Raw genomic sequence first — 144,179 nt, forward strand, 5'->3', positions numbered from 1 at the left:
AAAAATAGTTTTTTTTTAATTTTCTTGAATATGTGAGAAATTGCTGCTAAGGTTTTAAGCCTTGTAACGTCCTAGAAAAACAAAAAACTATGCAAACATAAAGTAGACATGGGATATGTGAAATAGTAACTATTTTGTGTGGTATTACTATCTGTTTTACAAGCATATACATTTAAATTTAGAGAAGCGCTAATTTTTGCAAATTTTCTATAAATTTTGGTGTTTTTCACAAATAAATATTGAATTTATCGACCACATTTTTTCACTAACATAAAGTACAATATGTCACAAGAAAACAATCTCATAATCGCTTGGATAGGTAAAAGCATTCCGAAGTTATTACCACATAAAGTGACACATGTCAGATTTGAAAAAATCATGTGTGTCCACGAGGCCAAAACAGGCCAAGATTTCTAAGTTGAAGTTGTCACTGCTTAATCTTTGTAAAGTTAGGAAGGCTTCAGTTCGGGATATTCAATCCGTTTTCGGTCTTTTGGTTTTTGCTGTTAGAGTTATGCCAATGGGCAGGGTTTTCTGTAGCTATGCAATTAGCCGGTATTAAAAATCCTTTTTTTCTGGTTGTTAGGGAACATAAATTCTTCTATCACTGGTTGATATTTCTAAAGATATGAGAGACAATTTTCATTTATGGTTAGATTTTACTTCAGTCTACAATGATCGTTCTTTCTGGCAAGCTAATTTTGTGGATGCAGATCAATTGAATTTATTTACGGATGCGTCTGGATTAATTGGTTTTGGAGCTTTTTGGGATGGTAGATGGTGCGCTGAAAGATGGCACCAGGCCTGGTGTAATAATAAGGTTTTGAAGAATATGGTCTTGTTGGAGCTTTTCCCTGTGGTCGTAGCCTTATACTTGTGGGGGTCTGCTTTTGAGAATAGGCGCATTCTTTTGCATACTGATAATAAAGGGGTTCATTTTGCTGTTAGCTGTTTGTATTCTAAATGTCCGTTGGTAGTTAAGTTGTTGCGTCATTTAGCATTAATTTGTTTAACCCCTTAAGGACACGTCCAATTTTGGCCTTGAGGACAGAACAATTTTTTTAGATTTCTCTCCTTGCATCCTGACGCTCATAACTTTTTTATTTTTTGTTTGACGTAGTTGTATGAGACTTTGTTCTTTATGTAGGTACCATTTTTTGGTTCAAAATACATTATCGTTTAATTTATACAAATTTGTATGTTGGCGAAAATGCAGAAAAAAGCAGTTTTATTATTTTATTTTTTTACACCATGCACCGATCATCATAAATAATCTTATACATTTGTTGTACAGGTTGTTACGGTCGTGGCGATGCCAAATATGTCTATATTATTTCATGTTTTGGGACTTATGTTTTAAAAAGTTTATTTATTGTAAAAAACGTGTATTTATGTGTATTTTTTTTACACATTTTTTTAATGAACTTTTTTTTATTAATCCCATCGAGGGATTTTTCATTTTTATTTTTTAACTGTAATGTGCTGGCATATATCTATACGCCAGTACATTAGCCTGTGTACTGATTGTACACAGGCAGTTGTTAGGGCATACCTCAGTATGCCCTAACAACAGGAAATATGGTCAGACAGCCCTGGGGTTCTTCAATGGACCCTAGGCTGTCTGGCCATAAAAGTTATGGGCTTTGATCGTGTCACAGGGATTTTCTGTGACGCGATCAAAGGGCTGTCCCCCCTCCTCTTATTTACTTTGAATGCCGCAATCAGCTTTGATCACGCCATTCAAGGGGTTAACGGCGGAGAGAAGAGCTTTCTCTTCTCTCGAGCGTTAGAGCAGTGCTGCGGCTATGTATTACAGCAATTACCCCGCTCCTGATCGCGCGTGGACACAGCTGTCACACAGGAGGAGAATGCTTGCCCTAATGCGCGAAGTACATGCCGCTGAGGACGAACATTCTTGTCCTGTGTCGACGAGTAGGTAAAGTTGAATATTTGGGTAAAAGCTGTTCATATTCCAGGTTTAGATAATTCTATTGCTGATGCTTTGTCACGTTTTCAGTTTCCCAGATTCTGCGAGTTGGTCTCCTGGGCAGAAGAGGAAGGGGACCATTGTCCATTTCACCTTTGGGGATTGATTTGGACGTGATCTTTAATTTGTTGGAAAAATCAGTAGCCAAATCTACTTGGTCAGGGTATGTAGCAGCTTGGAAGAGATGGTGTGAAGTGCTAACCTGTTATAATCTTCCAGTTACTCGTAGTACCGAGAAGTCTTCGCTAATATTTTGTCTGCAGTTATTTGATGAAAAATTGTCTCATAGCAGTGTTTCTAAACTATTGGCTGGTGTTTCTATTTGTATGAAAATATTGCAGGAACCTCCAGTGAACAGTTATTTTTTTGAACAAACAAATTTTGAAAGGTTATAAAAAGGGAAATTGTTTCCCTCATGGGAGATGTCCGATTTCTGCAGATATTTTGTTACAGTGATGTACAGTTTGTTTTAAATGTTGCCACTCTGATTTTGAAGCAGTGTTGTTTTCTGCAGCTTTTTATAGTATGTTTTTTGGTGTTTTACGAGTTGTTGAACTTTTGCCAAAAGAACAAAAAGGTGGTTTCTGTATGTTGTTTTCTCAGGTCTAGGTGAAGAAAAATTTTATTCATTGAAATGTGAAAAATGTATCAAGAGGGTAAAGGCGTTTGGCTGCGTCTGAACAGGCTTCAAGTTTTTTTGGTTTGCCCAGTTCATTTCATGGGGAATTATTTGGCTATTAGACCAGCAGGTGGAGAATTATTCTTCCGCATGGTTCTAAATTTACAGAGTTTCAGTTCAGGACAGTTTTACGGAAATGTATTGGAGCTTTGGGTCTGCTTAACCATAATTTTTGTTTTCTCATTCTTTTAAAATACACGCTACAGGGGCTTACAGATCTGGTGTGGGTCATCGGGTTATAAAAAGACTTGGTAGATGGGATTCTAATTGTTTTAAACTTTATATTAGACCATCCTTGTTTCAATTCTGATTATATTCTTAGTTTTTACAGGACAGGTTGCTTGGATCGTTGGCCATTCCTTCATCCACTGGGCTGAACGCAGAGTATTGGAAAGATGTTATACTACGAATTTATCAACGGAGCCCGCTTTTCTGAAAGTTTTCACTCGTTTGTGTGACTCTGGCCTAACACTATTTGAGTTCCGTGCCTAAAATGACAAATGCTGTGGTTTGCTATTTATCACCTCAAATATGTCTATAATGTGATAAACCTCTTAATTTTCAATTAATGAGTCATTTGTGCCTGAGGACTTTATATGTGTATGTTCTCTTTCAACCTCCTTTCTTTTTTTTACACCATAGTAAAGATCACTCAGCACATGCTTAGTATGTCTTTACAATGTCATTTGGCTAGGAAAAACTTGACAAACAATAGCTAGAGCTCATGCCTATGGCCGTATGAAAGATGTTGTACAGATCAGTAATACAGCACCTATTTTCTCTGTATGCCTGAGTTTTCGTTGTGGCATGTTCCATTATTTCTAGCATTGTTTCTAGCATGGAGGTAACATACAGTGGCAGATGAAGTGCTTACAACTCCATAATACAAAACCCTAGGTAACCAGATATTGCCATACAGCCTTGGGCTATTAGTTGGGTCCAGCATAAGATTTTTATTAAAGCAGAGATAAAAAATTTCCTTACAGTAAGATGGTAGAGCTTCCAAACCACAGTGATTTAAACTATACTCATCCACTGTAACTCAACTTTTCAATGTATTGGTGTAAAAGAGGGTAATTTTTTTGGGTGGGCAGGTTGTGTTTTTAGTATCTGTTTAAGCTTTTTGGTACATGTGAATACTCCTAGTCCTAATCACTTCAGGGTTAATAAACTAAAACTGTATTGTAGCATAAGGTATTTTAGTCTATTACCATAAAGCAGGGGGTGGCAACTAGTCTATCACCAATGGGTGGTGAATACATCACGGCCAAGATTAAATCAGTACTGCAGAATATAGTTAATTCTGCAGTACTGACTAAATGCTGTCCAGGTTGCCTTTGAGCCGGGTGCTGTGCACGTACGCATCAATGCAATGGAGCTTGAGGAGGGCACAGGTATCCCCATTGTAGCATCAGGACACATCACCAGTCCATATAGAAGCCTGCACCGCTGAAGACAACATGGAATGGGGGTTAGGGGAGTATTGGATTTCTCGCCCCCTCCCTTTGGTACACATCATTTTGGGGCACCATGGGGGAGTACCATTGCTAATGGGGACACTCTGGGGAGCACTTTTAATAATGGGGGCCCTCTGGAGGAGAATGTGCTTGGGCACTGGGGGGAACAATTACTATTTGGGGCACTCTGGGGGTTAGCATTATTACAATATTTATGGAGGCACTGTGGGGAAATATTACTATGGGGAGTACTATTACTATTGGGGGCATCATGGTGGGAAGTGTTACTAATGGGGACACTCTGCACTAGCATTATTACTATTGGGGGCACAATTACTAATGTGGGTGCTTCGGAAGAGCATTGTTACTATAGAGCAAATTATGCTGGGCACTGTTACTAATGGGGGAACTTTGGGGAGCACTATAGGTAATGGGGGCACTGTGGGGAAACACTATTTCTTATGGGGCACTAACTACAGATGGTACTGTTTGGAGTACTTTTCACAGCTGGCACAAATTGGGGCACTATCTACAGAGTGGAAAACATGGTAACATTAAAAATAAAGGGGCAATGTCACCCCTACATGTAAATTAAGAGCACACACTAGGAAAATATAAGTAAAAGTATGCAATACATTAGTGGGATTAAATCAACCAGATCCTTGTTGCTGACATGGTTGCGAAATTTCCACTTAGATTTGACTAAAGTAGTTACATCCATATTTATCCAAGTCATGTGTTTGTAACAGGGAAAACTTGACATTAAAGGGGTTGTCCGAGATACCATCATATTTTCAAAAAGTGTTTCATACATTTCCCCTTATACAGACAACATAAATAAAGCAGTATATATATATATATATATATATATATATATATCCACTTATCACATATCTTCTTTGAATTTAGCGCCGTTTGTTTAGATGCACTCAAGGTCCAGTTTGTTGATGTCTCCTTCTGATAATACTTATTTTCCCTGCATGCATTGCAGGCTGTAATGAGCGTGCATGTACAGCCTACCAAGAGTTCACGTGTGCTGTTCTTGCTCGTCCCCGCTGTCATCCTTCCCTGTACTTGTGTTTCCTTGCTGAAATTCTTTTTTTTTTGCACCCGAACACCTCCGTAGATGTCATCCCCCACCTCCATAGATGTCACACTCCCCCTCCCCTCACCTGTACCTAGCGCTATTGTACGTAGCGCTATTGTACCTCACCGAAGGAGCGTAATCCCACTGTGGTCGTGGATTCCACTCCTGGACGCTTCGCTTGATGTCTCTGTTCATATATGGACAGAGACATCAAGCGATCCGTTCTGGACCGGAATCACCGGTACATAATGGCAGGAGGTGTTTGTGGGGGGTATCTACAAGTGGCTGTGTGTCACTTCCTATAAGGGGCTGTGCTTCACTACCTATAAGGGGCCGGTGTTTCGCAGGTGCCATCCTTGTTCACTGTGAACACGCACAGGCGCGCTCACAGTGAACAACTACATAGGCTGGGCGGGCACTAAAGAACAAGCACCCGCAGAAACGACACATCATCAGTTATTTAAATACTTAATTTCAAGTGCGGTCAACAGCCTAGTCTGTATACTTTACTCTTTGGATGTGCTGCTGGTTGGGAGGTTTATGTGTTCACACAACCTATTTTCAGACGTAATTCAGGCGTTTTACGCCTCGAATTACGCCTGAAAAGACGGCTCCATTATGTCTGCAAACATCTGCCCATTGCTTGCAATGGGTCTTACGATGTTCTGTTCAGACGAGGCGTCAAAAGACGGCGCGTAAAATTACGCCCGCATCAAAGAAGTGCAGGACACTTCTTGGGATGTTTTTGGAGCTGTTTTTCATTGACTCCAACGCGAGTACATGCAAAAAAGTCTGAAATTCAGGAGCTATTTTCGCCTGAAAACAGCTCCGTAATTTCAGACATATTTTGCGTTTGCGTGTGAACATACCCTAATTGTTCATAAATACTTTATTACCGCAAATAACGGCCGTGCACACCACTACGGTCGTGTGCTTGAGGCCTTAGTGTATTTTCTTGAATTGCTAGATAGCACAGCGGTAAAGAATTTTTTTATGTATTGAAATTGACTTCAGGATTCTCTGCCATTCCTTTCATTGTGTCCTGAGATCTTTTCTGGGCTGGATTCACACAAAGAGTTTTGCTGCGTTTTTCGTGGCGTTTTTAATGTGTTTTTTTTTCGTGCAGCCAGATGTTACGATTAAAGTCTATAGTGAAATATAAAATGCACTACATACAATCTTGTTTTGGGTTATGGTTTTTTCGACGTCATTTTTTGGTCAGTGGCGTCTTTTTCCACACGCAACATGTTCTGGGTATGGCATTTTTTCAGGCGTTTCTCCACTTAGGCTTCTCCATAAAACTTCAAAAACTACAGAAATAAAGCATGTAGAGAACCACACTAAATAAAAAAAGTGGAAGAATGAAGACTTCCACTGCCGACCCTAAACAGTAGGTGATCTTATGGAATATCAAAGATTCTGTGAATCAGAGGGTTCAATATGGCTTTACAACACTTCTAATACGTGAGTGCAGCTCTTTTTACTTTAGGAGTCTGAGAATTTGTATATACTCTGTGCTATCAGGCACAAGGTTGTCTTTTTACCTAGACATTAGTCGGCCGATCCCACCAAAATCGCAGACTGTTATCTAATGTGTATGGCCATCTTTCCTCTACATTTTTCTATTCAGACCTGTGAGAGCTGGACAATTGATATTGTTGACAAGGGTCAAGTATCCATTAGAAATTATTTAGGTTGCCTTTGGCTGTCACTCAAGAACTTTCAGTGACCAGTTTATTACAAATATAAGCTATACAATTTCAAGAGTGATTGCTAGGTGTGCATTACAAAGGTTGCTGAAAAGATCAACTATCTCAGATGAGCAAATTCTCCTGTATGTAGGTCATAAATTCTCAAAATGTGAGATATAATCATTATCAAGACAATGCCAACACATTTTTTGTACATGAGTAAATTGAATAAGCTAAAGATTTTACTATCATTCTAAAGAAATCTTTAGCTGAAGGTTATTTGTAGCAAACTTGTAAGCTAAAACTGGCGGAATTGTTTTTGCTCAGTGTCCTATATTCCTGTATTTCCTAATAACTCGATAAAACTCGATTACCTGGAATAGGTTACAATAGCTATTCCATAATCCATAGCTCCCAACCGTCCCTGATCCGGTGGGACAGTCCCGGATTCTTACCATTGTCCCGGGAGGTCTGAAAAATGTCCCGCTATGCCCCGTTGAGCTATGCCCCTCCCCTCTCCTCTGTAAGGTCAACGTAAAGCAAATTGAATTTGCTTACTTTGACCTTACTCACTGCAGGCAGCGTAAGTACGTCGCTCGGCGCAACGGCGTTATGTGTGCCGATGAGGGTGCAGGACGCACGCTCAACAGGCAGCACGGCACCGAGCCACCGGTCACTAAAAAACAGACAGACTACTGTGAGTAGAGAAAAGTGTGACAATTGGAGTAAAAAAAAAAAAAAAACACAGAGTGCCCGAAGACATTTATTTAATAATTTTAGAAATGCTAGTTTTTTTCAGGCACTGGCTTTTTAAATATAAAAAGGCCCAAATGGATCATGGCCCATATGGAGTTAAAGGGGTTTTCTCACAAAAATGTATCCCTAATCCACCGGATAGGGGATACATGTGTGATTGCTGGGGGTCTGACCACTGGGACCCCCAGTGATGAGGAGAACGGGGAACCTAAAGTCCCCTTAGCTGCCCCACACACAGTATGATGGAGCTGACGGCTCCCTGCTCCAGCATTGGATTCAACTGTATTTATGTTCTAATAGGTGGAGTAAAATTTGATTTTCACCGGGGCATGCTCTACTTAGAATTCACTACCACATGTTCATCTTGCATAAGTCAAAACAAAAGGGGTTCCCAAGCTCTTTTGCCATCTTTTACCATCGTTTTCCATCTGTATGTTCTGTAAGAAATCAGAAATAGTAGTAAGAACAAGGTAGGTTGGCTGTTACGACTACTACTATTTGGGCATGGTGATATTACCTATGTAAACACCGCATTACACTGTTGAGTACTGTTTGAGTGGTCTTGTGTGTGAACACTGTATAGCACTGTTATTTGTGTACTTTAGAGGGTAAATAATTTGGGCACCGCATTATGGTGTATTTTCTTATATCACTGTATGGCACCTTATTTGTAGCACAGTAATGTTATTTTCCATACTTAATTAATTGAATCAATACTTATGTAATGATAATCCACATCTGATTTGTTTTTTCTTAGTGTTGCTTACATGTTCTTTTCCTCTATTTGATTCCCTTTCTCTGACTCTATTCACCCCTGTACCGCTGTTCCTCTTCCTCTCCATTACACTGACAAACAAGCCAAACATATGTTTTAGCTAAAATATCATATTGCCCAAATAAAATAAGATCCTGCAGCCAGAATAACTCAAAAATAAAGCCAAGGAGTTAAGTTCCATCATAAAAAAAATTATTATATATATATATATATATATATATATATATATATATATATAGCAGATATAAAAAAAATGGCGACAGCACCCTGCAACACTAATGCCACCTAAACCACTAAATATAAATAGATATGCACTAAAGCTAAATCTACCTACAAATAGGGAGGTTCTTAGTGCACATTTTGATCAAAAAGTGTTAGCCCACCGGCCACGACAAGGCGACCTCTGTAAGGTGGGAACCTACGCTGCACATACACCCAGAACTGGGACTAAGCCTACATATATACCTGGGGATGGTAGGATCCAGCATTGAACTGATTAAAATCACCCAGGGCAGAATGGGAGGAGTGCAAGAACAACAAGTGGAGGCAGTCACTAACCCCACATATATGGATACCATAAACACAACAAAAATGGAACAGCACATTCCAACTAAATGATACAAAATACGCAGGTGCAAGAACACCTATGACTGCAGATATACAGCAGATATAAAAAAAATGGCGACAGCACCCTGCAACACTAATGCCACCTAAACCACTAAATATAAATAGATATGCACTAAAGCTAAATATATATATATATATATATATATATATATATATATATATATATATATAAAATAATAATAATCACGCAACAAAATAATAAATAAGTAAAGCTAGAAAGCCAAAATTAAAACTCGATCTTTGCAGCTCTTAAATAATATATCAGGAAACTGCTTAACTAACAATTACCTAATATAATGTTTCTATTGAAAATGTTTTCTTGTCCCAATCTTGTTTTATGGCAGACTGTAGACTGGACACAATAGGCAGAGTATAGGTTACCTTTAAAGCGTTTTACCTTGACTCCTCCCAAAGGATTTCCATGTATTTCTTGTGTGAATATTTACCTTGTGGTAAACTATTAAAACCTATATTTTATATTTACAGATCACATGACTTATTATAATAGATATTTTAGGCTATTTGGAGGCCTCACAGATCTGGTGGGACAACCACCACTGAACCCCCTATAGTTATACCCCTAGTTGCTGATGTGACTAACGAAGCATTATTATATTTTTATAGCATTATATACATGAGGAAAGGAAAATATACTGAAGAGCAGCTACAAAGCCCAGATAGGAAGAGATAAATGTGTGTTTTTTGCACGTTTGGAGCATCGTGAAATCTTTCTTGGAAAAACAATTGTGCAGAATGGAGAAGAGAATCTGCAGAACACTCAGTTAATACTGAAATCCAACCAAATCTGGGCCTCCGAAAGGAAGTGAATTCATTGTAAACAGTTGGAAGTCGTCTTTTTTTTTTTTTAACAGATTATAATGAATTCCTCACAGTAGAGTATAAAAGCCAGAAATCCTGTGTCTTCACCCCACGTCTCTATAGCAACAGATAGAATGGCGAATACATTTATACTTTGGATGCTCTGTGCACTATGGCCCCTTTTAACTGGGCTTCATTATTGGGTGCTGTATGCCAATGTAAGGCTGTAATTACTTTTGGGTGGAAAAGTGATGGGAGTTTATTGGCACAATTGTAACCATATTATTTTCTTAGTATAAAATATTATGAGAATAAATGTAGCCAAGTGATGATGAAACTTTAAAGTGAAGATCAGTTTAGAGCAGCTTATAAAGGGGTTTTCTGATGTTCTGTAAATAAAGTGAAATCATTGCATATTGTAAAGTCCTGCAACTTTCTAATACTTTTTGTTTCAGTTCCTCAACATTTCAACATCTCTGCTTTCTGTCAGCGAATGGGAACATTCTTGTTCGCATCCAGTGGCTGTAAACGGAGGATTGCCTAGACTAGATACAATTATAGCAAATCCTTTGCTGTAAGAAATATAAAATAAGTTAAAGTTGCAAAACAATATTGAATGATAAAACGACAGTTACATAAAACCAGAACCCCCATTTAAAAGTAATATACTAGGGAATTACTGTCACGATCTAGGGTATGTAGACCCACTAGGCCGCTCCACCGTAGCGAAGAGGCAGCTTGCCAAGTCACAGTCTATGCACAGTCTTGTAGAAGAGGTTTGTAGCACAAGGGTACCTGAGATAGTCTAGATAACGGCAGGGCTTCCGGCACAGATGGGGCTAGATGTGGCAGGTTACGCCAGACGTTGCGGATGGCACCAGGGATGGAAGATGACACTAGACGTGGTGTATCCAGCAGGCGGCACGACACAACTACGATACAAGGCAGGCTCAGGAATGAAACACAGCACGGGATACAGGAGATAGGATGCAGGGAATGGAAACACTGGGAGCAGGAAAACACTAAGGAACCATTTGCAATACAGACATGGGAAAAGTACAAACACACTCAGGCAAGGAGTGGAAGGGCAGAGCCCTTCTTATAGTCCAGGATAAACGGGTTAATTCGAGAACTTTAACATGTGCGCGCGCTGGCCCTAAGGCCGGGACAAGCGCGCGCACCTTAACACTCCAAGCAGGGCCGGACTGCCGCGAGTGCTGGCCTCTCCCAGGAGGGAGATGCTGGCCGGATGTCAACGGTCTGTGGTCGCGGCCATTGCAAGGTAAGGAATGGCGGCGGTCCGCGACCACGGCCGTGACAATTACATTCTAAGCAATCCCTTTGTATAATGCTTTTATTACAAATAATAAAACAGGTGAATAGCAAGGCACAACTTCTATTCCAGACACTTCAGCAGAATATAAGTGCAAATTATAGTAGCCATTGAATGGCATTTTCACAGGTGCTGTGCCAATGCATGCCAGGGAGTATGATGTATGACTTTGGGATTGAAGGGAAATAAAATGACAGTATCTCACTTACCTCCAATCCACTTTGGTAGATGGGACATTGTTGTTAATCCCCCAACCAGAATACCAAATCTTCACAGATTTAGGCCTCATGCACACGACCGTGCCCGCAATCACGGCCCACGATTGCGGGCACGGCCGGCCGCTGACTGACATCCGCATTTTCGGGCCGTGCTCCCATACAAAGTATGGGAGCACGGCCCGCAAAATGCGAAAGAACGGACATGTTCCATAATTCCCGGAACATTTCCACGGCACGGACACCCTTCCGTAGTGCTACGGAAAGGTGTCAGTGTTCAATGAAAGTGAATGGCTCCGTTTTTGCGGACCGCAATTGCGGTCCGCAAAAACGGAGGTTTTTTACGGTCGTGTGCATGGGGCCTTAGGCTACATTCACGCGAGCGTAAATCTGTCCATGTGCGTTGCGTTTTTGTATCAGTGTGCTTTGCGGGTGGCATGGCATGTTTTTTTCACACACTTGCAAGCATTTTTTTTTTTTTTCAATGTAATTAATGCCTGAAACTCAGACAGCACATGGATGTGCGTCTGTGTGCTGTCCTTGGTTTTCACGCACCCATTGCCTTCAATGGGCGACTAGGTGCATGAAAATGCACCAATATAGGACATGCAGTGGGTTTCATGCAACGGACACTCGCTGCGTGAAAACTCACGCATGTGTGAATGACCCCAATGAAATCAATGGGTCCTTGTGCTGTGCATTGTTTCAACGCTCGTCTGAATGAGCCCTAAGTCAACAGTATCACAAAGATTTTTGCCATTTCCAACATAAAACCATAACTTTTTCCTTGGAGCCATAATGTATATCACAGGTACCCATCCTTTTTTCGCTTGAGGGCCACATATAAAGAGAAGATTTGGTGCTGATTCACATTAAGTATTAAACAAAAGAAAACTTTTTTTGTTTTTTTCATCTCCACATTTTGAAAAGCCATAACCTTTTTTATTTTTTCGTCTGTGTAGCCGTATAGTGGCTAGTTTTTATGTGAAATTAGTTGTATTTGTTAATGGCATTTTATGGAAACAAAATGGCAATTCCGCCATTGTTTTGTGGTATTTAATTTTACGACGTTCACCATGTGGTATAAATAATATGTTAACTTTATTCTGGTGGTATTTACGATTACAGCTATACCAAATTTATATTGTTTTTTATGTTTGACTACTTTTGCAAAATAAAAACACTTTTTTTTTCAAAATAATTGTGTGTCGCTGCATTCCAAGACTCATACCATTTTTATTTTTTCGTCACCTGAACTTAATGAGTACTTGTATTTTTCAGGACTAGTTATAGTTTCCACTGGTATTATTTTGGGGTACAAACAAATAGGCTCCCATACATGGCTGATCTGGGGGCTATTGTTAGGCCCGTGGCTGCCATGGCCACCCATTGCCACTGATGGACTTACAGAGGGAGCCACCTCCCTCTGTAAACCCATTTAGGTGCTGTGGTTAGCATTGAACGCATAGATCTGAGGGGTTAAACAGCTGGGATCGGAGTTATCTCCAATGCCGGACATTTGACCAGGATGTCAACTGTATGTTACAGATGACAACTGCTGCGGATGGCATGAGCACAGCTCCTGTAATAGTACGGGGTGGTGCAGGAATTACCACATTACTACTACGGCACTGTGCAGGAGGGGATTAATGTCAGGATATTGCGTATGGGGACCTCCTGACCATCCCCAGACTAGGAAATGATGATAAAGTATTTTTTATTTTTAACATGTTTTTACCTTGCGGTGCTGTGCTGGGAAATAAGCCATAAGACAGAAGTTTATGGAATGCAAAGGGTGAAATTCACTGCCAAATCCACACATACAGTATATAGGTTTGAAGGGGTCCTAAAATTAGGTGTAAACAATAGGCCCTAGTGCAAAATCTATGGCAGGGCCCCACAGCTTCTGTGCAATTAGCCTAGGGATTGGTACTCTTCTATGTAACAGAGGTTGGCCCTCCTCAGGCACCAGTAATTTGGCTAAAAATCTCTCTACCTTAAATAATGTGGGCAGCACGGTGGCTCAGTGGTTAGCACTGGGGTCCTGGGTTCAAATCCAACCAAGGACAATATCTGCATGGAGTTTGTATGTTCTCCCTGTGTTTGCATGGGTTTCCTCTGGTTTCCTCCCACACCCTGAAAAACATACCAATAGGGAATTTAGATTGTGGGCTAATGGGGACAGTAAAAGAGGACCTCTGTACAGCGCTGCGTAATATGTTGGCGCTATATAAGTAACTGAAATAAATAAATAAATAATAATTGTGCCCCTGAGAATGCACACAGTGATGTCACTACACAGGAATAATAAATACAGTGAAGTCACAGTACAGAGGTTATAAACATAGTGATGTCACAATACAAAGATAATAAATACAGAGATAATTATCAGTTATATAAAAATAACAGTAAACATAAACACATTAATGTCATAGCACAGGGGAAATTACTAAAGTAATAAAAGTCACAGTGATGTCACAGTACTAAACTTTATATTGCTTTGCTAAATTTAATTGTTTAGAAGTCCTTTAAAGGGACTGTGCTGTAAAAATGATACACAAATTCCCCCACAAAAATATAGCTAAGTAAGGACGTCTAGGATGCTAGTTATAAGGGCACGGCCAATGAATCTGCACCAACATTTGCATATTTGACAGGTAATTCAGACGTTGCAGAAAACAAAGCGGACTTGCCACAGATTTCAGTTTTTGCATTGCAAAGGCTGAAATACGCAGTGAAATTCCGCTTCTCCGCAACAGACAGTGCATGCTGCGGAGGGAAAATTCTGCACCGCAGCCTATGGTCCGCAGCGGAGTTTTCCGCGTCTGAACTAACTTGCCTAAAAATGTATTGAAACAACTGTAAAAAACGGCCGCTGGAGAATTCCACTGCGGACTGTCCGCAGCGGAATTCCACAGCAATTCCGCCACGTCTGGACCTGCCCTAATAGACCTCTTCATGACTGATCTGCTTTAAATTTCCATGGACTTCTTATTTTTTACCCCTCAGAGTCACCAGTAAAGATTGTTCTTCATAGATTAAATCAATCTATGTACTACAACTATGTAAACCCCACCTCAAATATGAGGACTCTAAAGTCTTCTACGAACAATAAAAACGTTGAGCCGGTATTTATGAGAGTGTCTCTTTAAGGTACTGACATTTATGAACAGTTTATCTGGAGAACAAATCGGAACCATTTGTTCTGGTGACATATCAAACAGAACGGCTTTTGTGAATAAAAAAACTGATAATTCTAAAAGAAATGATATTCAAGAAAGTTTATTTTTATTGCACTAGACAGGAAAGCATATGGCATAGCTTATTATGCATAAAGCACCGAAATTTCTGCATATCTATAGCCATATTTGGACTTGGTCTAGTTGGTAATTATGACAAACGTGAAATTCTGCTTTTCCATTTTAAACAACAGCTGAATAGCCGTGACTGTGTTCAGATCACAAGATTTGTCAAATTAATACTTTTATATCTCTTGAGTTATGAAGTGTTTATTGCTGAGATTCTATCGACAGCTGGTTATTGGCTCCTTAGTTGGCACAGGTTCTTTACGAAATTTAATCAGAGACAATCATGGGAGGCATAGACTATAGATTTATCATATATAAGGGTATGTTCACACGATTAACTAAAAATGGAATAAGTGGAGGTAAGTTTATGGACCTAATCTAAAACGAGTAGGAACCTTGAACATTTATAAATAGTACTTGACCATGTGAAACCTCTTTCTTTCTGGATCAATGTAAAGACAATGGTAAGATTTATCACTGGTTTTCTGGTGTAGATACCATTGTGTTTAGGTGGAATGCCATATTTATGAAGACCCTGCACCAAGCACGACATATATCAAAGACATATATCAAAGAACCCTACAGGGAACCCCCTATATGTATGGTTCCTGTAGCGTTCCCTGTAGATAGTGCACCCTGTGGCATTCACTGTAGATAGGGCCCCCTGTGGCGTTCCCTGTACAGTAAAAGGGAAAAAAAACATTATATGCTTACTTGTGCCTGTTCCCTGCTCCATGCTCCATCAATGGTAGGCCTCCTCCAGAGGAAGAACGCAGCGGAGCGATGATGTTATCGCGCCGACAGCATCATCACTAAATCGCCGAATGGCAAGGCATCTTGTGCCTCGCCAGGGCAGTGCTAGGCAACTCAATTGTATCTATGTCCAATTGAGTGGAGGGGACCGGTCCCATTTTCCCGCTTCACCCCAGTTCTGTGAACCGGTTGTCATTTTAACAACAGGTTCGGGAGAATCAGGGGACGGACGGCCGGATCCCAACCCTGCTTATATCCCATGAGAACAAAGGATAGGGCATAATAAACGCAGAACAAATGTGTTCATTTCCTTCTGCTCTTATCCATTTTCACCTGGCAGAGAGGACAGAGTGAAGGGGTGAGGCTTAAAAACTTTTTGTCTCCTATTACAGACAGAGCCCTGGAGAAAGGTTCCAGCTGCAGCCAGTTGTCTTACAGCCAAGACAGGTTTCAGGGGAGGAGGGAAAAATGGCTGATCTTCTGGGACTCATATGGAAAAAGTCTTCATGTATTTCTCAGTCGTGATTACAACATGAGACAGGAGAAAATACAAGAAAAGATTGAGAAATAGCTGGATTACGTTTAGTCATCTTTTTAAAAAATTCAATCACGCTCTCCAAAACAGTGTCATCGGATTGGCAGTTGACTTGTTCTCCAGAATCTTATTCATTACTTTCAAAATCACCAGAACTAGAGGAAAAATAGCAAACTGGAGGCATGATATTGTATGACAGGATGTCTTAAAGTTCCATATGATCTGATATGCAAGCCAAATCTTGCAAGCTTGGCATTTTTTCTAAACACCATTGTAACACCCATGGCCTCGGGCCGTCGGAATTACTCACCTCCCGATGGCCGCAGCCATGGATATGTGAGCGCTGGCCCGCATCTCCTCCTCAGGAGATGCCAGCGCTCACTTCCGCTTCATTCTGCTGTGTCCCATAGGGTGCGCACAAGCACGCTCGAGCCCGGCCTTAAGTGCGCGTGCACATGAATTTAATATGTAATTAGCCCATACTCACCCTGGACTATAAGAAGGGCTCTACCCCTTCCCTTATTGCCTGAGCGTTGTTGTGTTTACCCGTGTTAGTCTTTGCAAATGGTCCCTTAGTGTTTTCCAGTTCCCAGTGTTCCCGTACCTGCTACCTGTATCCTGTGCTACCTTGTACCTGCACCATAGAGAGTTGGAGTGTTGTGCCGTATACTATTACCTTCTTCATAATTTGAGTCTTTACTGATGACTCCATTTCCATGGTTTGAGGGTTGTGCTGCTGAGCGGATTCACCTTGCTGTTCGGACTACTGCTGATTTGAATCAATCTATGCAAAGAATGAACCAGTTATCTAATTTTTTTTCAATTATCCATTTTACACGGGTCAATGATCGGGCAAACAAGCTTCCATATGAACGCTCATTTCCGATCATTGCCCTGTGTAAACAGGACGATTAGCTGATGAACAAGCTCATTCATCGGCTGATCGTATAGTTTATGCAGCAAGAAATATCGTTGTCAGCAGCACATACCCTTGTATAAACAGGGAGACATGCTGCCAACATGATAGAAATATATGGGGACGAGCGACGATCATAGCTCCTTGTGAAAGGAGAAAACGAGTGCCAATCAATGAGTGCAAAGATCCATGGTTTCCTGTAGATGACTCGAACAATTCCGTGGTTCTTGCCTATATCAGCCAGTCACCCATGAAGCTACTCAATTATGTACAGTTGCTGCTATAACAATAATGACTGATAAACACTTCAAGAGCCTTTTGTTATAATTGCACCATGAATAAATAATCTAGGCATCTAGGAAAAACAGGATCATCTGGGACACATAAAAATACACATAGCTAAACTATACCCCATTTTTGCAGTCCAACAGGGAGACGGTTGGAAGGTCAAGCAAATAATATCCCACCTTAAAGAGATCAAATGAGTAATAATAATAAAAGGGTCTGTTTTTTTTGTCTAAAAATATCACAACTCTTGTTCATCGGCTGTAACTGGTATTGTAGCTCATTTCCATTCTCCTAAATGAAGCGGAGCTACAATAACGGATCAAGGGGAAAATAAAGCAGAACTTTTTTTTCTAATCTGATACAACTACTTTATGTGCTGCAGAGTTCCCTTGCCTGGGCCAAAGAATGGAGACATAGGTGGGTTTTTAAAAAAAACCCTAGTCGCATGCCGTTCACAGTCAAATAGGCCAGCGCTTGTACAATAAATGTGGTTTTACACAGAACGATTATCGGGCAGACGAGCGTTCATATAATGCTCGTTGCCGATAATTGCCCTGTATAAACATGGGAACGATCAGCAGATAAACGAGCAAACGCTCGATCATCTGCTGGTCATATTGTTTTAAAAAAGTAAAAGATTATCGTTGTCGGCAGCACATCTCCTTGTGTAAACAGGGAGATGCGCTGCCGACGTGATAATAATGTATGGGGACGAGCAATTGGAGTAATGACCGCTCGTCCCCATCCATAGCTCTGTGTGACAGGAGCAAACGAGCGCCTATCAACGATGTCTCGATCAGTGCTTGCTGCACCGGCTGGTGTAAAAGGGCCTTTTTTCTTACAGAATTCACGCATGCACAGATTAAAGTGTAAACTTTTCTCAGAATCCAAAGTCCTACATTTAAATAACTAAAGACTAAAATGATTGTTTTATGTCCATGTTACATCAGGAAGGCGTTCGGGGAGCAGTAGGTCTTGTTTACTAGTCCTGGGTTTATTTAAAGCAAATCTGGAGGAGTTTAGAAGAGATCACGTGCCCCTGAACATTCTTGAGGCATAACAACTGGAGACATCTATACCCAAAGATGTCATTAACTCTTTAGCTCACAGTGGAACAAGGAAAAGACTGACAAATTGTCTGAAAGGGACTTGTTAGATCAATAGCTTTTAAAGGATTAAAATGACAGATACTTTAGGTCTTATAAAGCGATAAGTGTTCCTCAAATGCAATTATTTAACGCAAACCAGGCTTTAGCCATTGGTAAGGGACCCAGATCACGATCAGTCTGTCCCAGATTAGGAAAACAAAAATACAGAGACCGGCTAATAAGAGCGGACAATCTTTAAGGAATTGGCAAAGAAACAGGAGTTTCAGAACCATTTTCATTCATGGGCAGAAAGACAAAGCACATCCATGGACGGAACGTTAAAAGGGGTTGGTCAGCAGATGAATGACAAGCCATGTAATACATGGATGGCTCAAGACTGACCGAGGGAGAGCCGTGCTTGTTAGGGGCTCTCTGCTCTTGCTTTTAATGGGATACGCCCCTCAAAAAGTCAAGACAATCACATTCCAATTTATCATGTCATGGTGAAGAAATAGGTTAAAGTCCATCAAGTCAGTATCAATGTATAACTCTTCGGTGTCTGTTAAAATGTCAACCTATTAGTAATAATAGTACATTAGCTACAGAATTGTATTCCCCGCACAAGGTTACAAGACTGGACATTAATGGCAAACCAGTCAGTTACTGGATATCTGAAGTTATTAAAGGATCTCTTCATACAAATACTGCACCTTACGCCACATTTTGTGGGGTTTTGTTTTTACGGCGTCCACGAGGCAGTAAAAACTACATGTGCACCTTATTCTACAGGTTGATACGATTACGGCGATACCAAAATGTATATATTTTGTTTTGTTTTACCACTTTTAAAAAAAAAAAAAATATTTTCTAAAAAAAAAAAAAAAAAAAGTTTGTGTCGCCATAACTTTTTCTTTTTCAGTCAATTTCTGTGAGGGCTTAATTTTTGTGAGGCGAGCTGTAGTTTTCACCGATACCATTTTTGGGTATATGCGACTCTCTGATCACTTTTTATTTAATTTTTTTGGAGAGCTATGGTGACCAAAAAAGAGCAATTTGCACGTATTCTAATTTATTTATTTTTTACGGCATTCACCGAGCCGGTTAAATAACGCTATATTGTGATAGATCAGACTTTTACGGACGCGGCGATACTAGATATGTTAACTTTTATCTTTTTTAACATTACTTTAGGGGAAGAATAGGAAAAGTTTTTAAAAAAATAATCATTGAATCGCTTGCATGATATACTTGATACTAAAGTATTGCAGTATACCGTGATATGGACAGTCTCCTTTGAAGCCCTGCAATAACAGCCATTGTGAACGGCCGATCGCCCCACGGGGGGGGGGGGGGGGCATGATGGAGTGTTTGAGGGGGCGCGCCCTGATTCAAACAATTTAAATGCTGCGATCACGATTGACCAGCAGCATTTAAGGTGTTAAACGGGCAAAATCAAAGTTAAACTTTGATTCCGCTCGCTCGAGTGAGGTGTCGGCTGTGTAACACAGCCGTCACCCGCCGAGTATGGAGCGAGCTCAGCGCGTGAGCGCGCTCCATACTTCCCCATGGCGACATATTAGTAATAGTACGTCGTATGTTGCCAAGGGGTTAAAGAGGACCTGTCAACAGGTCATATAAGTTGAACTGGTTAACTGACCTGAATAGCGCTGCCTCACTGATTCCAGCACTATTTTTCTTTTTTTTCCTGCACTCCTTGTTCCAGAGATATGGTCCACTGTTTTGTTGGTTCCCTATATGCTGTAGTTAGTCAACGGGGTGGAGCTAGCTTCCCTGCTTCTGATGCTGACAAATCAGCACGAAGCAGCTTGAGGGTAGTTCAGGCCCTGTTGGCTAACTACAGGCAATTAGAATATAGGGAGCAAACACAACAGTGGTCCATATGGAACAGGGGGGGAATCAGGGACACAGCACTATTCAGGTCAGTAAACGAGTTTAACTTATATGACCTAGTGAGAGGTTCTCTTTAACAATGCTTGTTTTAGTCAGCTCAATGAACTCTAATGCAGTGTACTCTTCTTTTGTTTTTTTAAAATGTTCTAATAGATTTCCCATCAGAGTTCGACTTAAAAGGGATATAGTATATGGAGTCTGTAATCCTTAAAATCTGGGTAACTATCCTAGAAAATTTTAAATTTAGCAAATTATCATTTTGGTTCTCAGCTGAGGAAAGATCTGCTGTCTTAAAGAGGACCCGTCAGCTCTCCGGACAGGTCTGCTTTAGTAAACACTCACATTCCCCATACACTAACAATTTTGAAGAATCTTTACTTAGAAATTTGCGTTATTCCTCCTGGAAATGTATGAATTAATTGATGAATGGGTGTTACTATTCTCTTGGTCAATGGAGCACGTCCCTACACAGTCGGACACTGTCCAACCAGTGCTGACAGTGTCAAGCTGTGTAAGGAAACACGATTGACCACGAGAATTGTCAGTTCTCAATTTGTGCATACATTTCCAAGAGTGGTAACAGAGGAACAGCACAAGTGCCATATTACAGAACTGTACAAAACCGATCCATAGTATGGACATAGGCTCAACGCAAGGGGTCATGCATAATTATTACTAAATTTAAACCTAAAAAGTTATCGTAAAGAAATGTTTAATTTCAATGAATAGCATAAAGGGTCGAATGCAAATGGCAGCAGAAGGATATTTAATTTTTTACACTGTGCTCTTATTTATTAAACATTGCAATCTCCTACAAATCATGCCATTGTTTTAAACCACCAAAATGTCCGTAAATCTGTGCCTTTAGATCCAAAGCAACCAACATAAGGACTACATTGAAACATGAAGCTTACCATTTAGTAATCTTTGCCAACTCCTATTACCCAGGTCAAACACATCTCATCATTCATCTGTCTTTATGCTTATATGACGGTATAAAACTGTGGATTTTAGATCCAAATAAATTCTCTAACTGAAGTACTACATCTCTAAAGGCATAAATATCCAATTTTTGGACAATAGTGTTCTAGGGTATTCCTGGCTACAATGAAATAAACAGGTCAAAAATCACAGAAATATGAAGAATGTTTAAGCGTCTGATGGATTTCTTTTATTTTCCAGTTCAATAGCATAGCAACAGAAACAGAGTAGTGCAAAAATAATTATTTTGTTACAAAACATTGTAAAAACTGTACAAAAAAAAGGAACACATTTTTGCCCAGCAAACGTATCTTTTGACAATGATCATTCACAAATGACAAGAGTACATTTTTCTCCTTATCCCCCTGCTTATTCACACGCATTATTAAAGGTTTTACATTCACGGTTGGTACAGAATTGGTAATAAAATACAGTTGGCAACGCAAGATCATTTGGCATCAGTGTAACATTTCTCAGCATTAGGACGCCAATACATTTTTCTTTTTGGAGGAAATGTAATAAAATAGAATACTGATCCATATTCATGAAGTGAAGACGTGTATCCAGAAGAACATGACTAAGGGCAACTCCATAATTAAAGTATTGCGATTCCAAGGGAGCTCGAACCACCATCAGATGAAGTACACTTATTCCAAGTTATTAACACAAGTGCTATTTATAATATTTATTATGTCATTTGACCTCTTTTCAATTAGACAACTGGAGGTTTTTCCTCACTGGATCTCTCGCCAAGCTTAGGATCTGCTCTGGAATATTCATTGAAATGTTGCCATGGACAACCAACCACAATTCCATGCTGATTGATAATACTTAAATGATGCAAAATTATTTTACTTGTAATTTGTATCTACATTGAGAATGACTTTTAGGCCGTTTTCACGTGGCTGTAATACAGGCACATTTAGACATCTACGTTTGGTTCTTCAGAACCGCAGGAGCACCTGGTATGGACTCTGTGATACCGACGCTAAAATGCACCCATATTTTGGCCATGTAAAATTGGCCTCAGGCCCCATGCATACGTCCGTAGTTTTTATCCGCAAACACGGATCCGTAATTGTGGATAAAATACTGACGCATTAATTTCAATCAGCCACGGACACCTTCTCCTATATGCATGGGTGAGTGTCCGGGCTGTAGAAATGAGCCACAAAAAAAATAAATAGGATATGTCCTATTTTTCGCATTTACGGACCGTGCTCCTATATTTATTACTGTGAGCACGGTCCGCAAATGAGAATGACACTCCGCGGCCCATCCGTGCAGTATTTACGGACCATAAATACTGCACTGACATGTGCATGGGGCCTTAGTCTGTATTCCCAACTTAGGATCTTGTAGACAATTTCTTAAATTTGTCTGGACAGGAGATGGCACATATCTACACTATGTTCTACAAACACCAAACATGAGTCTATTTTCTAGACTCCTGCAAGAGCCTACTTCACCAGGCATTGCATTATATCCCAAAAAAATTATAGACAAAAAGCTGTAGCTTCTCCAGTCTGTGTTGTTGTTGGTAGTGTACCACTAAAGACATTTTCCACTTATGTAACATGGCTGTAAGGTAAAATGAAGTCCTGTTGTATCTTCCCCGCCAGCTTGGTGAAAGGACTCAAGTAATTCTAGGAGTTGGGCAGTGCGAGACTTACAACTAGCCCTTATCAACTCGATCGCTCACACTGCTCAAAGCTGAAGGTTGTTTTCATGCAATTTTGCTGAAGCCAAAACTTGGAGTAGAGCTCAAAGTAGAAGAAGTACGAATGAAGGTTTTATAGTTCTTCTCTTTGGATTCAGTCCAAGTTTTGACATGGGGGAAAAAAAAAAAAAATTGTATGCAAGATCTGCAAAGTATTAACAAAGCCGCATTAAGATTGGCACTGATCTAACCACAGCGGAATCGAATTGTAGCTTGGCAGCGGTAAAGCATTGCCGTTCCCTATCACAACCTGCAATACTGATCAGACCTTCTAGAAATAAATTTAGGTGAAGAAGAGTGGGACCCATAAAAAAAAGGTGGCTTCATAGCAAAGATCAAAATCAGTCCCCTACTATGGTACTGGGTTTTGCCACCAGGACAGAAGGGTCTGTTGTTGCTTCATCCTTTACTTAGTTTCCATTGCTTTTGGGACAATTCCCCATGCCCATGTTTGCTTATACGCAGTTTCCCTGGGGAGAGGAGTCTACCAAAAGGTCATCACAAGGACCACTTAGCAGTCATAGAGCCTCTATGGTATGTACACCCTTGGTAGAGAACCTCTTTTTAATGAGCTGAAAGAGACAAAAGGCTATAGACACCTTTGCATTACTTTTTCTTTTCTTGCATCTATTATGTGAAACAAAAATCTGTAGATTTTTTCTAGTTAAATATTTTCAGACTTCGTTCCTGAACGCTCATCTAAGCTGAATTTTGATAAAGTCAAAGTTCATTATATTTGATCAGAATTCAGCTCAGATGAGTATTCGGGAGAAGACAGGAGATGTTGGAGAGCAAGCCAACAGGGAGCTCTTCTGACAGAATTGATAGTGAACGGCGTCCAGCAGCTCGTAATGTATTGGATTATATGCAAACTGCAAAAGCAAAACGCTTGAGAATTTTTTATTAAAACCAATTGCATGAACGTTTTTATGACATAATAGATGCAATAAAAGAATGATGCCAAATTGACCAAATTTATACTTGGTTGAACACCAGAAACTGCATATTTTGGAAATAGACTATGGGTACAATTTATCTTGGCATGCAAATCATTCGTTTTCTGAATAAAACACCAAAACCAAGTTGTTTCAACTATTAGAAAAGTAAATGTACATTTTATGCAACTAGAATATTTTCATGTTTAAAAATACTGGATGTAATTTATAATTTTCAGCAAGGAAATTGAGGCTCATAATCCTGACACTGAATGTATATAATTAGGTTTTATGGTATGAGTATCCAGGAAGCCAGCAGTTCCTGCCTCCAACCCCTTGCTGTTCTCATCTTAACATAAGGTACTGGCAGCAAGGACAGGAGAGAGAGACTAGCAGCCAGAACAACAGGATAAAATGTATTGGCACCGCTACTACATTTTCCTGCTTAAGCCAGTCTTGGCAAGAGCAGCGACTATACTTTACTCATTTTCACATTACTCTGCTCACAATAACAGCGGAAGAAGCACACAATAAGATGGTGAAAAGACAGGAAAGATGCTCGGTTCTTTGGAGAAAATAAAAGGGATTTAAAAAAAATAAACCTCTCAAACTGAAATATGTTCTACTGAGGAATGCCAAAAAAATGCCACTTGATTGTAAACAAGGAGGAGATCTTATTGGCAGAGATTCAGGGATTCTCGCAAAAGGTATAAAATGCCCATTGACTTCAGAATTGCTCAAACAAAGAAGCATATAATTCCGGCTGAATAAAAATAACTAAACAATGTATAAAAAAAAAAATATATAAAAACATATTAAAATACCCAAGTTCTACTTGGTAATGGAAAAAAAGAAAAAATAGGATTTTAGTATGCAAGTCTTTAAATTAACTGTTTGGCTACCACAACGTCCAGCTACACATTGCTCCTGCAATACACTGTGGATGCCTTCTACAGTCAGACGAAAAAAAATTATACAATATTAAATTTAATGAAAAACTACCAAGAAAAAAAAGTCAGACTAAAACATGCTTCTATTTTGCAGTGTAAAATGGTAGGGAACACTCTGTTAACAGGGGTAAGTCAAGAAGAGGCTTGTGCCTCTAAACATAATAACCCACATGAATACCAAAAAACATTCAAAAGGTCAAAAAGTTATTGCATCTTCAGCATATGTAAATGGTTTTCCATTCCTCTTTAATTGATATTCACCTGCAGCAAGAGTAACTAAATGAAAATCCACATATTTAACTTGTTCCACTAAGCACGGTTACTTCAGGCTTCTATTTTCGGAATACTGTCTGAATTCAAGGCAATTTTATATTTTTCTAAAAAATCTCCTTCATTTATGTCTAAAAAAAATACTCAAAACATACATACATACATGAAAATATGTATATAAAAAGGTTTATTGATCCATTGAAATTCCAACTTTATAGTAAGAATTGCAAAACATTGAAAAAGAATTTTAAAAAAAATGGGACGTCTGACAATCTCAGGGCCGAGTGATGAAAAATCGGGTTGATTTAATTTATTGCAAATTCAACAAAAACTTATAAATGTCCACAGGGAATGGGAAAAGATTATTGGAGACTTGATCCAGTTATTTCTAACCTAAACCAACGGAACAGTACATTTTGCAGCCTATTCGGTGGCGTCAAAATGACAGCCCAGAGGCTCTTGGTACCACAAACCTAGTGAAGGTTGACACAGGAGAAGGCAACCGTGGAGAACATGCTCAGTTTACATGAAAGGCCACAACTTTCGCACATAGAATACTGCAAAATGCTGCAACCATACTATGACCTCTAAGGCCTCATGCACACGACTAAGCGTTTTTACTGCACGCAAATAATGCTCTGACGACTATGTATACACTTCCGAAGTCGTCCAAAATTGCGGAAACGACTATAGACTTCTATGGGCGAGTCTGTGCTGCAGTTGCGGACAAGAATAGGACATGTTCTATATTCTGCGGATCATTTCTACGGCACGGACACAAATGTGTTCGTAGCAAATAGAAATGAATGGGTGGGCAATTTAATCCGTAATTACGGATCCGTAATTATGGCTGAAATCTATGGTCGTGTGCATGGGGCCTTACCTTTTTGTTTGTGGGGCCCTATCAAAAAAATGATATGCGGTCTAGCAGTATCTAGATACTCTTCTGTAAATGTCTGCAAACCCTGCAGGCAAAATCTAGAATTGGTACCAAACAAAACGAACCCTGTGCTAGCAACTTTTTGGTTGTCTAGAAAGAAGATTAGCCAACCATACCCTAAATCCCACCCTAAGGAGATAGGTGATAAATAGCTGATCAGTGGGAGTCTGAGCGCTGGGACCCCCACCGATCAAGAGAACGGGCATACCTTGCCATTCCTAATTGCCCCATAGGAATGGAGCGGTAGTTTGCATTCTGCTTTATTTCTATGGGGCTGCCGAAGATTTAAGGCACCCAGCCACTGGTTATGGTAAAATTGAAAATCCTATTAGGCCTGAGGGCTACATGGTGTCTGCACATGCTCTTTAAACAAAGCTCATGAGAATTACAGGTTTTTATAAAACTATAAAAATCTCTGCGCTATGGCAAAAAAGAACTTTTGCCAGGGACAGGCAGGATTTGTTCAACATTGTAGAAAATGAAGTGCTAGAAAGAGTCACAAAGTGCAGAGATTATCCTTTAAAAAAAAATTTGAATACACATAGTCAGCAGTGATGCCATTATAGGATTCCTCTCTATACCTTTGAGGTAAACAGAAGGTAACCGTAATAATATTCTATGATTCCTCTGTGTGATAAGACTAGGATCATAGTGAATTATTGTATCTGTAGATAGATAGATACCAACTAAATATGAAATAGGACATGTTAAATATTTCTCTCCATTTACATAGAACACATTCGCCAAATTATACGAAAGTAAAAGAAGATATTCTTGTCATTTTAAATGCAGACAGGCAAATAGATGAAACATGCTTCTGAATAAAACATACAAATTCTGCCACACATGATTCAAAATACGTCACACATCATAATCCAGGCTCCCCCCAAGTCTCAGCCTTCTTAAAAGTAAACAATTTGCAAATGGAAATATCTTGCCAAGAAATGATTGAAAATTGTCCTAATCATGATTGTATTTCGTAATGTCCCATGTGAGAAGCTCTTGTTTGTTAACCACTAGGACTACAGAAATAATAGCTAGCAACCACAAAGATTAGGAAGATCTGAGAAATGCTCAGTCCTCAATAGTCTGAAAAAAGTGCCTCGGACCTCAGGGTTGTCAGTGGTTCAGAATGGATTGATACATTCTCATGAATACTTGCTTCTATTGTTCATCTGAGTCTAGAGATACAGTAGTTACTGACATGTCAGAAGGTCATATTAGTTGGGGTCTAGGAGCTGGGAACCCATTAGTAACCCTTGAAAAATGGGTGAAAACACCCAACGTTGGCATCTGTGGCAAAGTTACAATTTCATGATGAGATAGATGCCAGGATTCTAACATCTGTGTAATCACAACTCCTGGACTCCCGTTGATGTGACTTTTTCACATGTTCAACAGACAGGTCAGCAAATCGTATTACCCTATTAAAAGCAATCACCTTCTGAATCACAGAGAACCACTGTGTGCATAACAATGGTTCTGTCTATAGCAAATCAGATTCCAACTGTTTGCAAGTTAAGGCTTTGCCATTGGAAACAATTTTTTTCCATATATGAGCCCCAGTATTTGCTTATACACAACACTCAATGTCTCTTTATGTGCATCCTAAAAACACACATCCTTCAGTAAACTCCTATAGACATATCTGTTCAAATAATTTTCTGTGCTAACACATATATGTTCATGCATTCTAGGTAAGAGGTTTATAATTCATTCACATTGTAATAACAACATTGGAATGTTAGATGGAGTTCACAATGCAGGATGAGGAACCATCATGCTCACCCGGAGTGGTCACAATCATACTCACCCGGGGTGGTCACAATCATGCTCACCCGGAGTGGTCACTATCATGCTCACCCGGAGTGGTCACTATCATGCTCACCCGGAGTGGTCACTATCATGCTCACCCGGAGTGGTCACTATCATGCTCACCCGGAGTGGTCACTATCATGCGCACCCGGGAGTGGTCACTATCATGCGCACCCGGAGTGGTCACTATCATGCGCACCCGGAGTGGTCACTATCATGCGCACCCGGAATGGTCACTATCATGCGCACCCGGAGTGGTCACTATCATGCGCACCCGGAGTGGTCACTATCATGCTCACCCGGAGTTGTCACTATCATGCTCACCCGGAGTTGTCACTATCATGCTCACCCGGAGTGGTCACTATCATGCTCACCCGGAGTGGTCACTATCATGCTCACCCGGAGTGGTCACTATCATGCTCACCCGGAGTGGTCACTATCATGCTCACCCGGAGTGGTCACTATCATGCTCACCCGGAGTGGTCACTATCATGCTCACCCGGAGTGGTCACTATCATGCTCACCCGGAGTGGTCACTATCATGCGCACCCGGAGTGGTCACTATCATGCTCACCCGGAGTGGTCACTATCATGCTCACCCGGAGTGGTCACTATCATGCTCACCCGGAGTGGTCACTATCATGCTCACCCGGAGTGGTCACTATCATGCTCACCCGGAGTGGTCACTATCATGCTCATCTGGAGTGGTCACTATCATGCTCACCTGGAGTGGTCACTATCATGCTCACCTGGAGTGGTCACATGCTCTCTAGTATAAAAGTTTTTTGTTTTATTTTATTGTTGTTTAACAAACTGGACCTCTGCCGAAAAGGCCATATATCATAGGTTTTCTTTATGTTTTACCATCTACATGATATAAAAGCTGGTACATGTTTTCATTCTCTTAAAAAGTAGAGCGGCAACATGAGAAAGTATGCTGCTGCCGGAGGAACTAAGTTTATTAAATTCTTTCCACATTCAAAAGACAAATGATCGCCTATGTATCCCCCAACAAGACTGGGTGCCAAGTCCTCTGCCAGCAGATAGGCCATGTGCTTTAAGCTACAAAGAGAAAATCGGTCATAGGCGCTTTCTGCCAAGAATTATAGATTACTTCCAACGCTAAGGGTCCCTTCAGTTCTGTACAAAAGGCATTCATGTAATTTACAAATATAAAAAGTCTGCATGACTGGAAAAAAAAATCTTCAAATATGTATAAATATGTTTGGGGTAGATCTTGCTATAAATACCATAATAGTTAAAATAAAAAATAGAAATATCTTATTTATATAAGATATTCCACCAATTCCCCATCAGTAAGATCTTGGCCCAAGGACGGCATGGAATTTTTTCGATCCAAGGTGCTGGACTGAAAAGCTGAATCTGTAGAGGAAAGGAAGAATATTTATTTCAATATTAAAGTAAAAAAAGTTCCACGTTATCATAGCCAATTAATCCAAACAGACCTGTGTCACATAGGTGTTTAAACTACTTTATGTCTTGGGGAATCTGAAAGTACAGCTATGGGCAGAAGAAGAGTTGGCAACACAAAAGTAAGGCAATAGTATTTTTTGCAACATAAAATAATTGCTACCCTGCCCTTAGCGGTGACAGTGCTGACTGACGGTATAAAAGACAGTTATTATGGGGTTCACACTGACCTGTTTTCTCAGAGCTATACATGGGACTCGGAGTGGCCAGCCTCCCCGGGCCTGGAGATACGCTTACTGAAGGAGTTTTGTTTTGCTCATTATTTCTATCTGTCTGTGTGCAGCAATCTCTGCTACCAGTCTTTGAATGTCCACAAAGTTGGGGTGTGGATGGAAGTACAGGTGAGGGAGTGGATGAGATTGACTCTGAGCGATATTCTGCTCCTAGGAGAACACCTGCAAACAAATAAAAAAAATACATAAAACATGTCTAATAGAATATGCCATCTCACCCATCTCCCCTTTGGGTTTTCCATTACAAATAAATGACCATAAAGTACAAGCAGAAGATTAATTATGCTGCAAATACAATCGTATTCCACCAGTAGTGACTCATCCCCATTATATACATGTGTCCAGAATGTGCATAATTCGCATATAATTTTAGACTTCATATATAATATAAAAGAAAAGATGTTTGCACCTCACTAGACAATTCAAAAAGGCGTCCAGAAAAGGGGGCGTGACTTAGTGGGGAAGGGGCATGGCTAATAACGCACCAAACAAAACCAAAGCCGACCAAGATTTGGTATAAGGAAAAGAAAACTATTTAGCGTGTCTAGCAAGATGCACCAATTTTATCATATAGCGTGCGCCACTGTGATAAATTTGGCGCATCTCCATCTGCCTGGTCTAAGTTGATGCTATCTAAAGCTTAGGCAGCTTAATAAATCTGCCCCATTATGCCTAGTGAACCAACTATATATGACAATACATGACATGGCATCTTACCCAAGCTGCCTTTCCAGCTCTTGTCTTCTCGCTTTTCCTCCAGGATGGGTGTACTACTGAGTGTAGAAGAATGAGAGAGTAGTCCAGAGCTGACATTTGAGATTGACATAAGGGACTTTGATGGGCGCATGGAAGATGGTTGATCAGTCTTGCTGGGGTCTTTACGAGAACGCTGTTGAAGCACCTTTATCATAGCATCCTTCTCAATTATCTGAGCATGAAGAGTCTTTATCCTGGTATAGATTAAAGAGGGAGGTTTTACATCTTCACATTTATACTTAGTTAATATTTTACAGATAAGCTTTGATTGTGGATCTTGGGAAACAGAAAATATTTACCACAAATTTGGTGAACTAGCTTGTGTCTGTTACTATAACTCATAGCAAGGGCTTCTTAGGGTATGTTCACACAGAGTTTTTTGAAGAGTTCTTTTTTACGCGGAAACCGCGCCGCAAAACTCGTCAAAAACCGGCCGAAAATGCCTCCGATTGATTTCAATGGGAGGCGGAGGCGTCTTTTTCCCGCAAGCAGTAAAGCTGTCTTGCGGGAGAAAGAAGGGACATGCCCTATCTTTGGGCGTTTACGCCACTGACATCAATGGGAGGCAGAGAAAGCATATTTCGCGGCGTTTTATGCCCGCGGCGCTCAATGCAATGGCAGCAGGCGAAAAACGGCGTGCAGGCAGAGGAAAATCTGCCTCAAACTTCCAAACGGAATTTTGAGGCAGAATTTACGCCTGCAAAAAAACTGTGTGTGAACCCAGCCTTATACTAGAAATCGTCCTTGACAGAACCAAATGGTAAAGACTATTTCAGAACGGTGTCGAATACAGAAAACCGATCATCATTATTAACAAAGATGAATGCCATACATTTATTCAGCACATACAATCCTAAATCTAACAAGCTTTAAGCCACATTTGGTATTCTAACATTTACAATATATGACTCATTTTGTTTTCAATAAGGTGGTAAGATTTTTACAGTTAACGGAAATGTTAGGAAGAGTGCATCAGATACCTATTGGTCTGTGAAGCGGAAAGGTGTTCAATGATAATTCCAAGGTGTGAGGCCCCATGCACATGACCATAGTTTTCATCTGTAATTGCCGATCAGGTAATTACAGATGAAATTGCGGACCCATTCGTTTCTATAGGCCACAGACACCTTCCATGTATTTACTGGACTGTGTCCGGGCCGTAGATATGATCCACAAAACATAGAACTTGTCTTATTCTTGTCCACAATTGCGGTACGTACCCGCCTATTGACGTCTATGGGCGCTTCCATAATTGCGGACGGCTACAGATGTGCATCTATATTTGCAGATCCGTATTTATGGACAGTAAAAATCCTTCTGGTCGTTTGCATGACGCCTTACTACGCAAGTGTCCCATAATCCTCACCTTCCCTCCATGTCTACACATCTTCTATTAGCCAAAAGTATGTCTTCTTCTTCCTTCTGGATACGGGCTTCCAGAGTGATATCAAAACTTGAACAAGGAGAATGGCTAATTGAGCTGGTGTCCCTGAAATAAACATGTGTGTAAGTAAAACAAAAGTTACCAAAACTGCACAGCTTCCATTCAGGATACAAGACATTGGTAAATTGCAGAGTATAAAATATAGGGAGTATAAAGGCTAAGCTGGGTATACAGTATTTTTTATGTGCACTGCACAGATAAGGATATTCAGAAGCATATTTGAGTTTATGGTGCTACTTGGCTCCTAGGACACCGTAAGTCTGGAAAGCAGAAGCATACCTGGCCATACACAGTACATGGACAGAAAGATCAGTCAGGCAACAGTGTTGTGGGAAACCATACTAACATTTTTGCACTGGTGCGTGGTACTGGATCAACAGGAGGGTACAATGTTAAAAAGGTTCTATTCACCTAGTTGGATACAACTGTGAAATGCTGGAGACCACAGCAAAAAAGAATTGTAGCAACGTGGACTAATGTCGAACCGGACTTCTAAATTGGCATGCAAAAATACAGCAATGCATTTTAGAGCTCAACGGACTCTTCCAGGTTTGTTTAAAAATGCTCATTTTCTTTCAGACAATGGTAGATTGTAATGTCCACGGCCGCGGACCGTCGTACCGACTTACCCCTCGACGGCCGCGGCCATGGACTCCCTTCCGCTCTGCAGCATCCTCTAGTGTACGCGCTTGTGCCCGGCCTTAAAGGGCCAGTGCGCTCACATGAAAAATATCACCAATTAGCCCAAATCACCCTAGACTATAAAAAGGGCTCTGCCCTTTCAGTCCTTGCCGGAGCGTTGTTGTGTATACCCATGTTAGTCTTAGCAAATGGTCCCTTATGCCCCATGCACACGACCGTAAAAAATCTCCGTAATTGCAGACCGTAATACGGCCCGCAATTATGGACCCGTTCAGTTCTATTGGCCGCGGACACCTCTCCGTATCGCTACGGATAGCTGTCAGTGCCGTAGAACTGTGCCAGGAATTATGGAACATGTCCTATTCTTCGTATTTTACGGGCCGTGCTCCCATACTTTGTATGGGAAAACGGCCTGGAAATGCGGCCCGCGGCTGTGCCTGCAATTGCGGGCCGTGATTACAGGCACGGCTGCGTGCATGTGGCCTTAGTGTTATCCTGTTCCCAGTGTTCCCGTGCCCTGCTACCTGTATCCCGTGCCGTATTTGTTCCTCGCCTTACAGTGTTAGAGTCGTGTTGTACCACCTGTCACGCCTGCTTTCTTACACCACATCTGGTGTCATCTGCCATGCCGGATATCATCCGCCACGTGTGGCGTCATCCGCCTTCAAGTTTCATCTGTGCCTAAGCCTCTGCTACTGTCTGGACTATCAAAGGTACCCTTGTACTAGGACTTTGTATAGAATGTTGTTTGGCCTGCTGCTACTCCGCTTCAGCCGCGCTGTCTAGTAGGTCCACATACCCACAGATCGGGACATAGATCTATTGCTATGTTTGACAAATTTTCTATCTTATGTACTGGGTATGATCAGAAAAACTAACCTACACCGTAAGGTACCATTTATCACTTATGCTACTCAACCATGATTCAGTGAAAGTTTTTTTACATGGAGGCTGGTCAAGGTTCAGATTCTAATTATTACAATAGGAAGACTAGGAAGACTAACTGATCTCACTTTGCCCAAGTTTGTTCAGCAGGGGGCCAGACAAAGCAGTCAACAAACCTTGGCCAGAATAAAAAGCTGTCTTTCATGTCCTCAAATAAGTACCACTACTTCACTTGATCAACGGAGCTCAGTTTTCCCCCACATATGAAGTTCTAAATCCCCAGTTGTGCTGCATACCGCCTCTACTGTGAATTTCTAGAATTCTGGTGACACTTGGCCACAACTAGATGATGCTTGCTGAAGACGGATTCTTATGGCTCCCGCCAAACTCAATGTAGATGTTCTCTGAACATGGATACAAAATGTCCCCCTACGGTGAAGAGGTTGGGAATTACGGATTTGGGCAACAAATATTTAGAATTGACTGCTATTTTTTTAACATTGCTCAAGTACATTGCAGAAAATATAGCAAGTGCACATACCCGGAGCACACAGCGTTAAGGATTTTGCTTACGCTAGCTGGCTCAGAACCCAGATATGCTGTTTTACAACTTTCAGCTCTTCAAACAGCCATGTCCCTGAAATAACTAGTAAATTCCAACACAGAGTCCTGAGAAGAGCACACCAGGAGATAAGATAAGGGGAGAATGCACATTACACCAAAGAACGGCCTATAAGGTCACTACATCAGCAGAGACTAGGATTTGCAGGCTGCCAATTAAAGAACGTACACCGTGTGAGAATAAAAACCTCCCTAATGATAAAAAGGGGACAGTGCAAAGCCTGAAAAGGAAAATTTCACCCAAAACAGGAAAAAGTAGCTTTGAGCAAGGTTTTCAGTGATCTATTCCGCCGGCTTCATTCTAAGGCTATGTTCACACGGAGTATTTTGGGGGAGGAATATCTGCCTCAAAATTCCGTTTGGAACTTTGAGGCAGATTTTCCTCTCCCTGCACGCCGATTTCCACGGCGATTTTCGCGCCGTTTTTCGCCCGCGGCCATTAAGCGCCGCGGGCATAAAACAGCGCGAAATACGCTTTCTCTGCCTCCCATTGAAGTCAATGGGAGGTCAGAGGCGGAAGCACCCGAAGATAGGGCATGTCGCTTCTTTTTCCCGCGAGGCAGTTTTACTGCTCGCGGGAAAAAGACGCCGACGGCTCCCATTGAAATCAATGGGAGGCGGTCTCGGGCCGTTTTTGCCGAGTTTTGCGACGCGGTTTCCGCGTCAAAAAACTCGGCAAAATACTCCGTGTGAACATAGCCTAACAAGCCTCAGACCTCAACTTCTACATTGGGTCGTTTTTTTTCTGACTCTCTCACTAGACCTCAGCCTTCTCCCAGTTAATACTCTCTTACTAATAATAATCTAACCTATCCAAATATTGATGAACCACGCTACATAGGTTTCCATTTGATAGCAATTAGTAACAAGGGGTAGGGCTGAAGTACAGCCTACTATTCACTAGAATGTCCTGTTGTGAAGCGGACAACAAAAGGTAAAAAATTAAAATCCCAAAAAGTTTAGATACGGAAACTACATAAAAAATGTTAAGCTTCTAGGTTGACTTCTCAAGCTATATAGCAGCAAAAGAAAACATAGGAGGCCATGCATAGTTCCGTAAACGGCCTTACTCTACTTAGATTATTTTAGAGGGATATTATTTGCTGAAAATTAACAAAATATCGTTTTTTATTTGGAAAACCATGCTCACAAAACCTAATCATATTCACCTCTGAGCAGCCACAGTAGCAGCAGCATCCAGTGCAAACTGTCTCATAACACTCTCTTCCAAGTACTTCTGCTCCCACTTGGTCATGTCTGCCTCAAGGGCCAAGACTCTCTCCTCTTTCTCCCGGAGTAGCTCCATTAGGGCACCAGCATTATACTCCGAAACGCTGGTGGATTGAGAGTTTCCTTGGCGCTGTAACAAAGCATATGAGCTTGTGTAAGACATGAATTATAGTACATACAGCTGAAATAAGCTACAGTACTTTGTAGACCTTTTCTAGGTATGGTTGCTACACGTGTGAAATACACAAATACCTTGCTTCTGTACGCATCCGGAACTACCAATTAATATAATACTATAACAATTTTTATTAACATTGGTGGATTTTCTGGTGCACAGGACACTTAAAATAATTTCCATTTGTGGTGATTTTAGTTTTGCATTCGGACCCTGATATTTACAGATCTGACAATTCTGTATTAGTTTATAACGGAAGCCATGACGTTGTGACAGATCACTATTACGACGGATCCTAATGGACACTGATCAGACCCCAGTAGAAACTAAAGTGGGAAAGAGTCAAATAATCTCCAACCATACAGCAGAGGTAATCATATAATGTAATGGAGTGCAGAACAATAAAGCATTGATATAGAGAAGAGACAAAAAAGGTCCTCTCCACATATAAGCACACAAGATACAGTGAACTCCGCTGACAAGTCCAGTCCTTGAAGAAGCAGCGTGAGGGGAGCGGGATTACGTTTTCTTTCTGGACGCAACACACAAACAAGGCGATTGTTTCGCTGGACAGTTCACCTCTGCTAGTTTTAGCAGGACTCTTGGAAGGCTGGGGGTTTGCAATGACCTGACTGAGCAAATAATCTGAGTAATGTGCACACACAGCACTTTGCTTGGGCCAAAGAAAGAACTAAAATTATACTGGCTATTTCTGGGGCGTCTGTTGGTCTGCAATATGAAGGCCAATGTAAATGTAATGTGTATGTGTACTATGATAATAACCGAATACAAAGAGAAACATTCAGAAAAGCTGGAGAACCACAGGCAATTAAAATCTAAACAGTGGTTTTTATCATCACACTTCCGAAAACTGATAACAGTTTTCATGCTCGGCTTGTACCAAACAAGCAAGATATCCAGGAACATTTGGTCATTGCAATTCCATCAAATTAATTTGTGATTTGTTTCAAAAGACCAGGATTTTTTTTAGCTTGCCCAAAATAACTTACCATCAGGTAAAATTGGAGTATGTAGAAAACAATTTTAACTGCACAACAGATTCACAAACTATACATGGGGATTGTGATACTGATATTGTGGAGTGGTCTTCCAAATAGTTTACTCAAATAGGTATTCTGATTACTACAAGTTATCACCTATCCACTGGATAAGTGATAACTAATAAAGCAGGGGGCGGTCTGACCGCCAGAACCCCTACCGTTGACTGAAACGGAGTCCCGTGTGCCAGGTGCAAGCCTGCTGCCAGGAGGAATGGTGGTGGAGCACGCGCCATGTTGCTCCCTTTAAACGCTATGACACTGATGGAAACTGCCGAGCGGTCACTTGACTATACCACCTAATACTTTAAATGACATATCTGCCCAGTTATACAGCAGTTCTGGATCAGCTGATCTATCGCTGTATACAAAAATATATATTTTAAAACAAACCAATGGTATCTATATTTTTCAGTGACTTATAACAGTGGAGCAGTTAACTGTATAGAGGTCAGGGTCTGCGTGGCATCAGCTGATGCATCACTGCAAAACGTAATATATGTCTAGTCTAGGACTCTACAAAAGCTGGGCGATAACCCCTGAGGGTGCTGTAATGGCAGACATATTGGTAGTCACACAGCTTTATCAGAAACAGATAACTAAGAAATAGCTTAGTAGAATTTTTACCAACCTGATAAAGAAGGATAACTCAAGGACTTATTTACGAGAGATTTTTTTGGGTGGGGAAACTGCTCTAGAAAGGAGATCTACCCAAAAAATAATATGTTGCCTTAATTGTATGCGGAGATTCGATTGATTGACTGATGTTACAGGGCCAAAACCTGAAGAGAGATTCTGACGACAACATGACCTGTTCCCTTCCGATTTCTGTTGGGTGCAGGGTGAACATTGAGACCTTATATAGACCCAAATCACAGAGTACAACAATATATACCTCATAACAGGCTTGAATCAACCAAATTGATAACATAAATCCACACATGGCAACAGAAATCAGAAATGCAAAAGTTCATCAGAAACACTCTTCAGCGGATGGACTTGTTCAGATGTTAATTCCATTAAAAGGACATTTATTTATTTTTTCTTCTATATGAATGTGTGAAGGTTTAATGTGAAAAACACTCTTTAAATAAGTGGTGACCAATAGGGCATGATACAACACTAGCAAAAACCAAAGAGATGGTGAGCGCCACTCAAAAGGCAAAACGGAGTGCAAAAAGGGCTCAATTAAACCATGTAATCCGAAGAAGGGAAAAGAGAGACAAAATATTGCACATCCCAAAAAGTTTTGATCTAAATTGAAGCAGCAAATTCTTCATTATACAAATATGTAACAATAATGTTTTGTTTTTTTATTGCAAGTGCTAGTTGGTGCGAATTGGTCTTCTGTTAGGACCATTGTTTTATGTCTGCGTGCTATCCGTTAGCACAGATCGCACACGAACCCATTCATTTCTAATGGCCCCATGAACATGACCGTGGTCTCCACCGATCTGTGTGCGGGCCATGGGAGAGAGCCGGAAAACTTGGACTTGTTTGCAGCTCGGTATCACCCGTGATGTGAAAACCTATGGAACATACGGAACGGTTGCGGAGGACACACTGTTAACACACAGAACGCATCAATGGATCACAGATCCGTTGTTTACAGGCCGCAAAATACAAACGGTCATGTGCATGTAAGCCTAAGGCTATGTTCACACAGCCTATTTTCAGCCGTTTTTTTGGCCCATAAACGCCCCGAAAAACGGCTGAAAATACGTGGGCTGGACGCCTCCAAACATGTGCCCAGTGATTCCAATGGGAAAAACGGCGTTCCTTTCACACGCGACATTTTCTACGCGAACGTTGTTAAAAACGGCTTGTAAAAATATGCCACATAAAAAAAGAAGTGCATGTCACTTGAGCCATTTTTTGGAGCCATTTTTCATTCGAACAACAGAAAAACAGCTCCAAAAGCGGCGATAAGAACACCCATCAAAAAACTCTTGATGCATAAAAAAACGGCTGGAAATCAGAAGCGGTTTTCCCTTGAAAACAGCACGGTATTTTACAGAGGTTTTTTGTTAGCCGTGTGAACATACCCTAAAGCTTTATTATTAAAATGGACTGGATAAAAATCAATAATATGAAGAAAACTCAGCTGGGGGTACCTGCTGCATTCGTAGAGCTTCCAGTTCTCTTTCCAGCCTGGTGCGTAGTCTATGTTCCAGTTGTTCACGCTTTTCACAGGCAGCCTGGAGCTGAACCAGGGCCTGCTGCATCTTTTCTACTTTGTCAACATAAACCTGCTTCTTCTTCAACTAGAAATGAAACAAAGAGTGTGACATTAACAAAACTCCCTTTGTGATGGTGCAGCTCGCTGCGCAAAATGGCCATCAGCCATCGCTTTCTTCATCCCCTGAACTATTTCTGTACTCCATAAAGTTTAAATCTACATAAAAATATCAGTAACTTTGCTTTTTTATTTTTTTGGCCAACTTTCTAGTTATTCAATGTCTTAAATTTTTGTCTATTCACAAAATTAGCTACTTTGAAAATGCTGCTGGTTACCAATGGAAACGGACAACATTTTATCTCCACTGTCGGACATGTGAAGTAAAGGCTTCACTCTGACCAGATGTCATTTGATCTCCCACAATGCATTGCTCTCTAACAGGAAATCATGAGAATTCTGAATATTGGCTTAGTACAGAATTAGAGAAAACATTTTGGGACTCAAAATCCAGACAAAGTTACTCAATATTTCAATTACATTTTAACTGTAGGATGTTATCAATATATATTTTTTGACTCTCCACAATTCTTTTGCGATATATTGTATTTATATAAATAATCGTTCTAGCAAACTAATCCTGGGCTACAGTGGCTCTTCCCAAATATGAACCACACACCACAAATGGTTAACCAGGGGAAGTCACTGAAGTGTACCCAGACAGATTCTGCTGGTGCCTACGGTGGCATTTGGTCTCTGAGCTGCCAGTTGGGCATCACTATTTTAAAGTAACAGTTGTCTAAAACCTAATTGTGGACAGGGTCTTTGCAGATATTTGTAGATATTCTACATCCGAATACTGGCACAACAGGTGAATGATAAAGTCACTTAGGAGACCTGTCCATACGTGCTTATATGGGAGGCAAAGCAGCACTATACCAGTTTGGTCACATTTCAAAGAGATGAGAATAGTTTTCCTTAACCCCTTTATGCCCTTAATGCAACAGTTACAAAAATTCCCTTTTTGGAGTATAGTACAGCTCAATTATTTTGTATTACTTTCTCTTACAAGGATAGAAGAATAGGATTAAACATAATTCCAACACTGAAATCGCAATAATGGGAAGTGTTCCCACGCACCCCACACTTGGCTAGTACCGCTCCGCATTGCCCCGTAGCCCTGCTAGATGGAAACAAAGTCTGACTTATAATTGACACTCTTTGCTTGTATAAATTCTATATTGCTCTGTTCTTGATGATCATCAAAATGTTACGGTTTGCTATGCAAGGTATTTTGAATACATCACATGTTTAAATCGTGGGTCCGGAGCCCAGAGAAGAACTAGAATAAAAAGTAATGAAGGAAATTACCGGTAATGTTCTGACATTATAGTCTCAAGCCTTTTATGGTACAATTTTAGTATGTAAAGAATCTAGTATATCCTAAGCCCTTGCCAAGCCGCGTCTCTTTTAGATTTCACTTGACAGAACTATGAGAGGAATCCCCTCTGTTTATACTTGCTGCTCAGGATACCTCTTATGGTATAAGGTCGGCCAGAAATGCCAATCCATCGCAGAGTCATAATTGTCATCACACTTGGCAAAACACAGGCGATGGCCAAGAACATGCCCCTAAATGTGGAAGTTTAACCCTTGCAGCAAATAACTATATTTTGCCGTGTTTGAATATACTGGATACCTTTGACTTTATCATATCAAATCACCCTCATCTGCAGCGTTGTACCAGTCAACTAGTAGGGGTGCCACATAAACACTGGAAACGCCAGGCAATGCACTTATAACTTAAGCTATTATGGTTTTCTTAAATTGTTTTGTTAGTCTAACAGAAACACTAGATTATTATGTCAAAATGAATAAAATGATGTGCTTAAAAGCATTTAAACAGTTTATGATATGTGCCCCACCCCCAACCGAGGAAATGCTATGTTTTCATACTGGCTTTTTCAACGTATTAAGTAATTTATTTGAGCTTTTTTTTTCAATTTAGTTATAAGATTCTTTTAAAAGCTGTATTTGTTTCTTGCAGTAAGTTTAATCTGAGGATAAAGTAGTACATAAGGAAAGGTGCGCAAGGTATGCAGCAGCGTTGTCCTACTAGTCGGATCAGTAACGTTCCACTCTCTTCAGAATGTTACAAAGTGCTTGATGTTTTCCAGACCGTAAAACAAGAAAATAAAAAAAAATTAAAAAAATGTTCCATCTTCATTTACTGAAAATTCCTTTCCCAGACACTGCCCAGACTCCCAGCAGAGTATGAAGTATTTCTAGTATAACTTCAGAATGTAATGGGTAAACCAAGCAGTTAAAGTCAAATCTGGCAATCTGCGCATCATTAGAAGCCGGGGGTTGAGAGTTTTGGGAATGTTGAGCCACTTACGGAAGCATGAGTGGTAAAACTGTTGTGGAATGTGTAGGGTGAGGAGAAGCAGGGCTTTAACTAACCAGTAACCAACACTTAAAATGTTTATGCACATGATTAAAGTAGACCAAAGCCACGTTTCTTGGACTTGCAGACCTATGCACATCTCTTTATAGTGAATAACACTAACGTGGTAGACATGGTCTCGCCAAGGAGTGATGAGCTCAAATGAAGAATGTGATCAACTGGACATATATATAGCTCATGTAATAACATTTTGCTTTAGAAACACTGATCTTTTTTTGCTCTGCACTGACTTGACTCCATTGCAAAAACTAGACTACATAGGTTTGGCTGTCAATACAAAGAATGAGACTACCGTCGTCAGGACATGTGTTTAACAAAACCAAATGAGGTTTAACTAAAGGTGTGTTGTAAATGAAAGATATCTGCTGGACAACGTCATACGATTGACATATATCCACTAGATAAACTTGGTCCAATGCTTTGCCTTAAGAGAATGGTGCAGACCTCTGTAACACTTTTATCTTGAATATAATTGTGTAACTAAACGTTCGACAAACTTCTGACATGTCATAGTGACATGTCAGAAGTTTTGATTGATGGGGGTCCGAGCACTGAGACCCCACCAATCGCTAAAACGAAGCAGCAGAAGTGCTAGTGCGAGCGCTCAGACCCTTTGTTTCGGTTTGGCTTTTTCAAAAAAGCCGATGTATCGGAGTATGGGCTCATAGTCTTTCTATTGAGTCTGTACTCCGATACATTGATTTCCGAAAAAAGGCTGAGCAGAAACTGAGCACTTCTACCACTTAGTTTTAGCGATTAGTTGGGGTCTCAGCGCTCAGACATCTACCAATCAAAACTTCTAACATGTCACTATGACATGTCAGAAGTTTGTCAAACGTTTAGTTACCCTTTAAGATACCACAAGGTTATAACATTTAGGACACATATACTAGATATATATTCAACACTATTAGACTTTCAAACTTACTTCTTCCTCCAGCTTCACCACCTTGGCCTGTGCATTGTTTAGGGCTTGGTCTCGGATCTCAATATGCCTTCTTTGGTCCTCGTTCATAGAACGTAAGGAGGATGACTCCATTTCAAGCTTCTCTTTCTCTCTTTGCAGATCTTTGTCTGAAAATTCAGATAATGTATGAGAAAAACACTTTCTTACACATCTCCAGGTAGAAAGAGTACTGTCCTTCAGTCCAAGAGGTCAAACTGAAGATGGATAAGGAGGCAGAAGTTATCTGCAGTATTAGGACCTTCCTCATTATAAAGACGGTGACGCTTGAGTTGCAGGATGCCACATTTTCTCATATTCATGGCCGCTAGAATTGATATTACGCTATAAACAGTGTTAAATCATAGAAAACTGCTTATCCATGAAGTGATGAAATATTTAATGGAGAAACCACAGTTGTGCTATCATTTTTCTTCACTGTCGATTACGGCTGATGGCCAATCCTGAATGTGACAGCCTCTTTGCTAGTTATCTGAATAAGATGCTACTTTTTCCCCATATTTCTTGTGATATTTTATAGAGTCCTTAAAAAAAAAAAAGTTCAGATATCACCAGAGAAGTCATAAATTAGTTTGAGGTTAAGGGTTTGTCCTGGTGACAGTTTTCTGACCTCTAATGCAGAATATTCGTATTTTTCTACAGAGAGCACAGCAATCTATGGCCGGCATTGTTCCTGCAGTCGCTCCCTCATTGCTAGTGCCAATCCATTGACTCATTCAGTTAAAAAGTAATTACAAACAACATCACCCACATCCCTCTATTCCCAGCTATGCACAACAAACATCTGGGCGTTGCTGGAGAGATGGGTGTATTTCTGTACAATTCTCTAGGGCATAAATCAATGACAGAAACAAAAGTTAACAGGGAAAAAAGTGGGTGTAGTTTCACCAAGAAAATGCCTTATGCTGCACGAAATATACAAGGGAGGTTTTTGATGACTGTGTAACCCATACTGGATACTCATACTCGACTGTTGAAGTACCCAAATAAATAAAAAAATTATAATTCATCTGCAAATGGAAAACCTTTTCTTTTATTGACGAAGTACTTTTTATCAGTTTGCAAGGCAAAAAATCAAAAAACACTAGCTAAAAGTGTAAACAATATATAATGTTTGTCACGGGTTTTGGGTAGTTTTGGCACATTTTGAAGGGGATTCTACACGAATATACTGTATAATAGTTAGTTACTGTGAGAACATGAATATACCCCATATCTCTGCTCAAGGTTCCAAGCATGGAGCTGCTTACTATGGTTTCTATATAAGCAGTCCAGTCCTTTGTGTCACAAACCCAGTCACAGTTGTATACCAGGCGATTGCCCCCTCCTCACCCTCAATTCCTTAAAACCATTGCCTGTAACAAACGGTTTGAAATATCGCTTCTATAGGTTAGAATTATGTGTGGTCACACTATTTAACCCAATGTTAGATTATCAGTGATAGTCTACGTTCTGTCAGGTTTGTGCTGCTTTTTAACTAGAATAGCATAGTCCACAGCGCTATTCATGGCATAAACCAGAGAGAAAAAAAAGGGCGTATTATGTAGTCAGACGAAAGATTAATTGAGAGACAGAGAGGTAGGATCCAGCGAGGTGTAGTGGTAAAAGGAAACTCAGTTTCCACTTTATTAGACGTGAGCGATAAAATAACAAACATAGGAGAAGGAACGCAATACCAGGTGGTCTAGATGGCAAAATGAGGGAGGCTACGCGTTTCGAACACGATCTGTGTTCTTATTCATGGCTAGTTCTAGAGGGTATCCAAATCATGCGGGTATCCAAAATACGGAAAAAGCTACAACTCTTTGAATTATACCTTTCTCTGTTTATATTCCACTCCTTGGTTTAGGCTTCTGAATATTGAAGAAAAATTCAGACCAAAATACAGAGAGAGGCCAAAATATGAGACTGTTTACTGCGGCGTTGCTTCCTCTGAGAATAAATATATTCATTTTATTATTTCCAGCAATCTATTCAGTGTTATGTAGCGGTGCCAAATTTGCCATTAGCTTTTTCTATTGTGCACAGTAATAATTGTGTTAAAGGGGTATTTATAGCATATCCATATCCCATAAAGTTGTGAGAGCAGCTCATTAGTCTCGCAAAGATTAATCAGGTTAATGGTTAATATTCCTAAAAGAATAAAAGATTATTCTTGTGAACATTTGGTAAAGTTAGTTTACCTGTGTTGCCAAATGGAGAGAACAATTTATGTGTTACAAAAGGCAAACACCGGTATAAAAGGGACGTCGTAATAGGGATTTTATGGAATTTTCCAGGTAAAGCAATCACCTGGAAAGCCCCAATTTAGAGGAAGAGGAATTTCAACAAATTAAAATAGAAATATTAAAAAGAGTACTAAGATATTGACAAGAGAAAGCCAGAGAGGAAGGAATTAAAAAGGAAGCATGGCACAGACGTAACCATTTCATTTCGGATAAGATTATGACAGAGCCGGTCTGGTGAAATGACAGACATTGCTTCATTGTAAGTGACTGGTAACAATAACTAATCAGAGGATCTGGTAACAAGAGTCCCTGCAGCCATTACCACCCAGTCCCTGAACGACCAGTAGTGCTGCATTCCTGAAACAAGGCTGTGGGAGGGAGGAAGGTGAATCAGGGCAAAGGTTTACACGTGAACAAGACTTAAGTAAAGCCTGCCACTTGTAATGATCTCTACAAGACGCGTTCATCCTTGTGCATCTACTGAAAGTGTAACGATGAGACAACTAATTGCTGTCTTTACTGGCTTATGAGAGCAGCCGTGGGAAACCAGAATTATAATATCCTCCACCTGATGATATGATGTTTAAAGCCAATAAAAAACAAAAAAAACAAGATAAAGTTAAAAATTACAAAAATGCATTAAAGGGGCTGTCTCAGGAAGCCGGCTGAATGCTGCAATTCCGGCTGGTCTTACCTCCCCTTGATCAGCTGTTATGGCTGGAGAACCTGTTTCTGTCCAGACATATTACCTGACATGGCAGCCATTCAAATGACCGGCTATCCGTGTAATGCGTGGTTGGGACAGGTACACGCTACTATTAGCGGAAACAGCGCAAAAAAAAATAATATTGTGCCGTTTGGTTAACAGCAGCTTACAAAGAAAACAGAGGACTCCTAGCTAAGAATCCGCTGTATGAGGAGACTCCCGCTAATGATTTAACGGCTGCCATGTATACTTGCAGATATATGGCGGCCGTCAGTCACTGCTGGGAAAAGGTGAGGAGGAGTATGAGAATGCTCCCCTTATAAATACAGCGCATTTAACGGAGTCCACTGTATTCTCAGTTATCCGCTGTAAGCCAAACGGCACAATACTTTTTTGGGTGTTGTTTGGGCCAATAATAGAGAGGACCTGTCCCAACACGAACAGATGATGGATCTACTTTAAAACAACCCCTTTAGGGACCGGAGACCAGAAGAGAAAAGCTGTAGATAAAGTGACTTTCTTTGACCGTCTTTAAGAAAATGGCAGTGCAGAGAATTTGCCAAAGGAAGATATTTTTTTTTTTTTAGGGGTACATTACATATCTAGATCGATATTATATATTACACAAATATCTCTATCTTTATATTGTGATATACTGTATATCAATGTATCTGAATTTCTGCAGCAGAAGGTTTAGAACATTGGGTCTCGCTGTTCTGCAGTAGAGGTTTTAATTACTATAATTGAGGTTAGCTGATAATGACTGCTGATCTAGTGAAAGTGGAAGAACTAGGAACAAACCTCTTGTTTGTTCAGGTCAAGTTAAAAGCAATGTAAACTTTTGAAAAGAGATTATATATATATATGTCAGTGTGTTTTGTGCAACTTTATAAATCGTTTTTATGAAAAATTCCTTTTACTTTTTGAGATACAGCTGCTCTGTATCCTGTATACAGAGCAGCCCTGGGAAACCTCCCCAAGGTATACATTTAATGTATACCTGTGATGGATGCCACACAGTAGAATTCGTCACATAGGCCCCAAAGAAAAAAATAAAATGTCTTAATAAGGATATTTATGTTTTTTTTGTGGGATCCCTCAGGATAGAAAAGCAAAGGTTAATGTATACAAGCCAAACAGTGGCCAAAAGGACACTCTTTCCAAACATTCACGCTAATCGTAGGGCCAAAACGAGATGTGACCATAGCCGTACTTGGCCTTTTTACTGTTTGATACCTATTGACATAATAGAAAATGACAACATTGGGAAATAAAAACAACCCCCCTTTTCAGTCAGCCGATTGCCATAAGCTTCAGAATCTGAACAGGCGGCAATCAGCTGCAATGTGGGAGAAACTCCTGTTGGCAATACATTTCCCCTGAAGTGGTAATAGAAATGTAGTATTACATGGTGGGCATTGGTCCACCAGAGCGATGACACTTAGCAGTTCTCTGGTCTGGCTCTGCTACAGATCTTAAAACTACAATAAAACATCTCTCTATTTCAGAGTTCTCAAAGGCAAACTAACTTGCTGGGTATTAAGAAAGGGAACACCTACAGCAATTTAGTTTTAAAAGAGAAATGAGACAACTCCCACAGAAAATATGTAAACACCTTTAATTTGCTGAAACAACTAGCTGGGTTTTAAAAAGATGGTCTACTTTACTTTAGCTGGAAATTCTTTTAATTTTTCAAAAGCTTGGCTATATACAAGGAACCACAAGTTCACCCCTCCTTCCAAAGGGTGGGAAAAAGGAGATGAAAGCCTCAAACATCAAACGCAAGGGAGCCAGATGAAGCAAAGAAGAAACATACAAATCAAACCACAAATTCAGACATCAGTACAAGGAATTTATAAACCCTTTGTTTCTACAAATTATTAAACACAATGACATTTAACCCAAATTCCCACAAAACATTTAATATAGAATGGAAAATGCCCCCTCCGTCAAACCCTAATCATTGTCTACACTTCATTTGTACTGTCTAAAAGGAAGGAATCAATTTTCACCAGCAATACAGCCGGCTTCTTACATCGTCCTCATATTACTTAGGGGCACAAGATCATGAATACACGTGTGTGGGGTGAGGGCTGTGTGCCATAGGGCTTTTTCCACAAACTTCCTTTCCATAGCATGAAATGAAAGGGACCCTTTAAATCAATCATACTGACCGACATTGATCAATGATGCCCTTTATTCAATTAATTTGTTACAGATAGAAAAAGGGAGCATTTTTTAATTGTCGTTTTTAACACTGCCCATTCATGAAAATCGGAAAACAAACTGAGAATTAAATGTGGTTTCATATACTCCCAAAAATGGCCAGAATTTTTTTTTAACAAGCTACCCTTCGTTACTGCCTGATGGGACAACCCTTGTCCATATGCCCTATGGATGTCAGAGGTGGGTCCCCCGCTTGAGGCCCCCCTCAATGAGCCAGAGCAGAGAGCCAGTAACAAGCAGCGGCTTTTGCCCTGCATGGACGATCATTCATCTCAATGGCCACAATGTAAAAAACACTACAGCTACAAGGATCAAGCGACAGCTACTTCCCCTGTACAGATCTATAATTATTGGAAAACACATACACAAAGATGACACAAATTCAACTTTAAGCGCACAGGGTATAGCATGGACACCAAATAACAACAGAGAGCTAGAATAATAGTGGGGAACTCACTCTGTGCTAGTAATTGGGATATGGTCTTCCTGTTGTCCTCTGATCCCTCAATCTCCTTTGCTGCAAGTTGCTTATTGGCAGTTTCCATTCGTTCTTTAACAAGACAAAAGAAAAAAAAAAAAGAAAAAAAAAGAACAGATTTATTAACTCATAGGGTATGCTTACAACTCGTCCACTGACATGCCATACATCCAGATGTATATACGTAGACCACACCTGTGTAAACAAACACACTCCCACTTTCCTCCAGCTCCCCAAGATCAGCACTTGGGATATATTAGAATAAAGACTCTAGACGCAGACATCCAGCACCATGCACCTCTTTGAATATTGATTGAATTCATAAAAGTAGGGCCTTGTTCACATCATGTTTTTGGCCCACGTTTAGCATAGCTGCAGGTAAAAAAGCTCCTGACGTATACGTTAAACATTGGCTGTGACGTATGCCTAACAGTGGCATCTGTCACTAAGACTATAGATGCCACTCAGACTATTACAGGGTACGTTTCACAGATATGTCATGAGCTCTCATGACGTATACCTTGAACAGATGCCATGTTAGTCTATGGGCGACGGATGCCAATGTTAGGCATCAGTCACAGGCATCTGTCCCCATAGGCTATTATGGGGTCCGTTTAACAGGTACATCATAGAAAGCTTTTGAAAAGATCATGATGTATATGTTGAACGGATGCCTGTGGAATAACTTCACCCATAAGCTCTCATGTTTAAAAAAAACTGTATACCGCCAGATTTATGTTTTTTTGCCAGATCCGGTTGACTGAAATAATGTAGACTGAGGCCAAAAGGACATTCTCTCGGCCTCCATTGGGCTAATGTAACCCTATGGACACTTTTCGCGTGTACATCAGGAGATTTCCCAACATGCATGCTAAATGCACATGTAAATGACCTAATTTGTAGAAGAAAGGGTCCACTACATTTTAAAGGAATATTACGCTGCATGCTTTGGATGGCCATTGTCCTTTATAAGTCTAATAGGATACGCAGATTAAAAAGAGAGGACTCTCTATTTGTGTGGGAGTGGCGATTTCATGACAATAATGCAAAAAAATTTCTTGCTGAAGGACGGGCCTCTAATACAAGAAACACCCAAACAATTTACAAATCCTCCCAATAACATCACTTCCGAAAAGCCATTCATTCAATTACCAGCATTCCCACAGCTCATTTATGGGTGCAGTGATATTTTCATGCCTGCAGCTCTGTAGGTCATCGCACTTAGGCCTTATTCAGACGAACGTGTAATACGTCCGTGTGCCGGCCTTGGAATCAACGGCCATCACACGGACCTATATAATTCAATGTGGCCGTTCACATGGCCGTTGTTTCAACAGACCGTGTGAAGGGTCCGTGAGAAAATAGGACATGTCCTATTTTTTCGCGCATCCCTCCATAGACTCAAGTCTACGGGGGATGCGTGAAATCACGGACCGCAGAGCACAGATGCACCTCGGATGTGAAAAACGCCCGTCTGAATCTAGAGGTAAAGTGTAAGTACAAGCTTTTTAATCATGATACACATCATTTCAGACTTGTTATAGAATATGGTGGTTGCTTGGTTAGATTTGCGGCGGTGTGAAATATGATTTTTCTTTAAGCGATGAGAATAGGGTGGAATCTATATATATATATATATGATCTATCTATGCTGAATAATAAAAGGAAAGCACAGTACATAGCCATATTAAAGACTGCTTTTTTCGGAGCGATAAGAACAGCTCGGCAACTACCGTGGTGACAAATCCAAACGGAATTCTCCTTTTCTATATAAAAAATGATGGAGGCAACATTTTAGAAGCCTAAATTATTTAAATGTTTAAATTCTGTTTTGTGTCCTAGGGGAATAATTCTAGATTCCCTAAATAGGAATTCTGAGGTCCTGCAGCAATCTGTCAAACATGCAGACCTCTGACCTTCAGCCACAGTGGAAATCATGGTAACTTGATTCAAGAAATCCCCCCCAAAAATTCACAAAATATCTGTTAAATAGGACAATATAAGTTTTCAACAGTTGTATATTCAGACCCATGAAGCTAGTTGCCAAATGAGTTTTTTTACTGGGTAAAATGGTATTGTGTTTCCATGTCACCACAGGTACTTCTGCATGAGGCTAAACTCAGGTGGTTAAACGGTCTACGTAACAGCATTGTGAGGTTCATTACAATTTACGTTTTTCTTATAGAAGTAAAATAAAAAAAACAGCTCCCCTGTGCTTCTTTCACTTGGTTATTTTTATAGCTTGTTTTTTTAATGGTAAAAGCGTTTTTTTTAATGTGTTTTCTTGTAGTGTTTTTCTATTCATTACATTTATAACATGCGTTTTTTTCTGGCGTTTAAGTCCTACAGAGAAGCCTACGTGCAAAACGGAAATAAAAACAAAACCAACAAAAACACCATACCTAGAGCATGCTCTCTTTGGGGGGAAAAAATGTCACTGACCACAAAAAAGCAACAAAATGCCAGAAAAATTGCACAAACAAAAAAAGCAGTGTTAGGCCTCATGCACACGACCGTATTTTTTCCCACCCGTAAATACTGGCGTAAATACGGGTCCGGTGTCACACGTATTCCACCCGTTTTGCACCAGTATTTACGAACCCGTGCCCGTAAATATGGGTCCGGTGTCACGCGTATTCCACCCGTATTTACGAGCACGTTTTTGGCGGCAAAATAGCACTGCACTAATCGGCAGCCTCTTCTCTCTATCAGTGCAGGATAGAGAGAAGGGACAGCCCTTTCTGTAATAAAAGTTAAAGAAATTCATACTTACCCGGCCGTTGTCTTGGTGACGCGCCCCTCTCTTCACATCCAGCCCGACATCCCTGGATGACGCGGCAGTCCATGTGACCGCTGCAGCCTGTGATTGACCTGTGATTGGCTGCGGCGGTCACATGGCCTGAAACGTCATCCAGGACGTCGGGCCGGATGTCGAGAGGGACGCGTCACCAAGGCAACGGGCGGGAGACCGGACTGGAGGAAGCAGGAAGTTCTCGGTAAGTATGAACGTCTTTTATTTTTATTTTTTACAGGTTTATACTGATCGGTAGTCACTGTCCAGGGTGCTGAAAGAGTTACTGCCGATCAGTTAACTCTTTCAGCTCCCTGGACAGTGACTATTTACTGACGTCGCTTAGCAACGCTGCCGTAATGACGGGTGCACACATGTAGCCACCCGTCATTACGAGAGCTCCATAGACTTCTATGGACTGTCCGTGCCGTTATTACGGCCTGAAATAGGACATGTTCTATCTTTTTCAACGGCACGGGCACCTTCCCGTGAGAAAACGGGAAGGCACCCGTCGCCAATAGAAGTCTATGAGCCCGTTATTACGGGTCGTAATTACGACCCGTAATAACGGGAGTTTTTACGGTCGTGTGCATGAGGCCTTAGTGGCGGGTTTTACATATCATTGTAGACTTTCGGCTAACATTTGGTTGCAGCGTTTTATGGCAAAACAAAAAACACAGGAAATTGAAAAAAAAATTCCCTAAATTGCTTTGTGAAACCGCCCTAAGGGTACCCACAAAAATAGCAGATTTGTTGCAAACTTTCCATCGCGAATCTACAGCAAAATCCACATCTGTTACGTGCTGATTTTGCTACGGATTCAAAGCAGATTTTACAGCTTCTTCATTGAAAAGACACGTACGTAACAGAATGAGCATACTGCAGATTTGAAAGTCAGCAGCAGGCTCAGATTTCCATGTGGAAAATTTTCTACGGCATGTGGATGAAATTTGTTCAAGTCTCATCCACATGGCTGGTACTGTAATCCGCATGGAAAATATGCAGCATTACCGCCCATGTGCAGGGAGTCTTATAGCGCTTGGGATCATGTGCACCAATCCACACTAATGAAAATAGAAGATCTTTTTGAAAACCGGAATCTGAATTTCAGGGTGCAGATTATTATGTTGTGGTCTTAAAATCGGGCATTATTGTGTTGCAAATAAGAAAATGAAACATGCTTTGACAGAGAATTAAAACATTTTCACACTGCCAAGTACCTCTAAGGTCCCTGTTAAAGTCATGAATCCGTCGGATCTCGCCCTCTAGTTTTGTTCTCATAGCTTTCTCCAAAGTCTCTCTCTTGGATGATGATTTTACAAGATTTTCATATGCTTCAGAGACACTCTGGATTTCCATCTCCATCTAAAACGTGCCAAGAGAACATAATGAGGAGCATGGCCAACTAAATACTCCCTCTATAATGACACATTGCACCTGTTTCCTCCCTTCCCAAATTTCAAACATTTAATGATATAAAAGAAAACAAGCATATGCTCAATAAAATAAAGAGAACAAAAAAAGATGATAAAACAAGGCACCACTATCTCAATATTCAAACAAATAAACGTCAATGACTCATAATTACTTTTTGAAACCTTGCCACTTTATCGTAGCAGCCTTCTAGCTCCTGGCGCAGAGACCTATTCTCTTCAGACAGGACAGCAACCATCTGCTGAGCCCGGGAAACAATGGCAAATGGGTCACCCTGCATATGGGAATAAGGGGAGGGCAATGGGGGAGGTCTTGCAGGGTCCATTTGTGGCTGTTGCTGCTGCTGTTGACCAAGGTATGTCTGGGACATGCGATAAATATCTCCATGGTGAAACTGACTGGATATTTGATGAGACCGTGGTGTCCCAGAGAAGAATTCCCCATGGCTTGGGGAGGGAAGCTGTTGTTGAGACGGTGACATGCCTGATGGTGGAGGGGAGTGTATGAAGCTCAGAGATCCCAAGGATGTAAGAGAAGAGGTGGGACTGTGGTAGTGTGGGGATCTCTGCTGAAAATGTTGCTGCACATCCTGATTTTGCCTGCGAAATTTAAAAAATAAATAAATAATAAAATTAATACTTTCCTTTAAAATAAAAATATACCCTATATATAAAAACAAAAAAAACAAAAACATTAGTACAAAGAAAAAAAAAAGTACACATTGTAGCCATCAGGAGCATAGCTAGGGTAGGGTAGTAGGACAAGTGTACAGGGTGCTAATAGGCCCCTCTGCCTGTATCTGTGCGCTGCATGAAGGAAAGCTTGGCTAGGACTCTGGTACGTATAACCTGCATCCAACTGAGGGAAGGTCAGCAGCCTTCAGTGTCATGTATCATTGCACATCCAACTACATCACTGAAGCATAAAAAAAATCCACATAAAACAGACAGGTACATACGGAATACAGCAGTACTAAATGTCACACAATAGCGGTGTGGATTTGTTGTATAACAAAATTAGACATTTTAAAAAATAAATAAAAAGGATAAAAATTGTAATTAAAATTATATAAGCAGTGCAAGTAAAGTTGCATACAATTTTTTATGTGATTCAACACATCTCTACACATAGCCTTTAAAAGGGTCTATGTAATACATGAACAGGCCAAGTTCATCAGAGTGAAAGAAGCTCTTTGTTAGCGGTCCCTGCCCGGGCTCACAAAGGGGTCGGCCCGATCAATGACATCCATATTTCCTATTAGGACGCAGGTCTTGATGAGACAATAATAATAATAATACAATTGAAAAGAATCATTTTTTGTTTCTAAAAGTTTACCAATTGGCCAAACAAACTTCATCCTATTTTACTGAACTATAAAATAACATTCTGCAGTTCAAAGCATAAATCATAGCCATACATGAAAATGACAAAATAAGTGTGCAATATCATAGTACAGAGCTTACTAACACAATTCCCATTGGGCCCAAAATGCAGAAATAGCAGAGCAGAAGAAAACTTTAGAATTGAGACAAAGCGAGTTATGAATAAGTGTAAAGTGCAGTGTAAACATTATGGACTTTTGAGGCCAAACAGATAATATTATCATGGCCCAATAACAAGACACTAATACAAAAAAAAAAAAAAAATGTACATAAAATACACACACACACCAGTGTGTTTATTAAACTTATATAATAAAATATAAATAAAATATTTTCTAAGTATTTAAAAAGGTGTAACGTACATGAAAAGAAGGCACGAAGCCCAAGTATACGGAGATCTCACAAGTTATCCAGCTTTCTCCAAATTATTTGGTGGTCCCTTCCTTCTTCATCCTCTAGAAGTACCAGCTCATTTTTCAGCACCAAAACCCCAAGTATATTCCATCTTCTAGAGGATGGAGCAGGCTGGAGAGTGAGTTGAGGCAATGATTCCGACAGTAGACAAATTGTTTTTCCGAACGTAAAGCCTATTGAGAATACTTGGGCAGCAGGTTCTCGGCAGAACAAGAAGTATATTGAAAACTCTTGGAGGCAGGAAGGCTTGTGAAGTTCTGTGTGACTGAAGCTGTTGGGACCAGTCAGTAACATAGTTTCTGCCCACATCCAGAAGGTGGATCTATCTATACATGTGTGTCATTAATAGGAATGCAGGTCACATCCCTCATACTCTCTATTCAGAGGTGTAATTTATCAGCCATCAAGAATGTACAGGACTGGTTTCCCTACCTCATTTCACTACCTCCTACTGCACCAATTCAGACACATACTTATTAAGAGATTAAGTTCTTGTACAAACTATCTCATTGGCTATGGCAATATGGTGTCACATCCGACTAGCAAAATTGTCAGCATCTTTACAATGCATACAAAATAAACGGAAGACTGTTAATCTCTACGTCCACCATTGCAACCATTTTTTTTGTTACAAAAGTGCAACTAAAATATAAGTTTAAAAAAATTAAGCAACTTTGCAACTTCTCCGAGCCTAAGGAGGGGGAAGTGGAGAGCCCCAGACAGCTCAGAGACGGCTGCCGATTCCCTCAAAGGCCCCTTGTTGCCCTGCTCTGTGCCGGAGGAGAGAGCCACTCTGATAATGAAGGACTAGAGACCAAGTGGGACAGGCTTCTAACTGGATGAACTCTTCCTCAAATTTGACTATGGTGGAGGTGGCCTAGTACCAGCTGCAGGGAAGCGAGAAGGGGACATCACCGGGGATGTGACAGCAGTGCGGCCAAGTGGTGATAGGAGTTGGGCCCACACTACTTGCTTTGGTGAAGTGAGCAGGGTTTACAATGTACTCACAAGGATGGGGACGGGGGGATGCTCCAATGTCAGTGACAGGAGCGAGGTTTTACACTGTATTTACCTGCTTAAAAACAATGGGAAACTTTCTCAGAGTCGCTTTGTCATGCCAGCCTGCTGAAGCTGTAGGGGGGCTGTGATCTCGTTCCTCTAAAGGTCCTCATAGTGGGGACGTGTGAGGACAACCAGGAAATAGACTTTATCCGTGGGGAAGAAATTGCTGTAAATACAATACCCTTATGTAAACGAACGAGACCCATTCTTTTAAATAGGGGGATTGAATATACAGCAACTCCTTACTATATTATTAGAATTGTCCATTTTACACATAGCTCCTCTGGGACAATTCTGATAATCGGTATACTATATATTACAATCCCCTTTCCCTTATGTTAAAGAATTTCGTCTTGGTAGTTTTTTTTAGCATAAACAAGAAAATCCAGATTAAAATCAGAATACATTGGGTTTGTTTGAGATTTTTAATCAACACTACTTGCAAAGTGTCATGTTGGGCTCTGTTCACATCTACACTAGATTTTCCGTTATGCTGTTCCGTCCGAGGAACAGAATAACGGAAACGCTGAAGCAGTCGCATGACTTTAATGGGTTCCGTCAAGTTTCTAGCATGGTTTCTGTCATTTTGCCATCAAAAATTATGGAATCTGCAACAGAGGCTCCTAACAAAGCCCTCCAACGCAGATGTCAGAGCCTTAGACACATTGGAGAAATAAAAATAAAACATTGGTTGCAAAGGTGGACATACCAATATTTACAAGTGTAAATATTCTCCTAAAAATTCCTCGATGATGGCAAAGCTATTTATATGTAAAATTAAGTTTCAAATTTGGAGTCAATTACTAAGAATCCGTTAAATAGTTGCAGAACTCATGGCTCCCTAATGAAAATATTTAAGTTGCTCTCTTTTACAGCGGATCTGTTACTTCTTTAGACCCCGAGTATTTTGCATGCAGAAAAATCTAGCAGATTTTGACCTGCCGACAGAACAGTTTCAGCATTTCTCGCACACGGCCATTAAGCGCCGCAGGAAAAAAACGCTTCGAAAAATTTAATCTCTGCCTCCCATTGATGTCAATGGGAGGTCAGAGACGTAAACGGCCGAAGAAAGGGCATGTTGCTTCTTTTTCCCGCAAGAATTTTTTTAAGCGAGCAAGCGTTTAAAAAATATGGGAACCGATTTTGGGCATATTTTTGGCACGGTTTCTGCATCAAACACAGTGCCAAAATACTCTGTGTGAACTAGCCCTTATGCTGCCCTGTCTAAGGGCACTTTGACACGGATTGAGACTTTTGTTCCAATACAGAGACATACATATGAATATACTTGGATTCATCAGCAGCATCGCTAGCCTGAAGTATAAAATCTGAACGTTACTAAATAAGTAATAGCACATTGAAATCAGCATGCTGCTACTTTTTAAGCTGCCCTCAGACAGGGCAGCATAAAGAAGTGAAATATCCACTTTAAAATGTTCTGCAATTCTTACTGCAAACTTGCCAGCAGAATACAACATGAGGGCTGTGACACCATGTATTCTGTATGATGCTGAAAGAGCCAAGAGCTTTATTCTATTGTGGACCACAGTCCCCTCCATGTCACCAATAGTCTATTATGAGATAAGTCAATGGTAGTCGGTCTAAAAATCTTTTAAAATGTGTTCACATGATAAAATGCCCAAGAATAAAAATGTCCACAACTAAGGAGATCTAATGTTCAGCACACCTGTCTTTCTCCACAGGTTACAGTACAATAAATATATATTTAATCCCGCAACGACCGCCCACTGTCTTGATGGTAGGGGGTGCAGGTCCTTAGTCTACAGCGACGTCTGTTGTGGTCACTGTAGAAAAGGCTTCTGAGCACTCCAGTTAGCGCTCATTCTCTAAGCAGGAGCCGTTACTAACAGATCTTGAACTGAATACAGCTGGGATCGGAGAAAACTCTGACCCCAGCTGTTCAACCCTTTGATCGCTACAGTCTGTGAGCAAAGCATGGTCAATAGGGGAGTCCCCTCTTCGATCGAGTCACCGGAAATCCAGTGACGCAATCAGAGACTGCGGGAACCCTCTGAAGTAATCCCTGGGGACCTCGAAAGGACCCCAGGGCCATCTATTTAGTATGCCTGCTGTTAGGGCCCACTATGTGTTGTCCTAACAGCAGCCAATGTTATAGTGACACAGTGTAATGTATTAGCATTCAGGTGTATGCGAATACATTAGAAGTAAAAAATAAAGCGGTAAATAAAAAGTTATCCCTTCATGGGATTACAAAAAACCACAAACAAAATAAAAATAAAAAATATATAATAATATATAATAATAATAAATAATAATAATAAAAAGTCCAAAATATAAAAAACAATTCATTATTTAGAATAAAATATATGTTATTGCATATATTAGGTATCTACACGACTGTAGTAACCTAGGTTATTTAGCAAGAAACATGAATGGGAAAATGTAAAAAAAAATATCCAGAAAATCGTGACTTTTTTTATATTCACACCGCAAAAAAATAACATAAGTTACACAGTACATTTTTTGTATATCCAAACTGCACAGAAAATAAATACAATTTCTCCTGCATAAAACCAGGTCTCTTATAGCATCGTCAATGACAAAATAAAATAATTCTGGCTGCCGAAAAGCAGAGAGACAAAAAGGAAAAAAAATTAGTTGGTCATTAAGGCCTTTTCAGGCCTGGTCATTAGGGGGTTAAAAGGGTATTCCAGGCAAAAACATTTATCACCTATCCACTGCATGGGTGATAAATTTTCGGAGATTGGAGGGGTCCAATTGCTGGGCTATTTGCGCGACGGTTTGAATAGAGTGGCAGAACAGATGCTCGACTTCTGCGCCATTCAAAGTCCTCATTGTCATGATGGTGTGGCTGGGGGGGGGGAGGGTAAAAAACAGTGTCCCCTGTACTAGCGTTCACTGGGGATCCCATTGGTTGAACCCCCACTAATCTGACATGAATCAACTATTTGATAGGTGATAAATGTTTTTGGCCTGAATACCCCTTTAAAGCGAACCTTACTGGACAAGAATATAACGGGGCCTACTGCTACTAGAGGACTTCGCGGGTGACTGCATTGTGGGAGCTCAGAAGACCGAGTTTAAGCTCTTACTTAGCGGTTTCTATATCTCCTATAGACTTTCATGGAGAGTGGACATATCCTGTCAATATGACATAAATGCCTCAGAGTTTTGACTAATAGCCAATTTTTTCAGACTTGAAAGAAGGCACTCACATACTTTTTCACATGGAAATTATAGGATGCTGAAACAGTTCTCATGCCATACATATAAGAAGTTATGTGAACCGAAGTAGCAGGAAAAAGAAGCCTACCTGGAAGAACCATACTCTGGAGGATGTTGGTAACGGAGCATTGGCCCATCTGAACGATTCTGCTGACTGCCTCTAGGATCCGCATAATGATGCCCCAATTCCTTGGCTTTTCCTTGAGTCGGTAGTGTGGAAATATTTTTAAATGGGTAATCAGGAGGAGGTCCCCTGTGTTCCATCTTTTGTCCACCACTGTGTGAATGATTTTTGTATACTTCATTTGATCCAGAGGTTTTATAGAAATCTCCTGGCTGTGGGGAAAGAGGGGCACTGGTAACAGGGGCATGGGCCTTTACACCACTAGTCGCAAGTGAAAGTTGCATGAGTCGCTCACTAAGGGACCGCACGTGGCCCTGCTTAAGGTCCTTTAGGCCATCGTCCTGATGAACTTTTCCCGTGTTAACCCTCTGGACTGTGGAGCGACCCTCAGTCCTCATTTTCTGATTGGTCACACCAGTTACATAGAAAGCAGCTCCAACACTGGTATGAGGTTGTCCACGGAAGTACTGAGACTGAACCTTGGCCTCTTCATAAGTTGGGAGCTCTTCACTGTTCTGAGCTCTCAATGGTATCTGCTTCTCCATCATATTCTCCACCTGGATCTCCTGCCCTTGTGGCTCCTGGCGGGCAGCATGTGGAACTAACTGGGGGTCTTGAGGATTCAGTCCCTCGTTCTGAGATAACTGCCCGCCACCATAAGGTGGCAGGTTTCCTGTAGCTTGTTGATGCAAGGCCAGTAAGTTTCGGTTGTCATTAGGATTCCCGTAACGTAGCTGCTCCTGCAGCAGTCTTTGCAACACTGTGGTGGCTGCTTGTTCTTCTGAAGTCCTCATCTCCAACAGTGTAACCCTCAAAATTGGAATCCAAGTGACCTACAACAGCAATTATGCATTAATTTTGTGAACCAGAGAACAATAATAGCTTTTAAAGCCTACTTCAACCAAACTCAAAATAGGTATTATAACATGCTTTAGCGAAGTGAAAAGACTGTGCCATGTCAGAGATAGGAGAGCCCGATACATTGTTGCTTACTTCTAACAATGTGCAAAATAAAAAACTTTATTAGTCTTAGAAAGGATTCAGGCTGTGTTCACATCTGCGTTAGAGGATCCACAACAGATCCAGTAAAAATGACAGACAAAATAGTGCAGCACTAGTTTGTCTAGTTGAAGGATGGTCGCTTTGACAGAAACTCAACAGACCACATTATATTCCGTTGGGCGCCATTGGTGCCATTCATGCGACAGATCAGTCTCTGCCCTCATTTTCGTAGTTCTGCTCCTATGACTAATTAGAGCAACGGAAATGAAGAACGCAGATGTAAAACAACGCTGACAACTGTTTTTCAGAAGGATATCTAAAAATTACTATTATTTGTAATATTATTATAATATGTTCAACAATTAAGAGATTAATTATTCTAACCAAACCCCAATATATAAACCTCAATTAAAAAAAAGAAAAAAGGAATTTTACCTATTTCTGTCTGGTGAGAGTTGCTGCCCACCAACACTGTGAAGTTTTTCTGCTCATGAGGAGGTCTGGGAACCTATGAGGAATGCTCTTCTGTCTGCTGCCTGCTTCAGTCTGAAAATACATTTAAGAGTTATATTCCCATTTTCCACCTACAGGAAAGCAGTCAACATTCCAAAAAAATATAATTCACAAATGTAGTTGTAACACAGCACTGATAATAAAGAGTCAAGAAATAAAAAAATAAATATTATATATATATATATATATATATATATATATATACACACACACACATATACACATACACACTCATACACACACACTTACAGTATGTGTATATGTGTATATATATATATATATATATATATATATATATATTATATATATATGCCATTCAACCCATTCATTAACATTTGGAAGGTAAGGCTGAGAAACTGTTGCATGTGATACTGCAAGACCATAAAATACAATGAAAATTCTGGAAGCAATAACGCATGGGTACATATTGTAGCAGGGACTATGGGCCTTAGACTGCAGTTACCATTTCAAAACTTCATTAATTTGTTAATGCACTTATTCATGTAAATTAATTTACATAAAGGAATCATATCACCCAAATGATAGAAGCATTTCTAGAAAGTAAAGCACAGACACCTAAACAACTATAACCCCATAAAGGTGAAGGGTGGATCATAAAACTCATACAATCGCAAACACCTAGTCCACATTCTTTGTAGATGACAAGCCGCAAGGCTGTAAGGAAGGGACAGACAGGTGACGAAAAAAAGCCAGCAAGACCTTCAAGCAGGTAAAATGACCTATGTACAAAACAAGTTAAGCCAAATCATTTAACATATACACACTCCCCAACATTGAAATTGGAACACCGAGAAGGAAAAGATTTGGAATTGTGGAAATCAAAAGATCTATAGACATGGTAATGATATGCAAAAGATACAAACATCTTGATTTATTCAGTATAGCGTATGAGCACCACGCGCAGAATTACACGCACTTAGACGCCTTGGCATGCTATAAATTAGGTTATTAATGGTTGTCTGAGGAATGTTATGTCACGCTGAATGCACTTGGGCACGCAAATCACCAAGATTGGATGCGGGCAGCTCCCTTTGCAATTGCCGACCAATAACATCCCAGATCTGCTCGATGAGATACAAGTCCGGAGACACTGCAGGCCATGGTTGCAAGTATAGGCCACCTGGTCTCCAGACCAATCACCGTCTATAATTGCATTAGAGACAAAAGCGTGACTCATCGCTGAACAGGTTAGACCTCCATTCCAGCCGTCTTGCTGTGTGCCATGATAGCCTTTGAGAGCGGCGGCATGTGGTAAATGGAACACCTGTAGCTGGACGTCTGGCTCGTAGCCCAATGTCATGCAAACACCTTCTAATGGTTTGTGTCGACACTGGCTGACGCCCTAGGCTTGGGATTGAACGTCAAATTTCACTTGCAGTGCGGAATGGATCACTACATACCATTCTTCCAATCAGACGATTTGTCCGTGCAGATGTTCGCCTCCGTGCACCTCTTGCTGTCATTCCCCTTTGTTGCTGTCCTCCTAACCTCCGGGACATGCAACATTGAACATACTGACATCTCTCTCAGTTCAAGGATTCTGTCCCTCTCAGTTTGTGACAAGTGGCGATAACTGGCACAACGACAAACAGGAGGCATCGCACAGTCATCACACACCACTTAATCTGATTTTTGAGGTTTCATGTGGCTAAAAAAAAACACGTTGCTTTCAATCTGGCTTTTATGCCCTCCCACATGCCACAGATTGGAGTTCGGTGCTTGAAAATGTGATCATTTGCAGATCTCAGCGACACCGGCTACTTCCTCGATTTGCAGAACCTTACAGCTTGCCCTTCTTGGTGTTGTAAGTTCAATGTTGAGGAGTGTATAAGGCAAAGCCATTACAGTTCCAGTTTTCTATTCCCCACCAATCCCTATGGGATTACAAGCCAAACCAAACTCTACTAAAACCCATAAATAAATAAAATAAACAAGGCACAAACTGGTTGGTGGATACAATATTGTCCCCTGCATTTTTATTAAATGTTTAACCATATAAAACCGCTTATTAAAATATAACCAATTTCTAATGACCACACATTAAGATATTATTACCCAGGCTTAGCCATAAATTCAAGTCTACCAAAATGTCATAATACTGAGTGATTTACCCCTTTCCAACAAAAAGGCTGTAACAAGCAATAATACAGAACAATAAACATTCCGTACATCTGAACTATCGGGAGGGAGGGGCAGCATTTTTCCTTCTTCTCAAGTATATGCAGAATGGTCTGCCAAGAGCCCCACATATTCCTTCCTTTTATCCTAAACTTACGGTCATCTGTCCCATAAGGCTCAATGCACACGATGCGTATTACGTGCGGTTTTGCATGCGGCAAATCTGCAGCGTAATACAGTACCAGCATAGTAAATGAGATTCCAGGAAATCTCATCTACACGCTGCGCTATTTTTCAGGACGGAAATTGACCTGCGGTTTTTAGAATTTGCAGCATGTCAATTTATCTTGCGTTTCCCCTTGCAAATTGTAGCTGTCTAGTGCTGTGGAAAAATCGCTCTAAAAGCCGCGCCGAAAAACGCATCAAAACTTAAAAACCTGCACAATTAGGTGCGATTTTTACCTGCAAATTTCCAGCTTATTGCTGCGGTTTCGGTGCGTATTTTCCGCAGCAAATGACGCAACATGTGACTGTAGCCTCACACTCCCTTATCCCTGTCCGGTTGCTAGGTCTTCTAAGCCAACCAAAATGTCACAGGAGCCTCTACTGTGGCCCAATGACAAGTATCATTAGGCAAAAAGCGGAGTCTGCCCTGCAACCGGTAGGAGAATCTCCCGACTAATTATTATTAACCATTAATAGGAATCCATAGGGATGCTAGTAATCCCATGTGGATCCATCCTAATGGTCCGGGTTCCCTCATGGCCATATACTGCGTCAATCATAAAAGATACTGGACAAAGTAAACTCCAATTTTAAAATATAAAAAAAATAGGACGATTTAAAAATATAATAATAATTAAAAAAAAAAAAGGGGGGAGAGATAGGCGCTCTCCTACGCTAAGAACGCCAGGGCTTGTGGTAACACACAAATGACAGACAGTAAAAACTATACTTATCTAAATTTAGTTGTGCATGTTTTCTTGTACAACTCAATATTTGCACATGTAGAGAGTATTTCTCTAGGTTTTCATGGCTGCATGCTTAAAAAGTTGACATCGGGCATTGACTTAAATGTATGTCCCGCTATCCAAATAATAAGTAGCAAATCCAGTGGAAGAAAACTTCTTTCCTGAAGCGCCGCTATGTATAGACCAAAGAAACTTAGATTTAAGCTGAAGAGGTTTTGAAAAATGATGCCTCATTGTTGAACAAAGAGTGAAGTTTTTTCAAAACCCTCAGAAGAGAATTGAAATGGGCAAAGTGCCACATTACGTTTCCATGCACTTCTATGGGGAGATAAAGGACATTGCATGGTTGACTTTACATCGTAGTCTAAGCAAACAGTGAACTTACATCAATTGGCAAATGTAAAAAGCCACTAACCTACCAGATAGTGAAGAATAAGCACCATAATGATGATTTATAAATATGAAACGTGTTTGTTAAGTATTTCCTTTGAAGTCCACCATTGGGTTTGAAGGAGGTTTTTCTGTTCATTAACAAATCTACACGTCCTAACACTAAATTACAGTCTAAGGGCACAAACTGGAAAATTTCAAAGCAACACTTTACAATTTCCTTTACTCCGATTACACAAGAAAATAGCAAAAACCCCATCAGGTTTAACCTCTCACCTCCCCATCTTACAAGACATGGTGCGTTGTTTAATATCACGTGACCTACCCTTACATTGTAATATAAACACTATCAATTAGATACTCGCAAAATGACAAGATTGTTCAGGCCCAGATAAATGGAGGTTGAGTGCTTCTCTACCGCGATATTTTACATTCTAGCAGTATACGACAAACAATGTGCACGTACGTCTTAGGTCTGATCCCATGAAACTATAGCATTGCAGAACATAATGAATAGTCCATTTTGCAGAGACTCAGTGGCTGTCTGAATTTGTTCATTTAGGGGTCACGCACATGGCCCCATTATGGCTCTGATGCTCCTCCTAGCGCTTCGATAGTGGTGCATGATCCATTGTTTCTTGGGAAGAATATCTCCGTACACACAGTCCAATGTAACATGTATGGTTCCCTACCAGCTCCTTGCAGAGTACATGAGCCCTAACCGTAATATTATACCACAATAACCGACTGGTATTTGCATCGGACGTCCATTTTACCCCACAAGATTAGAAATCAAAGAACTAGCAGCTAAATGGTTAACCACCGAGATATTGAGACTAATCTATATGGTATATAACATGGACAGAATGTTGTAGACTTTAGGAGCTAGATTGACCACTTCAGATTGCAGTTTGACTTATTTTTTTAGCCAAGCAATGAGAAATTGGGTAGAATAGCACATTTAGGCTTACTGGATTACTGGCTCCTGGGATCTGTCAAGTTCAGGCTTACAATATAATGTGGAAGCGTCTACCCAAAGAAGTAAAGAGGGTGAATAAAGGATCAAACATCAAAACCAACAGGAGGTAACAAAGTGTCCTTCAAGAAGAGGCCATAAGAGTCAGAATAAAGCAAAATGCTCCAAAATACTGGTCTTCCAAAATACGAAGCTCATCAATGATCGATCGCTTCCTCCAGTTCTACAAGTGATAACAGTTTAGTACAGGTCCAAGCCCACACAATTTACTGGAAACATGCCGCTTGGACACTTGATAGGGAGTAACTAAGGCACTCTTAGGCTGGATTCACACGACCATGTTACGTCCGTAATGGACGGAACGTATTTCGGCCGGAAGTCCCGGACCGAACATAGTGCAGGGAGCCGGGCTCCTAGCATCATAGTTATGTACGATGCTAGGAGTCCCTGCCTCGCTGCAGGACAACTGTCCCGTACTGAAAACATGATTACAGTACAGGACAGTTGTCCTGCAGCGAGGCAGGGACTCCTAGCATCGTACATAAGTATGATGCTAGGAGCCCGGCTCCCTGCACTGTGTTCGGTCCGGGACTTCTGGCCGAAATACGTTCCGTCCATTACGGACGTAACATGGTCGTGTGACTCCAGCCTTAAACTCATGTGCAACATATCGGAGCGTACACCTAAGTCAAACATAGCAGCTCTCCCATGAAAGACAACATCATTCCTCATCACAAATGATACAGTGAGGCAACCTCTATCATTACCTATTCTAGTGATCAGTGAAATCCACAGATTGTAATATAAAGAGGCTTGATTTATCATAATGGCTATTCTATTGATACTGAACCTAAGGAGTTACATACCAGGTTGATATAACTTAGCACTAAACGTAGCCAAACTGTCTACTGCCGAAATAGGTCAGAATTTAGTCCCTATGTTTCCTCAGTAACATTTTTCTACATACACAAGATACTAAGCCGTAAAATGGCAGATTAAAAGCTGCAGAAAATCAAACTGGATTGTGAACTTCTTTCCAGATCAGCTCACTATTAGGCGGAGTTCACACAGAGTTTTTTGCAGGAGGAAAATTCTGCCTCAAAATTCGGTTTAGAATTTTGAGGCAGATTTTGGTCTGCCTGCACGCAGTTTGCCGTGATTTTCGCGGCATTTTTCGCTCACGCCCATTGAGTGCCATGGGCAAAAACGCAGCAAAATACGCTTTCTCTGCCTCCCATTGATGTCAATGGGAGATCAGAGGCGAAAATGCCCGTAGATAGGGCATGACACTTCTTTTTACCGCAAGCTTTTTTTAACACGAGTGGTAAAAAAAACGCGTACGCCTCCTATTGAAATCAATGGGAGGCATTTTCAGCGTTTTTTTGGCGCGGTTTCCACATTAAAAAAAAAACTCTGTGTGAACAGGGCCTAACAGCACTGTTTGTTTGTATCTTTCATACCTGTAATACTAGCTGTTGAGTAAAGATTACTTAAAAGAAGACCTGTCACCAGGTCAAAGAAAGTGATCCAGCAGTCTCACCTTACTTCCGCTGTCTCCTGGACTCCAGTGGTGCTTTAATTTTATTTCTGCAGCATCCCGTTCCCGAGATATAGCCCCTGTTTTTTTTGTGTCAAATATGGTAAGGATTCGCTTACTAGCCAAGAGGGCGTCAACACCCTCTTCTCCTGAGGTGGAGCTACCTCACAGCCTCTGACGCTGTCCTATCAGCATGAAGCTGCCTGACACGCATCTGGAGGCTCACTGTGAGAAGACTGAGACTGGTAGGAAGGCAGATCACTTCAAATTCATATGCCAGGCTGTGGACCACCTAGAACAGGTTTAGGTGGCATATAAAAGATGATATTCGTATCTTTCATATGCCACCAAGATCGCAGTCGGGAATGGGTACCGTATATGCATTTAGTATACAGCTTACATTGCCAACTGTGTTTTCAACTGGTGATATCTCCGGTTGTGTCACAGCTAGAACTGCGATAAGAATCTCATCTTTCCTATGCCACCAGAACCAGTGTTCTAGGTGGTCCACAGCCCTGAGATATAGCTATTTGAAGTGATCCGCCTTCCCTCCGGTCTCAGTCTTCTCACAGTGAGCCTCACGATGTGGGTGAAGCAGCTTCATGCTGATAGGACAGCATCAGAGGCTGTGACGTAGCTCCACCTCAGGAGAATCACTGGTGTTGACGCCCTCTTGGCTAGTAAGCGAATCTTTACCATATTTGGCGCCAAAACATCTGGAGGGGGCATATTTCAGGAACAGGGGGCATAGAAATAAAACTAAAGCACCACTGGAGTCCAGAAGACAGAAGTAAGGGGAGACTGCTGGTTCACTTTCTATGACCTCGTGACAGGTACTCTTTATAGATTTCTCCCTTCTCTCTAATTCTATACATTCTGCTAACAAATTTAATTTACAGTAAAACCTCTTTGAAATAACCACCCAAAATTGAAATGAAAAGTGGAAAGAGGTCGTCTCAATTAATATGTGCAGCAAGAATAGTATATGGTGTAACTGAAAATCTGTTACAGAATATTTGGTTTGGATAAGGGGGTGGTCTTCTCAAAGAACTATTATTTTTATTTCAATAATAATGTTTTGATTTTGGATTTAGCTTTCTGAATTAACAATGACACAATATGCGAGGTTGAAAAGTGCTAACAGTGTCTGAGATCCGGGAAGGCCCCCACTGCTCCAGGTATGTCATATGAACACTGCAGAATGTAGAATTTCCACTAGACCACATATAAATCACATTTTTTCCCCAACGATTAGGCCGGGTTTACACGAGCGTGTGCGTTTTGCGCACGCAAAAAACGCTGCGTTTTGCGTGCGCAAAAGGCACTTAACCGCTCCGTGTGTCATCACCATATGATGCGCGGCTGCGTGATTTTCGCGCAGCCGCCATCATTATGACACTCCGTTTGGATGTTTGTAAACAGAAAAGGACGTGGTGCTTTTCTGTTTTCATTCATCCTTTTCAGTGCTGTTGCGCGAATCACGCTTGTCCCACGGAAGTGCTTCCATATGACAATGCGTGGTTTTCACGCACCCATTGACTTCAAGCACTTCCGTGCGAACAGCGTGATTCGCGCAACAGCAACTGAAAAGGATGAATGAAAACAGAAAAGCACCACGTGCTTTTCTGTTTACAAACATCCAAACGGAGCGTCATAATGATAGCGGCTGCGCGAAAATCACGCAGCCGCGCATCATATGGTGATGACACACGGAGCGGTTAAGTGCCTTTTGCGCACGCAAATCGCCGCGTTTTTTGCGTGCGCAAAACGCACACGCTTGTTTAAACCCGGCCTTAGTGTGTATGTTGGGAAAGATCCTGACGCATGCGCTAAAAAGTGTCCATAGAGCTCCATTAGCCCAACAGAGGCCAAAAAAGTCTCCTTTTGGTCTCCATCAGGCTGGTATATATTGGTATACCCTTTTTTTTTTTTTTTTTTTTTAAAGTAAGAAATAGTGTAGTAGACTACGCTGTTCCATCCTGCGGGAAAAAGTGTTTTTTTTTTTACATGGGAGCCTATAAGTGACAAATGCCACTGTATGGCATGTCACAGGCATCCATTGAAAATGGGGTATTTCAATAAGCACACTGAGCAGCTATAAGGACTGTTTACCAGTGATGACATCCATACCAATACTTGTAGACCTGGGTATATAGCAAAGATGCCACCGTAATAAATGACTGGTACAACAGGAGTTAAAAGTGTATAGAATCAGAGGTCACTCAAACAGCTGCTGCAGGTGTCCTAACATTTTTGGAAAAGATAAGCCGCAAGTGTGGCCATGCAAAAGCAACTTAAAAAAAAAAAGATTTTGTTTGTTTCAGGTGTAAATAACAGTTCAAAGGAAGCGCAGTGACTGAAGATACATAACGAACAACAAAAGGAAACGTTTATGAGCAGAATCTGAAACAATTGTTCCAATATTGGCCAACCATGAAGAAAGTTCAGTCTCTTTTTAACCAAGGATATTGATAAAGGCAGTCATATAAATATTACCACAGGCTGGAATGGGTCTGTGTGCCACCCTAAGGCCCCAAAAACAGTCCCCTGTAACTTTAGATGTGGAAATGCTCAAAGAATGGGCAGAGATAGATAATCCATTTTGGCCATTTAAAAATGAATATCAAGATATTTGTTCACACCTCAGTTAGGCTCTGTTTACACCTGCATTCAGTGTTTCTGCTCCTCTGCTCTATTGTAGGACAGAACGTAAAAAACTGAAGCACCGGATCCATTACATGATGGACACCATTGGCACCGAACGGAACCCATTGACTTTAATGGGTTCTGTTGAGTTTCAACCATGGTTCCGTTGTTTTAACAAACAAAATAGCGCAGAACATTGCGCTATTTTGTCTGCCATTTTTGACCGATCTTTGACGGAGGCACTACCGAAGATGTGAACTAGATGCTTTTTGATGGTCAGAATAGCTTGGCATGTTGCAGTATTGTATCCAGCAAAAAAGCAAACTGATACCTGACGGAAATGCTGCTAAATTATAAGTCAACGGAGAAAAAAAAATGGATCCGTCATGACGGATCTGTGATATCAGTCATGACTCCTGTAAAAACGGAAATCATGACGCCAGTCAAACAAAACATTTTTCAGCACAATAACAATTAGGGTAATGTTCCTACGCAGTGACCAAAAACGTCTAAAAATACGGAACTGTTTTTAGGAGAAAATAGCTCCCGATTTTCAGACGTTTATTTAACAACTCACGTTTTTTGCGGCGTATTTTACGGCCGTTATTGGAGCTGTTTTGAGGCGTAAAATGCCCGAATTACGTCTGAAAACACTGCATGTGAACATACCCTAATGGTTATCACACTCTTGCTTGTTATAGATGTCAATTCTGTATAGGGGAAGGGTGTTTGATCAGCAGAGATAACTTCGTCGTGCAGTTTACGGATGTGTGCGACATGTAAGGAGCGTTTCTGCTTCATTAGAATGTGTCACTCCGAATGATTCAGCTCCGGTGATTCTACCAGGAGGAGTGCAGCTTTCACTGACTGCCACGTGACCGTACTTGAACAAGCACCCATTGAATAGAAATATTCTAGGTAATAATTATGACGACTACATTAAAGCCCATAATTCACTGCTGCCGACCACGACACCAAGAAGCTGAGCAGCTTCATAACCGATGTCTACTAAACAGCAATGTCTTGAGAACTAAAGAGCATTTCTTCCTACCATAAAAACTGGTACCTGGAAATACAAGTCCTTGCGCTGTCCCCATATGTGAATCCATTTGTCACACTATTTAGCTATTTTTTAGTTATACTGGCCCAAAGTTTATTAAATATCCAAACGTGACAACGTATTACGGATCCGGGTTGTATAGTTATAGAGGCACACAAAGCATCCCTTATGGTGCTATTCTCCCCTGCTTCTGAGGGAGAATACAGAACCTCACAGAGGCATCATAAAGTGGCACATAGAGCTCAAGGGTCCATAATACGGACCCACGTGGTAGTACAGTATGAAGCCGTCATGGTAACCATTACTTTTCAATATGGGTTCTCACCTCTGTTCAGCAGGCCCTGAATGGCATATAAATATGTAGAAAAAAATGGGACCTCAGCACTCCAAGGTATTATGCAACAAGTAATATTCAATTTCACATATAGAGAAAAGTAGTAATCCAAAATTGGTTTAACGTTTCGGTCCATACATCCGACCTTCTTCAGACACGGATTACGTCCGTGGATAGGAATAAGCGGCGCTTGCGCCCTCGGTCGAGGTTAGGGAATGGTAACTATGCCTACACATGCACCCTTGAAACACGGATCCAAAAAGCACCATATAAATCTGTAATGTTATGCAGTAACATCCCCGTGCACAACTAGGCCTGATCTCCGCAGCTGCACAGTAGTTCTAACATGTATGAACAGATTGAGGACAGAAGTCCAAGGAATTGAGGGATTGAAGCAGAAAAAGGTTAATTTAAATGGTAGAACTAAAATGTGCAAATCAAACAGGTAAAGAGGGTAAACTGTGTGGTTCAGTAAACATATTCCAGAGCTGCCTGCATTCTTCTGAAATGCAGGGTGTGGTGAGAAGCAGGTGTATGGATCGAAGCCAACCCCGACTATCCATACCACACAGACTGAGTCACCTGAGTAGCATCAGGAACAACCCTTACACATGGGAAAAATGAAAAAATTATTAAACGCTTTCCCACAGCTCAAAAAGAGGGTTCAAGCGGCAAATGCTGGACACATAAGGCCTCATTTAACATAGCAACGAATCACTGTGAAGCAAAAAAAAAAAAATGGCCTATCGGAACAGAACGCCGTTTTTACCATTGAGACCAATGGGCAGATGTTTGTAGGCGTTCTGCTTCAGATTTTTCGGACATACCGTCAGATTCAAAGATCTCAAAGCGAAGAGAACGGTACTCTGAACTGTAAAATGGGCCCCTTAATTCTGGAGACCAGTGTGGGCCCCAACTTATAAACATCACCATCTTTTGAGATGCCGAAATAGGAAATGAATAGCATTGGACTGCAATTTGTGATCCTGATTTTATTTTTATTTTTTTTGTAGCTGAGCAATGCAATAAAACACTGCAGAGGGCAGAATGCAAAAAGAGGAACGAAGTGTGATCCCTCACTTTAAGGGTATGTGCACACGATAACTGCAATTACGTCTGAAATTACGGAGCTGTTTTCAGGAGAAAACGGCTCCTGAATTTCAGACGTAATTGCATGTACTCGCGTTTTAAGGGGCGTCTTTTACGGTCGTAATTTGGAGCTGTTCTTCATTGGAGTCAATGAAAAACGGCTCCAATTACGTCCCAAGAAGTGTCCTGCACTACTTTTGACGAGGCTGTACATCGTAATTCCATTGAAAGTAATGGGCAGATGTTTGCCGACGTATTGGAGGCGTTTTTTCAGACGTAATTCGAGGCGAAAAACGCCTCCATTACGTCTGAAAATAGGTCATGTGAACCCAGCCTAAGACCTCAAGCACACATCCATTGCTATTTGTGCGGCTGTAAATCACGGATCCGTGAAACACGGACGGCACATGGATGGCTACCGTGTGCAGTCTGTTGTTTTAATAGACCAAAAGAATAGAAAGGCAGAGACTGATCAGCGAAAAAACGGACAGGAGTAGGACAGGTTCTATTTTTCACGGAACGGGCACACGGAACCGTTAAAATAATGTAAGTGTGCATGGCCCCATACAAATGAATGCGTCAGTGTGCTATCCGTTAAAAAAAAAGAAAAAAAAACGGATAGTACCCTGAAGCATTTCACTGAAGAGTGCTTGAGGCCAAAATAGGAAGAAGACAGATCTCACGTTATTTTGTACGATTTCTTAGCTGCCCTACACACTTGTCTGGGAGTATAAGATCATACAGAATACTTCAGAAAAATAATGCTGCCGGGATTCCACCCAAAAGTTACATATATGCATATTTTCAACATACCGCTAACATACACTGATGTAGCCTGCCGGATTTATTTTTGCTGTGGATAGAAATCAGTTTGCTGCAGATTCCAGAGGGACAGAGAATAATATAAAACCGCGGAATGCAGAAGGAACAAAGGCCAGAACTGGGCGGAAATCTGAGTCATTTCAGTGCTCTGCATACATTACAAGGGGACACTGATCAAAGGACAACTGATACTTCTGATTTTCCAAGGCCACAGCAAACCTCCTAGAGGTAAGGCTATTCACCAGTAAGACAAAAAGGTACAGCTACCTTTGTACTTTGGGTAGATGTCAGTTAACCCACCTGCTGCCAGAGGCAGCGCAAAAGGGACCAGCTGCCAGAAAAGGGATGAAGAGATCAATTCTTTATGTCACAAGGAAAGAATGCAGCGAATACAAGCATGTTACTTCAGGAGTCTCTACGATCAACTGACCAGCTAGTCAAAAATTAAAAATGTAGATAAAAAGGTGGCTACTGGGGATAAAAGCCTGTTGTACTAGATTACAAAGCATTCAGTATCTTGCTGTATTGTATCGGTTTTTTTCTATCATTTTATAACGTGTATGGACAGACAGAAATATTCCCGTTCCAGCAGATCAAACACCAGTTCTGTATTTAATTTAGCCATACAAAGGTAGTAAAACTGGGCAGATCCAAGGCATTTTGCTTGATGTTATATAGCTCCATAACAGGGTATGTGCACACAGGCTATTTTCAGCCGTTGTTCGGCCCGAAAAATGGCTGAAAATTCGGAAGCAGAACGCCTCCAAACATCTGCCCATTGATTTCAATGGGAAATACGGCGTTCTGTTCCAAAGGGGCGTTTTTTTACGCCTCATTTTCCAAAAACGGCACGTAAAAAGAGGCACGCGAAAAAAATGCATGTCACTTCTTGGGACGTTTTTGGAGGCGTTTTTCATTGACTATAGAAAAACAGCTCCAAAAACGGCCGTAAAAAACGCAGCGAAAAACGGGAGTGGCTTAAAAAACTTCTGGAAAACAGCTCCGTATTTTCAGACGTTTTTTGCTAAGCGTGTGAACATACCCCTTAGGGTATGTGAACACGTAGTGTTTTCAGGCGTATTTCGGGGCGTTTACGCCTCAAAAAAATGCCTGAAAATACGGAAGCAGAACGCCTACACACATCTGCCCATTGATTTCAATGGGAAATACGGCGTTTTGTTCCGACAGGGCGTTTTTTTATGCCTCATTTTCGGAAAACGGCACGTAAAAAGACGCCCACGAAAAAGTAGTGCATGTCACTTCTTGAGCCGTTTTTCAATGACTCTATAGAAAAACAGCTCAAGAAGTGACATGCACTTTTTCACTGGCGTTTTTTTTAACGTGCCCGTTTTTCAAAACGGCCATTTAAAAGAACATCCCGTCGGAATGGAACGCCGTTTTTCCCATTGAAATCAATGGGCAGACATTTGGAGGTGTTCTGCTTCCGATTTTTCAGCCGTATACGGCCCAAAAAACTGCCGAAAATAAGCTATGTGAACATACCCTTAGGGTATATTCAGTGCTTAGATTTTAAAGGTAGTCACAGCAAAAAAACTTAATATGACTGCTAAATCCGAATACTGCCTTAAAGAGGCTGTCACCAGATTCTCAAATCCCTATCTCCTATTGCATGTGATCGGCGCTGCAATGTAGAGAACAGTAACGTTTTTTTTTTGTTTTTTTTAAAACGTTCATTTTTGGCCAAGTTATGAGCTATTTTATATATATGCAAATGAGCTTTGAAATGGACAACTGGGCGTGGTTTTTTTCGTATGTCCAATTGGGCGTGTATTGTGTTTTTAACTGGGCGTGTTTACTTGTTTTACTAACTGGGTGTTGTGAATAGAAGTGTATGATGCTGACGAATCAGTGACCAATCAGCATCATGCACTCCTCTCCATTCATTTACACAGCACATAGTGTTCTTACTAGAACGATGTGCAGCCACATACCAAAGTGTCCTTATAATGAATACACATAACCTCCAGCCTGGACGTCATGTGTATTCAGAATCCTGACACTTCTGAATCTTTTCTGTGAGATTCCAGCAAGCCACGCGTAATCTCGCGAGATTACGAGGTAAACGAGATTTCGTTTCCCTTGCTCAAAATCTCACAGAAAATATTCAGAAGTGTCAGGATTCTGAATACACATGACGTCCAGGCTGGAGGTCATGTGTATTCATTATAAGGACACTTGGGTATGTGGCTGCACATTGTTCTAGTAAGAACACTATGTGCTGTGTAAATGAATGGAGAGGAGTGCATGATGCTGATTGGTCACTGATTCGTCAGCATCATACACTTCTATTCACAACACCCAGTTAGTAAAACAAGTAAACACGCCCAGTTAAAAACACAATACACACCCAGTTGGACATACGGAAAAAAACACGCCCAGTTGTCCATTTCAAAGCTCATTTGCATATATATATATATATATATATATATATATAAATAAAATAGCTCATAACTTGGCCAAAAATGAACGTTTTTCAAAAATAAAAAAGCGTTACGGTTATCTACATTGCAGCGCCGATCCCATGCAATAGGAGATAGGGATTTGAGAATCTGGTGACAGAGACTCTTTAAAAGGGTTTTCCATAGGAGACCCATCAATGTATGATCGGTTGGAGTTCCTAGACCCCAAAATATATTTAGAACAAAGGGGCTGCAGCACTCCATTACGCACGAGCTGCTGTGCCTGGATAAACATGATAGGGGCGGCGGTGCTCCTTATGATCGACAAGGGTTATGACCCGAGGGTCAGACCACGACTAAACACGGCATCCAGGCTTCCATATCACTGACATGGGTAAGGTTTCTCGTATCTCTGACATCCAGGCTTTCCCTAACTCTTCTCAGGACCACGGTGTCCATAATTTGATGGGCGTTTTCATGAGGGGTCAGCCACTTATAGGATGTTATACCACCCTTCCCATATATCCTCATTGTAAGTATTTCAGTGCATTAGTTTATTGCTACAACTATATGGATAGTCTGTTTTCCGGTCATACCATGTAATACTATAGTCTCCATCGAATACGTACCTTTTTAAATGTCTGTCTTATTTTTATGATTAATAAAAATTTGCTATATTTTTATATATATGGCTTTGTACTCCGCTTTGTCTCTGCATATACACCACTCAAACATTAATAGCCTATCCTGAGTAAAGGCCATCAATGTCTTATTACTGGAAAAACACTTTAAAGCCTGGAAACTATCTAATTTTTTTTTTAATCCAAACCTGGTTTTGGAAAGAATAAAAAAAAAAAAAAAAAAGAAAAAGGCAAGCTTATAGAGACACGTCAGACGTTTTGATTGGTGGGGATCTGAGCGCCGAGACCGCCACCAATCGCTAAAACGAAGCGGCAGAAGTGCTCGTGTAAGCGCTGATCCGCATCATTTCTGTTCGGCTTTTTCCGGAAATCAATGTAGCAGTGCACAGGCTCAATAGAAAGTCTATGAGCCCGTACTCCGCTACCTCGGCTTTCTGGAAATATCCAAACAAACTAAGCGGCTCAGCGCCGAGTGCTTCTGCCGCTTCGTTTTAGTGATTGGTGGGGGTCTCAGTGCTCAGATCTCCATAAATCAAAACTTCTGACAAGTCACTATCACATGTCAGAAGTTTGTTGAATGTTTAGTTACCCTTGAACTGGAATAATGTTACCCCACATCTGCTATAAAACCAGCCTCCTGTTACCAAAGTACCACTGTCCAGACCCTGTACATCCCATATCTATCATGAGACATTACAGGAAAGGTCCACCCAGGCAATTTTTTTTATTTTTTATTGTTTCAATGCCTCTAAAATCATAAATGAAACTACTTTGGAAATAGTTTTAATATTAGGTTTTTTTTTGTCTACAGCTCCTATGCAGACCTATAGGTTTCCACGGTAAGGGCATGACCACACGTGGCGGATTTCCTCCGCAACTGTCCGCATCAATGCCGCACAGAATCTGCGTTGCAGATTCTGCTGCGGATCTGCACAAAATGTGCAGTAAATTGATGCGGACTAGCTGCTGCGGACTGCGGGAAAAGTGCTTCCCTTCTCCCTATCAGTGCAGGATAGAGAGAAGGGACAGCACTTTCCCTAGTGAAAGTAAACGAATTTCATACTTACCGGCCGTTGTCTTGGTGACGCGTCCCTCTTTCGGCATCCAGCCCGACCTCCCTGGATGACGCGGCAGTCCATGTGACCGCTGCAGCCTGTTATTGGCCTGTGATTGGCTGCAGCCGTCACTTAGACTGAAACGTCATCCTGGGAAGCCGGACTGGAGACAGAAGCAGGGAGTTCTCGGTAAGTATGAACTTATATTTTTTTACAGGTTGCTGTATATTGTGATCGGTAGTCACTGTCCAGGGTGCAGAAACAGTTACTGCCGATCGCTTAACTCTTTCAGCACCCTGGACAGTGACTATTTACTGACGTCTCCAAGCAACGCTCCCGTCATTACGGGAGCCCCATTGACTTCCTCAGTCTGGCTGTAGACCTAGAAATACATAGGTCCAGCCAGAATGAAGAAATGTCAAGTTAAAAAAGCAAGACGGATCCGCAGCACACATAACATGTGCATGACAGCTGCGGACTTCATTGCGGAAATTAGAATCTCCATTGAAGTCAATGGAGAAATTCCGCCATGAGTCCGCCACTGCTCCGCAACAGACAGAGCATGCTGCGGACACCAAATTCCGCTCCGCAGCCTATGCTCCGCAGCGGAATTTTACGCCTCGTCTAAACGAACACTGCTAAATTAAAGTGTAAGTCAATGGACAAACGGCTCCGCTGCGGATTAACGCTGCGGAGTGTCCGCAGCGGAATTTAAGTGAAATTCCGCCACGTGTGAACCCAGCCTAACAGACCACAACCGGTGTATTCTGATCCTGCAGTCATATTTCCATCCATCTGTTCCTTACTTTCTGTTAGCCTACCAAATATAAGTTAGAAATTAGGGGACAGATGGAAGGGAGTATGGTTGCTGTATCAAACTACACAGAGTTTGTTTGTAGTCTGTTACAAAAGGTCTGAATAGGAGCTGTATACTCAAAACTGAGGTTTTTTAATCAAGATCATTTGCGAAGTTACTTTATTTTTCATTTCAGATGCATTGAAGCAGAAAAAAAAAATGTTGCAAAGGTGTATCTGCCCTTTAAGAGTTTAGGAACCACGATCAATGGTATTTCTATTTATCGTTTATTCCCAGACTGACATCAGATTGGTGTAAACATCTCTGCTATAGGGATAAAACGTAGACATAATTAAGGAGCTATTGAAGTAGAATAACATCCCCTACAACCGTGAGTTTTGTTTTGAGCCTATGCACATCCCCCACTCACAACCCTGTGTATGCCACTAGATTTCCCAAATGGCAGTTCTTCGAAAATCTTATATCATATGATCTTTCTCTTACGCAACAAATCCAGACTGATCCGAAACGGTAGTGTATGAATAAAGAAAAGAGTTTTCCTGGCACAAAAAAAAAAAAAAACGTTTCATACGGTGAAAACGCTCTTTTTAGGATGCAACATACATGCCAAGTATCATCAGAAGTGCTGCCTTTGTATTGCAGAAGGCTTGTTGCAGTCACAGCACGTACCATCATATTGTAATAACATGTAGATGTAATAATATAATACGCCCAAAAAAAAAAAACATCTATGGCAACCAGTCAGAATTTTTTTTTCTCCTTAGATTACTTGTATGTTCCCACACACAGGAGACGCTGCAGATTTCCTGCAACAGAAAATCTGCAGCAGAATCTTAAGAAAAGCGCTGGTAAATCTATGACAGAAATCCCCACAAAATAGTGCGTTTTTCCGGCTCATATTGCTGCGGAAACGCTGCGTTTTTACCTGCGTATTTAGTGGTTATAGCAAAGTATATGTGCACCTGCGGATTTCTAGAGGTTTTTACTGCGTTCCCGCTGTAAAAACCGCAACATAAATTTGTTGCAGAATTTCTTCTCCCCATTGAAGTCTATGGGCCAAACACGCAGCATCTCCGCACTGAACATGCAGCAAAAACTGACATGCTACAGAACACTTTCAGCACGACTTTTGTGCATTTTTTTTCCGCAGCATGGGCAGGATAGTACGTTTTTTTTGGACAGAAGGTGCTTCGAGTTCCTGGTCGGATACGCTGCACAGTTTTTATGCAGCGTATCTGACCCGTGGCAACTCGGGTAATTGCAGAAAATCCAAAGCGTATTACAGCAGCAGCAGAGTGGATGAGATTTGAACAAATCTCATCCACATGCTGCGGAATATAAAAAATAAAAAATCAGCTGAAAAAAGGTTCATAAATTGACCTGCGTTGCGTTTTTTTAATCCGCAGCAAGTAAATTTATGCTTCGGAATCTCTGCTTTTCTGTTGCAGGTTTTTTCCATTGAATTCAATGGGAAGGTAAAACCTGCAACAAATAGCAAACGTCGCGATTTTTTTGTGGAAGAAAAGCACTGATTGTGCCGCAAAAAAAAAAAAAACGCAATTCAGAAAAAAAGAAAACCCTTTTGTTTTTTGTGGGTTGAAAAATAGAAAGGTTAACACTTACCCCGTTCTCCATAGCGAGGCGTTCTTCTGTTCCCTGGGTGGCCTGGACGAGATCAGAAGAAAGAGTTGCTATGAGAATGGAGAACGGGGTAAGTATAAACTTTTTTTCAAGCACGGTCCGAAAAATTGCACCTCAATCGGTGCAGTTTTTCGGATGGAATTCCCTGCGGGTTCCATGGTGGACGCGCTCTGTACCTTTACGCAGCGTATCCGCCTTGTGTGAACACGGCCATAGGCCTCATGGACACGATTGTTTTATGGCTCTGTACAACCTGTGTTGTAAGGAAGTTTTCTCTCGATTCCATATTAGTCACACTGAAAAAATATGAGCAACGTTCCATCAAGCCAGCATTACGGAGCGATATCTATGTAATATAATGCCGTACATAGGTACCATATGACGTTATACAGAGTGCCTCTGGCTCCATAGTACAAAGCCTCCGTACAGCCTCCTTGCACATGGCTCGGCCGTGTACATGAGGCCGAGATTCCACTCAGTATTTTTCTTGTTTCCTCAATGAACCATAACTATGTAACCAGAGTCAATCAGTAATGGTTTCCAAACTGATTTTATACTGATTAAACGCAGATGGGTGTTGGGAAAGTAGTGGCCATGAAGGGGAGGGCTAGATACAAAAAATAATCTAAGTATAAAAAACAATAACAAAAAAAAACCAGTGAAGCAGCGCAGGAAGCGATGACCATACCAGTGAAACACACAAATACAAGAGAAATTGCAACTCCATCCCCCACTATGAGGCCTCTCCCGGCAGGAGAACAGGGATGCTGATGTAACAGACTTGGAGCCGCTGCCTCCTCACTGATGAGAATCATGTGAGGCTACAAAATCCAATGCAGAACCGTTCTCCGGCCAACACTATGAAATTCATTAGACATGCGAAGAAATGTTACCTCAATGATCTGCACAATGTGGAAAGCAATCTAAATCAAACAATTAATAATGGCTGGTTTATATAAAGATACAACAATGTAGCCTCCCCAAGGGATCTCTGAAACACTGAGTACTTTGCCCTGGTAAGCTGAGAATTGGGAGAGGTTCCATTTCCTCTGTGTGCTCCTCACATGTCTGATGTCATTGTATTTGGTAAGAATTTTCACTTACAATGTCCCCCTCCTCCCTTTTATTGACTGGCTGATAAGCACGGAGTGCATTCATGTCAATACTTCAGATCCGCTTTTTTCTCCACAGCAACTAAAGAAATACCAGCATAATGTGTTGACATAAAGTTTAACATTCTAGGTAGAGGTGTTAATATTTGTTTTCTTTTATAATATAACAATATGACTGTTTAATCAATAGTATCTAAGATTAACAAGGTTCTAAGCAAGAAAATCGTGAATTAAGTTTTCTACGTGTGTAACGCAGAAGCCAAAATAAGGTTGTATTCACATACTGAAAGTATCCATAGGGCCCAATGCACCCGGGATATGCCAAACGTGTGTCCTTTTGGCATATGCCGCACCAGTATGTGTCGTCGTTTGCAGTATGGAATAGCATAAGGCCTCGTTCAGATTGGTGTTGGCGTTTCTGTTGTTCTGCTCCATCAGAGTAGCAGAACAATGAACATACCGGAGTCGCTAGTGCCGTTGAATTACGGACACCATTGGCACCCTTTGGCTGTGTTCACATCACCGTCTGTGTTCCGTTGAGGGGTTCCGTTGGAGGTTTCCATCGGGTTAACCCCTCAGCTGAGAGGCAAACTGAAACCTCAGCTTCCGTTTCCCTCACCACTTCAACGGAAGGGCAATGCTGATGTGAACAGGCCCTTTGACTTGGATGGGTTCTGTCGGGTTTCATATAAAACATTCTGCCCAAACAAACAAAACAAACATGGATTTCTCTTCTCAAACAAGCTAGAGTATGTTCAAATGCAGTGTTTTTAGGTGGAATTCTGGAGTTTTACGCCTCGAATTACGCCCCTAATACGCCTACAAACATCTGCCCATTTCTTTCAATGGGAATTACGATGTCCTGTTCCCACGAGCCTTTATTTTACGCATCACTGTCACAATACAGCGTTTAAACCGACGGCTCATCAAAAGAAGTGCAGGACACTTCTTGGGATGTTTTTGGAGGCGTTTTTCATTGACTCCATTGAAAAAAACGCTCCAAAAACGGCCGTAAACAAACTCCCCGAAAATCGCGAGTTGCTACAAAAAAAGTCTGAAAATCAGGAGCTGTTTTCGCCTGAAAACCGCTCCCTATTTTCAGACGTTTTTAGTCACTGTGTGTGAACATACCCTAAGCGATTCTGCTGCAGAGACATGCAGAAGGAGCAGCTGGCCGGGATCAAGCATGCTCCTAAACCCTGGGCTCCACGGCTGTCCTCGTACTGTGCAGCCATGGTAGATTATTATGCAATATCGTGGGTTATCACCTCTGCCCTTAGGCTCAGTCGGAGATATGGAGATACTGTCCTTGGATGAAGCAATGAAAACTAGTCACATGGAGCCTGTAGAGTATGTCACAAATTACTTCTGTGTGCCTCTATATGAAATCTGTGGTATAAGGAGGTACAGTAGAGGCTTCACTGACCTATGGCAACTTTATTATGGCTCCATACAAAACATCAATCTCATAGAGTAACTTTGCATGCGATATCACAACGCATTTTACAGTGAATGCAATAATCGCATGCGTTTAAACGCCATGGAGCCCTGGCTTCAAGAGGCTCTGTCACCACATTATAAGTGCCCTATCTTCTACATAATGTGATCGCCGCTGTAATGTAGATTACAGCAGTTTTTTATTTAGAAAATTTTGACGGCGTTATGACCTATTTTACATTTATGCTAATGTCTTTCTTAATGCCCAACTGGGCGTTTTTAGCTTTTGACCAAGTGGGGGCGTTGTAAACCAATCAGCGTCATACACTTCTCTCTATTCATGTACTCTGCACATAGTGATCTTGCTAGATCACGATGTGCTGTCACTTACTCACACATTAACGTTACTGAAGTGTCTTGAGAGTGAATAGACATCGCTTCCAGCCAGGACGCGATTGCTATTCAAACTCCCGACACTTCGTTAACGTTTGTGTGGGAGTTAATGACAGCAAGCGTGATCTCTCTTGGCATCAGTGTGCATTGCGTGTGGCATCCGTTTTTCACGTCCGTGATTGTCCTCTGCAAGCACTTTTTTTTTTTTTATTTCTCTGCATTTCTTTAGCAACTGATGCGTGAAACACTGACAGCGCACAGATGTAGTCCATGTGCCGTCCGTGTTTTATCGCACACATAGACTTCAGTGGGCGACAAGGTCAACAAAAACGGACCAATCTAGAACATGCAGTGAATTTCACGCAACGGACACTCACTGCGTGAAAAATCACGCATGTCTGAATAGCCCTATTGACTTGCATGGGCCCGCGTGCTGTCTGTTATTTCAACGGACAGCACACGGACGCAGAACACGCTCGTCTGAATGAGCCCTAAGGGTAAGTTCACACGGGAGTTTAATGCAGAAAAATAGAAGGCTGATTTCAAGAGAAAACCGCTTCTGAATCCAGACGTGAGGTGTGTTTTTTTTTATTTTTTTTTTTGCAAGCCTCATGTTTAAGAGGCTTTTTTTAATTCAGCAGCTGTAAAAATGTCACATATGAAATACAGAGCATATTTTCCATTGAAAATCAATGGGAAGGAGGCATTTCAAGTGTATTTTGGAATGTAATACAAGCGTTTTATGCTCCAAAATATGCCTGAAAATAAGCGGTGTGAACATGACTTTAGGTTGAGTTTTCCACCCTTTGCATTGCAAAGGGTAAAATCTGCTAGGTGTGAACTCCGCCTAAGCAAAACATTTTCTAATACAAAAGGAAGAGGAGGCATGGATGACTGCAATGAGAGCAAGAATTCTTTTTTTATTCATATACCTTATGCAAATATATCACACCTGGCTTTTTTAACCAATAAAAGTATAAAGGACAGTTAACACGTGGTGGTAGTGGTACACATTCTGAATAGCTTATTAAAATACTACCCAGTGGTCTGAAATGCCATGTTTTAGAGAGGAGTCGATTAAAGAACAGTTGGTAGACAACAATTGCAGAGTTCTATTTCTTTGTAAGAGATCACAAAACTACTTGTCATTTCTTGCATGACATCGCAATGAAAGGGTTAGTATTTCTATAACCAGGAAGCCTGGCAGCCCTCTGGAGTGGGGCCACTGAAACGGAAACTCTGCACTCCATGGCCAGGGATAGACAAGGAAAGATCAGCAAAAAAATCCCAGTTTGCAGGAAATCCGTCAGCATGTAGGAATCTGCATGTGCTTACCCTTCAATTACTTACACACCAACATCTCCTGGACTCAGCCTCCAACGTATCTGAAACTGCTGCAATAGGGAGGCAGAAGCTAACAAAAACAAAGTGTGGTATGAAAGAAATAAAGATAAGTAATCGGCACTACACGGTGAAACAATTGTGCAGCTCCGCATACCCGCTCTGCCAGGTGAAAGAACTTTGTGTTTATTTTCACCAAGAAAATTAGGTTTATTATACATGAACACACCATAATACAAGATTTATCCACATCGAAAAAGTAAAGAGCTATTGACCTTCAAGATCTTATTAGAAAATTGCAAAAATGACAGTTATCAGAATTGCTCGCTTTAGAAGTAGGATTTGTTCTGTAATGCCGCAGAGATTAGGACTACAGCCTGGAAATGGTGACTGTATTCGGCTGGACAATAGCAGATATGAAATTTCTTAGTCCTACAGTTTATCATAAGGCCTCATGCACCCCTCCATTGCCCGTCGTACGGCCGCAAATGACGGATCTGTGAAATACTGACTGCACACGGATGGCTTCCGTGCGCAGTCCGTTGTTTCAACGGACCAAATGAATGAAAAGGTCGAGACCGTTCCGTCAAAAACGGACCCATGTAGGACCTGTCCTATTTTTGTCAGAACGGCCACACTGTTCCGTTAAAACAACGGAAGTGTGCATGACCCCATAGGAATGAATGAGTCAGTGTGCTATCCGTTAAAAAAAACAAAAACTGATCACACACTGAAGAAAATAACTGTAGTGGGTATGAGGCCTTACTCCTGCTCGCAAAACTAGTGATTCTGATATCATTAGATTAGGGAATTGAAGTTTGCCATTAAGTAGCGCTCATGGGGGGAGGGGGGGGGGTATTTCTGTAATATATCATGCCAAGGAGTATGCCACAATTGTCGTCTTGAAGACTCCTATGAAATATGTGAGAAAAAAAATTACCACTTATGAGTAAAAGGCCCTCTGGCATGGGTTCATAGAACTCTGTGGGTGCCATATAAGGCCCTATGCACACGACCGTAAAGTCGTCCGTAATTACAGTCCCACTCATTTATATGGCCGACTGACACCTTCCCATATATTTACGGGAAGGTGTCTGCACCGTAGATTGTCACCGAAAAAAATAGGACATGTCCTATTTTTTTTATTTTACGGACTGTGCTCCCATACTTTATAATGGGAGCACGGCCCGTAAATTACGGGCACGGTCGTGTGCATGGAGCCTTACAGACTTGTACCACAGAGGTCTATAATACAGCCACATGCATGAGCCTTAAGGCCAGGATCACACACCGTTTTGATGCAGTTTTTGGCTCGCAATACATCAGTCTTTTCTATATACCTTCCCTTCATTTTTGATCCACTTCTCACTTTGGATCAAAAAGCAGAGCCGAATATGCCAAAAAAAACTGCATCAAAACGGTGTGCTTGACCCTTGCTTAAAGGAAAGGTCTTATGAATACAATCCCTTGTAAAAAAATAAAAAAAATAAAAAAAAAAGCAAGCCTGCATGGCGATTAGTTGATCGCTGCAAGTCCGCCTTCTCCCCACTCCAGCGATCAGCTTTTATCACAAGGAAAAGCTGCGGTCATCCACACGTTCGCTGCAGGGGAAATGTATCATTACATGCCAGTCATTCAAATGAATGGCCATCCACGTAAGATGAGGAAGCCCTGGTTCAGGCACAGAGTCTCAGTTCAGACATATAGGGGGATTCCAAAGCGGGGGACCCCTCTCTATGACTTTAATTCTACTGAAAATGACTACTGCGTAACTAGAATATTACAATAACATGGGGCCTATTTTTGAATGCTCATGCAAAAAGAAGTTGTGGTATTGAAATCTAGTTGCTCGTTTCCAAAAGCCATGTCCCATGAAAAAAAGGGATCAATCAAGAATGATTGCAGAATGTGATACGGAAACCTCAAGACTGATCATGAAACAAAACAAAAAAATTGAATATTATGCAATGTCTAGGTATTTCAATAAAGTAAATAAGTAACCAGCTCTTCAACTAAACCCTTCACAGCCCAGTCCTTTATTGCACAGATAGGGCATTCAAATGACTCCATATAATACACGTTGTACACAGGAAAAGGAATTCAAAAACAAGGACCACATTACAACGACTGAGGCCTCACGCACACGACCGTGCTGTATTTACAGTCCGTAATGCTGCAAGGACGGGCCGCGGAGTGTCATCCGCATTTGCGGAACGTGCTCACAGTAATAAGTATAGGAGCACATGTCCTATTTTTGAGGATTATTTCTATGGCCCAGACACACACCAGTAAATATACGGGAAGGTGTCTACGGCTGATAAAAAATAATAAGTCCGAATTTTATCCGCAGTTACGGATCCGAAATAGCGGATAAAAATTACGGTAGTGTGCATGAGGCCTGACTCACTGCAGATAACCTTGTCCCAAATAATCCATCATTGCTGAAATCCACCTAGTGTGCAATGTGATTCAACAATATACACCAAACTCTGACCCTATCTTTATGAAAGAGAAATAAATAACAATGCCAAGTTTTCTCCCATCCGGCAAATTGGAAATGATATGCAAAACGACATAATAAAGCATACAGCGCAATAATAATAATGAGTCAATCTGGTTCCTTATGTGTTTCCATAGGAACCTCATTTTAGCAATGTAGTTATTGTGATGTACTCCGAGATAACCTCCTCCGCAGTTCTGCAGAACCTGAGAAAATCTCATGGAGGCCTCGGCCAGCGGAGGTCAAATATTCCCTTTAATCTACAGATTCTTTCCCATTGGATAGTCTTTAATCCTCTGACCTGGTAACCCCACATTCCACGGTATCTCTGTCACAAATGGACCATTCACAGGATGAATCTGCAGCTCTAATACACAACCACCACCGCCGCCGCACCACCACAATCCAGTAGTTGTGTGTAATGTTAAATACATCTATTCATACTGATAAACTTTATTATACTTATTTCGATAAGTGCAGGCGTTGGCCCTGAGAGAAGTATCGGAGCTCCAGAAAGCCTCGAGATTTCATCGTTTGATTTATGCCATTTAAACTCCTTTCAGTTGCTCCTTAGCGACAGACCACAAAACGACATTCCGTTCATTTAACAAAGCATTCAAATTGCAACATATGAATATCTGGTTCTCGTGCTCAGAAAGGACTCTCTATAGTAAGTCAGTGCACATATAAAATGGCCCTACTGCTACATAAGAGAATGGCACAAAAGGAGCAGCGGTGTGGTGGTGGTGGTGGTGGTGGTGTTCCTGAATATAAAATACAGCCATATCTTACTATATAAATGGATGCCTCACTGTGATTGGCTGCAACGGTCACACATGATAAAACGTCATCACAGGAGACCGCCTGGACACAGAGAAGCTGGAAGAGAAGGACACATTGCTATTCCAACGCGTGGAAAGTTGATCATAGGCCGTTTTCGGCAGCAGAAAATCCGGGAAAATATACGCACTATTCGGTGTGAATATTCGGCCAGATTTCCCTGCGTGTTCTGAGTCTTATACACTGCGGACTATCTGCAGTTTATACACTCTTTGTGAACATGCCCTTAACACGCGGAAGTTTCTGCGAATACGCAGTGTAACCGTAGCAAGTTCCGCAAACAATGGCATTTGATGAGTAATTTGACTTCCTCATTGAACTCAATGGGAAAATTCTGCAGCAAATTCGCAGCATAGATTGACATTCTGCGGATTTATAATCTGCACCGCAGGTCAATAATGTATGCGAGTATTCTGTACGTAATTTTTCTGCAGCGTGTGGATGAGATTGGTTCAATTGTGAACATACCCTTAAAGTAAATGGGGCTTAACCGTAAGGCTGGGTCCACATGGGACGGAAATTCCACAGCGGATTACAGTACCAGCCATCTGGATAAGATTTGAACAAATCTGATCCACGTGCCGTAGAAAATTTTCCACATGGAAATCTGAGCATGCTGTGGATTTTTAAGTCCGCAACATGCTCATTCTGTTCTGGATGTTCACTTAACCCTTTAGGCCTCAAGCCCACTTCAGTTATTTTCTTTAGGGTGCGATTCGTTTTTTTTAACGGACAGCACACTGACACATTTATTTCTATGGGGCCATGCACACTTCCATTGTATTAACGGTTCCGTGCGTTCGTTACGTCAAAAGTAGAACATGTCCTACTTTTTTCTGTTGTTCAGTGTCCGTCTAGCCCATTGGCGCCTGTGGGTCCATTAAAACAACGGACGGCACACGGAAGGCATCCGTGTGCCATCCGTTTTTCACTGATCCGTTGCCAAGCAGCGGCAGGGCGTGCCAAATTTACCTGCATTCAACACACAAGATGGATTTTAACGGACCGTTTAAAACTAAAGACAAACTGAAGCACAACGCGGAGTGACAACGGAAGCCACACGGATGTCACAACAGGCCCACGGATCCGTTTTAAATGGATGTGAAAACTGTGAAGGATGTGTGCATGAGGCCTTACAATGTATGAGGGGTAAAATCCGTAGTATCAAAAGCGACGTGCGATTCGAACGCGCCTGAAAATTAGTTCCATTCATCTGAATATGGTTTTTTCTGTAGCAACCAATGGATATATGGAAGTAGTTTTCAGTTGCAGAAATTTCTGCAACAAAATCTGCCTCGTGTGAATGTAGATCTTGCTGTGAATTTCACCCCTTTTACATTTAGGGTAGGAACACACACTGTGTATTCAGGGAGGATACACTGTGTCAAGTTGCGCAGCGTATCCGCCCTGAACACCGCAGGGAATGCCATCCGGAAAATCACACCACATTGCAGTGCGTTTTTCCAGTGGAATTTCCACTGCGAATCGGCGCCGAAAAAGAAAAAGTCCATACTTGCCCCCTCCCATTTCTTGGCGCGCAGCCCAGCTTCCTGGGAAGACGTTGCAGGCCATGTGACGCTGCAGCGGTCACATGGCATGCAACGTCCTCCAGGGAGGCCGGACTGGAGAAGAAGCTGGGAACTCTGGGTAAGTATAACAATTTTCTTTGTGATTTTTGCGGCGTAATCGTTGTGATTTCGCCGCAAATATCACAACCCACACTGCTTTGTTGCGGGTTTAAGCGCCCCATTAAATTCAATGGGAAAACCTGCAAAGGAAGAACTGCGAAAGCATTAATGGACGTACTGCGGTTGAGGAAACCGCATCGCAAGTCAATTTTATGTACGTTTTTTTTCTGCTGCATTTTTCCGTAGTGTGGGGCTGAGGTTTGTTGAAATCTCATCCGCACTGCTGCTACTGTAAGACGCTGTGGATTTTCCGCAATTAATCCATTGTGTAAAATCTGCAGTGTTCACGCTGTCTGTTCGTACCCTTAGGGCGGATTCACACGAACGTGAATTGCGTCCGTGCAGGCCGCGTGGTTTTCACGCGGCTCGCATGGACCAATAGAAGTATATGGGGCAGTACAGACAGTCCGTGCTTTTTGCGCAGCGTTTGTCCGCTGCGTAAAAAGCGCGACATGTTCAATATCTCAGCGTTTTTCGCGCATCACGCTGACGTCAATGGGTGCGTGAAAACCACGCATGTCGCACGGAAGAAACGCCACGTTCGTCTGAATCAGCCTTTAATAGGATGAAATCCGCAGCATGCTTTGATTTCAATGCAGAAAATATTCTGCAGCATGTGGGTGAGATTTTTTTTAAATCTCATCCACTTGCCTGCAACAGTCTTCCACAGATTTTTCACCTGAAAATCCGAACAGAAGATCTGCAACAAATGCGCTACGTCTGAAGGGGGCCTCATACCAGACACAGCCCATGGACAGACAGTGCGGCTTCTGGAAAGAAAGCAGAACTTTTTCTTCTAATTCTGGATTGCACACAATGGTACGGGACAGATGGAGGAACCTTGTAGATATTTTGCACTGGGGCTCAGGGGCTTCTCGTTGGGGGCTTCACGTTGCGACTCTACATATACAAGAATTAATCTTTACAGGTATAGTGTGTCTCCTTTACACGGTTCTCTGTAGAATCAACTCCTGGGTCTGGCATGTGTGGACCTGGCCTCACAACATATCTATTTTTTTTCACGGATTATGCAGAAAACCGTCAAATACTCCGGACGTATCTCTCAAAGATGAGATGAACACTGACGGCACTACAGTCAAGCTGCGGAAAGGGGGATTGTTAGTGAAGAAGCATTATTTTGCAAAACTATTTCCACCCTCTGTGTAAATGAGAAACTTTTAGGCAATGATCCCAATAATCATAGTGAATAATGGACCAAGTTAAAACTGCTTTAGGCCAGGATCATCGCACACACCGTTTTGATGCAGTTTTTTTGCAAATTTTTTTTTAGTCAAAGCCCGAAGTGGATCCAAAAGAAAAGGTATGAAGAAAAGACTAATATTAGCATCTCCTTTCTTCACTCATGTGTCATGAGATGCTCATCTATGCAGCAATGCTTCAGGACAAATCTTGTGTAGGAACACAGAGCGCTCTACTCTTGCCAGGGCACTTGGTATCATCTATCAATTCCACCGAACTCTGTAAAATAGTAGAATAAAAAAAAAAATCTATAATCCGATTGATAAAAATGTCTTGAACAACTTAGACAATGAGTGTCTGCAGAGACAAGAGACTGAGCGTTGCAGCCATATTCGCAGTGCGTCCGTATTGTTGCTTAGGGACTCCGGCTTATGCATCTGTGCATTGCTCCCTGGACATTTGTATGGCAGGGGGAGGAGAGACTCTTGTGGAGGGAGAATGTGGTACTGCGGTTTCCTGGAGACAGGAATCTCATGCTCCCACCCCAGGTCTCCAGCCACGTAGGAGCCCTCCCTGCCAAAATCCACTCCTCCCTTCCCTGGAAAGATTGGCCAGAGGTAAATGACAAGGGGAGGAAGGCGAGAGGTGGGACGCTGTGAAGAACAGGTGGTGCGTTTCACAGGGAGACAGGTGTGCTAAACCCAAAAGCTCCTTGCCAATGCTAGTGCCCTACATCTGCCACCCTCAACATCGATACCGCATATGAACATAACAAAAAAAGTCACACCCCAAAAGAAAAAAGTTGTATGGTGTCACTTATATCCATTGTCTCCAAAAGAAAAACAGGAACTGGACATAAATTCCTGAACAAGATCCTCTGAAAACCCGCTGGGAGGTCACTGGTCTCCTACGAAATTGGCCCTAGTATGTCAGATAGGAAACTAGATTGTGAGCTCCAGCGGTGACATGGACTGGTTGTACAGCGCTGTGAAATACATTGGTGGTATATAAGCCATAGGAAATAAAATATAGAAAACATGGGCATGAGGACAGTGGGCCACATGTATCAATGTGCTGCACCCTCAAACTGGTGTAACTGGCACTTGTAATATATCAATACTGAAATGAGTTACCCCACTTTAGCTTCATAAAGTACAACTCTATAGGGGTATAGACCAACAACGTCCGTAACCGTTTCATAAAAAGTGTAAAGTGACCGTATTGATACATGTCCGTTATTGAAACCCAATAGTACATACTGCCAGGACTAGCAGCAACGCATTTTAGGCTATACCGCCAGGACTAGCGGCAACGCATTTTAGGCTATACCGCCAGGACTAGCGGCAACGCATTTTAAGCTATACCGCCAGGACTAGCGGCAACGCATTTTAAGCTATACCGCCAGGACTAGCGGCAACGCATTTTAGGCTATACCGCCAGGGCTAGCGGCAACGCATTTTAGGCTATACCGCCAGGGCTAGCGGCAACGCATTTTAGGCTATACTGCCAGGACTAGCAGCAACGCATTTTAGGCTATACTGCCAGGACTAGCAGCAATGCATTTTAGGCTATACTGCCAGGACTAGCGGCAACGCATTTTAGGCTATACCGCCAGGACTAGCGGCAACGCATTTTAGGCTATACCGCCAGGATTAGCGGCAACGCATTTTAGGCTATACCGCCAGGGCTAGCGGCAACGCATTTTAGGCTATACCGCCAGGGCTAGCGGCAACGCATTTTAGGCTATACCGCCAGGGCTAGCGGCAACGCATTTTAGGCTATACCGCCAGGGCTAGCGGCAACGCATTTTAGGCTATGTCCAAAAACTGCAGAAGTCACTTTCTCTTTTTTTTTTTTCTTCTTTTCAGATCATAATTTTATTAAAGTGTGGGAATTTCACAAAGCATTCGGAAAAATCCCATTGAGTTAAATAAAAGGCATTTTCCTGCGCTCATTCAATGCCAAACAGCCTCCAGCAGGAACCAACCGCTCCTTGTCACCTGAATTATAATAATTTGTCATATAAAAGTGAATGAACTATAATCTACACACAAACCCAAACCTACTCATCAGAACTGTCACCATGAGAAAACACGGATACAATACGGAACATTCCACTAGCGGCTATGTTGTACACATGACAATTCTGCAGTACACATGTCACAGGAGCGCTACCACTACCCCAGCCATCACAAGTACAACAACAATACTGACAACCGACAAACCGCAACCTGTACCGCACACACCGCCAACGATGCTGATACTGACCATATGGACGACTTGTACCCTGCAGTCCCGGTGTAGCGGCCGCAGTACGGACTTGTATAGAGTCCCTGTCCCCACTGCACAGCCCCAACTCACTCTACACGACTCAGTGGCCAGGAAAACGCTCAGCTCGGGCTCTGTCCCCGCCTCCTGGCTCTCATTGGACAAATACCACACCACCTGGTCTCTCATTGGGTAAGAGGTTTGTCGGTCACGGAGACACAGGCGTCTATTGTGCTCCCAAGGTTTATTCGGGGCAATGTTTAGTAACTCTTGCAGTGCTGTAGAAATTACAGGAACAAGCGCTACAAGGATACCACGAAGTGTACAGCGTGTGTACATGTGTATTCACTGGGGGTGACGTAAAAAAACACTGGAGCTGTTGTCCGTAGCAACCAATTCCGCCTTTATTTTCATTTTCAGGTCTGCCCTAGAGAAAAAAAAAATTGTTGCTATGGGTAACTGCTCCATTTCTCTTCTCCATTTCCCCAATCCGTATATACATATATCATAATATAATAAAAATATGTAAATACAAAATAAACATAAAGGTAATGAGAGATGATCCTCTGCAGCAAGGGGGTTTGAAAAAGGTGTGACTTAGGTTGTGTTCACACGTCGCGTCAAAATGCGTTTTTGCAAAAACACATTTTGACAGTAATATGAAAACGCCTATAAGCTGTGTGCCCATGGTGGAGAGATAGATAACATTTCTCCTAGTTTTTGCGTAAAAACAACAAAACCGGATACGGCCGCTTCACATCACTTATATTCCCTACGTTTATCATGTATTTTGGGAAAGCTAATCGTGTCAATAGGGCTCCATTAGCCCGAGGCCAAAAGAGTGTCCTTTTGGCCTCCATCGGACTGATATACATAAGTATGACTCTTCTTTTTTGAGGTATAGCGTAGTAGACTGCAGCGCAGTATATGTTTTCTTGACATGAGAGCCTATGGGAGACGTATGCCACTGTAGGCAAACATCACAGGCATACGGTTAATGTATATGTCAACAGCTTTTCATTAGGTATATATGTTCGGCGGATACTATAATAGTCTACGGTGATGAAGTCATCCGTCACCCATAGACTATAATGGTATCCGCTTAACGGATACATCATAACCTCTCATTACCCCAGTTCATGACGTATCCGTTTAATGTATACTCTTATAGTTTATGGTGGCAGGTGCCACTGTTAGGGCATCCATCACAGCCTACAATTAACGTAAATGTCTAGAGCTTTCCCCGGCGTATACGCCAAACGTAGGCCGGTTAAAGTGATGTGAGCTAAGCCGAAGGCCTCATGCATACGACTGTGGTTTTCGTCACTGTGCTATCTGTTTTTTAACCCATTCATTTCTATGGCCCCATGCACACGACCGTGGTTTTCACAGGGACCGAGCGGTAAAACTCAGAGCAGGTCCTATTGCTGTCCGTGTTTGCGACTCCGTCTCACCCTTTCAAGTGCATGGCGAAGTGAAAACTACCGGCAGCACACGGATGCCATCCATGGGCTGTCCATGTTTTGCAGTTCGGTTGTTTACGGACCGCAAAATACAAACTGTCGTGTGCATGTAGCCTAACATAGAGAGAATCACTAGCGTTAAAATACACCTTTTGAACATAAAGGTTACAATATATACAATGCACACAATAAGAATTTATTTTATTTTATTTATGCTGCTTTAGGTCACATGTCTCGTAAATATCGCTATTCTTGGACTACCTTCTTAGACCTATAAATCGGGGACTTATAAAGTCGTTTATAGTATAGTACCCTTACCCACTTTAGTAAGTCCATTATTTTTATGGTATTTATTATGACATTTATCATATAGTATTATGTGGCTTGTTACCCCAGTCAGGTCGACGTAAGGGAATGATGAGTTTGTGCAGACACTGCAGCTTTAACTAGGTCCTTCTGCCCTGAGGAGCTTACATTCACTACAAGTTGTGATGATTAATACATGCTGTTTGCTCTGTCATTTTATATTGCGTAATGAGGAAACAGATAATTGTTTGTGCCAAAAATATTCGATTTCCTTTACATAAAAGTATTAGGCCTAATTCATTGGTTCCCAAAAACAATGAGTTTTTTTATTACCGCTTTTTTAACCATTATTAATATAATTCTTTTCATCGCCTGGGTGTAGTTGTTAGACTTTCCCATTCACATGCTATGAAATTTTAGTAAATGAATAAAAGTCTCAAAGGGGTTGACTGGGAATTCAAAATAAATAGGCTAAAAGTGGTTTTACACGGCTTGATACTGGTCGTGAAAATGAGCGCCGATCGCCAGTACAGCACATTGATCGGCGCTAGTTAACTCCATTCGCAAGGAGCATTGATTGTTAATACGATTGTTTGTTCCCATGTATTTGCATCATGTCGGCAGCACATCCCCTGTTTGCACAGGGTGATGTGCTGCCAACTAGTGACTATTTTTTGGCCGCATAAAGTTTCCAATCAGCCGATGAATGAGCGTTCATCAGCTTATTGTTGACCTGTTTAAACAGGGCAATGATCAGGAATGAGCGTTCGTATGAACAATCGTTTGCCCAATCATTGGCCCATATGAGAACATGCGTGCAGTCAATCACTGGCCTCAGCGGTAATGCTAGCATGCATCCCACGTGACCTCTAAGGCCGATTTGCTGCAGCGGTCGCATTGATGTATGGCACGTCATCGTTGACAGCAAAGTAAACCAATACTAGTGGGAACCACCGGAGCATCGGCGGATTTAATAGGGAAGTAATGGTTATATTTTATTCTATCACATTTTATGCAGTAAGCCTTTTTTTTAAATATCTATATACATACCTCCCAACTTTTGAATTCGGAAAAGCGGGACATTTAAGCCACGCCCCTAACCACGCCCAATATTCCACATAAACACATCAAATCACGGCCAGATCCTTCTGCAAATAACAAGCGCACATTCTCACTGCAGATCTCTAGACTGTCTGGATATCACAGATATTATGGATCCGGTTATATCGTCTTTGTGTTACTTTTCCTATCTTGGGTATAACATTTGCTCATCACGGCGGCAGCATCTGCAGGACAAACCAAAAGGCTGAGAACAATGAAAGTCAAGAGGGAGACCCTGTGGTTGATGACTTTTCAATTGACAGGTAGCAGAGTTACATGATGGGGATTTTTTTTTCCAGTTGTGTAATTCTGCTACCGGTCAATGGAAAAATCATGAACCATAGCCCCCCTGTAGATCGCTCCACACACCGCCCCATGTAGATCGCTCCACACACAGCCCCCCTGTAGATCGCTCCACACACAGCCCCCCTGTAGATCGCTCCACACACAGCCCCCCTGTAGATCGCTCCACACACAGCCCCCTGTAGATCGCTCCACACACAGCCCCCCTGTAGATCGCTCCACACACATAGCTCCACTCTCCACTCTGCTTTGACGTCACTCACTGTCAGAAGAAGGCAGGAGTCTTGCAGCTGCGTTCTCACTGGTGTCGATGCCGGCCCAGGAGTGGACCAGTCCTGTCACCTGACCGGTGAGGTCAGATGACAGGTCAGGTGACTAGACTGGTCCACTCCCGGGGTGGCATCGATCCCAGTGAGAACACCGCCGCAAGACTCCTGCCTTCTTCTGATCGCTGCTGCAGTCAGCAGCAATCAGCTGTTTTGATGCAGCGCCCAGTGGGACATTTTGCAGACCGCCCGGGACGGCGGGAAAGCGGTGAGAAACCGGGACTGTCCCGCCGGATCCGGGACGGTTGGGAGGTATGCTATATATACTACCGGAGAACCCTTTTAAGGGTGCGTATAGACAAACAAAGCCAGTTGGCCGATCCTGACGATTTTGGCAGGACCGGCCGACCAGCCAATGTGTATGGGGCCGCCCCCACTCTCCCTCGACAGCAGATGTCGGGGGAGGGAATATTCATGCATGTTGGATTTCAACATGCCTGATCCTTTGTACCCACAGGATATAAGGACTGTCAGAGGAGTGGCAACAGCTTATTCCCCTGTCCCCATTCAAAACACACTCGGTTGAGCATGCATGTTATGGGGGAGTCGGGAGGAATAGCTATCATCCCACAGCTATATAAAGTGTATGGCCACATTTAGATATTAGATGGAGGCAGGGGCGTAGCTAAAGGCTCATGGGCCCGGGTGCAAGAATTCAGCTTGGGCCCCCCTACCCCTCCCCAACACCACCATCATCATCAGACCCCTGCGCGCGCCTATGCCCAGCCGCCTTGCCCAATACAGTATAATGACCCCTATATGAGCCCCCCATACAGTATAATGCCCCCATATCCGCTCTGAATAAAGTATAATGCTCCCTATACAGTATAATGCCCCCATATGAGCATCCCATACAATATAATACCCCTATATGAGCCCCCCATACAGTATAATGCCCCCATATCCGCTCTGAATAAAGTATAATGCTCCCCATACAGTATAATGCCCCCATATGAGCATCCCATACAATATAATACCCCTATATGAGCCCCCCATACAGTATAATGCCCCCATATGAGCTCCCCATACAGTATAATGCCCCCATATGTGCATAATAGAAAAATAACATAATTACTTAACTATCCCTGTTCCCACGCCAGGTGGAGGATCCTTCGCCTCCTCCGGTGTGTGCTATGAGTGACTCGGCGCAGACAGGTGCAATGATGTCGCTACATTGCGCCTGCCTGCTTCGAGCCGCTCAGGGCACAGTGAATGCTGGAGCAAGGAGCCGTCAGCTCCTTGCTCCAGCATTGAATAGAACCGGGACCTCGGTGAGTGAGTCACTACCCCCCGGAGGTCTTCACACGACCCCCCAGGGGGACACGACCCACAGTTTGTAATGTATTGTGCAGTTTGCGGTGGAGAGAGGAGGTGGGTCTGTAATTTAACGTGGGGCCCCCCCTCTCCACCGCAAACACAGTCAGCAAAATACAATACATTACAAGACAAAACAATAAAATACAACACATTACATTACAATACAGACTCTGCAGCTCACCTGGAGTCCTCCGCACCGGCTCTTCCACTCTGGCTGGAATGCCCCTCACGTGATGCCACGGTCACATGGTACACTAATTGTACCATGTTACCGTAACCAGGAACAGAAAATGTATTTAATCAGCATTAAAGGGTTAGGCTTAGGGGCCCGGTTGCAACTGCGACCCCTATAGCTACGCCACTGGATGGAGGTCAGACAAGCAATAAGTTGTGCAGGGTTTTATTGTCTGATCACTATTGTTCCCACAAGATAAGCTAACACCAGAGCTATAGGGCTATACTGCCCCTTTCCATGAATTATATAATATCAATATAAATGTTCATTACATTTTTGTTTAATGTTTATAAAAAGATTTATCAGATAAAAGATTTTCCTGGTACAACCATAAAGGATGGTACAACCACAACATGAGGAGGCATTTTAGTTCAAATAGCAGTCTAATAGCATAGATCTGCTAATTGCATTTTTAGGCTCTCCCAAAGATGATCTGAGGACCTCAAAGCTATCATTTTTGGACTGCAAATGATGATTTTTGATCAATTATTCAGTGCTGGCAGAAATGTTACTGAGCAGGTTTTCAGATGAGGATTAAAAAAAGAATGGCAGGTATGTAAAATACAACAATTCTAAATATGGTTTTGTTTGTAAGTAGACTAGGTAAGTTGTATGTGGTAGTTCAGTATCCAAAAGCCGTGCACAGAACACATTATAATGAATGTATGTCCATGCTATCCATTGATTGCAATTGGAGCGTTCATGAACCGAGAGCTGTGCTCTCTATTTAGTTAATAGAGAGGAATACTACTGTCTATTAGTTATACATGCAGCTGGAGAGCATTTGAAAAGGGGACAGTTGTCAAAAGGCGGAAACTCCCTTCAACTGCAGCATTGGCGCCTCCAAGAAATGGCCCTGGCGACTAAAGTGACCACATGTGATATGCAGGAGTGAATGAGGAAGTGAGACTCCTAGCTAGGTGGGATACCCATCCAAAGGTGCAGTCCAGGAACCATAAAAATAGCACTTTGGATTACCTATATAACCTCTAATTTGTATTTATACAGGGACTCCTAAGGCCCCATTCACATTGCGTTTTTTTCTTTCCGGTATACCTCCGACGGAAGGTGGGGACACATCCCACTGCATAGGCATACAGGGGGTTAGGTCACCTGAACCCCCCCGAGCAGAACGCCATTTGAAGTGCTATACCCAGGGAAGCTCCTGATTAAACGGTCAGTAGCTTTGCAATGCAGGACTCATCCGCCAGAGCGTCAGAAGTACACTAGCCAGGGACTCCGGAATTGGAGAAGCCCCTGACATCACTGTTCGTATATGGACAGTGATGTCAGGGGCTTTGAACTATGGAGTCCCTGTCCATATCATGCACATATAATGCTAACTCACCAGCAATATTGTAGCAGTGTCATTTGTTTCTTTCCAGCTCAGTTGCATCTATACATTTTGAACCCTTTCATTATGGGCAGATATGTCATTTGATCTCAGTTTGACCACCAAAATAGACCATTCTCTCATGTGTGGAGAGGAGGTCAGTTTCCACTGTGTGGCTGACTTCCTATGAACTACAGAAGAACATCATCACCTATCAAATCCCTACGCAGCTCTGAGACACCTCCCTACCCAGCTTCACCCTCCTTGTTCCTCTGTATGTCTCTCCCTGCATATAATGCTGCTGTAGAGAGCATTTCTTCACTATGGGAGCAGGAGTGCTGTGATATAATCGGTTAGCTCATACAATGATCAGCTGCAGAGTTATAAAGCTTCCCTGACTCACGCTGTCTGTCTATACTATCTGTGAGTGCTGTGTGCAGAGCATCCAGTATATTTATGAGATGCTGCTCCTCACTGCCTCATGTGTAAAAACTGACATGGAAAAACCTATCCCTAGCAGGAGGCAGAGGAAACAAGCTGAAGCTGCATCACATAGGAATACACTGAGACTGCAGTGTGAGTACAGAAGTTCTATGTTCGTGATCTATGACTTAGATAGGACTCCGAGCAGAGCCAGTGCGTGTGATGAGACTGCATCCCCTCTGCCGCTGCAAAGCCAGAAGCATCATGGGAAATGTAGGCTGCATTAGGGGAACCACATCAGAGGGTAAGAATAAACAAAGATGGCAGACAACCCATAAATGACACATCAACTAAAGCAGGCATACACAAGGCACAGGAGCCTTTACATTATTGTTTATTTATAGCCTACGCTGCTCTATATAGGCAAAAAAAACATAAATGCTGGAGTGCTTCTTTAAGAAGCCCCTGATGTCACTGTCCATATATGGAACAGATTTGTTAAAAACCTGCTCCCTTTATCTAAATGGGGTTGTTTTCTGCAGCAGACGCATGGATTTGTGCAAGTTCCCTTCATGGAACTGATTTATTCGTCGCAGAAATGTCTGCAACAAAATCTACCGCGTGTGACTGCACCTAAAGTCCTTGCTCACACCGTGCAGATTTGATGCAAGAATGGGCCCTGAACAGAAGAAATATATAAAGTAAAGTCTTTAGGTGTCTCCGCTTCTTGATCTGATACTGGTTTTGGCTTAAAAATTGCATGCAAAATCTGTACTGTGTGAACAAGGCCTAAGAGTGGCCTAAAGTCTATCATGGGCATAGGCTATAGCCTGTTGTAAAACAATTTATATTATGCTAACAGGAGAGAAAGAGGATATATGAATTCGCCCCATTCGCCCCGCTGTATTATTTGAAAAGTTTAGCTTTTCTGCTGAAGGGAGCAGTTCAGATAATAACACTATATAATTTAAACAATTCCCTAATATATTATAAAAGGTTCACTAAAGGTCAACCTACACTATAATATTACTTGCAAATCAACTGTAGCCAGGAAGCTACATCTATACCACATCAGAAAAAATGCCAGCTCTCCTTTCTTTATTTTTATGAGCAGCGTGCAGCGTGGACACTGCTTCAATAAAGGAGGAGGAGGAGAACAATTGACAGAAACATATTCTAAAAAGATTACACTAGGTATGTCCAGCAACATATTGGAGCAGATTAACTACAGCATAAACCTAGACCAGGCAGTCAGAAGATGTGTCAAATCCATCAAAGTGGTGCACGCTGTATGATCGATTTGGTATATCCTGCTAAACATGTACGGGTAAGGTGACCCCGAGAATCTCTGACACGGTTGCGACTCAGCCAAACCTTCACCATGTTCAGCGTGGCTGTCAAATAACTTGTTAATGGCGCGCGTTATTGAGGGAAAAATGTCCCTTTACCTGCAAAATAGTGCTGTATTAATTAATGGTCGCACAATTTTCCAGATAAAGGGACTTTTACCCACAATAATGCAGGGCCGTTAACAAGGTATTTGACAGCCGAGCTGAACATGGTGCTGGCAAAGTTGTTGGCCGTTTTGCGACCGTCAGGACTGTGCCGCGTGGCCTTACCCAGACACTTTTCTCTTCCTTACACCACATCTTGGCTGGCTTCGTTTTAATGCCAGTTTTTTTTGTATCAAAATAAAAAAAAAAACACAGTAATTCCGCTGCTATTTGGGTCTTGCTTTTCCAGCAACCATCGTGCGGAAAAAATAACATGTTAACTTTATACTGCGGGTTGTTAAGATTACAGCAATTTCTTTATGTTTCAGGGTATGTTTAAATTAGTCTTTTTCTTTGACACAGTTTTTGCCCTAATTGTGGTAATCGCGTTAAACACAGTGTTTTTTACAAAATGGTACAGCTTTGCGATAAAAAAAACCCCACTAACACCTCTTGCACACAACCTAGTTTGGCCCGTGAAAAACGGTCGTTGTGTCGGCCAGTTTTTCCGGCCCGACCGCGGTACAGGTGAATGGGACTCCTAGTATCATAGCCTCCCCACGGAGCTGCTGTTCCAAATTGAACAAAATTATATAGTACAAAACAGCAGTTCCGCGGTGAGGCAGGGACTCCTAGCTTCATAAAATGTCTATGATGCCAGGAGTCCCGTTCACCTGTACCGTGGTCGGGCCGGGAAATCCAGCTGACTCTCGGACCATTTTTCACTGCCCGATCTCGGTCATGTGCATAAGGTGTAATACCCTTACTACTTTGCACCATAAAAAAAATACTTTTTTTGAAAAATATTATTTGTTTCTTTGTCACCAGTCTGAGAGCCATAATGTTGTTTTTTGTTTTGTTTTTTACTGTCAACAGAGCTGTGTGAAGGCTTTTTTTTGGTGGGGACAAGTAAGGCTGAGTTCACACTGAGTTTTTTGCAGGCAGAGAACTCTGCCTCAAAATTAAGTTTTTGGAATATTGAGGCATATTTTGATCTGCCTGCACGCCGTATGCCCGCGTTTTTCGCGGCATTTTTTTATGTCAATGGAAGGTCAGAGGCATAAACGCCCGAAGATAGGGCATGTTGCTTCTTTTTCCCACGAGCATTTTTTACCGCTCGCGGGGAAAAAAGCCTCCGCCTCCCATTGCAGTCAATGGGAGGCCTTTTCGGACTTTTTTTTGCACGTTTTCCGACGCGGTTTCCACGTCAAAAACCGTGTAAAAAAACTCAGTGTGAACAGGGCCTTATAGTTTTTGTTTGTACCATTTTGGGGTATGTAGGACTTATTGTTTAACTTTTATTTCTTTTATTTGGGAGGGGTATTGAAAAAAAAAAAACAACTTACAATTCCCCCATAATTTGGCAAAATTAATACACTGTGTTATGCCTAGTGCAGGGCCTGACAGGGTGGTACATGACGGCCCTTAGGGGAGATTCACACGAACGTTGCGTTTTTGCGCGCGCAAACAACGCAGCGTTTTGCGAGCGCAAAAACCATTTGACAGCTGCGTGTGTCATGCGTGTCTGATGCGCGGCTGCGTGATTTTCGCGCAGCCGGCATCATAGAGATGAGGCTTGTCGACGCCCGTCACTGTCCAAGGTGCTGAAAGAGCTAAATCTTTCAGCACCCTCGACAGTGAATGCCGAACACAACAGCGAAAAACCTGTAAAAAAAAAAGATAAAGTTCCTACTTACCGAGAACTTCCCGGCCGTTGCCTTGGTGACGCGTCCTTGGTGACGCGTCCTTGGTGACGCGCCTCTCTTGACATCGGGCCCCACCTCCCTGGATGACGCAGCAGTCCAAGTGACCGCTGCAGCCTGTGATTGGCTGCAGCCTGTGCTTGGCCTGTGATTGGCTGGAGCTGTCACTTGAACTGAAGTGTCATCCCGGGAGGTCGGACTGCAGGAAGGAGACAGGAGTAATCGGTAAGTTAGAACTTCGGTTTTTTTTTACAGGTTAATGTATTTTGGGATCGCAAGTCACTGTCCATGGTGCTGAAACAGTTTAACTCTTTCAGCACCATGGACAGTGACTATCTCCTGACGTCGCGTACCGATAATTTTTTTGCCGGGATCGGCCAAAACGAGTTTGGCCGAACCCGGTGAAGTTCGGTACGCTTGTCCGGCTTCGCTCATCGCAAAGACACTCCGTTTGGATGTTCGGAAACAGAAAAGCACGTGGTGCTTTTCGGTTTTCATTCATCCTTTTCACTGCTGTTGCGCGAATCACGCTCGTCCCATGGAAGTGCTTCCGTGTGGTGCGCGTGATTTTCACGCACCCATTGACTTCAATGGGTGCGTGATGCGTGAAATACGCAGAGTTTTTGAACCGGTCGCGTATAGTACGCAGCGAACAAACGCTGCGCAAGAATCACGCACTGTTTGAACTGCCTCATTGACTTCTATAGTGCTGTGCGTGATGCGCAGAAAATACGCGGCCTGCACGCGCGCAAATCGCGCTCGTCTGAATCCCCCCTTAGAAGTAGTACAATCTAGATTGTGGCCCTTGGTCCGGACAAGGTTGCGCTCCCTCTTCTAAAGTCCGAAATATTAATGAGGAAAGACTTAGCTACCTTGTTGTAGTCTAGATGCATAAAATACTGTGAATAATGTGAATCGGGTGAAAATCTAATATTTTTAGGTTTATTATTTTATTTAAACAACACTGCACAAAACTGTTGTCTCATATCTGTGCAATGATCCCGGTCCATCTGGCCAGCATTAGGTGGTATGGTATGTTAGTGTTGTGCACACATTTATTTAGCTTTTGCTGTGTTTGTATAAGCAAGGGGGCGTGATACTCCTTCATAACTATGACATCAGTCAGCGACATGTTTAGTTACTTTAAGACTGAGTCTCTTTCATCGGCTGCGTGCATGTTGAAACTGTCTAATCGCTGTATAGAGAGATGATGAGAGTGAGTACTGGTGTAGGTTTACAAAAGGAAATGAAGTTCAGGTTCCATTATTTTGCCGTGACTTTCTTACTCTAATAAATAACACACACAAGAATGATGGCAGTTTAATTTTCTGAAATTCCACGTTTTGCAACAATAAACAATGTTTTCAATCATGTATCAAAACTAGAGAGTACTTGAACTGAGAGAATACTGACTTATGAAGGGCTCACTTGGTGTAAGAACACAAAAAATGTTGCGTTGCTACAAAGAAATACATAGTGGGACTATCGTGTTGCTGGCTCACCCTACCACATGTCCCTGGTGCCGGACAGGAGGGTGATTCAGTTTTTTTTATTGCACCTTTTCAAAATGTCTTCTTGTGAAAGACGGTACAGAGCAACAGAAGGTGATAGAGGACACATAGGGTGCAGTCACACATGGCAGATTTTATTGCAGAAATTTCTGCTACTGAAAATAAGTTCGATTCATCTCAATGGAACTTTCAGAAATCCATGCACCTGCTGGAGAAACCGCCTCATTTAGATGAATGGAAATGATTTTCAGTCGCAGAAATTTCTGTAACAATTTTGTCACGTAAATGTATGTGACAGTGATGGAGCAGGCTCAGAAGCTGAGCGTGCCCTATCACCAACGGGTGTCAGCTGTATATCACAGCTGACACTCTGCTGTAACGGCAGGGACTGAGGTCCGATCCCTGCCGATTAACCACCTAAATGCTGCGGTCAATTGCGACAGCAGCATTTAGTTGGTTTGTAAGCTATCATCCCCTCCCCCTGGGACGCGATCACGGGAGTGCCAATGGTTGCTATGGCAACCGGATGCCTAACAATGGCCTCCTGGCTGCCAAGTAAGGAAGCCTATTAGGCCCCGCCCAGAGGCTGGACCTAGTAGACTTGCTGTCAATGTATGACTGACCGCTCTAATACACTGCACTACATATGCAGTCAGTGTATTAGAATAGCGATCAGGGCTTCAGGCCTTCAAGTCCCCTAGTGGGACAAAAACAAAAAAAAGTTAATAACATCATGTGACATAACATTTTTATGTCACCGGATGTTATGGCACATGATGCCATGTATGGAGCCCGGAAGCAGTTGGCACCGTACATACCATAGCGGCCATGCTGCAGAACTGCAGGTCCGCTCCTATTCACTTGAATTGTACTGCAGCTCGGCCGCTATTCCGTGGACGGAGGTAAATAATTCCGGCATGTACGTCCGGTGCTCGTGGGCACCAGACCAGCTGATCTTTGCGGGGTTAGGTTGTCGGACCCCCATATATCATGTACTATCCAGTGGATAGGTCATCAGTTGTCAGAAGGTGAAAAACCCCTTTAATGACGTGAATTTCTCACGTGAATTTATTTGCATTGTGAATTCACTTGGACATGGACTTAAAATCTGGACTGACAGTACAGATTCACTTAGGGAGGATTCACACGAGCGTGTGCGTTTTGCGCGTGCAAAAAATATGGCGTTTTGCACGCAAAAGGTATTTAACAGCTCCGTGTGTCATCACCATATGATGTGCGGCTGCGTGATTTTCGCGCAACCGCCATCATTTTGACACTCTGTTTGTATGTTTGTAAACCGAAAAGCACGTGGTGCTTTTCTGTTTTCAATCATACTTCTTACTGCTGTTGCGTGAATCACGCGCGTCACACGGAAGTGCTTCCGTGTGGTGCGCGTGATTTTCACGCACCCATTGACTTCAATGGGTACGTGATGCGCAGAATTATAGGACATGTCGTGCGTTTCACTCAGCGGACACATGCTGCGTGAAAATCACGGACTGTCTGCACGGCTCCATAGGCTAAAATAGGTCCGTGCGACGCACGTGAAATTCACACGCGTTGCACGGACGTTTTACACGCTCGTGTAAATCCTCCCTTATATTGTAGATTTACTCAAATTTACTCGCAGACATTGATTACAGACTTTGTTTGCAGATTTATAGAAGAAATGCGCAAATTGTGAACGTAGACTGAACTGAATTGCGGAGTCACTCAGATTTGTATGATGGACTTGGATTCCAGAATCTTATTGCGTATTAGGACTAGGATAAGTGACATAAATTAAAGATTTACTCACGTTATGGATTTAGATTACGGACTAGGATTACTGGCTTTAACTGCTGAGGTACTCATGTTATGGACTTGGATTATGGACTTGGATTACGGATTTGGATTGCAGACTTTAATAAAAAATTTACTTCAGTTATGACTCGGATTACGGACAACGAAAATGGACATGGATTGCGGATTTTAATTGCAAATGTACTCCTGTTCTAAATTTGGATTATGGATTTGGATTACGGACCGATTAGGACTACAGACTTTATTACAGATTTTCTCAGGATTTTGACTCGGTTAATGAACTAGGATTATGGACTTGGATTACGGATTTTAATTGCAGATTTACTAAGGTTATGTATTTGGATTGTGGACTCGAATTGTGAACTTTTATTGCGGTTTCTTGTTACAGACTCAGACTTTAGAATGCATTTGTGTGATCAAATTGCACATTTACTTGGATTGCAGACATTGTAAAAAAAAAACAAACATTAAAAACTGCAAACCCACCAAGTAATAACATTTCTTCTTGATGGCTGTTCTGCAATTAAATTCCCAATCAAGAGATGTATCAAGAACCCTGAAACCCTTCATGCATCAGAGGTTGGACATCTCTGGATATTCGACTTTGAGAACATCTTGCTGAACATGGAATCTCCTCCAGTTATACTTGTTCTTACATCTCGGGACCAAGTCACAACCTGCAAATGTTACAAAGCCTGAAAGGACAGAAACTCCTAAGAAAATCAGAAGTGACTTCTTCGGTCTTCACTGCGGTAAAATGGAACATTCTATTCTTCTTATGTCTCCCTCTTTCCCAATAATTGGCTCTTAATAATCTCATATTAGGATTAGATGTAAAAATTGACATTGTGTTATTTTGCGCTATGACTGAATTGTGGAAACAATCTCACAGAATCTCATTATGTGGAATATAAGTATAGTTTGGTAAACTGTAGATTTTTTCCTATAGGGTGCATTGACATATTGCAGATAAGGTATGGTTAGAACCGCATGAAAATCCCGTATCCGAAAACCACATGCATTTTTACAGTGATTTTGGTAAGTTTTTCAATGCAGTGGTAGTAAAAAAAAAAAAAAAAGCATTAGAAAATGCATGCAGTTTTTTGATGCGGTTACCGCAACATGTGAATGGACCCTAAAATTTGTGACCATCCTAACAAAACGTCTGTGTGTAAATGTCCAACTCAGACCAACCATTCAGATACAGGTCTGATGGAGTGACCAAAATGTATATTTATTAAACTTCCTCTTGTCCATTACTGATGATCTGCTTAGTGTTCCAACATTAATTACGCAATACGGTCGTGAAATCCATTGCGAAAAATCTGCTGCTAATCCGCCCGGTGTGAACATACAGTAAAAAATATATTGTTGCTTGTGTTTAAAACTATAAGCCTCATTTATCAAAACTGTCTGTCTAGCTGGCCTTGTTGCCCATAGCCACCAATCTGAGCTCAGCTGTGATTTGCTGCTCTGAAAAAAATAATCTGCAATGTGATTTGTTGCGATGGACAAGAAGGCCGATTATTCCAGTAGACAGGTTTGATTAATGACACCCATTTACTTACCTTTAAAAATCCCCACAGCTCCCACAGTCTCCTGAGCCCCCCTCGACCCCCCCCCCCCCCCCCGCCACTGGTCTTTGCTAACACCCCGCTGCAGAGAAGGCACATCATCCCGACATAAGACTGTGGCAGCATTTTTCCCTTAGGCACCCTATAGGACTTAAAAAATGGCAGAAAAAAACCTTGTTACATTTGAATAACACTAGCATTTTTTTTAGAAGCGTTTTTTTAATACAGTGTAACTTGACAGAAAAATTCTGTGTATGAAGGAGGCCTAAAGGCTATAGAAACCTTTTAATTGATTTAATAGTGTTTTGTAATTTGGAGATTTTTTTTTACAATACATGAATCCTGTATATATAGAAGCTATATCGTTCTCTCTTAGCCGATTTCAGCAGTTTAGCTGAACTGACGGCTCGGCTGAGAGCGGATTCTGCGTGTCTGACACACAGAAACCACCTGATATCTATCACATCCAAGTTCATCAACTTAGATGTGATTGATATTATGTGGATCCTGTGTTTGAGAGAGCTGACACCTCAACATGAAAACACCAGGCAAAGATATAAGTTCTAAACAGGGTAGTTTTCTTATAAATGTAAAATTTTTATTTTATTAATTCAGGTAAAAAAGTTCTGACCATTATCATCCATAATGAAAGTTTTTATCAGACCAAGAAGATGGTGGCTGATGAGTGACCCAATACTTTTGCTTCCTTCTACACCTCTGAAGATCCACTCAAGACATCCAGCAACGCTCCCTCATAAAGCAAAACTAATAAAAACTAAAAAGTCTCAACACAATAATGTAGACACGTTCTTATTTCCAGGGACGGTCTCTTACTACTTATGACCTAGATGAATGTGAGGGTATGTTCACACGGCAGCGTCAAATGAAATGGGCAGATGTTTGCCGACGCTTTTGAGCCGCATTTTCGGACGTAATTCGGGGCTAAAACGCCCGAATTACGTCCATAAATAGTGTGTGTGAACCCAGCCTTAGGGTATGTTCACACGGCAGCGTCCGTTACGGCTGAAATTACGGAGCTGTTTTCAGGAGAAAACCGCACCGTAATTTCAGCCGTAATGGCATGTGCAGGCGTCTTTCTCTGCGTCCATTACGGAGGTAATTGGAGCTGTTTTTCAATGGAGTCCATGGAAAACGGCTCCATTTACGTCTGAAGAAGTGACAGGCACTTCTTTGACGCAGGCGTCTTTTTTACGCGCCGCCTTTTGACAGCGGCGCGTAAAATAAATGACCGTCGGCACAGAACATCGTAAGACCCATTCAAATGAATGGGCAGATGTTTGCCGACGCTTTTGAGCCGCATTTTCGGACGTAATTCGGGGCTAAAATGCCCGAATTATGTCCGTAAATAGTGCGTGTGAACCCAGCCTTACTGTTCAGTACAAGGTTAGCTCCACAATTCTTGCAGCGTTCTCATAAGCGCCGCACTTCACGCTAATGCAGCTCTGCTGCATTGAACTGTCTAGAGCCTGTAGGTTTTGTTAATAATAATATAGTCTAACACATAATTATAAATTGTGTGACAGTTTTAGAGGTAATGTCTTCAGTTATCTCCACTGCCTCTGAAGTTACGGTGTAGTGGATACAATACTGTGGCTCAGTGGGTAGCACTGTTACCTTTGCTGTGCTGGGGTCCTGCGTACAAATCCAGCCATGAGCCACATCTGCATGGAGTTCTCCTTGTGTTTTGTGGGTTTCCACCAGGTAATTTGGTTTCCTCCCATACTCCAGTTTCATAGGAAGTCAATAACCTCTAAATATGTTTTTGGCCTTTGTTTGTGTCTGGGATAGGGAAATTAGATCCTGGGCACCATTTCTGCTCTTCTAGGACCTGCGGCCATGTGACCAGCAGGTCTCTAAACAGTAGTAAGAACTGCAGACATAAGGTCATGTGATTTTTGCGATTCGTGAGAAAAACACAACAAAATTGCATTGTACTTTGGGCAGCCGTGGACCCCGTGGGAGCCTCGGGCGGCCGCCTAAAATGCCCTAAAGATGATCCGCCATTGCCTCAGGGGCTTTGCAAATGTGGCATGGTGCTCGAACAGCAATCCAGGAAAATCAGAGCTCCAAATGCCAAATTGTGCTGCTAGCTTTCTGAGCCCTGCCATGTGCCCAAACAGCAGTTTACGTATTGGGTATTGCCATACTCTGGAGAAATTGCTTTACAGATTTTAGGGAGCTTTTTCTCCTTTTTTTTCTTGTGGAAATTAAAAAATTCTAAAAAAAAAAAAAAGGATTTTTTCATTTTCACGACCTAATTCAAATGAATTCAGCAAAAAACCTATGGGGTGAAAATGCTCACTCTTAGGCCTCATTTACATGAGCGTAATATACGCGCGTGCGACGCGCGTGCTTTTCACGCGTGTAGTACGCACCTATATTACTCTATGGGGCAGTGCAGACGATGCGTGAATTTTGCGCAGCGCGAGTGCGTTGCGTAAAACTCACAACATGTTCTATAATCGTGAGTTTTTCGCGCATCACGCACCCATTGAAGTCAATGGGTGCGTGAAAACCACGAAGTTCGCACGGAAGCACTTCCGTGCGAACTGCGTGATTCGCGCAAGAGCAGTCAAACTCTGAATGTAAACAGAAAAGCACCACATGCTTTTCTGTTTACAAACATCCGAAAGGAGTGTCTTAGAGATGAGTGAACCGAACTTCACCGGGTTCGGCCGAACTCGTTTTGGCCGAACCCGGCAAAAAATGTTGCGGGACGCGACGTCAGGAGACAGTCACTGTCCAGGGTGCTGAAATAGTTAAACTGGTTCAGCACCCTGCACAGTGACTTCCGATCCCAATATACGTGAACGTGTAAAAAAAAAAAAAAAGTTCTGACTTACCGATAAAACTCCCTTCTTCCTCCAGTCTGACCTCCCGGGATGACAAATCAGTCCAAGTGACAGCTGCAGCCAATCACAAGCCAAGCACAGGCTGCAGCGGTCACATGGACTGCCGCGTCATCCAGGGAGATGGGGCCCGATGTCAAGAGAGGCGCGTCACCAAGGCAACGGCCGGGAAGTTCTCGGTAAGTACGAACCTCTTCTTTTTTTTTTTTTAAACAGGTTACTCGATATGGTGATCGGAATTCACTGTCGAGGGTGCTGAAAGAGTTACTGCCGATCAGTTAACTCTTTCAGCACCATGGACAGTGACTGACGTCGGCTAGCCTCATCTCTATGATGGCGGCTGCGCGAAAATCACGCAGCCGCGCATCATACACGGATGACACACGGAGCTGTCAAGCGCCTTTTGCGCACGCAAAACGCTGCATTTTTTACGCGCGCAAAACGCACACGCTCGTGTAAATGAGGCCTTAGGTGTAGTTTTCCAAATGCAGTCACTTTTCAGGTGTTTCCACTGTTTAAGAAAACGCAGGGGCTTTGCAAATGCAACATGGCACCCAAGAACTATTAGGGTATGTTCACACGGCTTATTTACGGACGTAATTCGGGCGTTTTACGCCTCTAATTACGTCCGAAAATGCGCATCGATAGCGTTGGGAAACATCTGACCATTGAAAGCAATGGGCTGACGTTTGTCTGTTCACACGAGGCGTATATTTACGTGTCGCTGTCAAAAGACGGCGTGTAAATAGACGCCAGCGGCAAAGAAGTGTCATGTCACTTCCTCAGACGTAAATGGAGCCGTTTTCCATGGACTCCATGGAAAACCAGCTCCAGTTACTTCCATAAGGGACGCGGCGTTCAAGCGCCTGCACATGCCGTTACGGCTGAAATGACGGGGCTGTTTTCTCCTGGAAACAGCCCCGTAATTTCGGCTGTTACGGACGCTGCCGTGGGAACATACCCTTACAGCAAAATTTGAGCTCCAAAAGCCAAATGGTGCTCTTTCCTTTCTGAGCTCTGTCGTGTGTCCAAGGAGCAGTTAATGAAACTGTAAAGGATCTGCCAGACACAGCTTCTGTGTCGACGCCCGTGGTTAGTCAGTCTGCACCGGCTCCTGTCTGATTGAGTGACCACTCCTTCTACCAATCAGGCTGGGAGGCTGAGGAGTGGGAGAGCCTATCACAGCCTGGCCAGACGGAGCTAGCAACTGCCCTCTGTCTATTTATACCTTCACTTCCTGCTTCTCCTTTGCCTGTGATTCTGTCGGTTTCCTGGCTCTGCTGCTGCTTGTACTTTTGTCCTCTGCTCCATATAGACCCTGGCTTACTGACTACTCTCCTGCTCTGCGTTTGGTACCTCGTACACTCCTGGTTTGATGCAGGGGGTGGTCTTCTTCCAGCAAAATCAAGCTTTACACGTCCATGTAATGTTCTGACAAGTCAAGTCAAAGGCTGGGTTCACACGACCATGTTACGTCCGTAATGTACGGAACGTATTTCGGCCGGAAGACCCGGACCGAACATAGTGCAGGGAGCCGGGCTCCTAACATCATGATTACAGTACGGGACAGTTGTCCTGCAGCGAGGCAGGGACTCCTAGCATCGTACATCACTATGATGCTAGAAGCCCGGCTCCCTGCACTGTGTTCGGTCCGAGTCTTCCTGCCGAAATACGTTCCGTACATTACGGACGTAACATGGTCGTGTGAACCCAGCCAAAGGCTGCTACAGCTGTCAGATCTGGTTAGTAAATTTGCTTCCTCTTTGGTTTCCTCTTCAATCCATGTGAATGAATAGGGCATAAGAATTGGGGTGCAGAAAACCCCCTATCCTGGCAACCACTCTGTATGGGTGAAGAGCTGCTGCCAGAGAGGCACATATTGATCTTAAGGAGTATTCCCAGAATAAAAAATGTATCACCTATCTAAATTTATAATCGCTGGGGGCTCAACTGCTGGGACCCCCACAGAATATTAGATCCGGAGGCCCGAACCGCCAGATCCTCCTCACTGCACCCTGGCAGTGAGTAGGAGCTTAAATGGAGCGGCTGTTTCCATCATTCCCATAGACTGTTAATGGAGCGGCAGTATGCATTCTCGATCGCAGCTACATTCACTATCCTTCACACTGAGGTCGAGCAGTGAGGAGGAACAGTGGGTTCGGGACCCCTATTCTTGCAATTGGTGAAGGTCCCCACGGTGGGGCCCCGAGGTGATCACAAAATTATCATCTATCCTGTGGATAGGTGATAATTTATGATTCTGGCAATACCCCTTTAAACATTTTTACCCTGGAAAAAAATGAGTATTTGTAACTTTTGACATTTAACACAGGTTGCTGCACTATAAATTTAGATACTTAGCAGTGACCGCTGTTAAAGGGCCAATTTCCTTCTTGACTTCCTGTACTGAGAGCATCCTGCCCACTTCCCTCCTGTCTAAATTCTTCACCCTGCACTTAGGACAAAGCAGTTTGAAATGTGAATGTACGCTTCTAGAAATAAAGGCATACTGTAAAAAAGTGATCAAAGGCAGTTACAGGGCAGCAACCATAAGACTTGTAATTGTTATCCAGCAGTTAAACATATGAATCTTATATAGCATAGCATAAAAAGTACTTCTATGTCAATTGGGGTGGATTTACTAATTCTATCTCCAAGGGTAGGATTTTTATGAAAAAAAAAAGACACTAATTTGAGTGATATCTGTGAGATATTCTGAGGCCTTGTTCACACAGTGCAGATTTGCTGCAAATTTTGCATGTATTTAAGGGGTTGTCCACTACCGAATAGGTCATCAGTAGATGATCTGTAGGGGTCTTCATTCGCACCCCACGGACGTGCATGCCGGAAGCAGATAGCTCCGGTCATTGAATAGCGGCCGAGCTGCCCCTTTAAAGCAGCTAATTGGTGGGGGTGCCAGTAGTCAGACCCCCCACCGATCAGATATTGATGGCCTATTCTAAGGATAGGCTATCAATTTCTTAGGACTGGACAACCCCTTTATAGCGTCTCCTCTCCTGGACCCAATTCTGGTTTTAGCTTTAAAAAACAATGAATGCAAAATTGCACTGCGTGAACAAGGCCTTAGGAAGACACACAGCTCACAATAAAAGTCTTCAGTACTGCAAACCTATAAAAAAGACATAAGCACTGTGCCAGGTCCGACCTGTTGTACATGTGCTCCAATGTCTCTGTGGGGACGGCGCCGCCGCGTGTTCCTACAGCACTATCTACAGGGGGATCTATGTGAGGCACTATCTACAGGGGTCTCTATGGGGGGGCACTATCGACGGGGGCCTCTATGGGGGGCACTATCTACATCGGTGTGTGTGTGACACAGTGTATGATGCTAGTATAATCAGGAACACAGTGTATGGTGCTATAATAATTAGAGGTCACTGCGCTATTATATTTAGGGGCGCAGTGTGTGGCACCATGAAAAATTTCAAATCTTGGTTCATAGGTGCAGAGATGTTTGAAAAGTGAGAAGCTGAAGACATCTAAGCAGCAAACTTCAGAAATGGGCTGTGTCCGGGAGAAGGCATCATAGAGCTCTGGACCGGATGGAGAAGAAGAGAAAAATAATCTGAGAAGACTTCACCTGTGAGTCACTCAATGTAAATGTTTATTCTGTCTCTAATAAGTACTGTAGTCACTATATGATCTGCAGCGAGATGAGTGGTATGATTTTTTTTTTTTGTTAAATAGCAACTCCCAGCATATCCTTACCATTGTTCGGGCCATGCAGGCAGCTGTAGTTTTACACTGTACAAGCCTATATGGCAGGGGTTGCACTAAATTGAGATGTATTTGTGCTATTACTGTATTTATGTATTGAGCTTGGTTTTGGTGGTGTATTAATGTAGAGATCTTGGTTCTAGTACTGAGCTTGGTTCTGGTGCTATATATACACTACAGTTAAAAAGTTTGGGGTCACCCAGACAATTTTGTGTTTTACATGAAAACTCACAGTTATATTTATCAAATGAGTTGCAAAATGACTAGAAAATATAGTCAAGACATTGACAAGGTTAGAAATAATAATTTTTATTTCAAATAATAATTTTCTCCTTCAAGCTTTGCTTTCGTCAAAGAATGCTCCATTTGCACCACTTACAGCATTGCAGACCTTTGGCAGTCTAGCTGTTAATTTGCTGAGGTAATCGGGAGAAATTTCACCCCATGCTTCCAGAAGCCCCTCCCACAAGTTGGATTGGCTTGATGGTCACTTCTTGCATACCATATGGTCAAGCTGCTCCCACAACGCTGGCCACTCTATTACAGATAGAATACCAGCTGCCTGCTTCTTCCCTAAATAGTTATTGCATAATTTGGAGGTGTGCTTTGGGTCATTGTCCTGTTGTAGGATGAAATTGGCTCCAATCAAGCGCTGTCCACAGGGTATGGCATGGCGTTGCAAAATGGAGTGATAGCCTTCCTTATTCAAAATCCATTTTACCTTGTACAAATCTCCCACTTTACCAGCACCAAAGCAACCCCAGACCATCACATTACCTCCACCATGTTTGACAGCTGGCGTCAGGCACTCTTCCAGCATCTTTTGTTGTTCTGCGTTTCACAAATGTTCTTCTGTGTGATCCAAACACCTCAAACTTCGATTCGTCTGTCCATAACACTTTTTTCCACTCTTCCTCTGTCCAATATCTGTGTGCTTTTGCCCATATTAATCTTTTCCTTTTATTAGCCAGTCTCAGATATGGCTTTTTCTTTGCCACTCTGCCCTGAAGGCCAGCATCCCGGAGTCGCTTATTCACTGTAGACGTTGACACTGGCGTTTTGCGGGTACTATTTAATGAAGCTTCCAGTTGAGGACCTGTGAGGCGTCTATTTCTCAAACTAGAGACTCTAATGTACTTGTCTTGTTGCTCAGTTATGCAGCGGGGCCTCCCACTTCTCTTTCTACTCTGGTTAGAGCCTGTTTGTGCTGTCCTCTGAAGGGAGTAGTACACACCGTTGTAGGAAATCTTCAGTTTCTTGGCAATTTCTCGCATGGAATAGCCTTAATTTCTAAGAACAAGAATAGACTGTGGAGTTTCACATGAAAGCTCTCTTTTTCTAGCCATTTTGAGAGTTTAATCGAACACACAAATGTAATGCTCCAGATTCTCAACTAGCTCAAAGGAAGGTCAGTTTTATAGCTCCTCTAAACAGCAAAACTGTTTTACAGCGGTGCTAACATAATTGCACAAGGGTTTTCAAGTGTTTTCTAATCATCCATTAGCCTTCTAACACAGTTAGCAAACACAATGTACCATTAGAACACGAGTGATGGTTGCTGGAAATGGGCCTCTATACACCTATGTAGATATTGCATTAAAAACCAGACGTTTGCAGCTAGAATAGTCATTTAGCACATTAACAATGTATAGAGTGTATTTCTGATATTAATTTAATGTTATCCTCATTGAAAAAAACTGCTTTTTTTGCAAAAATAAGGAAATTTCTAAGTGACCCTAAACTTTTGAACGGTAGTGTGTGTGTGTGCGTGTATGTGTGTGTGTGTATATATATATATATATATATATATATATACACATACATACATACATACACTGAGCTTGGTTCTAGTACTGTGCATATGTACTGAGCTTTGTTCTGGTGCTGTATTTATGTACTGTGTTTTTTTTCGGTGCTGTATTTATGTACTGAGCTTGGTTCTCGTGCCGTATATATGTATGAGCTTGGTTCTGGAGCTGTAATTATACACTGCATTCCAAATTATTATGCAAATGTTATTTTTTGCTGATTTTCCTAAATAGTCGATGCAAATGACAGTCAGTATAATCTTCAAGCCATCAACCGTTGGAGTATAATGCGAATTTTATTGAACAAATCTCCTAATGATAACAGATTTTTTTTTTTAGAAGTAAAAAACTCAAAATGCACGGTTTCAAATTATTATGCACAACAGAGATCAAAACATTTTAAAGGTTGCAAAGAGAACTAAAATGGTAATTTGTTGAATGTGCAGCATCAGGAGGTCATATTTACAGAAATCAAAAGCTCTTTCAACAAAAAAAAACTTTAACAGGCCAAGTTACATGTTCACATAGGACCCCTTCTTTGATATCACCTTCACAATTCTTGCATCCATTGAATTTGTGAGTATTTGGACAGTTTCTGCTTGAATATCTTTGCAGGTTGTCAGAATAGCCTCCCAGAGCTTCTATTTTGATGTGAACTGCCTCCCACCCTCATAGATATTTTGCTTGAGGTTGCTCCAAAGGTTCTCAATAGGGTTGAGGTCAGGGGAACATGGGGGCCACACCATGAGTTTCTCTCCTTTTATTCCCATAGCAGCCAATGACACAGAGGTATTCTTTGCAGCATGAGATGGTGCATTATCATGCATGAAGATAATTTTGCTATGGAAGGTACGGTTCTACTTTTTGTACCACGGAAGAAAGTGATCAGTCATAAACTCTACGTACTTTGCAGAGGTCATTTTCACACTGTCAGGGACCCTAAAGGGGCCTACCAGCTCTCTTCCTATGATTCCAACCCAAAACATGACTCCGCCACCTCCTTGCTGACGTCGCAGCCTTGTTGGGACATGGTGGCCATTCACCAACCACCCACTACTCCATCCATCTGGACCATCCAGGGTTGCACGGCTCTCATCAGTAAACAACACGGTTTGAAAATTAGTCTTTATGTATTTCTGAGCCCACTGCAACCGTTTCTGCTTGTGAGCATTGTTTAGGGGTGGCCGAATAATAGCTTTATGCACACTTGCAAACCTCTGGAGGATCCTACACCTTGAGGTTCGCGGGACTCCAGAGGTGCCAGCGGCTTCAAATACCTGTTTGCTGCTTTGCAATGGCATTTTAGCAGCTGCTCTCCTAATCCTATTAATTTTCTGGCAGAAACCTTCCTCATTATGCCTTTATCTGAACGAACCCGTCTGTGCTCGGAATCCGCCACAAATCTTTTCACAGTACGATGATCACGCTTAAGTTTTCTTGAAATATCCAATGTTTTCATACCTAGTGCAATACCTTGGACAATTTCACGCTTTTCGGTTGCAGAGAGATCCTTTTTCTTTCCCATATTGCTTGAAACTTGTGGCCTGCTTAATAATGTGGAACGTCCTTCTTAAGTAGTTTTCCTTTGATTGTGTACACCTGGAAAACTAATTATCACAGGTGTCTGAGATTGATTACAATGATCCAAAGAGCCCTAAGACACAATACCATCCATGAGTTTCATTGAAAAACTAATAATTAAATGTTTATGACACTTAAATCCAATGTGCATAATAATTTGGAACACGGTGTATAGGATATATTTATAATAACAAAATTGCAGGGCAGATGGAATTGTTTTCAATTCATGTATATTTAATGGGAGCCAGTCAGGTAGTTTTAATCCCTTGAACCGCCACCATGCAGTAATGCATGACCTGATGTTATTTCCAAACATTCCCTTGTATGTTTTTTTTTAGATGCAGTAAAATCTATAAAATGAACTTTTAAAACAGAGCACACTATATGCTAATTACTCATTAAAGGGTCATGGGGCGGTGCTGCTATCCTGAAGAGTAACATAGTCCTGCCTCCAAACCCACCTTTCCATGCTTGATTGACATCCCCCTGTTATACATTACTAGTAGCCTCCGCCAACTTTCTCAGATGTGCCATTGCCTTGTACTACTTGGGCATGCACCATTCAGCGAGATGTAATCTGCCCGGCTTCATCGCTGCACCGCGCATGCCGGGGCAGTACAAGGTAATGGCGCATCCGCAAGTGTTGGAAGAGGCTGCTTGTGATGAAGAACAACCCGGGGGATGTCAATCAAGATCTGGGGGCGGCATTTAAATTTTCGCCTCAGGCAGCAGAATAGCTAGAATGGGCCCCGGTTGTAAAACAAATTTCTGTCGCTAGACAGTCGTAGTTCTGAGACATATCTATGAATAACACGCCACACCTTGACACACCTCTTTTGTAAGACAAAACTCAAGTCATTATCTTAACAGTCCTAAATAATGCTGCAGATGTCACCAGCGACAATTTTCTTACACAATCTTTAACTTGGGACATTGATTCGTTAATCTGCTCCACTATCTACTGTTAGGAAACTGTCTCTGGACACTGATGAAGTAATATGGTTTAATGTTATTGTTTTTTTTATTTGTTTTTGTAGTTTTTTCCACTTCACAGCAGTTTCTGTTATTCGCATCTCCCAGTTCCATCGGTGTGTTTCTAGAGTGGCCACATTGAGTTGCTTGGGCAACTGGCGCTCCTGGATGACTTTGGTCCTGGCGGCCTATTTAAAGGGGACTCTAGCCTTCATTCCTCCACTTAGGAGGATTTCCTAATACACAGAAACCCCCCTATAATGCAGTTCAGAAGAAAAGATCAAGTTAAAGAGGCTCTGTCACCAGATTTTGCAACCCCTATCTGCTATTGCAGCAGATCGGCGCTGCAATGTAGATAAGAGTAACGTTTTTATTTTTAAAAAACGAGCATTTTTGGCCAAGTTATGATCATTTTCGTATTTATGCAAATGAGGCTTGCAAAAGTACAACTGGGCGTATTGAAAAGTAAAAGTACAACTGGGCGTGTATTAGGTGCGTACATCGGGACGTGTTTACTACTTTTACTAGCTGGCCGTTCTGATGAGAAGTATCATCCACTTCACTTCTCTTCAGAACGCCCAGCATCTGGCAGTGCAGATCTGTGACGTCACTCACAGGTCCTGCATCGTGTCGGCACCAGAGGCTAGTTGATTCTGCAGCATCATCAGCGTTTGCAGGTAAGTAGCTACATCGACTTACCTGCAAACGCCGATGCTGCTGCAGAATCATCTGTAGCCTCTGGTGCCGGTGTCCTCGCTCGTCTGACACGATGCAGGACCTGTGAGTGACGTCACAGCGTGATCTCTGGAGAACACGGCTGTGTCTGCACTGCCAGAAGCTGGGCGTTCTGAAGAGAAGTGGATGATACTTCTCATCAGAGCGCCCAGCTAGTAAAAGTAGTAAACACGCCCCGATGTACGCACATAATACACGCCCAGTTGTACTTTTACTTTTCAACACGCCCAGTTGTACTTTTACAAGCCTCATTTGCATAAATACGAAAATGGTCATAACTTGGCCAAAAATGCTCGTTTTTTAAAAATAAAAACGTTACTCTTATCTACATTGCTGCGCCGATCTGCTGCAATAGCAGATAGGGGTTGCAAAATCTGATGACAGAGCCTCTTTAAATGATGAAATTCTTTCTTCACCCACTATGGGGAGCTCACTGCATGTGACGTGATTATCAAGATCAATGGGGGATATAAAAATCCCTATGCAGTGAGCTCCCCTAGTGGTAGCTGCAGGAAGACTTAATTTTATCATGTTATTTTATGGCTGATGAAGAGTAAACAGGCTTGGAGCTCTGTATCAGAACTCTGGATCTATTCCATAAAATTTAATTATAGGTACACTTCCCTGCCCGAGACCACCATGAACCCCTGCACTAACCTAAACAATATAATATTAATAACAACAACCATTCAAATGTGGCAGATTTTACAGCTGATTTACGCCACATCTGAATTAACCCTACTTATATAATTATAAAATATTAAGTGTTTGCCACTAAAACACCATAGACCTCCAGGAATATTCACCTATAAAATACATCAGGGAAGCAAACAAGGCAATTAGAGCACTTGCTATGCCACAAAAAAACATATTCTTCACCTTCGCTGGTCATGACGTAGCTGGCCCATGTGATCGCTGCATCCTGTGATTGGCTTCAGCGATGACATGGTACAGCTACGTTACCTCACTTGCTGATGGGGACACGTTGGGAGACCAGGTGGAGTGGTGATTGTTTGTTTTGTTTTTTAATCTCCTCTTCTTACTTTTTTTTTTTTATATATATAATCAGAATAATGGCGACTGGCACTTGGCGGCAGCCGCCATTTTGACAATTCCTACACCGCAAACCCTACAAGTTTTGGATCTCTGCAAATCCCAAACTTTTGGGCAATTCTGACCGAATTCCGAATCGCTCATCTCTTCTTGGTTTCTGTGGTTCTACTGGTATGGACTACAAGCCTACCTCCTGACTATGGTTCTGTCTCATCCTCTGGCTTGCTACTTCCTGATTACTAATTCATTGACTATCCCTAGCTACGTTCCTACACCGCTACAGCGTACACGGCGCAATCAGTGACTATTCTAGGACCCACCACCTGGGAATCTGACCCGGAAAGTCCATACCTCCTTACAGGGTGAAAAATAGATAGATTCCTTAGACTCCGCAGCCCAAACCAGCACCAAACTGATTGCGGCTTCGAATCCTAACAGTATTTGCAGGCCATGGAATCCAAAAGTGCTGCAGTTTGTACACCCTTGCCAGTAGATGTCTATGAACTTGCCGACCAAATCACGCAGCAAGAGAATAGGTAACAAGGTATTGCGGGAATTTAACAACTTTTCTACGGTAGTTTTCTTCTGCTGCCTTAGTTCTTTTTCACCTTAGGAGCTTCGCGGTCAGCAAATATGCTGTTAAATTTAGTATTTTTGAACATCTATACAAGATATATTAATAGACTATAACTTTTACAGCTCAATGAGAAACCGCTTCAAGTACAAAAAAAAATAAATCTTCATAGTTTATAATTAATACACAAGTATGTTTTGTGGGCAGTTCGAATTAGTGCTCATTACTTTCTGGTCTGCTTGGTTTAAACTCTGAAGAAAATTGGGAACTATTCGTAGGCAAGGAATGGTTTTAGGAATTCCCCTGAATTTTAAACAGAGGAGGAAGCTGGCAGGAAGCCATGCTTTCCTATATTTTGCTCTAAATTGATCTTGTTCCAAAATCATCTTTCCCATTTAACATTTCTTGGACGGCCAACTTTCCTTTTAGTTTCCGATCAGAACTTTTACCAAATATGGCACTAGAGTAATTAGGATATCCGGTATTTTGGTGGCCAGTGCTAAGCAACCCATTGAATCTGCAGCTGTTGTGGAACTAGGCAATGCGGTAAGTTTTTGTTTGACAATACTAGAGTGATGCCATTGTCCTAGAACTGACCTAAACCAATGGATTTTAAAGCAATTCTGCTATCTCATCATGTTAATTAACCTGTTAAGGACACACAGTTTTGACGCATCTAATGTTCTCGTTTTTGCCTTGCCGCATTCCAATAGTCATTATGTTTGTATTTTCTAGTTGACGTAGCTGTATGAGGACTTGTTTTTTTGCTGGATTAGTTGTATTTTTTTATAGTACAAGTTATCCTTCCACAGGTTATATCACCTGTACTCACACCATTAGTGAACTGTAATGCTAAAATCACACACACAGTTTTGATGCAGTTTTTGTTTCATTTTTTTTTTTTTAGCCAAAGCCAGAAGTAGATCCAAAAAGAGGGAACGATATAAAGGAAAAACTGATGCATCGCCTTTCTTTTGTGTCTACTCCTGTGTTTGGCTTAAAAACGGAGCCAAAATCTACCACAAAAAAACAGCATTAGGCCGGTTTACATGAGCGTGTGCGTTTTGCGCACGCAAAAAGCGTAGCGTTTTGCGTGCGCAAAAGGCACTTAACAGCTCAGTGTGTCAGCCCCGTATGATGCCTTAGGCTGGGTTCACACGACCATGTTACGTCCGTAATGGACGGAGCGTAATTCGGCCGGAAGTTCCGGACCGAACACACTGCAGGGAGCCGGGCTCCTAGCATCATAGTTATGTACGATGCTAGGAGTCCCTGCCTCACTGCAGGACAACTGTCCCGTACTGTAATCATGTTTTCAGTACGGGACAGTAGTTCCACGGAGAGGCAGGGACTCCTAGCATCGTACATAACTATGATGCTAGGAGCCCGGCTCCCTGCAGTGTGTTCGGTCCGGGACTTGCAGCCGAATTATGCTCCGTCCATTACGGACGTAACATGGTCGTGTGAACCCAGCCTTAGGGTGCTGTTCCATGTAGCGGTGTCCGCATGTGGCAGGAACTCTGCTCATTTGCGGTGACCAATGGCCGCTCAATTTTTCCGGCAAAATTGTTCAGCCATTGGCCAAGTGAGCTAGTTTCAGACGCATGCAGACTATTCCCGCTGCTGGGATACCAACCCATCACTAGAACAGGGATCCTAAGTTACAGAAAAAGCAGACATTGTTGTAGTGCTCCCAACCGTGGGGCTCCAAGCGATTAAACATTTATCACCTATCCTGTGAATAGATAATAAACGTAGAGATCAGATCATATGTAAATGAGCATAAGCTCAGTACAAATAGTACGGTGCCAACCAGGGAATATCAGTGATATAATCACAAAAAATGGAGAGGAAAAGGGGAAGAAGGGAAAGGGGAAGGAAAAAAGGGGAGGGGTAGGGAAAAAAGCAAGGAATAACCACTGGTAAAGCAGGCACTCGGCTCAGCGTAAATATAAAAATATCAAAATGTATTAACAAGATTAAATAAAATAAGACAAGGGTAGCACCAGTTGCAATCCTGTGTCCAACTAGCAAAATAAACACAAGAAAAAAACACATACAATAATAACAAACATACATAGACGTCACAGGCCCGGCCGGGTCACAAATAGGTAGACCACATAGAGCGTATATCTCGTTCGTCTATGAGAACATATATTATGCCCAAACAATGTTGCATATGATTGCAACCATATAATGATTCTTGAACGGGTTTAGTCATATGTAAATCATACGGATCGTGAGCTAGATATAATCCCGTCCAGCAATAGGGAATGATAGGCGGATAATCCAGCTGATGTGCACCACGTCGGTGTAAGGAACGTATCGGCTGCAGTTATGGGATAAATATTATTGCCTCTTAAAGCACAGTTGTAACAATTGTACCAACATTTACAAACAACGATAATTGGACCCCATGCACACGAACGTGCATTTGCAGCCGCAATTCCCCCGAAAATCCACGGGAGAATTGCGGCCTCATTCATTCCTATGGGGCCATGCACACGACCGCGGTTTTCATGGCCCGGGAGCCTGGACATTGAAAATAATGGCCGCGGCCATTTGCATGGCCCACGATTTGCGGGCGGCTTGCGGCTGACAGTCCGCTGCCGGCCGACACGAAAATCACGGCCGTGTACATGGCTACGGTCGTGTGCATGATGCCTTAGCGTTATTATATCACAATGTAGTAGCGGTTACTTTAACATGGCAGGCAGAACATAAGATAAGACCAGCTGCAGTCAATCAAAAGCACATTTCCACATCGTATACTAATTGCCATATAGCGTAGTTTCTGAGATGTAGGTGAGTGTATGATCATTAGTTTCCACTGACCGTTTCAATCTGTTGGTTATAAGCACGTCGTTTTTCCAGCGGGCAATGTAATGGCCGGCAGCTTAGAAAAGAGCCCAATAACAAAAATGGCTGAGAGTAGAGATTGTCCGTCCCAGATAATAAATGTGTTTTGTGGGAAAACCCCCTATACACCTGCTTTATAAATGTTGGTCTTATTCATAATTAAAGTAAAACTCCCCTTTGGAGTGGCCTCATAAAAAAAACGTTAGAAATTGTCTAATATTATATTAATTTTTTTGAAATATGTCTAGGCAGGGCTTCCCGAGGAATACCTAATCTGTCACCAGACTACAAACGACTTTAGGCTTTATTCAGACTTTGCATTATCGTACGGTTCATAAACTGTCTGCAGTAAACCCTAAAGCTACATTCACACGAGCACGACAGATTTACACGCAAAAAAAAGCGCGGAAATCTGGTCCGTGTGCGTTGCGTTGTGCATCAGTGTGTTTTGCAATTGGCATGTGTTTTTCACGCACTCGCAAAACACATATTTTTTTCAATGGAGTTGATGTGCATCCGTGTGCTGTGCGTGGTTTTCACACACCCATTGACCTCAAAGGGCGCGTAGGTGCGTGAAAACGCACCAATATAGGACATGCAGTGAGTTTCATGCAACGGACTCTCGCTGCGTGAAAACTCACGCATGTGTGAACAGCCCCATTGAAACCAATGAGTGCGTGTGCTGTGAGTGATTTTCCCTGCACAGCACACGAACGAGTTTTACGCTAAGGCAGGGTTCCCACATAGCGTAAACGCTGCGGAGTTGTGTGCGGAAATTCTGCATCATTTACAGTAGCAGCAAAGTGGATGAGATTTAGTAAAAAAACATAAAAGTTAATTGGCCTGCGGTGCGGAATTTAATTCTGTGTTTTTGTTGATTTTTCTCTTGCGGGTTTTCCCCATTGAATTCAACGGGGATGCAAAACCTGCAACAGAAAGCCAAGTGTTGCGACTTTTGCGGTGTAATAGCAGCCATTACACCACAAAAATCGCAACTCCGAAAAAAAAATAATCATACTTACCCAGAACACCATCCTTCTTCCTGCAGTCCGGCCTCCTGGGATGACGTTTCATCCCATGTGACCGCTGCAGCCATTTACAGGCTGCAGCGTCACATGGCCTGCAACGTCATCGTAGGAGGCTGGACTACGCACAGCGAAGACATAGGGGGTAAGTATGAGCGCTTTCTTCCACAACGGAAATTCAGTTCGAAAAACCACACCACAATGTACTGCGGGTTCCAGGTCAGACACGCTGCGTGATTTTTACGGAGCCTATCCGACCCGTGGGAACCCGGCCTAAGGCCTCCTTCACTCAGATATTTTCTAACGTTTTAAACTGCATGAAAAACGTCAACGTTTTGTAACGTGTAAAAGCATTTTTTATGGCGTCTTTGGTAGCATTTTTTATTTAGTGTCATTTTGTACACGCCACAACCAGAGCATGCTGCTTTTGAAAAACAAAACCAAAACACTGACCTTAACACCTTAGTGACTACCGATGCCCCTTTTCACATCGGTCATTAAGAGGCTTTATTCTAGGCGGCCGCCTTTTCACGGCGACCGAATCAACGTCCTGCATGGGTGGTGTCCCATGCAGGCTGGAGTGGGCGCTCGGCTGTCTGATAACAGCCAGGCTCCTGCTCCAATGGTAGCGATCGCCGTTTAACCCATTAACCCCTTAGTGACCAACAGTACGCCTTTTTACGTTCCTCACTAATGGGCTTTAGGCTAATGCGACGCCTTTTAACGTGATCGCATTAGCCTAAAGTAGCGCCGAAATTAAAGATCGGGGCTCCGTTCTCTCAGCTACCGGAGGTAGCTGAGAGTTCGGGGCAACGACCAGAGACCATAACGAGTGGTCTCTGGTCACGTGATCGCCGTGAATCGCTATTTCACGGCGTTCACGCTAAACCGGCGGATAATCGCCATTTCTCTCTCCTCTCATGGAATAACTCCTTAGAGAGGAGAGAGAACGGGTAAATAGTGCGCCCCCCCCCCGTCCGATTCCCCTTCATGTCCGATCCCCCCCCCCCGGTCCGATCCCCCCCCCCCCCCCCCGGTCCGATCCCCCCCCCACGGTCCGATTCCCCCCCCCCAAAATGGCGCCCGAGTGCGCTTTGCATAACTTACCTGTGTCGTCATCTGGCACAGCAACAATCAGGGACCGTTGTGACTGGTCCCTGATCAGGTGATCTCTGTGATAAAACCTATCACAGAGATCACTGACAGTTATTTTCAAAACACAGCCAGGACATGGGCTGTGTTTCTCTCTCCTCCCATTGTAGTTGTTCTGAGAGGAGAGAGAAATCAGTCTAAGTCCTGTGCTGTGAAGAAAGAAAAAAAGTGATAAAAAATCATCGTTCTTATACATACATATATATATATATAATATATCAAATCTATATTAGCGTCAGCGCTAGATTAGCGTTAGTGCTAGTTTAGCGTTAGTTCTAGTTTAGCGTTAGTGCTAGTTTACCGTTAGTTTAGCGTTACTTTAGGGTTAGGGCTAGTTTAGCGTTCGTGTTTAGGGCCGTTTAGAATTAATTTTACGTCTGTTATATAAAAAAAAAAAAATATAAAAAAAATATATATATAAAAAAAAAAAAAAAATTTGTGTCGTTTTTAGGATTTTAGGTTTACTTTAGGGTTAGGACTTATAGGGCATATATATATATATATATATATACATACACATCTCTAAATATGTCTCAGCGTATGTACAGCGCGGAGCAAGCCTACGCCTTGCTATGTTCCGACACTTCTGAAAGCGAAACAGACACCGCTTCAGAATTTGTTCCAGACAGTGACAGTGACGATTCTAATTCCACCGCTGAACCCCATAGTCCTATGGTGGTGGATACGTCAGTCGCTGTAGAGGTGTCAAGTGCAGGGCCGAGTGTTGCAGTCCCTCCCGTGATGTGGGATCCTGCACTATCATTTTCCCCCCAAGTACCCCAATTTGAAGCGACCCCAGGAATTAGTGTCGACGTCCAAAATTTTACCCCCTATAATTTTTTTAATTTATTTATATGTGATACGGTCCTAGACTTGATAGTCCAGCAGACTAATCTGTATGCTAGGCAGTTTGTTCTACAAAAGCCTGCATCTATGTACTCCAGAATGTGGAGCCCCACAAGTGTCCCAGAAATAAAAAAATTTTTAGGCATTACCCTCAATATGGGTTTGGTTAAAAAACCCTCTGTCCGGTCCTACTGGACTTGTAGTGCTGTCCACGCTACCCCTGTATTTGCAGCAGTGATGTCCAGAAACCGCTATGAGGCCCTAATGCGATTCATGCATTTTACTGATAATTCCCAAGTCCCCCCAAGAAGTGACCCAGCTTATGATCGGCTTAATAAATTAAGGCCATTAATCACCCTTCTAAATGATTTATTTTTAAAGTTGTACACCCCTGACAAAAATTTGTCAGTAGATGAATCGCTCATGAGCTTCAAAGGGCGTCTTTCCTTTCGTCAATTCATCCCTTCCAAACGAGCCAGATATGGGGTGAAATTGTACAAAGTGTGCGAGAGCACAACGGGTTACACCTGCGGTTTCAAAATCTATGAAGGCAGGGACTGCCAAATTTATACCCCAGGCTGCCCAGAAACTATTGGCACCTCTGGCAAAATTGTGTGGAACCTAATGGAGCCATTTCTGCACAAGGGGTACCACGTCTATACAGACAATTTTTATACCAGCGTTGCCCTTTATAAAGCCCTCCATGCTGCAAATACAGGGGCCTGTGGGACAGTACGGAAGAACAGAGTGGGACTCCCACAACAGTTGGTGTCCAGGCGTTTGGGAAAGGGAACATCCATGGCCCTTGCAAGTCAGGAATTGCTTGCAGTGAAGTGGGCCGACAAGAAGGATGTCTACATGCTGTCCACCGTACACACGGACACCACTGTGGCAATTACGGAGAGGGGGGCTACCACTGCAAAGCAGAAACCTGTCTGTGTAACAGACTACAACAAATTTATGGGGGGTGTAGACCTTTCCGACCAGGTGCTTCAGCCTTACCTGGTGAAGCGCAAAAATAAGGCCTGGTACAAAAAGGTAGCAATCTACCTCATCCAGGTTGCTACCTATAACAGTTTTGTTATTTCCAAAAAAGCCCAAGGAACGCTCACTTTCCTTCAATTTCAGGAGAAGGTCATTGAGCATCTCCTTTTTGAGTCCACTATACCGGCACAATCCTGCGAATCTGAGGATGTGCGCAGGCTTTCAGAGCGCCACTTTTTACACCCTATTCCCTCCACTGAGACCCAAAAATATCCCCAAAAAAGGTGTCGGGTATGTAGCAGGCATGGCAGGAGGAGGGATACCCGCTTTTATTGCCCCATGTGTCCATCAAAACCAGCCCTTTGTAACTATCCCTGTTTCGAAACCTTTCACACGGTTGCAAATTACTAGAATTTAACACAAAAAAAAATAATGGGTTGGGGGCCTTTTTAGGGAGTCAATTTCTTTATATTTTCTTTTTAGTTCGTGGGCTTTCCAAGTAGGGATTATTTCTTGTGGGAGAGGTTGTAGAGCACATTTTTTTCAGACCGTGAAACTAATTTTACCCCTTATGATTTTTTTTATTTATTTGTGGGTGATCAAGTGCTGGAATTAATTGTCCAGTACAAAATCCCACATCCACAATTTTTTTATTTTGACTGTTCTTATGACTATGTCCTGCCACATACAGCTGTTACATTCCTAATTCTGTACCGTGATACGGGCATGATCTTTTTTTTTTATTTGGAGGATCTCTAATAATTGAGCTGTTCCTTATCAATACACCATGGGCTTTGTTACGGTTCTTCTGGAAATACTGACATCATTTTGGGGATTAGTGATCCTTTACTGTTCCTATAGATGGTTTTGGACACTGTCCTTTTATATATTCTGTAGGTGATTGGTTGTTTTGTGCACATAGCGGTTCCTACCTTGCCGGGCAGGGGTCTGTTATGGTGTACCGCGTCACTTGGCACATTCGTCCCTCATAAGGATTGATGGAGCTAAAGAGACGTTGTACAACCAGTCACTGAAAAAAAAAATCCTTGTCATGACAGCCCTGCAGGTGTTCTTCTATCTAGTGAACAGACTCGAGTTTGCAACATAGTTGGATACATTTTCCTCCATTTGTTTGAAGATATTGCCCGTCACTCCAGTACAGTTTATTTTTTCCTCTCTGACTGATTTTATATTAGGACAGAATTCTGTCCACAATGACATCATAATGGCACCAACTGCTTCTTCAGCAAGACATAGTCATAAGTACAGGCAAATACGTCTATAGCGACATGTATCCATTATGAATACACGGCTTCACTTCTATTCTGTGCCGCACAAATTTATTAATGTGGCGTATTTCTAACAAAATAACCTTCTACCACGTCTCCTCTATTTCATGTGGAAACGTAATAAAAGCTTGAAGAAAACATTATATACCCATAGTGTCTGAAATGATACCCATTATTTCCTCATTTAAAACATTTTTGGTCCGCATGCCCACTACACCACTAGATGAATACCTTTAGGGGTTTAGTTTTTAAAATGGGGTCATTTCTGCGTGGTTTTTTTTTGTTCAGGCAGCTCAATGCCTCTAAATGCATGATATGGGGCCTAGAATTTATTCAATTGTGCCCTGAAAGCCAAAGGGTGCTCCCTCTCTTTTTGGCCCAGCCACAGGTCTAATAAGCAGATTATGGCAACAATGAGAGTATTTTTGAAAACAGGAGAAACAGGGTGATAGATTTTGGGGTGTGTTTCTTCATTTTCATGTTCGCTTTACAAAGAAATCGGTCTTTAAAGTGATACTTTTATATAAAAAGTGTTTTTTTTTTTTTATTTCACCAGCTATGCATTAAATTTAGCAAAAAACTGTGGGGTCAAAATACTCACTACACCCCTAGATAAATACCTTAAGGGGTCTAGTTTTCTAAATGGGGTCGTTTATGGGGAGTTTCTATCGTTCTGGTAGTTCAAAACCTCTCCAAATGTACAGTGGGGCCTAAAACAATTTCAAGCAAAATAGGAGTCCTGAAAGCCACCGGGTGCTCCCTTTCTTTCGGGCCCTGCTGTGTGTCCAGGCAACACATTAGGGTCACAATGGGGGCATTTTTGAAAACAGGAGAAACAGGGTGATAGATTTTGGCGTGTGTTTCTTCATTCTTATGGTCGCTTTACACAGAAATCGGTCTTCAAAGTGATACTTTTATGAAAAAAGTGAATTTTTATTTTTTTTCACCTGCTATGCATTAAATTTAGCAAAAAACTGTGGGGTCAAAATACTCACTACACCCCTAGATAAATACCCTAAGGGGTCTAGTTTTCTAAATGGGGTCGTTTATGGGGAGTTTCTATCGTTCTGGTAGTTCAAAACCTCTCCAAATATACAGTGGGGCCTAAAACATTTTCAAGCAAAATATGAGTCCTGAAAGCCTCTGGGTGCTCCCTTCCTTTCAAGCCCTGCTGTGTGTCCAGGCAATGCATTAGAGTCACAATGGGGGCATTTTTGAAAACAGGAGAAACAGGGTGATAGATTTTGGGGTGTGTTTCTTCATTCTTATGGTCGCTTTACACAGAAATCGGTCTTCAAAGTGATACTTTTATGAAAAAAGTGAATTTTTATTTTTTTTCACCTGCTATGCATTAAATTTAGCAAAAAACTGTGGGGTCAAAATACTCACTACACCCCTAGATAAATACCCTAAGGGGTCTAGTTTTCTAAATGGGGTCGTTTATGGGGAGTTTCTATCGTTCTGGTAGTTCAAAACCTCTCCAAATGTACAGTGGGGCCTAAAACATTTTCAAGCAAAATAGGAGTCCTGAAAGCCTCTGGGTGCTCCCTCCCTTTCGGGCCCTGTCGTGTGTCCAGGCAACGCATTAGGGTCACAATGGGGGCATTTTTAAAAACAGGAGAAACAGGGTGATAGATTTTGGCGTGTGTTTCTTCATTCTTATAGTCGCTTTACACAGAAATCGGTCTTCAAAGTGATACTTTTATGAAAAAAGTTAAATTATATTTTTTTATGCCTGCTTTGCATGAATTCTTACAAAAAAACTGTGGGGTCAAAATACTTACAACACCCCTTAATAAATACCTTAAGGGGTCTAGTTTTCAAAATGGGGTCACTTGTGGGGGTTTCCACCATTCTGACACCTATGAGCCTATGAAAACCTGGCTTGGTGCAGGAAAACAAAATGTACTACAAAATTTATAAAATTATTACTTAACTTGTAAGTCCTCTAAATTGCTCAAAAATTATTATTTTTTTTCAAAAGTGCTGCCAAAATAGAGTAAAGAGATGGAAATATATATTTAATAAAAAAAATTGTACAGTATGTGTGTACATATGTGACATATTGCAGTTAAAAATAGGGAAAAATGATAATTTTTACAAAATTTCTTCAATTTTTCTATTTTTTAAGTTATTTCCGCAAATCGTATCAGTCTACTTTTACCACTAAAATAAAGTACAACATGTGACGAAAAAACAATGTCAGAATTACTTGGATATTCAAAACTTTCACAGAGTTATTCTCTGATAAAGTCACACATACCAGATTTGACAAATTTGGCTTGGTCATTAAGGTCCAAACAAGCTTGGTCACTAAGGGGTTAAATGCTGCGGTCAATAGCGACTGCATTTAATTAATTTACAGAGGCACCCATTGGTGGCCCACAAATGCAATTGCAGGCATCCGATGGGGTGCCATGGCAGCCGGGGGCCTAACAAAGGCTCCCAAGCCTGCCCTAGCTATATGCCTATTAGGCATTAAAGGGAACCTGTCACCAGCATTTCACCTATTGAAATTTACTTCTCCCTCACTGGCCGCTGCTATAAAAAGTTCATTGCCGTTATCCCCGCTCCTAAACTCCTCTTCCGACTGTAAATAACGGTCTGCAAACGTTTTGCGCCTTTTATTGTAATTATGCGGTGTCCCTTTGTGCGTACACACCAGAAGAGGATATCAATGCACAAGCGCAGGATTTTGTGTGCTGGGGGAAGGCGAGGAGCTGTCAATCAAAAGTAAGGAGGCGGGGTAAACTCGGACAGACTTGAGGAATGAAGATACGACTCTTTCCAAACTAAGATTTGACTCTTTTCAAATGAAGATATGACTCTTATGGTCATTAGCATACGGTGTGGGAACACTAAAAAGCTGAATACTAAAGCTACAGAGCCGACTAAGAAGACAATTATAGGTTATATAGAAATGATTTTTCACCCACTACCACCAGGTATAGTCGGTTTAATAGGTGAAATGCTGGTGACAGGTTCCCTTTAAGTATACCAAAGCATTATATCTGCGATCCAAAGATAAAATGATTAATGTGAAATAGAACTAAAAACTTGAAAAGACGCAGCAAATCGATGTGTGAATCCAGTCTAAGAACTGCGGATTTTGAAAATCTACTTTGCTATTGAAATTTCATAAAATTTTATTTAATTCAAAATTTTACATGTGAATATCTGGCCATTGCAGTTTACAAACTACCCCAATCCTAAAAATAGTCTGAGATCTGGACCAAATTCAGAGGCTACAGATGGCTGTAAACTGCACCCTGTAGTCTTTTGAAAAATATTCAGGGAAATCATGGGAAATGTCAGATTCGCCAACCTACCCTGCAGTATATTTAGATGCCTGTTACATTTCAATAGCAGTACTCAAGAATTGCATTAAAGAGGTTGTCCAGTATTAGAAAAAAAGTGGCTGCTTTTTTCCAAAAACATTGCTACACCTGTCCACAAATTGTAGGCGGCATTTCAGCTCAGCCCCAATTACTTCAATGGAGCACATGTCCATTTGTGTAGGACTTGCTGTCTACCACTATATGGTCACTATGTGGTGGTAATATTGGTCTTTGGTTTACTACACAATTAAGAGTGGTCGCATTATTTCTATATAGCTGATGGGTGGACCCCAAGAATTATTTCCTCTGGTGGGCCCAAGGTACTTCAGTCCGACACTGCCTCGATAGACTCAAGTCTATGGGGACCCGTGAAAACGGGACCCTCACGGGTGCAACTTGGACGTGAAAAACTACTATTTTTCACACATTCGGTGAATCTGGCCTTAGAGCGTAAAAAAAAATTGCACTGGATTCTAGACATGCTGCAGATTTTCAAATCCGTAGCAGGCCCAATCTGCTGCAGAAATGTCACCGATATTCATAGCGGATCTCATTCATTTCTATGAAGTGTGTGAAATCTGCAGCAGTATAGATTTTTTTGCCGCTTTTGGTTCGGTTTTATACACCAGTGTAAGGCTGGGTTCACACGACCATGTTACGTCCGTAATGTACGGAACGTATTTCGGCCGGAAGACCCGGACCGAACACAGTGCAGGGAGCCGGGCTCCTAGCATCATAGTTATCTACGATGCTAGGAGTCCCTGCCTCGCTGCAGGACAACTGTCCCGTACTGTAATCATGTTTTCAGTACGGGACAGTAGTTCCACGCAGAGGCAGGGACTCCTAGCGTCGTACATCACTATGATGCTAGGAGCCCGGCTTCCTGCACTGTTTTCGGTCCGGGTCTTCCGGCCGAAATACGTTCCGTACATTACGGACGTAACATGGTCGTGTGAACCCAGCCTAAAAATGCATGGTTTTCACTGTACAATCTATCTGAGGCAGAGCGGTATTGTGATGCATTCTGCTTACAAGGAAAATATTTGTGCTGTAAATGGCTGCCTCTTACACCTTCTTCTAGCCCTGCCATGAGGGGCACGGGCCATTTCACTGGAATGTTTCTTCTCACAATGCCTGTACTAAAGGCACATATATATTATAATTTTTTCTAGAAATCTGTTCTGTAACACATTCTAAGTATATACTGTGTGTGTTTTACAAAAAATAAAGAACTGTGTAAATTTAGTTATAAATTCACAACTTGTTTTATACTACAGCAGTGCCCCCTGCAGGCCAAAAAGTTGATTTAGGACTAAAACTGCTAGTTGTGTGCAGCACCAACAAAACAAAGGCTAAAAATGACGAATACTCTCTTCATGTTTCGGATGATTAGGATGGCTACAAATGTTTGCTGCTTGAGGCTGGATTCACACACAGAGTTTTGCTACCTTTTTATTTGCGGCATTTTTAACAAAAAAAAAAAAGCTTTAGCCATAGGTTACTTTAAAGTCTATTACTAATTATTGCAAAGTCCATTATACAAAGCATTTTATTTCTTTAGGTTTTGGAGCCATTTTTGGGCATCGTTATTTTTTTTTTTTTTAACGCAGTGAGCTCGGAGTATGAAAGTTTTCCCGTAGGCTTCTCTTTAAGTGTAGCAAAATAAAAAGACGCTATGAAAAATGCTTGAAATACATGGCAGTTTTTACAAGTGTTTGAAACCGCTGAAAAAAGTGTGTGAAAGATTTTTTTTTTGTTTTTTAATAATGATCTAGAATTGCAAGATGATTCTAAGACAAGCTGCTATCCCCAGTAGAAAGCAGAGATAGGAAAAGCATTCCTTGTACTCCCTTGTAGTTCTATGGTGTGCGCCAAACCAGGGGCATGTTCCCAACTACCCCCAGATATACCGAGAAAATGAATAAGGTAGGCAGCGTTCTCAGGCCGGGTTCCCTTGGGTCAGATACGCTGCATAAAAACTGTGCAGCGTATCCGACCTGGAACCTGCAGGACATTCCATCCAAAACACCGCACCACATTGTGGTGCGATTTGTGGGACGGATTTTCCGCTGTGGAAAGCAGTGGTAAAAAAAACTCTCATACTTACCTAGACTTGTTATGGCGTTGCGTCCCTCCTGTGCAGTCCGGTTCGGCCTCCTGGGATGATGCTGCAGCGGTCACATGGGATGCAACGTAATCCCAGGAGGCCGGGCTGGATGAAGAAACAGACTTCTGGGTAAGTATGTTTTTCTTTTTACGTAATTGCGATTTTTGCGGCATAATCGCTACAAATACGCCGCAAAAGTCGCAACACTTGGCTTTCTGTTGCAGGATTTTCATCCAGGAGCACACGCAATGGAAAGTCAGCAAAAACGCAGCGTAAATTGACATGCTGTGGATTTAAATTCCGCACCGCAGGTCAATTTTTTAATGTTGACACTGCGTTTTTTTCCGCAGCGTGGGCATGAGAGTTTATTACTGTAAATGCTGCGGAATTTCCACACAGTTGACGCTACGTCCACACCTAACTGAATTGCTGCAGAAAATTTCTGGAGCATTTCCGTTGAAACTAGCAGACATTCCGCTATGGAAAAATCCCACTATTTCCTGCGTTTTTTTACTGCAGAAAATGGTCCATATTTTGCTGAGTTTTTCACGATGCAAGAAGATGGTGATATCTCCTCTGAAAAACACAGCAATTCAGTCCGCTTTCCGCAGCAGGAATTGATATGCTGCGGTACGGAAAAAAATGTATCGCAGGTGAATTTCGGGATAGAAATGTTACCCAGCGTGTGGATGAGATTTGTTAAATCTCACCCACTATGCTGCTACTGTATTCCGCTGCGTATTTTCAGTCCACACTTCCAGACGGAAAATACCCAGCAATTCCGTTACGTGTGGACAGGCCCAAAAGGTGGAGATAAATCACCAGTGGTTTATTCCAGTGAGCAACGTTTCAGCTTGTGTATGCTTGATAGAGGCTTACACAAGCCGAAACGTCGCTCACTGGACTAAACCACTGGCGATCAGGGTCGGCCTTAGGGAAGTGCGACCTGTGCCATTGCACAGGGCGCATCACTCCAGCAGGTGGAAGGGGGTGCTGTGCTGGCTCCCTTCCCCTGCTTGTTTCAGAAGCGCCCGGCCCGGTGACTCAGCACCCGCATTTCCGCCCGGACGCTTCTTCACTCAGTGTCGTCGGTACCGCTGTAGCAGCCAGAGCGGCTGCTAGAGGCAACACCGGGCATGAGGGCGTCTGTACCGACTGTCGGGTCGGTACGGGCCACCCCATGGCCGGCGGCGCTGCTAGCAGCTGCTACAGCAGTAGCGACGCCACTATGGCAGAGCAGGGAGGTATCAGGGGTAACTCCTGAAGCGGAATCCCCGTCCACAGCGTTGCCGACTCTGCTTGATGTCACTGTCCATAAATGGACACAGACGACAAGGGCTTCTTCTGGAGTGGAATCCCCGGTCACAGCATCCGCATCACTGTGGATGGGGATTCCGCTTCAGGAGATGCCCCTGATGTCACTCTCCATACATGGACAGGAGCAGAATCCCCGGCCACACGGGGATTCCTCTCTTTCATGGAGCTATAGTGGCGCTATCTACAGGAAGGGGGGTGCTGTCTACAAGGGTGCTGTGTGGCACTACCTGCAAGGGGGCTGTGTGGCACTACCTGCAAGGGGGCTGTGTGGCACTACCTGCAAGGGGGCTGTGTGGCACTACCTACAGGGGGAATCTGTGAATGACGGGCTGATGGTCGTTTTACTGCGAGTGACGTGCTGATGGTCGTTTTACTGCGGGTGACGGGCTGATGGTCGTTTTACTGCGGGTGGCGGGCTGATGGTCATTTTACTGCGGGTGGTGGGCTGATTGTTAGGGTATGTTCACATGACCTATTTTCAGACGTAATTCGGGCGTTTTACGCCTCGAATTACGCTTGAAAAGACGGCTCCATTACACCTGCAAACATCTGCCCATTGCTTGCAATGGGTTTTACGATGTTCTGTTCAGACGAGGTGTAATTTTACGCGTCGCTGTCAAAAGACGCCCGCGTCAAAGAAGTGCAGGTCACTTCTTTGGACGTTTTTGGAGCCGTTTTTCATTGACTCCATTGAAAAACAGCTCCAATTACGTCCGTAATGGATGCCGCGAAAAACGTGAGTACTTGCAATGACGTCTGAAATTCAGGAGCTGTTTTCGCCTGAAAACAGCTCCGTAATTTCAGACGTAGTGTGCGTTTGCGTGTGAACATACCCTTATTTTACTGTGAGTGGGGGGCTGATAGTCTTCAAGTGGCTTCCACCTCTGAGCTCCAATTGAAATTAAGGGTATGTTCACACGGCGGGGGTCCGTAACGGCTGAAATTACGGGGATGTTTCAGCCTGAAAACATCCCCGTAATTTCAGCCGTACCGGCATGTGCAGGCGCTTGAACGCCGCGTCAATTACGGCCGTAATTAGCGCTGCTATTCATTGGAGTCAATGAATAGCGGCTCCAATTACGGCCAAAGAAGTGACAGGTCACTTCTTCTACGCGGGCGTCAATTTACGCACCGTCATTTGACAGCGACGCGTAGATATACGCCTCGTGTGAACAGACAAACGTCTGCCCATTGCTTTCAATGGGCAGATGTTTGTCAGCGCTATTGAGGCGCTATTTTCGGGCGTAATTCGGGCCAAAAACGCCCGATTTACGTCCGTAAATAGGCTGTGTGAACATACCCTAATAGGAGGCAGAAAATACCTGCGGCGCCCGTTTGGAGCTTTTTTTTGCCTACGTCTTTTGCATTCGCTTCAACGGCTTAAAAAAATTGCAACAAAAAAAAGGTCAAATAACGCTGTCGATTCAAAATTCCTGAAGGAATTTTGAGGCAGATTTTTTTTTGCCTTACAAAAAACACTGTGTGAACATGCCCTACAAGTGTAGTGCTTGTTTTTATCTGTTTTCTGTCTTTCTCAAAACAATTTTTGGTAGGGGTGCCTTGAGGAAATCCAGTGGTGCCTCGAGTCCTAAAAGGTCAGGAAACTCTGTACTAGGCTACAGGATCAGGCCGAGATTTATTTATTTTTTCCTTCAAGTGCCGTATTCTGCCCAAAACCACAGTTTGGTGTGTTTTTTTTTGAGGGGGGGGGGGGGGGGGATTAGAGAGGTTCAAGTTTGGATATGCTGCATATTTTTAGGAGCCTAAGGGTATGTTCACACGTAGTCAACCAAAACGTCTGAAAATCCAGAGCTGTTTTCAAGGGAAAACAGACCCTGCTTTTCAGACGTTTTTTACCAACTCGCATTTTTACCAACTCATTTTTTTACCAACTCGTTTTTGGAGCTGTTTTCATTGGAGTCTATGAGAAAACAGCTCCAAAAACGTCTGAAAGAAGTGTCCTGCACTTCTTTTGACGAGGCTGTATTTTTACGAGTCGTCGTTTGACAGCTGTCAAACGACGACGCGTAAATAACAGGTCGTCTGCACAGTACGTCGGCAAACCCATTCAAATGAATGGGCAGATGTTTGCCGACGTATTGTAGCCATATTTTCAGACGTAAAACGAGGCATAATACGCCTCGTATACGTCTGAAATTTGGCCGTGTGAACATACCCTAAAGATTCCAGTTTCTGCCTTGAGTTGAAGTTTCAGGCCGATGGTGGTGACATTGTGTGGAAAGGTTTGCTTGGTATACATAGTCCCGACTACCGAAGTATTATTGCGGATAATGCGTATTTATCGGCCACAATCCTCCCAACTACTTCAACCAGGACAGGCTACTATATCACAAAGCACACATCATCTGACGTCGATTCCATGGACATTAAAGAATTCAGTAAACTCCTGTCCAATGATCTGCAGTCACCAGAGCACTTTTGAGATGCGATGGAACAGAAGATTAACCGCATGAATGTGCAACCAACACATTTGATCCTAAATGTCAGCATGTACCAGAATCGCAAAGATTTTTCCAGCAGTTTGATAAAATCATGCCACAAAAAAAAAAAAATATGCCGCTCTGGGAGCAAAAAAAAAAAAAAAAAAAGGAGGGGTCGTATGCAATACTAGAAAGGTGTGCTTCTTTGTCAAGGGGTTTAAAAACAATGCAGCCAGATAATACAGTTTCAGCCAAAATTCTAAACATTCATTATACAGGGATTTTTTATGGCAAGGAATAAAGTATTACAAGCGCAAATTTTACTATACAATACATGTGCTTTATTTGCTCAAACCAGAAAACCTCTTTAAAGCTGCAAATTTTGGCATGTATCGTGCAAACTCACCAGCAATATTCTAGCAGGGTCATTTATTCATTTCCAGCTCAGTCACGACTATACATTTTGAATACTTTCATTATGGGCAGCTGAGTCACGTGATCTCAGGTCGGAAACCGACGACCAAATGAAACCATGTTCTCATGTGTAGGCAGGTGGTCAGTCTCCTCTGTTTAGATGAATTTTTGTAAACTACAGGCTTACATCACCTATCAAATACCTCCTGGCACCTCTGAGACCCCTCAACTCCCCCCTTGTTTCTCTGTATGTCATGAAGCTGTACGTTGCTTGACTGACAGTTTGGCTGAAAGTTGGATCCAGCTAATAGGGATAACATCCAAGTTCACGAACTCAGATGTGATAGTCATTATCTAGATTCTAAATGCCAGATACGCAGGACTGGCTTTCAGCCAAGCAGTCAGTCCAGCGGACCTGAATGAAATCTGCTTTGATGGCAAGCTGTATCTCAAAAAAAAATAAATATATATATATATTTATTTATTTTTAAAGTTGCTTAAAATCATTTTTCACATGCTTGTCAGCAAGAAATTAAGAGCACTCATTTTTTTTTACCCCTTCCCACCTCCAATTTGTAGATGCAAGTCCAAGCCACTGATGCCCTGTGTAGTGAGAGTACACATCTACAATCCTAACTTGAATGGCTGATTGTCAGGCAGATATTCTTAATGGCAAAGCGCAGTGTCAGCCCAACTCTCCTGATGGGCATGGATCTGAAATTATCAGCTCTCACAAAAACAGCTAAGTGAGCATGGTGTTTAGTTCTGAGACCTGAATACAAGAGACTAACTTCCTGCTTTTAGGCCATGGAAATCGGACATTACAATGTCTCAGGCTTGCAACTGACGAGGATGGATAGGAGCATGCCGGCGGAATGTGATCTATGTCCTCAGCATTCCTCTGAACAGATCAATGCTCATTATGATCCAATGCCCGGCAGCCATTTGATCCCTATTATGTGATGTAATGAATGCTGGGAGAAAACCGCTCATGCCATCCCAGCTTACCAGGACAATAAGTGTGAACTAAAATCGAATTGAAAAAAAGTGCTCTCTTCCAGAAAACCTTTATCATCTGCTGCTTTCTCAAAAAACCCTTCTCTAATTCACGAACAAAGACAGGCTTTAGTGAGGCTTAACAGAACCGCTTCATTTTTGACTGGGTATCTCCAAGACTTTACCCATAAGTTTGAGTACAGCATCATGGACCGCAAACCTGACCGTCTCCACTGAGGTGTCTGCCTGGAATCCTGTGGCAGACTACTGAGGGACTGGAATCAACGATCTTTTCTCTCTCTTCTCATGGCCGAGAAGGACTTCCAGGGAGTGAGTGGTAGGCACCGGCCCCCTCATGCCGTCCTCCTGGAAGTCCTAGTCGGCCTCGCTCGCTGGTCGGTCCACTACGACTTGCCTTCCCTCTTTAAAGACTTTGATGGGTTTTTACTGCAGTCCCAAGCCGACCAGCAGTTGCAGGACCTTGGCAACCCTGGCGACTCCTAGCGAAGGCCGTGAAGGAGGACGTGCTCCACGTCCAAGCGGGAGATACTCCCATTCCAAGCCGAGAAGGACTTCCATGGTGGGACCGGTAGGCAGTGGCCCCCCTCATGCCGACCCCCTGGAAGTCCCTGTCGGTCTTGCTCGCAGGTCGGTCTTCATTGCCCGTTATGGAGAAAAAACCCTGAGGTTTTTATTTTGGGCCTTAGCCGGGCAGCAGTTCCAGGAACCCAGGTACTTTGGCGCCTTACACCGGTGTATTTGGCCAGCTTACACTTTTAGGGGGGTGAATTTGGCCACACGCTGCAAGTCTGAGAGGGCACACTTGCTCCGCGTTCCAAGTCCGAGCGGGATGTCCTGGAAGTCTGGTTTTAGATGTTCTGATTAATTCATCTAGATGTATACAGACGCAGCGGAAAGGTTTGTTTGATATTTAATAAGCATAACATGATTTTTCTGAACAGGTTATCCAGCCTCTCTCCATTGGCTTAAGCCATTAAGAATCCTTAAAAAAGTAGTTTTTTTTTCCCTCTAACAATTCTAGCTACCTATATGTTGTTTTTAGGTATTTAATCCCAAATCTTTGACTTTCAATAAGTAGGGAATTTAAGAGTCAAGTACAGATATCTAATCTCTTTTCTGGATCTTGCCACTCTTCCTTGATTAAATCTTTAAGGTTTTTATCTACAGGGAAGCTTCAGTTTCCTAGCTCCAAACATTTCATCCTGGAGGATACATGGTTTTACCAACTTCCTCTATGTCCACATTCCCTCAGGCTGGGTTCACACGACCTATTTTCAGACGTAATGAAGGAGTTTTACGCCTCGAATTAAGTCTGAAAAAATGGCTCCAATATGTCGGCAAATATCTGCCCATTACTTTCAATGGGCTTTACGATGTACTGTGCCGACGACCTGTCATTTTATGTGTCGCTGTCAAAAGACGGCACGTAAAATAACAGCCTTGTCAAAAGAAGTGCAGGACAATTCTTGGGACGTAATTGGAGCAGTTTTTCATTGACTCCAATGAAGAACAACTCCAAATTACGGCCGTAAAAGACGCCCCGCAAAATGCGAGTACATGCAGTTACGTCTGAAATTCAGCTGTATTCTCCTGAAAACAGCTCCGTAATTTCAGGCGTAATTGCAGTTGTCGTGTGCACATACCCTAACAGCTCCAAGGCCTCCCTCATACGAGCGTGAATCTAATCAGTGTGCGGTGCTTGAAACGCACAGCACCCAGACCCATTGATTTTAATGGGGCTATTCACACATGCGTGAGTTTTCATGTAGCAATTGTACGTTGTGTGAAGCTTACTGCATGTCCTATATTGGTGCGTTTCACACCTAGCCGCCCATTGAAGTCAATGGGTGTGTGAAAACCAGACAGCACATAGTTGCACATCTGTGTGCGGTCTGTGTTTTACATGTCAATTACATTGAAATAAAAAAATTAAAAAAGTGCTTGCGAGTGAAAAACACATGCCACTTGCAAAGCACACTGATGCAGAACGCAATGCACAGACTTACATGAGTTTGTGTGCGCAAATCCGTCACGCTATTGTGAAAGTAGAATTAGAAGGGAATATATTCTCCTATTCTTAAGAAATCTGTCCCTCTTCCATAGGCATTCTAGAACGAGTATCTTCTTCCTCAGATAGAGAGGAGGAGACAAGATGACTATTTGGATTGTATGTTAGGAGCCAGTTCAGACTGAGGCGGAGGCCAGAGGTCTTTACCTCCACATGTATCATTACACAATTTACCTTATAAATGTTGTTCCTTGCTCGCAAGTATTAAACAGTTCTGACATAACTTTTTTTTGTTAAACTACGTGAGTTTTTAGCATGAGTGGGGCATCAGAGTTTTGAGATTAACCTTTGCTTTTTGAGCACCATCCTTGTCCCCTTAAGGGAAAGGAGAGCAACCATCATTGAGAATCCAAAAACACACCACACAATGCTGGATTCACACAAGCGTTGCGCATCGCGGACGTGAAATTCGTTTTTCACGTCCGAAGTGCATCAGTGGTCTGTGTATTTGTTGGTTATACTGGAAGGCGCTCGGCTCCCAGCCCTGTTCCTATTGGTCATATGTTATGGAATCCTCACCTGTTCTGTATATTTAAGAACAGGAAATCCACAGCATGCGGTCATTAGCCCCTGTACCCCTGAGGACGCTACGTGTAGCAAAACATGTCGGGGGGGCTTTTTTGAATTGTAATTACATGCTTTGTTGATAGACCTCTCGCTACTGGGCATTTAGTGTAGGTGCAGCGTTCTGCAGCCGCTGGTACCTTGATTACGATTACCTCAAGTACCTATCGCCACATGTACTATTAGTTATTGCACGATGCAGATCCTTTCTAGCAGAATGCATGGTTATTTTAATCTATGTGGTTTGATTGCTTATATAGCGTAATAAAGATTTATAATTTAACTGTTCATGCTAAGTTGGGAAAGAGGGCTTATTTTGCCAGATGGCATCCAGTTGTATATATTGATCATGTGCCCGCCAACTATCAGGGTCTCTCTTTTTGAGAACTATCCATTTCTGCTCAGCTTTAGTCTCTAGGGGCTGCAGGAGGGCAGGGTCCCTTTAGGCGAACGCTGAATGGGTTATGTACACTGGAAGGACGAGAGACACCTCCTGCTGATCCAAGTCGTCTAATACCGTAAGAAAAAAAAAACCCACACCTATATTCTTTCCAGTGATTATCACACTTGTTACTGCCAAATCAAAGACACATTAAAAAAAATCATGCAGATGACGCATCATGGCCCTTGCAGCTACTACCGGCAATAGTGCGCAGCATGTAAAGATGTTCTGGAGCTTGGAGTTCAGGCTGCAATACAGACTATGTAGCTGGACAGCTATGTAGATAGTGAATATTTCTTAAAAATCTCAGTACACTGGATTTTTTTTTTTTTTTTTATGAGATTACAATCCCACTGCCTTGTATTAAAATTCTAAAGCAGATATTCAAACATCTATTGTACTATTAAAACTAAATATCCAGAATTAGAGGCTTTGTTTTTATTTTGTGCAGATTGTACAGGGGAGTCCATGTTGTTTGACATGTAAACAGTGAATACATTTAAAGTTTTAAGAATAGCACGGACCCCACAAACAGACATCTACAGGGGGAACATATACATCTAGGAGCAAGATATACCCCACACAAGGAGCCTAGTACACACTGCAACATTCTGTCCAGACAAGCAATGAATGGGGGTAACAGGGTTAACCTTTCACTACCGACAGGCGATGCCACGCACCGAGGTTGTCAAGTAACTAGCTTGATATCTGTCGGATTACAAGGTAGAGTGCTTGCGGCTTCAGTTTTCATTCCCCAGGACATGACCCCAACCATTCTTGCCCAAGATTGGTTCTTTATTCCATGATGCGGTACGGTTACACATTACTCAGAGAAGCCACGCCAGGGAGGACTTTACCTGTAAAGAGGAGCCGTAAAAAAAAATTACAATTAAAAATAAGTCAGTTAGACATTTACCTATAAGCAGAGAAAGTGTATTACATGGCACCTATTCTAATGAATTGGACTGCCATGTATTACATGGTTGGCAAGTCTACCAGGACAAGAACTGCTCTTAGAGGCTGGAGGGGGAAAGGACTACCCTTTATGACCTCCATATGCCTGGCAGAGGTGGACATAGAGATGACCCATATAATACCATTACCTTCAAGGAGCTCCAGGCTAGCACCTCCGCCAGTGCTCACGTGACTGACTTTGTCTTCAGTGTCCCATTTTGCACAACAGGTTGCGGTGTCACCTCCACCTGTAGGCAGAGCAGAAACATGAACAGAAGCTTAAAAATCATGCAAATTATAAAACCGACAAACTGAAGCGCTGCAACATTTAGGCCTTCACACTTGACCTCGCTTAATACATGTACCCAAAGGCACCTTAAACTGCAACAAAAACTTCAAACATGCCGTGGCAGTTTGGGGCTGATTCATAGCCCTGAATTTTTAAGTCAGAGTACGCAGCAATTTTGTAAATATTTTATTTTTTTTTTTTTTATAAAGTGTGTTTAGGTACATTTTCTAATGACTGCCATAATATGTCGGCTGCGTTTTTACTTTTGAAGTACCAGCAATACTAGAGACTTCCCCATGAGCTTTGAGAACTGGTTAGTCACCCACTAGCTACAGCTAAGAAATGGACCTAACATGTCACCTGCTATTTTGCAAATCGTGGGTGTACAAAATTACTCAGGACCCCTAAAAACCTCCTAATTACCACATTGGGAAGTTTTTAATGGGAGTTTCAAAATAAAAATTTGCGCACACTACCTTACAACTCACCAATGATTGTTATGCAGCCCTTTCCTGTGACTTCCACAACTTTGTCCATCACGGCTTTAGTTCCTTTAGCAAACTTATCCCACTCAAATACACCAACTGGACCATTCCATACGATCTGCTTGGCTCTTCCCACAGCTTCCACAAACAGCTTCATACTTTCAGGCCCACAGTCAAGACCCTGTAGATAAAAAAAAAAAAAAAAAAACACAAGTGTTGGGTTTTTGGTGGAGTTTTTTTTATTTATTTTTTTAGCATCTCGTGTTGCAAAGAGGAGTCTTTGCATGAGATGATCTTTGAACCACGATTAGCAATTAGAAAAACGTCAAAATTTTGAGATGCGTTTATGGGGCAGAAAAAGGCCACACAAAGATTGGGTCAATCAGCTTTTACAAGTAGTCTCAAACATGTTCTGTGCCAGTTTTATTCTTTCCCACAAACTCAACCACTCACCATCCATCCTGCTGGGATTCCAGTGGAGACGCTAGCTTGCCCAGTGGTCGCATTCTCATCAAACTTGTCAGCAGTGGTGAAGTCCACAGGTAGGGTGATTCTTACACTATTCTTCTCCGCTTTAGCCATCAAATCCTTTACAATCTTTGCACCCTCTTCATCGTACAACGATGTGCCAATCTAAAAAAAAAAAAAAAAAAAAGAAATAGATGTGGGATCAAAAGCTCAATTTGTCCATTATCATAAATGAGATAAGAAATGCAGAAGCCAAACATAAAATGCCACCTCTACCAAATGAGGGTTGTGCATTAGCCAAGGTTAGTAATTATACAGTCACTGTAAAAGGAGGGAAGCTGCAAGTGACAGCAGGAAGAAAGCTCAGCCTGTTAGGGTCATCTCTGCCACTGTACAGACTTCCAGTGACCCAAGGGGGCCGATTACACAAGTCCCTGTATCAATCAGAAAATGTGTGCTACAAGCGTCACATTGGGGAGGGGGCGGTGAGCAATTTGGCAGTTACATCTAATTACTCCATTACTGATCAGGCTATTTGCAGACACTAATATTGGAAACGTATGGTCTATTCAGTTCTGGCGATTATGTGAAGCTATATGCATGTAGACAGACAAGTGTCAAGTATGAACACTGCAAACACTAAACTTATGTCCTGCTTGGGTCAGACTTCGCCACAAACATGAATATGCAATCATTTTTACTAAGCCATTTGCTTTTAAGCAAAAATTGTAACCCGCCAGGTGTCTTTCAAAAAACATGGGTAGGGAGCAAATATAACCTTAATTATAAACAAACATGATTTATTTTTTTTATCGTAGTCCAAAGTGTTAAAAATGTGCTGGCAGAGAAAGTTATAGGGGGCCAAGTCATATTCAAAGGAGCCCAAAAAGCAAAGATCAGGGCTGCAGCATGGCCTTGAATGACTGATTTTGTGGCTTGTTGTACCTGCGTCTGCTCAAACCGCTTTCCTTGGCCAACATGTAAAATACACAAGAAATGATGGGAGCTGTAGTCT

The 144,179-nt window shown here is 42.1% G+C and overlaps 2 protein-coding genes and 2 long non-coding RNA genes across 4 annotated transcripts in view; 2 read left to right on the forward strand and 2 right to left on the reverse strand.

Moving 5' to 3' along the window:
* Positions 1–1,581: 1,581 nt before the first annotated feature.
* Positions 1,582–3,187, forward strand: LOC142658743 (uncharacterized). Its single transcript, XR_012850164.1, has 3 exons — positions 1,582–1,936; positions 2,018–2,150; positions 2,989–3,187. It is a non-coding gene; the product is annotated as an uncharacterized LOC142658743 (long non-coding RNA).
* A 24,783-nt stretch (positions 3,188–27,970) lies between these two features.
* Positions 27,971–91,289, reverse strand: AMOT (angiomotin). Its single transcript, XM_075835839.1, has 13 exons — positions 90,884–91,289; positions 59,489–59,599; positions 58,016–58,884; positions 51,996–52,440; positions 51,628–51,772; positions 47,596–47,688; positions 41,943–42,088; positions 38,486–38,635; positions 35,078–35,268; positions 31,683–31,805; positions 30,278–30,510; positions 29,498–29,722; positions 27,971–29,219 (listed from the first exon to the last, which is right to left on the reverse strand). The coding sequence occupies exons 3-13, from the start codon at positions 58,843–58,845 to the stop codon at positions 29,122–29,124; spliced, it is 2,679 nt and encodes an 892-aa protein (XP_075691954.1). The 5' UTR covers positions 58,846–58,884; positions 59,489–59,599; positions 90,884–91,289; the 3' UTR covers positions 27,971–29,121.
* A 3,197-nt stretch (positions 91,290–94,486) lies between these two features.
* On the forward strand, positions 94,487–105,230 carry LOC142658744 (uncharacterized). Its single transcript, XR_012850165.1, has 3 exons — positions 94,487–94,634; positions 96,351–96,486; positions 105,150–105,230. It is a non-coding gene; the product is annotated as an uncharacterized LOC142658744 (long non-coding RNA).
* A 36,161-nt stretch (positions 105,231–141,391) lies between these two features.
* Positions 141,392–144,179, reverse strand: part of LOC142659573 (phosphoglycerate kinase 1) — a 19,541-nt gene continuing 16,753 nt past the window's right edge. The window contains exons 8-11 of the mRNA XM_075835840.1: positions 143,150–143,329; positions 142,700–142,877; positions 142,072–142,170; positions 141,392–141,825 (exon numbers count right to left, since the gene is read on the reverse strand). Of these exons, the coding sequence (XP_075691955.1) occupies positions 141,785–141,825; positions 142,072–142,170; positions 142,700–142,877; positions 143,150–143,329 (498 nt within the window). The 3' untranslated portion in view covers positions 141,392–141,784. The remainder of the gene's footprint in view (positions 141,826–142,071; positions 142,171–142,699; positions 142,878–143,149; positions 143,330–144,179) is intronic.

This window comes from Rhinoderma darwinii, chromosome 8, assembly GCF_050947455.1.
Source record: "Rhinoderma darwinii isolate aRhiDar2 chromosome 8, aRhiDar2.hap1, whole genome shotgun sequence".
In the NCBI taxonomy this organism is placed as follows: domain Eukaryota; kingdom Metazoa; phylum Chordata; class Amphibia; order Anura; family Rhinodermatidae; genus Rhinoderma; species Rhinoderma darwinii.

What these genes read in the sequence shown, in the direction of transcription:
- AMOT (XM_075835839.1), bottom strand. Translation starts at nt 58,845, where the DNA reads ATGAGGACTTCAGAAGAACAAGCAGCCACCACAGTGTTGCAAAGACTG. An exon ending in CCAGAGTATGGTTCTTCCAG is followed by an intron (nt 52,441 to 58,015) that starts GTAGGCTTCTTT and finishes TAAATTTCGCAG; the next exon opens with GCAAAATCAGGATGTGCAGC. An exon ending in ATCCCAATTACTAGCACAGA is followed by an intron (nt 42,089 to 47,595) that starts GTGAGTTCCCCA and finishes CTGAATTTTCAG; the next exon opens with ACAAAGATCTGCAAAGAGAG.